Genomic DNA, 144,179 nt, shown 5'->3' with positions numbered 1-144,179 from the left:
ATTGAAAGGTTTATCATAAGCCAAAGTAGCGATTTGCCAACAACTGCATGTCTATCATCCAATAACCACCCTCTTACTATTGAAATGCTTTGTGTTTTCATAAATCCGGTTCTAATTCAAGAAGACGCCATTTTGTGTGGACGCTGTCAGATGACATCTCTCCAGGCACAGGGGTCTCTGGCTAAGACTCCAAGTCCATGTCCAGATTTTCTCATTCCCATCTTCTTTCGTCTTGGTTGCTTTCAGAGGCAGAATGTTCTTTCTTCCCTTCTCCTCTCTATGACTCTGGGGATTCAGGATACGAAGAACTAAATCCTTCCTTTGTGTCAGGATCTGTGACAAAGACTTCAGCCATCTTCACTCGTTTGGTCCTCAGGGAAAAGGATGCTGCTGGGTCCTGATCTTACCCCATTTACAGGTGAGGGCAATGAGGCACAGGAGGTTAACTTGCCCAAGACCACAGGCTGGCGTGTGAGAAGTTGGATTTGAACCACGGCCATCGATGTCTGGGGTCTGTGCCCTGAGCGTGTGCAGAGTGGGGGTTCTCACCTGGGGGTAATTTTAAATGGAGCAGCGTTCAGCACTGTCTGTAGGCATTTGTGTCTGTCACACCCGGAGGGGCACTGCTAGCCTCTGGGGGGCAGAATCAGAGACGCTGCTTATCGTCCTACAATGCACAAGACAGCTCTCACAGCGCAGAGTCACGCTCCCGCAGCATCAGCAGCATTGTTGAGAAACCCCAAAGAGAGAGAAAATTCCAGATGCACACACACATCTACACACAGACCTGTCTGGACTCAATCTGGCTTCTGTGGCTTCCTCGTGACCCCAGAAGACAGCTAGAAGGTCTATTCTTTTGACAGGGCCTTTAAAGTATTCAGTACTTTGAAAGCCTTTAAAAAGTAATTTTTATCCAAAAACTGTAGCAATTTATTGTTCACTTGAGCACATAACTGTTTATATATTGGTTTCGCACCATGCAAGGGTATATGGCACGCCCCCCCGGGTGAAGAATTCTTTTACAGCTGGAACTTTACCTTGGGAGTGAGAACAATGTAATCTAAAAATTTATACCCATGTATTAATTTGGAATAAAAATTAGTAATAATTAAAGAAGAAAAGTTATAGTGAAAAGTGATTTACAATATATTATTTCTTGAAAATAGACTGAGGTACATGAGAGAGGGTGTGTGTGTGTCTGTGGCTCCCACATGAGTTCCTGTGGACTTTCCCTTCACTATGGAAAGTCCCGGTCTTTCCCTGAGACCTTGTACCTGTGATTTTCTATCCATTTGGCCTTAAGAAAAGATCTGGGTCAGGACAGGTCATCTGGACAAGGCCTATGCCAAGGCCAAGTCTTTGCAGTTATTCCGAATCTAATCACATCCAACTTATGCATGTGTCAGAAACACATTCCATGTTCTGTCAGCATGTGTTATATAATGCATTCATACACATCACATATTCTGTTTGAGCAGCGATTCTCAACCTGTGGGTTGCGACCCCTTTGGAGGTCGAACAACCTTTTCAGAGGGATCACCTAAATACATCCTGTATATCAGATGTTTTAAATTGTTTTTTATTAAATCATAACTTTATACATTGATGCATTTATGGGGTTCAGGGTACTGCCTTGATATACAATGTGAAATGCTTACATTGAACTAAGTAACACATCCATCACAATTATACTCATTTCTTAGTAGTTTTGAAATGTACCATTGCATCATGCACATTAGGTGACATCCCCCCCGAATACCCTCCCTTCTCCCATATCCTCCCTCCTTCCCCTCTCTCTCCTCTTCCCCTCTATTTTATGAACTATAGTTATGTTTTGCCATTCGTATGAGTGTGTAGGTGGTTATATATTGATTTCATAGTAGTATTGAGTACATTGGATCTTTTTTTTTTTTTCCATTCTTGAGATACTTTACTAAGAAGAATATGTTCCAGCTCCATCCAGGTAAACATAAAAGATGTGAAATCTCCTTCTTTTTTATGGCTGCATAGTATTCCATAGTGTACATATACCACAATTTGGTAATCCATTCATGGGTTGATGGGATCTTGGGCTATTTCCATGTCTTGGCTATTATGAATTGGGCTGCAATAAACATTTTGGTGCAAATGTCTTTGTTGTAAAATAATTTTTGATCATCTGGGTATATACCTTATAGAGGAATTGCAGGATGAAATGGTAGGTCTACTTTTAGTTCCTTGAGTGCTCTCCAAAATTCTTTCCCAAAAGGTTGAATTAGCTTACATTCCCACCAGCAGTATAGAAGTGTTCCGTTCTCTCTGCATCCTCATCAACATCTGTAGTTTTGGGATTTTGTGATGTGGGCTAATCTTACTGGAGTTAGATGATATCTCAAAGTGGTTTTGATTTGCATTTCTCTGATGATTAAGGATGATGAGCATTTTTTCATGTGTTTGTAGGTCATGCACCTATCTTTATCAGAGAAGTTTCTGTTCAAGTCTTTGCCCCCAAAGAAATGGAGTTATTTATTCTTTTCTTATTGATTAGTTTGAGTTCTCTGTAGATTCTAGTTATTAGACCTGCAAAAATCTGCTCCCATTCTGAAGCTTGTCTGTTTGCTTTACTTACTGTGCTCTTGGCTGTGCAAAAGCTTTTTAGTTTGATCACAGCCCAGTAATGGATTTTTGGAGTTGCTTCATTTGCCCAGGGAGTCCTCCTCATAAAATATTCTCCCAGGCTTTCTTCAAGTGTTTTCCCTGCACTCTCTTCTAGTATTTTTATAGTTTCATGTCTTAAGTTTAAATCTTTTATCCAGTGAGAATCAATTTTGTAAATGGTGAAAGGGGGGCGGGTCCAGTTTCAATCTTCTACAGGTTGCCATCCAGTTCACTCAGCACCATTTGTTAAATAGGAGGTTTCCCCGCCACTGAATTTTTTTCTTTTTCTTTTTTTATGAGACAGAGCCTCAAGCTGTTGCCCTGAGTAGAGTGCTGTGGCATCACAGCTCATAGCAATTTCCAACTCCTGGGCTCAAGTGATTCTCCTGCCTCCATCTCCCAAGTAGCTGGGACTACAGGCACCTGCCACAACACCTGGCTATTTTTTGGTTGCAGCCATCATTGTTGTTTGGCGGGCCTGGGCTGCATTTGAACCCACCAGCTCAGGTATATGTGGATGGCACCTTAGCCGCTTGAGCCACGGTCGCTGAGCCAGCCCCCACTGAATATTTTTGATAAGTTTGTTGAAGATCAAATGGCAATAAGTAGTGGGATTCATCTCTTGGTTCTTTATTCTGTTCCATAAATCTACTGCTCTGTTTTTGTGCCAGTACCATGCTGTTTTGATCACTATAGATTTATAGTATAACCTAAAGTCTGGTAATGTGATACCTCCTGATTTGTTCTTATTTCTGAGTAATGTATTTGTTATTCGAGGTTTTTTCTGATTCCATATAAAACAAAGTACTATTTTTTCAAGTTCTTTAAAGTATGACAATGGTGTTTTAATAGGGATTGCATAAAATCTATAAATTGCTTTGGGTAGTATGGACAGTTTAACAATGTTGATTCTTCCCAGCCACAAGCATGGTATGTTTTTCCATTTGTTAACATCTTCAGCTGATTCTTTTCTCAGAATTTCATAGTTCTCCTTATAGAGGTCTTTCACATCCTTTGTTAGGTAAATTCCCAAATATTTCATCTTTGGTACTATTGTAAAAGGAATCAAGTCCTTGATTGTTTTTTCAGCTTGACTACTGTTGGCATATATAAAAGCTACTGACTTGTAAGTATAGATTTTGTATCCTGAGATGCTTCTGTATTCCTTGATCACTTCTAAGAGTTTTGAAGTTCAGTCCCTGGGATTTTCCAGGTATAGGATCATCTCATCAGTGAAGAGTGAGAGTTTGATCTCCTCTGACCCTATTTGGATACACTTGATCACATTCTCTTGCCTGACTGCGATGGCTAAGACTTCCTTTACTATGTTGAATAGCAGTGGAGACAATGGGCATCCTTGTCTCATTCCTGATATGAGTGGAAATGTTTTCAATTTTACACCATTAAATATGATATTGACTGTGGGTTTGCTATAAATGGCCTCTATTAGTTTAAGAAATGTCCCTTAGGCTATACTTTAGCCTTAAAATTCTTTTTTTTTTTTTTTTTATTAAATCATAGCTGTGTACATCAATATGATCATGGGGCACCATACACTTGGTTCTGATCATGAAAGGATGCTGGATATTATCAAAGGCCTTTTCTGTGTGAATTGAGAGAATCATATGGTCTTTATTTTATATTTTACTGATGTGATGTATTATATTTATAGATTTGTGTATGCTGAACCAAACCTGTAACCCTGGAATAAAACCAACTTGATCATGTTGTATGATTTTTTTGATGTGCTGTTGAATTCTATTTGCTAAGATCTTATTGGATATTTTTGCAATGATATTCATAAATGATATAGGTCTATAATTTTCTTTCTTTGTTAAATCCTTTCCTGGTTTGGGGATCGGGGTGACATTTGCTTTGTAGAACGTGTTGGGAAGTATTCCTTCTTTTTATATGCTTTGGAATACATTGTATAATATAGGTACTAGTTCCTCTTGAAAGGTTTGATAGAATTTGGATGTGAAGCCATCTGGTCCTGGACTTTTCTTTTTAAGGAGATTTCATATTGTTGATGCTATTTTGGTGGTTGATTAGAAACCTATTCAAGATTTCTGATTCTTTCTGGTTGAGTCTAGGAAGATGGTGTGCTTCCAGGTATTGGTCTGTTTCCTTCATATTTTCATATTTCTGGGAACAGAGATTTTTATAGTAATCATTGTGGATTTTTTTAATTTCTGAAGTGTCTATTGTTATTTCTCCTTTATCATTTCTGATAGATGGTATTAGAGATTTTACTTTTCTGTTTCTGGTTAGGTTGGCCAAAGGTTTATCAATTTTGTTAATATTTTCAAAAAAACAACTTTTTGTTTCATTGATCTTCTGAATGATTCTTTTGTTTTCAATTTCATTTCATTCTGCCCTCATTTTGGTGACTTCTTTTCTTCTGCTGGGTTTGGGGTTGCACTGTTCTTCCTTTTCCAGTTGCTTGAGATGATCCATTAAGTTGTTGGCTTCCTCTCTTTCTGTTTTCTCCATGAAGGCTTTGAATGCTATAAATTTCCCTCATAGGACTGCCTTTGCAGTATCCCACAGGTTTGGATAATTTGTGTCTTTGTTGTCATTTTGTTCCAAAAGTTTGGTGATTTCCTTCTTAATCTTGTCTTTGGTCCAGCTATCATTCAGCCTAAGATTATTTAGCTTCCATGACTTTGTTTGAGTATGAAGATTTCTGTTGCTATTGAGTTCAACTTTTATTCCATGGTGGTCCCAGAAGATACAAGGAATAATTTCTACACTTTTAAATTTGCTGAGGTTAGACTTGTGTCCTAGGATATGATCTATTTTGGACGATGACCCGTGGGCTAATGAGAAGAATATATATTCAGTTTTATTAGGGTGAAATGTTCTATAGAGGTCTGTAAAGTCCATTTCTTCTAGGGTCAGGTTTAAGTCTAATATTTCTTTGTTTAGTTTCTTCTCGGAGGATCTATCTAAAACTGTCAAAGGGGTATTAAAATCTCCAGCTATTATAGTGCAGGAAGATATCAAGTTGTTCACATCCATTAGGGTCTGCTTTATGAATTGAGGAGCATTCTGGTAGGGTGCATAAATGTTTATTACTGAAATCTCTTTATATTGGGTATTTCCCTTGACAAATATGTAGTGACCTTCCTTATCTTTCTCTGTCGGTTTAAAGATACTGCTACTAAAATTGCAACCCCTGCTTTCTCTGATCTCCATTTGCCTGTAATATATAAGTCCATCCCTTCACCCTGAGTCTATTTTTATCCTTTAAGGTAAGGTGACATTCTTGTATACAGCAGGTATCCGGTCTGAGTTTATGTATCCAGTCAGCCAGTGCCTATGTAGAGGAAGATTTAAACCATTCACATTAATTGAGAAAATTGATAAGCCTGGCTGGTATTTTGGGTGTCATGATTTTTGGATGTCCAGTGGACATTTTTAATCCTTTCACCACTGTGGAAGTTGGGTTTTGTTCAAAAATTTCTGGATGAGTTTACTTTGGAGGTAGAACATTGTGCTGGTCATTGTGGAGGATTGGTCTGAGAATATCCTCGAGAGCTGGTTCAGTTATGGCAAATTTCTTCAACATGTCTATGTCATTAAAGTATTGATTTCTCCTTCACAAATGAAACTCAGTTTAGCTGGATAGAGGATTCTGGGCTGGAAGTTGTTTTGTTTTAGGAGATTAAAGGTTGATGACCATCTTCTTCTGGCTTGAAATGTATTGGCTGAGAGATCTATAGTCATACTGATATTTCTCCCTTTGTAGGTGATGCTTTTCTTACATCTGGCTGCTTGAAGAATTTTCTCCTTCATCTTAACTTTGGCAAAGTTGATCACCATGTGTCTAGAAGATGCTTTATTTGGATTGAGTTTTGCTGGGATTTTGAAACTGTCTGCTATCTGAAGTTCTGTATCTCTTGCAATGCTTGGGAAATTCTCCTCCAAAATCTCTTGGAGTAGAGCATCTGTACCTTTAGGACCATCCTCTTCTCCTTCAAGAATTCCTAAAAGATGAATATTTGATCTTTTGAAGTGATATCACAACTCTCTCAGGGAATGATCAGTTTTTACTCTCCATTTGTCTGCCTCTTTGAGTGTTTGGGAATGTTCAGAAGCTTTGTCTTCATATTCAGAGATCCTTTCTTCTGCCTGGTTAACTCTATTACTGAGAGATTCTACTGTATTTTTGGAGCTCCTCAACTAACTTTTTCGTTTCTTTGAAGTCTGCTATCTCTTTTCTCATTATGTCCATATCTTTGGTGACTTGGGCTTTGAATTCATTAATTTCTTGAGACAACTTTAGAACTACTTTTTGGAATTCAATTTCTATCTTTTCTTCCATTCTATTTATTTTATTTGCAATCCATATTCTGAATTCGATTTCTGACATTGCTGCTATTTGTCTATGCATGGCCTCTTCAGTTGTATCTGCTTTGTCATTTCTTGGGGGGTTGATCTACTTTGGTTATTCATGTTGCCAGAGTTCTTCTGTTGTGGCCACACCATGTTTATTTTCCATCATTTGGTTATTAGAACTTGTAGGGTGAGATTGAATTGGGGTTCCCAGATAGTAGAGATAGCACCTTACCAAAGTGGTAGGCTTTGTAATTGTGGCTTGTCTCCTATAACCTTACAAAGTCCTCTTTCAGAGTTTTAGCCAGAGACTCTGAGGACCTACTTGGTGAGAGAGCGCAAGGTAGCTCTGTTTGATATCAGCCAACCTCTGCCCTATCCTAAGAAACTACAGTATTAGGTTTAAATCTCGACTATGAAAAGATACAAACAGCTATGGTGCCCAGCCCCCACCCTTCAATTAAACTCTTTTCCACTACAGAACTTAAAGGTCAACCTCAGAATGTCCCTGAGTGGACAGCCCAAGACACAGGTTCCAACCAACTTGTCTCAGGCAGTGCAAACCCTTTTCAACAGAGAGGGATTCAAGGGTCTCCAACAGCACAATTGGAGCTAGGAATCCACACGCCCACCTGCCAGACTCAGTCCACACTGTTCTTCACTTCTCTGCTCACAGGCCCAGCTGGAGCCAGGGGCCATGCCTCCACCCACCAGTCTCAGTCTGCATCCAGCTAGCCTTTGCTTGCCAGACCCGTTGGAGTCAGGGGACCACACCCCCACCTGCCAGTCTCAGTCCACTGCCTATCAAGCCTCTGTTCTCAGGCTCTGTTAGAGTCAGGGCACTGCACTCCACCAACAGATCTCAGTTCTCACCTGGTAAGCCTCTGTTCACCAGCCCCACTGGACACAGTGGGCCACGCCCTAGCCCTCAGGTCTTGGTTCACACCCAGTAAGCCACTGCTCAAGGGTTCTGTTGGAATCAGGGGATCACACCATTGTTCTTAGGTCGCAGTCCATGCCTATGAAGCCTCTGATTGCAGGCCCAGCAGGTGCTGGGGACCAGCCCTGTCTGCCGAACTCAGTCCACACAGGGCAACCTCTCTCCCACTATGGGTGCCATCAGAGCCAGGTTTTCTGCACCCTGTCCCGCCAGACACAGCCCAAACCGAGGGTCAACATGGGGAACTGTATTAAAGGGTCACAGCCTTAGAAAAGTTGAGAACCACTGTGTTAGAGCACATCACATAATGCAGTAATATGCATCACATTAACACACATTGAACATTCTGTCAATTCACATTACAAGCTATATTGACAACCGGTTACATGTCACATTAACAACGCATTACATGTTATACTCACTGCATATCACAGTGGCACACTTTACATATTACTCTTTATTAATACCCTTCTTTTTTATGATTAATGTATTACATCTTATATTAAACACATTATGTATTATATTAATAATACAATCTATATTATACGATTAACACAGCGCATGTTTTACTGACAACATATTGCATATTACATTCACAGCTGTTATAAATTGCACTAACACAGTCTGTGTTACATGGTTAACACGTTACACGTTACATTAATGCACCTTACAAATGACCGACATCCTGATGCCTGGCTGGAAGAAATCTTGTCCTTTTCTAAATCTCCAACTCTGATATTCTTGGTCACCTCAGTCCTGGTTGTCACTTGCAGCTGATTCAGACAACCCTGGTTCCTCAAAGAGCTGGCAGGTCCCAAAGGGCAGTTTCTACGCTGGCCACATCAGGCCCCTGCAGCTGCCTGGGAGACCCCCCAGCCTCTGTCCCCAGTGAGCCTTCACAGCACCCAGATATTCCCTCTGTGTTGTGCTCACCCCGTGGGCCTGGTCCTTGTCACTCGCTCCTGACCGGGGAGGCAGTGTGAAGAGATGTGAGCTCTTGATAACTGGCAGGGCCCAGCCAGTTGCTCCACATACTTGTCTGCATTCACAGTGCTGGGCACTGGCTAGGGGATGGGGTGAGGCCATGGACAAGCCAGGGTCCCTGCCCTCCTGGAGCTTGGGCCTAGCTAGGGAGCAGATCAGAGGTAAAACGTTAATAAAAAGACTAGTAGTGACCTAAGGTTGAGGAAAGTGTGACATTCTGTCTAACTGTGGGGAGAAAACATCATTCCTCACTGGCCTTGGGGAAGCATGCCCACCTCTGATCACTCCCAAGGGTCCTGTATCAAAGCTTCCCTCCAGGTCTGCTTGTCCCTCCCACAATGTGGTTTCTGTGGGTGTCCCCATCCTTCAGACAGGTCTATGCAAATCTGAAAAGTAAAAGGTTTCACATATACCCTTGTAAGATGCACTGCAGGTGTAATGTGGAATGTAAATGTCTTAGCACAATAACTAAGAAAATGCCAGGAAAGCTATGTTAACCAGAGTGATGAAAATGTTTCAAATGGTCTATGAAACTAGTGTATGGTGCCCCATGATTGCATTAATGTACACAGCTATGATTTAATAAAAAAAAGAAAGAAATTTTACTTTACAAGAAATATTTTAGTTATTATATATATTTAGTTTGATGGACTCCATATTATATTTTGTGACACAATATTTTGTATTTATTTTTCACCTTCAGTTTTACAAATGGGTAAAATACTCCATCTGTATGAGTGTGTGTATTCAAACACAAGAGTATCCTTGCATTTCATAAGGTATTTTTAACATTTTAATGACAGATTTAATAGTAGGTTTCATAATTCCAAGGTAACATCATAGGTATTTCTGTGTTCTAATTTGTATTAAATAATAAAGTGAATTCTAATGATGGGGAAAAAAAAAGAAAAGTAAAAGGTCCTTAATGCTTCTCCCTCAGAGTCACATCCATCCAGTGAAAGCAAAAAACAGAAGGGACGTTTGGGAGGAGCCGCTCACCCTGCCTCCTCAGGTCAGGTGGCCTGTTAGGATGGGGACTGCCCCAAACTTCCATTCACGGCTCCCCTCTAGGTGGGCAGAAAACTGCTGCCTTAAGTTGTTTGCCTTGCACCCCCAGGAAGGGCCCCCATCATTCTGTCAAGATCCCCAAAATCTAGATTCCAGATCCACCAGGGCACCTGCCACACAGTGACACAGATGTGCCTGGAGTGTCTCCATGTCAGTCCTTTCTCCACTCCATTAACGTTTTATCGTCACATCCTGTCCCTGCCACCTCTTGCTTACTAGGGTGCTGGTGCCAGTGTCACCCACTGTGCTGCTGTGTCTTGCCCACCTCTGCTGCCCCTGAGGGCTGGTTCTGAGCAGGGAAAGGAGGGTGAGGGTGTCAGGCGCTGTGCTGTCCCAGCCAGGCTCACCGGGGCTCTCCATCTGCCACCTGACCAGAGGCCCCTGGCTCGGCCCTGCTCCTCCTACTTCCTGTGCTGTGCACGTGGATGTCCACAAGGCACACACTCAAAGGCACACAAACATGCCTCCCACAGGTGGGACTCAGGAGGCGCTATTACACATCGATGTGTAGGGACACCCCGAACCTCCCTGCGCCACTGGGCCACGCTGAGAGGAAAGGAGGCATCATTAATGATTGTGCCAGAGGGATAGGTGCACACTGGACAGGGTCATCCTCCCTATTCAACACGATCCTGTCACCTCCCACCAGCAGAGGAGGCTACGAGACCAGAGACTTACAAAGAAGGGGCAGCCCTGACTATTTCGTGTGGTCGGCAGGGCAGAATTGGGCAGCCCTGAGCCCTGGCAGTGCCCCAGCCCCATGCCAACCACGACAGAGGATGTCCTCTTGCTGCCCATAGTGTCCTTGGGGGTTGCCCTGGGGCCACTTGTCTTCTCAGGAAGGAAGTGGGACCACCGCTGGTGACCCTCCGGGTGTTACTTCTGTCTAGGGTTTAACTGGCTGGGGAGGGAAGAAGACAGCCGGGTGGGGAACCTGTGGCCTTCTCATTTCAAGATTGCTCTTTTTAAGCACCGAAGGAGTCAAGAAAAGCCCCATCTTTCTCTGCTGCACCCCTTGTAATGAAAGGATTTGTTATGTACAGCTTGGATCAGTCAAAAGGCTACGCTTTAAAGACCTAGAAGTTCACATGTGTTCTTAAGGGTGCCTCACCTCCCCAGGCCTCTGCATCCGCAAGGCCAATTGGGGCTGCTCACACTCCTTCTAGAACTTTCTCCAGCACCTGCCTTCCCTGAAAACAAAGGAAGAGCATTGTTCTTTACCCCAGAGAAGCAGAAATCAGTAAAAACACAACGAAAGAAGCTGAAATGTCATCTAGTGGAAACAGGAAGAGACTCAAAGGAAAATCTCAGTTCTCCATAATGACACCACTTAACCAGAGTCCCATGAGTCAAATTTTTGGCAGAATTCAGCTTAATCAAAGGCCTCTGTGTCTCACCCTCACTGGCGAAAATCCCTTGAAGGTGTCAACTGCTTAGACGGCCAAGCCAAGTGAGCATGTCAGGGCTGCTGTGTGCAGACTCTGAGCCAGGGTCAGATTTCTGTTATATAATGCTGCAGATAGCGACAGAAAAGGACCTTGACTCACAGGGTATTACAGCTGATAAAAGACCTTAGGATTAATCAACAGACTTTTAGGCAACAGCAGCCAAAGGTGAAAACTATCATGAGCACCTTACAAATATTTATTCATTTACTTTTTACAACAACCCTGTGCACAAGCACTATTATTATCACCCCTTGACAGATAAGGAAACTGAGGCAAGAAAGTGCCAAGAACTGTGCCCAAGGACACACAGCTGATAAGGATCCCACCCAGCTGGTTGGGCTCCAAAGCCAACACCCAAGGTCGCAGGAGTACGAAGAGTTTCCCCTCCCCAAGATTGAGGGGTCAGAAATGCTTAGGATGTTTGGTTTCACAGCCTGCAGCCTCCTCCCTCAAGAAGGTAAAACATTTTTTATTTTTTCATTTTTTCCTATAACTTAGCTAACATAAACATACAAAATAGGGTTGTTTATGAGTAAGGCACATTCGTTTCAGGCTTGGAGCTTCAACTACCTTCAAGGCCTTCAACTGCCTCTGCGTAACCAACCTAGAAGTGTATTTCTCTCCTCTTATAGGATCCCAGTGTTGGTTGATTTGATTGACGTTTGCCACCTTCTCCAGAAAGTGTGATTTACTGGGAGGTGCCTCTGTGACAAGGACTGCGGTCCCGATGTTGCTTCCTTTCCACCTGCCCGAGAGCTCAGCTGGCCCAGGGGTGACAGGCAGGGTGCCCCCAGGCCCCAGCTCAGCCATAACCTTGTCCTGCTCCCGTGGGAGGCTGGGTTGCTTGGTCTTTGAGTTTTCTGCACAGCCGGTGTCCCTGGGGAGCAGGGAGTGCTTGCCCCTCTTTGGGGAAGGGGCATGAGGAATGTACCAGTGTCCACAGCTCTTAACAACTAAGTCTGTCTTCATCCTGTCATCAGAGCCACGAGCTTTGCCTGAGTGGGTGTCACATAGCCTGAGCAGGCCCAGAGTTAGGGCTAGTCCAAGGTTTCTCAACCTCAGCATTGGTGCCATTGGGGTTAGATGATTCTTTGTTGTGAGTGCCTTATGATGAACCGAAGAATGTCCAGAGTCCCTGCCTTGTCTCCACCAGACAGCCCCACACTTGGTTATGACAATTTTAAAAGCGTCTCCAGACAGTACCACAGGTCAAGGCACCTCCTTGTTGAGAACCCCTGATTTACTCTGTTAATTCCAGAACCAATAAAAATGGTTGGAATTCAACTCAGTCCCCCTAGTCCACACCAAAAACCTCTGGGTTGAGCCCAGCATTGACATAACTTCTCCAAATTATTAATTAAGTTAAGTCATGAAATGGTCCCTCAGATTGGCTCAAGGATGGAGTGAGGGGGACAACGCCATTTGGGAAGGGCCACCCAGATGTGTCTACTAAGTAAAGATAGCTTTTCTCTACCTCGTTCGATGGTCTTTATAGGAGATTTCAGAAACAGCCTACAGTAACATTCCACACCTCGGACGTAGACACCAAGTAACAGCCAGGCTCTAGATACTGGAAGCAAAACTGGGAAAGATTAAACTGCTACATCTTCTGCACAATAACTGTGCAGGGACATTCCCATTTCTTCTGTATTTCCTTTCCTACCTTCCACCTTTAAACTGTTCTTAGCATCAGATGGACAGCTGCATTAAAGCCCCAGAGTTTGAATAATTTATGGAATGTGGGCGTGCAGGTCTGGGAGCTGTGGGACAGGCAATTCTGTTCAGATGGTCGGTGTTCTTGGCCACTTTCACTGCCATCTAACGTCCATTCCATTTCATGCACGCTTGACCACCAACTCCCTTAATGGGAGGATGTTTCAGCTATCCCTCAGAGGACTGATGCTAATATGCACCAAGGCCATTGGCAGCTGCTCTAGGGTCCCTCGGCAGCCCTTGGGGCTATTTGCATTATCGGTGGTCCTCAGGGTAGACCCAAAGATGAGTCATAGGAGTCAGCCCACCTTTCAAAGGGAACATCTGTTCCTTCTTCTGGAAGATCATATGTTATTTGGTGCTATTTTTCAATAGATAAATCCACTTCAAATACAGAAAACATCCCAGATGGAAAGGAGAAACAATTTCAGACAACTTGTTTTAAATGTTGTTCCCAGAGATGGGCAGAAGACCTGAAATGATCCCTGCCCTTGAATAATCCCCTCCTGGAGTATGGTCAAGAGTTGTAGCTGCGATAGGACGTCACTTCTGTGATGGTGTTATGATACGCAGCAAAAGAGATTTTTGCATATTTGGGTAAGGACCCTACGCAGTTGAGTTCCGGGAAAGGGAGATGGCCCTGGGTAAGCCGGATCTGTCCGGTGAGTTCTCAGTCCTGAAGCCTGAGACAGAAGCAAACTCCTGCTGGCCTGGAGGAGGCAAGAGCCACGTCGCCAGGACCTGAGGGTGGCCTGAGAGCTGACAGCAGCCCTGCCCAGAGCCAGCAAGAAAATGGGGCCTTGGTCCTACAACCCTAAGGAACTGAAATCTGCCAGCAACTAGGGAGTTGGAGAAGGACCCTGAGGTTCAGATGAGCTCAGCCTGCTGAGACTGAGTAGAACACTCGGGGTTACCTTCTGTCCAGACTCTTGACCCCTGGATGATAAATTTACACTGTCACAGGTCACTAAATCTGTAGGAATTTGTTGCATCACAATAGAAAAGCAAGGCACCTGCATTTTATTTTGTTGCTAAGTTGTGTGTTCATTTTATTTTCTGTGTTCTTGATTCTCTGGCATCTACTGCTGCTCCCAGGGCTGGGTGATTCCTGGAGGTAACAGACCCGAGTAACACACCCGCCCCAGAGCACACCTGACATGTGCAAACTGACCAATCCAGGGCCAGGCTCAGAACCACCTTCTCTATCCGGCTCTTACGCTCCAGCAGGGAATGTTCCTCTGCCCTAATCATCTCAGGACCAGGTGCAAACAACTAGAGACAGCCCCATGCCTCGGGCCCCTGAAATCCTTTAAGCTGGCAGGTCCTAAGCCTACCTAGTCTGTTTACCTGCCTCTCCTGTTCCTTCCATGAAGACCACAGTAAAGGCTTCCCTCTGCTTGCTCCTTGTGGCCTTCCGCCTCCAGCAGACCCGGTCCCTTCCCATGTGGCCCCATGCAGCATGATGAGCCCCCTTTTTTGAAAACTATAAGTAACAAGCCCTCTTATCAATCATCTACTGATCTGTTGGCTTCACCATATAAGACCCGAATTTGAAAACAAACTGGTAAGATCATTTTGGGATTATATTTTTCTTCTCTATACGTTCTACTCAGAGTCTCCCAAACTTCAGAAGTATCAAAAATATCAAATGCCAATGATTAAATCTTGATCTTTGATTGGATTCCGTCAGGAATTTGATGGGGAAAAAAAAAATTGTCTCAGTATTAAAACAATATTCTTCACAAAGAAGAACCAGCACATCTTGGCTCTTGTCTTTTCCTACAGATTTTTAGTATAAGCTGAAAGGGCAATAGAAAGTTGGGGAAAATTTCACCAAGCAAAACAGAACAATGGGCCGAGTTCCTCGTAAAACGCCAGATTGTTGCAGGCAGCCAGTATCCTCTCATGGAGAAATTCACAAATAGAACAGAAGTGAATGGCATGTCATATGCTGTGTTTGTCACTATCAACGTGATGTTTTTACCCTAGAACGACCATCCAGAGCACCCTCAATGCCTAATTTTATACCTTTTGCTTTAAGACCAGCCTTTACTAATTTCCCAAATACCCCAGGCGCTTGCAAAAAAGTCTTTTGCTTTGTTTTTGTCCAAGAAAAGTGAACTGCTTCTCCTACTGACAATTTAAGCATTTTCCTCTCAGGAAACAAATATTATCTAAACAAGTGATTTAGTGCAGCACTATCTGTTGCTTATAACATAAAAGGGCTATTAGTTACAAAAAAGTCAAGTTAGGTATTTTGAAACAAATCCTATTACTAATAACTTGCTGCTCCTTTGTAAGGCTTTTTATTCTTTATCAGTAGCTCTAGCCATGTTGACACTTTTAGTTTTATCTATAGGATATTTTCTCTTAGAGGCAGATTTCAAAGGCCAGTCATATTTTTAGAGGTAATTTTTTGCAAGGAATTATTTTTTAATTTACAAGTAATGGTACAGTAGCCCCAAGCATCTGCACATAAATGGCAACCACTATAGTGACAAATAAACACAAACCTGAGCTCACATATACCGTTTCATATACATGCCTCAAACATAAGGGGGTGGTGCCTGTGTGTGCGTGTGTATGCCTATGTGTGTGAGAGAGAGAGACTCAAATTAACTAAAGGGGCAAACGCTTTGTATTTTGAGGCTAAAGATGCCACTTTGGAATTAGACACCCCTGTGACTGATACCAACTCCGTGGCATATGGACTTCAGTTAGCATGGGAGGCAGGAAAAAGTCGAAATGTCTAGCAGAATAACTAGCACTTTACATAGGCACTCGGTACACTAATTTTCTGGGGTTTTTTTTGAGAGAATAGTCCCATTCTGTTGCCCCAGGCTACAGTGCCGTGGTGTCACAGCTAATAGCAACTTCAAACTCTTGGGCTCAAGCCATCCTCCTGCCTCAGCCTCCTGAGTAGTTGGGATTACAGGCGCCTGCAGCTACACCTGCTACCATGTCTGGCTAGTTATTGTTCTATTTTCAGTAGAGATGGGGGTCTCTCTCTTGCTCAGGCTGTTCTCAAACTCCTGAGCTCAAGTGATCCTCCCACTTTGGCCTCTCAGAGTGCTGAGAACACAGGTGTGAGCCACTGCGCGTGGCCAGTACACCTTAATTTTCAACCAGGGGTCTTCGGCAAGTCTCTTAAATTTCTTAGACCTCACCTCTCTCATCTCTAACAATAGAATATATATAGTACCTCTATAATGGCGTTATTATAAGGAATAAATTTAAACACATACCAACACAAAGTATACAGCACTGTATAGAACTGAGATGTGTTCATTAAATATTAACATTGTTGTTACTGTCCTCAAATGATATCATCTGATATAAATTTCTGAGTTTTTCCTTTAATTAGAATGTACACGTTATTAGGAAATTATTCAAACAATGTTATTCTTTCTTCTATAGAAAGAATAGAATAGAATAGAATTTGTATCATCAACAAATAAACAAGGCAATATCCATCAGTACTTATAGTTACTAAGTTAATTATCAAGTTGAAACTTTAACACAAGAACTGTGTGACCCGTTAACTAAAAATTGTAATTCCTTTTATTGTTTGATGGCTAAATCAAATCAATCACAAAATAAAACCATTAGAAAACTATACTAAGTTCTTTTCAACCTGTCCCTGTACTTCAGAAAGGATACAGAGAGAAGCCCCCTCAAATTTTAAGTAAGAACAATTCTTTTTTATTATTAAATCATAGCTGTGTACATTAATGCAATCATGGGGCAAATTTTAATTAAGAACATTTTTTTTTTATTAAATCATAGCTGTGCACATTAATGCAATCATGGGGCACCATACACTGGTTTTATAGACCGTTTGATGCATTTTCATCACACTGGCTGGACCTTGCCCCACACCCAAAATCAGGGAGACAGATGTAAGTTGCCTCGTAGCTCTTTGCTGGCCAATCTAACAATAAAGCCTGTGTTTTCTCAAAACTGGTGCCACAGTATGGCTTCTGTGTGCATTCTGTGTGGAGAGCCCGTCTGTAACACCAAACAAGGAACAGTCCAGTGGAAATGACTCCAGTGGGATTCCAGGTCCCCTCGCCCCTCTTGTCTTTATATTGGTCAATTAAAAGGCAGTTTCTGCCTGAAATCACAAATTTTATAATCAGTACTTTTCAAATTTTAATCTATTTCTTTTTCAGGCATTGCTAAGTGAATCCTCCCAGCACTACAAGGTAAATGAATAGATGTGAATAAATGCAATAAAACACACACTTTAGTCAAACCTGAGAGCACCAGGCATTTCTCCAAATTCGATCTCTGTCCTTTGCAGGCCTTCTCTGAGCTCAGGAGGTGACTGCCCCAGCCCGCACTGCCCAGGCCCTCTGACTGGTGGCTGCCAGTGATGGGCAGGAACAGTGGGTGGGTGCCATTTGCCCTGGTCCCCTGGCAGCTCCTCACCAGCACAGCACTCTCTTTCTACCCTTCCTTGGGACCTGGAAGTGGGAACGGCTTCCTCCAGTTGCCCCTGTCCAGGAGCCTCACATCCCTTGTCACTTCCTGGTCTCTGCCCACAGCTCAGGAAACTGCCTTCCTCAAAGGTCCCTCATCTGCACCGTGTGGGGTGAGCTGTGTCTTACTGGGGTCTGTCCAGTACATCAGGCAACTCCCTTTCTGTGTATATGTAAGTTAGGAATCTTATGTATGTACAAAATATGTGTGCAAATTTTTCTTTTTCTTTTTAAATTTTAAAACAGTTTATATATCTTAATTTTATATTTTCCTCAGGTGTTGAAATAACAATTAAAAGTGGCCGTTTCTGCAATATTTCTCCATGTGTTTGCCAGGGGGCAAAGTATTTCTTTGCATAAAATTTACATAAATTTAAACAACAAACACTATCTTAAACATAACCAAGATTTTAAAATTACCAAACAAAAAAGCAAACTATTGCAAAATGTCAGCTCTTCTAAATTAATCTACAAATTGAGGGCTAAATTAATAAAACATATTTTAAAGTTTCATTAAGTCTGAGTGTTGGAATTTTTTTCATTATTTTATAAAACAAATCTAAATTTATTCAGATAAATACGAAGTTACTTGTACAGATTTCTAATTGCAGTTCAGGACGTACAGAAGTGGTCTTGATGTTTTAGATCTCTCTTTGGCAAACTTTAATGATGGCTTAAGTAATAGTGAATCTTTTATTTAAATTAAAATATAATACTTGTGCTATAAAATTCTAGAGGGTCCAAGGACCTGGAAAAATGCATTCATAAAAATTAAATGAAACTCTGATAAACACTAGCTTGGAAATGGTAATGTTGTATCTACTTGAATAAGAACACTCAAATAACAACAGCTGACCTACAGGGAAAGAAATGGAAGTCACGTTCTGAGGCAGCACGGGCTGCTGGGTCCTGCTGTGGCTGTGAGTGTTCAGGGTCCGAAGTGAAAACTGCAGGTAACCCCGAACCCCTGGGTCTCACAGGGCTACCCCCCTCCTTCCTACAGACCCGAGGACCAAGGGACCCTGGTACTCCAGGGCTTTGTGGACCGCACTTAGAACAGCAGGAACAGAAGGGCCACCTGGGAGAGGCGGGACCTTGAACCCCAGGCCAGCCAGCCCTGCAGGAATCACCATTTTCCCACCTCCTGTGGAGCTTTCTCTGAGCCAACAGAGGGTGACCCTGCTGTCTTCAGCACATGTCTCCTAAAGTGGCCCTGGGGACAATCTCCGATCCAGAGAGTCCTCGTCAGAAATGCCTGTCTCGGCTTAATACGCTGGCTTTTTTCAGAAACACCTTCTAGTTCCTCCCTGGCTGGCTCAGAGCCCCGCATGCACCCTGCCCAGAATCTTTACCTGAAAGTAAAAGGAAAGAACCATCAGGAGAGGCTGGTCTAGGGTCCTGAGGGTGCTAGGTCAAGACCCCTGTCGGACATAGTGCCGTCCCTCCCCAGAGAAGTGAAAACTCACTTCAGGACGCAGGACCTGGGAAGAGAGGTCGCTGGACTGTAAGTGAACTCTGTGTTACCCAACTCTGTAAGTGAAGCTGATTGGGCCTTTAAAGAGTCCAAGTGGGTTGAAGAAATGACAAAGAAATGACAAAATCCCAAGATTCCCAACCCAGCGCCGAAATGAATGAAATAGGGTCATCACCGCAGCCCCACACAGCCCCCCACTGAGACACGTACAGAGTTTCGTAACAGCTTCCGAAGAATAAATTCCCCCCCCAACCTCCCTCTTCTCTGCTCTCTTGTTTTCTCCTTCCATTTTGTCTTTTCATTTTATTTTTAAAAAATTATATATGTATATATATACACATATATACATATATATTAAAAAATAAAAATTTATGTATATATATACAGACGTGTACATATACACATGTATATACATATATAATTGTTTAAATTTTTTAATATATATGTATATATGTGTGTATATATGTATATATAGGTAAAGTCCCTCTTATAATTATCTTTTTAAAATTATACGTGCTTAAAAAATTCTTGCTTTTGTCAAAACATGCTCTGCATATGTTATTTATAATTTTTAAACAGACAGCCTCCATGGATGCAGCGGTGCAGGGTACCCTATCAACCTGCCCCCCACTGCCACCCGGTGGGAGCTGCTCCAGGTGCAGCTCCAGGCAGAAACTCTTGTCCCTGGCACCAGCCTCCAGCCCTCCAGCCCTCAGGCCTGCCGGGTCCCTCCTGTGCCTGCTCTGGTTACAGGGCCCTCCCCAGACAGAGCCACACCCCTGTGCCGCTGAGGTCACCTTCAAGCAAGCCCAGTAGGCTTGTGTGTGTCTGTGTGTATGTTTGCTATAAAGGATAACTTCAATTTTAACTGAAGTTTACAAACACTTAAAGAAAAAACAATATTTTAAACAAAACAACGAAGTTGTAAGTTAACATTATAAAAGAAGAACAAATTGCAAAATGTCAATGCCCCTAAAATGATCTTTGAATTTAGAACTGATCTCCTAAAAATGATATGAAGTTTAAATGATGTAGTATTGTTTAGATTTTTTGGCATTATTTTTTAAACCAATCAAAATTTATTCAGCTAAATATTAAATTACTTATATAGATTTCTAATAACAGCTTACAGAAATAGCTTACCCAAATGATCTTCATTGTTGTAGGTGTTTCTAGTCAAATTGTGATGACAGTTTAAGCACCTGTGGACCCTTTACTTAAATCAAGGTACAAGACTTACTTATCTAATTCCAGAGGGCCCAATGATGTGGAAATCATGTTATTCATAAGAGTTATTTTAACAAACACATATTTGAAAAATACTATTTTGGAAATTATAATGCTGTAAAGCTTTAGAAAAAGCAATTGCAGCATCAATTAAATAACAGTATCTGAACTAAGAGGAATACAAATAAAAATTAATTAAATACAAAAACTAATTAAATACAAAAAAAAAAAAAAAAAACCAGATTGTAAAAACAGAGTGAAACCTTTAGGTGATCCTGGACCTGTGGGCCTCAGAGGGCCACCCCCTTCCTTCCTGAGGATCTAAGACCATGGGACCCGGTACTTGGGGCTTCTGTGGGCCACAAATAAAATAGCAGGAATAGAAGAGGCTGGACCTTGCACCCCAGGCCAGCTAGTCCTGCCTGTCATTGCCGTTTTCTCGTGGTACCTTCTCTCAGCCAACAGAGCTGTCCCACAGCTCTCTGGAGCTCTTCTCTCATAGTGAGGAAGTTCCTTCTAATAGAAGGAAGAGGTTCTCTCCAACCCGTCCTTTGCCCATGTCTGGCCATCTCCTCTTCTGTATCCCACAGGGACAGGTGGGGCTCCTCCATCTCCCCTGCTGGCTCCCCTTCTGGGCGCCGTAAGTGGATTCCAGCCAGGATATTGCTGAATGAGCCATTCCCTCAGCTCTGTTTGCCAGGGCTGAGGTTCGGTCCTAAGGGTGAGTCAGAATGCTCCTTCTGGGGTCCTGGGTCCTCATGGAGGGATGTAGCTTGTCAAGAAACTCAGAACTTTGTTCCATCTCATTCAGTTCTTTTGGCTCTAAAATAAAGAAAAGTTAATTACTTACATATTTGATCAATTGAAGAAACCCAGACTGTATATTTTGACTCCTGGTCAATTAGGACTAAAGGCTCCGACTTAATAATTTCCTTCACTTTCAAGTTGTGAAGAAATTCTGACTTTCTCATTGCACCTTTACAAAGGCCAGACTTTGTAAGAACAAAAGTGTGATAGTAATAACGCTAGTCCTGGGTAATCGACAAACCCCTGTTCCCTAGAGAGAGCTGGCAACACTCCATGAGGTGTGCACTGGGCGAGACACTGCTGTCCTTGATATGGACGGGAAAATGACCCCACCACTTTGGTTCCTGGGCTGGTGCCTAGAAGCTGTATGTAGGGTGGACACAGGCATGACCAGTTTGTCCAGACCCTTATTTAAGATCCTTGTCTTTGAAAGGACAAAAATGGAATTGCAGGATTCGATCTTTGCTTGAAATAAAATCAATTAACCATCTTGCCCAGAGGCTTCCTCTCCCGTCTATCCTTCCCCTGTCTCCTATTTCTGATCAAAAGTCAACCTTAAAAAAACAAAAAACAAACTTTTTGTTAGCCAAGTCTTCAGACCAACATTATGCCAGGTTGGATTTTAATTCTGCCACCGACTAACATCCTGAATTTGGTAATATCCTGGGCCTCCATTTACTCACCCATAATGTCAGTTTCAGGGTCCAAGCACAAGGACTGAAGGGCTGATGTCCAGCATGTGCCCTTATGAAACCTCTCGGTGGTAGCTGGCTCCCTCGCCCCACCTTCTTGGGAGACTCTGATTTCGGAAAAGCATCAGTCTTAAATCACAGTGACAATGTTGTCACTGCAACTGTCTTCAGGCCAGTTTGCAACCACTCTGTTCTGGCCACATGAGGCAGGGGAGGGCATGGATCAGTGCTGAGAGCGAACAGGTATAAAGGCCATTCCGTGATGGTTTCTCTACACGAGATGCAATCATGTCATCTTTCTCAGCTGCCACTGTGAAAACACTGTTGAAAACGATCCTTTTAAAGGAATTCTGAGAGAAAATGTTAAGCAAAGATTATCAAAGCAATACCCAAAAATATCAATCAAAAAGCCTGTTTTTAGTTGGCAAAGCCCCCAATTGGGGAGATCAAACAGCTCTTACGAAAGTGCACGTTATTCAACTATTTCATCACAAGCCAGGATCCGGCTGAGAACCCACCTCCGGAATACCTTTTCTCTTAATCCCCCTCATCCAAGAATAAACACTCTTAATGAAAGTCTCAAAGGACATATAAAGGAATTTGTTTTTCCAGTTCTTTTCACAATCTTTCCAAAAATAGAGAACTATTCCTGTTTGCACCTTCCTTATAACAAACACCTCAAATACAGCTACTGCCACTGCTTCTGGAAAGTTCCCTGGGTGCAGAGAATCAGGGCCTGGCACCTAGAATGCGCAGCAGACACCAGAACATCATGGGTTCCAATTTACTAGCTATTCGTTTCTCTGTGGGTGAGCTCACGTTTTAGACGTTGCCAGGAGAGACTTGCCCTTGAGCTCTGTGGTCCTGTCCCACAATGTAGAAAGCCAGAAAGGGATCAAACGTTTTGTTATTTTGAAACACTAGAGCAGTTATTTCCAAGACGGTCCCAAAAAGCACTTGGAATTAACATCAAGTGCTACCTATCTGATGAAAGACCCATGCCTGACTGCTCTTTTAGCTACCTGCCTGTTTGGTAGTAACAAGGCAAACAAAATTTGAGAGCCAGGTCGTAGGAAGGAAGATAGCAAGAGATCTGAAAATAAAAAGGGGTTTCTGTTAGCAGTCGGAGCTGAATTCTGAAAATCTCTGTTTGTGGTTTTCTCAGAAGCTTCTAATATCATGTACAAAATGGATATATAGACGTGCTTAAGCAAAGTCAGTAGGAAATTTCATGGAAAATTTGATAGGGAATTATATCTTTTTATTATGTAAGCAATAACACGTTCTTTGTAGAAAATATGAACAATAAAAATATGGCATGTACAAGAAAATTAAAATTAACCAATTATACCACAAAAATAATCATTTTGGATGCATATATATTATTTTTTCTGTAAATCTGTGTTTATGATTTATTCATTTTTGTCCTGTGCTTTTTTGCTTAATTTAATCATATATTTACATTATAGTGTCTGAATGGCCAACTCCCTGGGACACTTATTGCAAACTATATTTCTTTGAAATCTAGAGTTTTATCTAAAACATTTATTTGAATTTTGCAGTCTACTTGAAAACAATTCCATATTTGCTTTAATGTAAAGTTGTTTAACATATAAATATAAAATGTAAATTTTACTATAAGTACATAAATACAACATACAGAAATGTAAAATGTAAATATAAAATTATAATATATAAAGCATATCAAAATAAAACTGATAAATTATCTCCAGTTCTACATAAACGGAAGCCTCTGTTTCTCTGCCCTCTTTGAAAATTTTCATTTTATGCCATTTAAATATGTCTACTTACCATAAGTCTAAGAATTTATCAGCCCAATTTGAAATCACAGCCTTAAAATACTCTATGACACTATAAAATACTCGATGGTAATGTTTTTTATATACAACTCCACATGCGTACACCCACACACAGAAGAGCAACATTTATTTAGGGATTCCTTGGACATAATTTCCAGGCTTGGAGGAAGTAGATTTACTCAAACAAAACTATTCTCCTTTCTAAGCCTACACTTGGTCTGAGATGTCCCTTGGTGAGATACTGTGGATATGAACTAAGGAAGGCTGGCATTGCAGAGGGCTGGGGTGGGAAAGGGCCCAGGTCTCAGCCGTCCACTGCTCTACACACCCAAGGTGATGAGGAGTTGGAATGTCCAGCAAAGTAGATGAGAAGCTAGTCTGGGAAATGTCTAGATAGAAATCAGTAGCTTACGGACAAGATATAAATGAAGCTGAAAGGCAACTGACATTTACCCTCAAGCCCTAGCGTCTAAGCTGTGGGTTGTAACTCTACCTTAGCGTCTTTGGATCTGTAGATTAGTGGTCCTCTGACCTTCACCCTGATAGCACTCTTCCTTGAACAAAAATCAGACTGTTTAGTTGAAACATGAGACTGATACCTTCTCACTTTTTTTACTTTGTGTATGCATGCCCCCAAAACCCCAATAGAAAGGCCCTGAAAATTCAGCTTGAGGTGGCGCGTATCTGCTTTGCTAGAAGCCAAAATGGTGTCGTCTCTCTGGGTCAAGAGAAAGAAACTGCGTGTGTATGATTTATCGAGCCTTCCCTCCCTTTGTCTGCTGGATCCCAGGTGGTCGGGTAAAGTCCCTGCTTGGGGAACTCCCAGTCCACCATGTAGGGGCTCTGTCCCATCCCTAGTGGCTACAAGGCACAAATGTATCAATATAGAAAATAAAATAATAAAATCAATGGATCACACTTTTTCACTTAAAAATTTCCTCCTTCGAATTTCATGCACGTTTTGGGCACCCGTTCCTACTTGCTGATCTGGGAGAAAATGAGTCCCTGTGTGCAACACAGGGCAACACGGTCACAGAGTGACTGTTTCAGAAATAGTCACACATGCTTGATGGGAGGGCTTCTTTTCCATATATGTGCTCGATTGTTACTTTATACTACGTATGTGTAATAAGGTCACATTTTTCTCTAGCATAGCTTTCTTCATGGAATAAAACGTATCAATGTTTCCTGTCCCACTTCTAAGAGTGTCATGACTTCCATGTTGCCACCTGATCTACACTGACAGTCACCACTGCAGAGGACCATGCTATTCACTTGAGGATGAGAAAGATCCATCAACTAAAAAACAGAGAAACAAGTCTCTGACCCAGTAAGTTGCTGTTTATTGGAGGAATGAACTGAGCCTAGCTGAGGAGCCATTGAGGAGGTATCTCCACCCCTTACCTATCAACGTCTAACATCCCAGTTACATCTTCATTTCTTCGACTTAAATCCATAGAAATTGTAATTGCTTCCAAAAATACATACAATGCAAAGTTAAAGCCATACACTTTAATCAGTCATTTTCAACAGTGTTTCTCAGAGAGGGGTGGACAGGTTGTCTGCGTCAGTCTCCTGGGGTGGAGTGGTGGTGAGAAGGGGAGGGTGGACTATCAGTGGGAGATTTCTAGGTCCCATCCTTAAAGGTTCTGATCTTGTAGATCTGGGGAGGTCTCCGGGAATGTTATTTTAGCAAACATCCCAGGGATTCTTATAGAAAATTAGAATTTGAGAAATAATAGTGAATGCACTTGGGAATCCTTCCTCAAGAGCAGAGATGATACTTACTAATCTCTGAGGGATAATTCAGTGGCCACCACTGAAGGGAATCTGGACAGGGCAGAGGACAAACCCTGTTTTCCCTGGAAGAATTACCTAGTAAATGCTTTCTTGGGGAGTGTATGGTCATTGCATACTTTGTAGGAAAACACTGCGAAATTAGAAAAGCAGATGCCTGGCCCTCTGCAGCCCTTCCTGGTCACCTGTGAAGGTTTTTACATGGCGCAGATTAAATCCACGTGCACTACTCCTCCCCCCAAGTTCTGTTCTCCATTCAGGCTCAAGCATCCCCCGCCCCCACACGTGGCCCAGGCCAGCATGTTTGAGCAGCCCCCCATGCTCCGGAGAGCAGCACGGAAGCTCTCACCCGCCAGGGCACAGAGCTTTGTGGGGGAAGCCACCTGCCTTCTGCGTTAGTGTCCTGTAGGTGCCGTGACAAAGAGCCACACACTGGGCAGCTTAGATCACACACATTTGTCGTCCTCCTGTTCAGGAGGCTGGAAGTCTGGATCAAGGGGCTAGCAGGCTTGTTCCCCCCCAGGGCTGTGAGGAAGAATCAGTTCCCGGCCTCTCTTCCAGCCTCTGCTAGGCGCAGGCCTTCCTTGGCCTGTAGGGGTCACCTTCTTCCTGGGTCTTCCAATCATCTTCACTCTGCCTAGGTCTATTTCCGTGTCCCAATTTCCCCTTTTTGGAAGGATACTGGTCATATTGGATGAGATCCCACCCTAATGACATCTTAACTCCGTCGTTTTCAAAGACTCCTTTTTCAAGTAGGATCTCATCCACAGGCCTGGGGGCCAAGACATGAACATCTTAAGGGGGTCAGGACTCAGCCATTCACATCTCTTCTTCCCCAGGTCTATCAGAGACGGCTGCTGGCCCTCGGAGGCCTGGGGCTGCACGTGGGCACCGTGTGGCCCCACCTTGCTCTGAGAACCACCCATCAGTCACCCAATGGCCCCTGCTCAGAGACTCGAAGGGGCCCAGTAACAGCACCTGACCACAGCAGGGTCAGAAAGAAGACAAAGAGCAATAGGCTGGGAAATTGCCTGGAAGGCCCCAGGTGGTCTTTCAGAGTCATCTTCTCAAGGTTTCTCCCCAGCGTGGCTTTTATTAAATGTTTTATATTAATCATTTGCATTATTGTGTCCGAGCTTAGACATCCCTTTCGCCCTGTCTCTGGAGGTGTGTGCAGACCTTGTCTCCAGGCCTTGCCCGGTACGAGATTAACATGCAGACACAGAGTGATCATAGACTTCACTCTCCCGGAACCATCATCATCTAAGGCTGTGAGGACAGTGGTAAGAGCAAACATCCGTGGGATGCCAGAATTTTTAAAAACTATTGTGTTTACAAAAAAATAAAAGAATTCGCTACTTGCCACCTCGGAGTAAAATCAAATGAGTAAGAGTCCTTAGTAGAAGATGAGCTTTCTCACTTGCCTTAAGGTATCTGTCAAGGTCCTCTTCGTGTCCAAGAACACTGAGACTCTCCTTTCAGAGACTTTCTCAGCAGGGACTAGTTGGAAAAGCCCAGTATCACAGCTGTACTGACCCCCCCTGGTGGACTCCTCTACCTCTGCAGGACCACAGCACGATTTCCTCTGCCCAGGCCAGAGAGGGGCGTTCCCATCGCCCTAGGCCTTTGCCCGAACAGGTTGGACAGCAAGGCATTAAGTGGCAGAGATTAGGCTTAGGAATCTACTACGCAACTGTGTGCTTAGTGTTGTCCAAATATTAGGAAACCCTACCCCACATCAGCGGATTAGATTCACGCCCCGGGGACAAATCGGAATGTGACGGCCTTACCCCGGCTAAGCTCCCTTCACCTGAAGCACTGTAGGTTAACTGGAAAGACTGCCTCCGAGAAGTCACACCCTTATTTTGGCTGTCAAGCTGTGAAAGGTTTATTATTCAGTGTTGATAAGAGACAGAAGCCCTGGCTACATCTAACATTTAACCAGAAAGAATATTCAGTCATTGTTTGTTCAGACCATCCAAGTCTTGGAAACAACCAAAATTTTGGTGGTAATTAGAAAACCACTCAGCCCTGAGTCCTCGCATGCCATAGTTGTGGATAGACAAGACCTGAGTGTGGCAGGTGGCCAAAGGGACCAGGGTGTGGAGACTCGCTGCAAGTGCTGGCCGTGCCCTACACTTGCTCAAAGTCAAACCAAGAAGAAAAAGCTGTCAGGCTCCCAGACTGGGAGCCTGGAGCCCAGACTGGGACATCTGCACTAAACATCAGAAGCCCCCTACACTGCAGCGTGAAGTGGGGTGACCTGAGACAGGCCCGTGAACGGGCCTCATGCCTGGTCGGGTTGAGCTTTGCCCTTGTCCTGCAGCAAACATCCAGCCCTTGGCCACTGTCAGTGATAAGTGGAAGCCACTCCTGTAGAATTGAGGGCCTGGGCGGGTCTGATCTGGTTTGTACAGGCTCTGTGGGGTCTTGGAACACCTCAACCCTGCATTTAGAGGCCCTGAGATTGGTCCCAGCTCAGCAGCTTGTAGCCTGTGTCGTCCTGAGATAGTCACGTGGCTTTGCTGAGTATCTCTTTCCTAATCTGAAGCCTGAGGATTAAAAAAAACGCCTGCACAGGAGGTGAATGGTTCACACATGCAAGTATGTCCAAGTCTCTTCCACATATTAATATTAAGCATGTAATTCATTTTTCCTTAAGCAAGTTTAGCTTTTGTTTGTTGCACTTTGAGGTGATTTAGAAAGATATATCTTTAAAAAGCCAAAGAGGTGAGCTTTGTGTGTTGTGGATGACTTATTACCATCCAGAAAATTTCACATTTCCTACTTGTGTATAAATGGTTTTCTCTTTTTATCAGAAATTAATGCTTATTTGTTTTTCTGTTCATAATAATATTGTATAAAATCTTGGAAAATACAGAAACTTTACAAACAGAAGAAATCATATATATAAAATTTGAAATAGAATATTACAACCCAAATTGTGCTTATGTTAGAATACATCATAATAAAATAGGATTTATCACAAAAACGTATACTAATGGCTTAACATTTGAAAATTGGTTATGTGAGCCATCGCCTTAACAGATTTAAAGGATAAAAGCACACAATTCATCTTAATATATGTATAAAATTATTCAACAAAAAATAGCATTCACTTGTGACAAATCTATTAATAAAATCGAGATAATAAAAGATCTCTAACAGAAATATGATCCTCATAATAAGCAAATATAATATTTAGTAGTGAAGTTTTATATACCTTTCCCCTATTGAGGAAAGACATTCACCCTCCTCTATTCAATATTGCATTGACAATTGTAGAGAAACCAAACCCTCCACAATGCTACCAGGGAGAAAAGCACTACACAAAAATCAATTGCTTCCCTCTACATAGGAGACAAACCACTGCAAAAGATAATTTTTTTTTTTGTAGAGACAGAGTCTCACTTTATGGCCCTCCGTAGAGTGCCGTGGCATCACACAGCTCACAGCAACCTCCAACTCCTGGGCTTAAGCGATTCTATTGCCTCAGCCTCCCGAGTAGCTGGGACTACAGGCGCCCGCCACAACGCCCGGCTATTTTTTGGTTGCAGTTTGGCTGGGGCTGGGATTGAACCCGCCACCCTCCGTATATGGGGCCAGCGCCTTACCGACTGAGCCACAGGCGCCGCCCGCAAAAGATAATTTTTTAATCATCCCATTTTAAACAATCAGAAGTTTGCTTTTATAAAGCCATACAATTTCTAGCAGTAAATGCCTTTTGTTAACATGTATTTGTGTATATTTATCATACACACAGTTGGGTCTAGTTATTTGCAATAATGATGTTCTGTGAACCTGAATTAGTGAATACTGAGCTCCTGCTCCTGCAGGAACTACAGGGTTGGGTTCCTCCCAGCCTCTGGTCAGGATGTTTTCACCAGTAGATCAGTACATAACCTTGCTTTGTGTTCAGTTCTGTTTAAAGACACATAACTTAATAGTTATCTAATATAGATAGACATATAGGTTGTGAGAGACTATATATCCACACATATATACACATGTATCTGTACGCTTATATATTGCTTCATTAACACTAAAGTTATGGCAGCAGCACTGGAACTCATACCCTACGAAGCTTATCTAACTCACACCTTTTACCTCTAAGGCGTATCACAGCCCTCTTGTACTTAGGAACATCAGCCCGCACTTCAGTGCTACACTGGGTAGGGAGATGGAGATGGTAAAAAGTGAAATCACTGAAAAATGAAAAGTACAAAGTGTGAAAAACACAGCACCAAATAGAATGTGAAAAGGACACTTGTTCATGGTACAAGAGCTGAAACAAGAAGGCAGAAACTTGGTTCAACCACCGCTGGGAACGTGCAATTCAAGTAACTCAAAGTTGAGTTTGTGCACCCGTCTGGGAACAGCTGTGAAGACCCTGTGGGTCTAGACCAGTGGTTCTCAACCTTCCTAATGCCGCGACCCTTTAATACAGTTCCTCATGCTGTGGTGACCCCCAACCATAGAATTATTTTCCTTGGTACTTCATAACTGTAATTTTGCTACTGTTATGGACCGTAATGTAAATATCTGATATGCAGGATGTATTTTCATTGTTAAAAGGGGTCACGACCTACAGGTTGAGAACCGCTGGTCTAGATCTTAGGGTTACAAACATGTTTAGAAAGTCAGCAAATGTGTGAGCATGAAATTTTTTAATAATGAGATAGCCTGTAGCTACATCACGTGTGTGTGTGCGCACGTATTTACATACGCACATTATGTATAATAAAGATATTGAGTGTGAAACCACTTATGAAAAAAGTAAAAAAAAAGACTTTACCAAATGACATAAATAAGCATTCTTAGATAGACAGATGTCACCCCCATGAATAAGAAGTCACATACCAATGGTGGGGGTCAGAGCTGGTTTGTTTTCACATGTCCTTAACCGTCCCCATTTGTTGGTGACTGTTTTAAATATGGGGATTCTCCTTGTATTAAATTAATATGAATTTAATCTAATCTTGAACAATATTGCATCAGAACTTTTTGTGAAAAAAGACAAGTTGGCCTTTACGTTCATTAGGAAGCGTTCAGGAGTGATCGAGACAACTTTGAAGAGGAAGCAGAAGGAAAGTTGAAGTCAGAGAGACGGAGGTGGCGTTATTAACAATCCTCACGCTACTGGTTCTTAAAGCTTAGCATGAATAATAGTGATTTTGAAAGAACAGTACTGGAGACCCTAAAGTTGACAGCATCTTCGTACCCCAGAAGGCCAGAGGCTGTGCCGGGCCTCTCTGCGACCGCCGTCATGCCACAAAATGAATATATTAAATTACACCGTAAACGCTATGGATATCGCTTGGATTATCATGAGAAAAAGAGAAAAAAAGAAAGTTGAGAGGCTCATGAACGGTCAAAGAAGGCAAAGAAGATGATTGGTCTGAAGGCTAAGCTCTACCATAAACAGCGCCGAGACTCCACAGGGAGCAGTACCTGCCTGTCTGTTGGACAGCGAGGGACAGTCCCGAGCCAAAGTACTCTCCAATATGATTAAACAAAAGCGAAAAGAGAAAGCAGGAAAATGGGAAGCCCCTCTGCCCAAAGTTCGTGCCCAGGGAGAAACAGAAGTATTAAAAGTTATTCGAGCAGGAAAGAGAAAGAAGGCCTGGAAGAGGATGGTTACTGAAGTCTGCTTTGCTGGAGATGGCTTTATAAGAAAACCACCTAAATATGAAAGATTCCTCAGGCCAATGGGCTTGCGTTTCAAGAAGGCCCATGTAACACATCCTGAACGGAAAGCCATACACGTTAGGCAGGAGCTAGCTGTCTAGCTGATAGTTTTACAAAATTTACAAAAATTACTGGAAAATCCCTTGGGGAATGCTGCAGTAGTTTGCAGACACTGAAAGCTTTAAGCTTTAAATTTGAATTTATTTGTTTATTTTTTTAATTTCAGGTTAATGTGAGGGTACAAACAACCAAGTCACAATATTTGCATTTGTTAGGTAGAGTCCCTCTTGTAGTTATGTCCTGCACCTAAAAGCTGTTCCATACACCCCTATATTAGTCCCATCCAGTGGGAGCACCCCCAAAGCCCCTTCCCCTCTCCCCCTCCCTCGTTCCTGCTCCCCCCAGCTTGAATTGAAATGAGATTTTTCTCCTATGTGGGCAAGAATTCTTCACATTAGTATTGAGGATATTGGTTATTTGTTTCACATTCTTCTCAGTAAAGTATCACAAGAATAGAAAAGCAAATACTCACTGAATTTGAATTTCAAATTAAAAAAATTTTTTCCCTAAAAGTTTGGGTCAAACACACGGGTGCACATTATATACAGGACCATGTGACACAGGGCAAAATATAGTACCAAGAATTGGAGTTGCCGTGTTCTATGGTAACTCCATAAACAACATTTCTAGAAACCGCCAAAGTCACATCACTGTTCTAGGATCCCACCAGCAAGGTACAAAAAAATTTCTCCAAATTCTCGCCAACATTTCTTCTCGCCTTCCTTTTGGTAATAACCATCATAGAGGGTGTTCAGTGGCATCTTACGGTGGTTTTGAGTTGCACCTCTCTAGTAACTAATGATGTTGTGCATGTTTTTAAGCCCTTATTGGCCATTTTTGTATCTTCTTAAGAGAAATATAGATCCATTTTAAAAATTGGGTTTCTTATCTTTCTATTATTGAATCTGAAGAGTTCTTTATATATTCTGGATAAAAGTCAACCTTTTTGGAAATTTAGTAAAGCAATTGAAATAATAATGTTCCTTATACCCATGAAATGGGCCAAATTTAAAACACGTGGGAAGCATGTTGGGAAAGTGCTTGTTGTAAATCTTTGGCTGGGTATGCACGTTGTTCACATGCATCAGAGAGTAGCTTGACAAAATCTGGGAAAGTTGCAGGTCAATGGGCCTCCTTGGTATGTCTGTACAGTCTAGAAACTTCCTAGATGTCTGAGGAGACCGTTCACATGTGCTCCTCATTGTGTTGTCTGCAGTAACTCCAACTCAGAAACAATCCTGGGCCAAGCAGCAGGGGAACCCATGAATAAACTGTGAGGAAGGCACCAACAGAACACAGGACAGGAGGAAACGATTGGGTTAGATCTACTAGAGCAGCATGGGGAAAATTTGAAAGGTATAACAGCAAGTGGAAAAAGCACATTGCAGAACCATATTTAGCAGAGCCTGGCCAACTGTACAGCCAATCCATTTCCTTTCCCTGATAAACGGCACTCCTCAGCTTCCATTGCAGTTAAGCATGGCCAAGGGGCTGTGGGTGAGCTGATAAATGCAGCTCTAGCCTTGGACCCTAGAAACCTCCCATGTGACCCTCCTCTTTTTGCCCTGGATGTTGATTTTCAGGGGGACCTTGAGTCTCTGTCAGCCACAATCACAGAATGTGTACGAAGAGCAGAGTCTTTCCCTTTTCTCCCCAGCCTCACCGTACCTTCAGTGCCTGGACACTTTGCATGTTACAGAGGCTAGGAATACTTAACTAAAACAGACACCCAGGGGTGTGACACTTAAAAACCTGAGAAATATAATACTTACATATGTCATGAAGGTATTACAAGCATAGCATGTTCTAGAAGGATGCCTATTAATGTCAAGATGGAGTTTAGGGCCAGGGTGCGGTGGCTCACGCCTATAATCCTAACACTTTGGAGGCCCAGGTGGATGGATCACTTGAGCTCAGGAGCTCCAAGTCTGAGCAAGGGCGAGACCCCATCTCTACTAAAAGTAGAAAAATTAGCCAAGTGTTGTGGTGGGTGCCTGTAGTCTCAGCTACTCTTGAGTCTGAGGCAGGAAGATTGCTTGATCCCAAGAATTTGAGATTGCTATGAGCTAGGCTGATGCCACTGTATTCTAAACTGGTTAACCGAGTGAGACTATCTGGAAAAAAAAAAAAGAAAAAGATGGTGTTTAAGAGTGACATATTAACCCTGTGAACTTGTACCATTATCTATTAATAATTCAGGGGGCCTGCACACTTTTTATGTAAAGGATCAAGCAGAGAATAGGCATCTTCAACTCTGTGGGCCATATGTACCTGTCACCGTTACACAGCTCTGCTGCTGTTCCACAAAAGCTGTCATGCACAAGCGGCAGATATGTAAGCAGGTGGGCAGGCTGGACTTGGCCTGCAGGCTGCAGTTTACCAGCTCCTGATTTAACTCCCCAGCCCTCAGGCTCTTCATCTGTAGAAAGGACGCCAGTAGGAACCTACTCAAAGTGATTTTTGGAAAATAAGTTAATGAATTAGTTAATGCATGGGAGCCACTTAGCGTAATAGCTGGTGGGTAATGTTGCATGAATATAGCTATTATTGCTGCTGTTATTACTCGGGTGTTTGTTATCATTTTCGCTGCTGCTGCTCTTACATCAGGAAGTGAGGGTATGTGACTGCCACATGGTGAGGACTGGTGCCAAACTAAGGCTGGCGTGTCCACGGTTTCACTCATCCCCATCCCCTAGGAAAGGCATTGCTGTTAATCTCACTTTTATGGATGAGAGAACTGACTTGCAGGGCAACTCACTAACTAGTAAGAAATACACAGGTCAGTCTGGAACCTCTTCAACCAACCCCGAGGGCTTGACAATTCCACGCGAGGCGTGAGGATTCGGTGCGTTCCTTTTGTTCACTGATGAAGAACGTGTGGCTTCATAAACGTTTTCCTTAGCCTACTAGGTTTCAGGAGTTTGTCTTCAGATGGAGCTATTGCTAATATTATAAAGGGATATGGAGTGAGGGGGAGACTGACTGAAAGTGCCTTAAAATGCAGTAAGAGCAAGCTATCGTTCAGCTGTTGTGGTTATGCAGCCGTCAAAGGAAAATTCTAGGACAGCAGAGTTAATCTCTAGACCTGCCCAGATGAGGGGTCACTAAATACTTCAAAGTTCTTTCCAAACACACCATGTGTTGAGTTAAACATTTTTTTCCATTGATTTTTAAACTCCTGGGTATTTCAAGAGAAAGTAATGTGAAACTTCTGATTCATTTATGTGCATGTTATAAAAATGCCGTTTTATATAAAACCAATCAAAATATTGATTGAGACTTAAGGGTACAACACAATTATTTCCAAAAACAGCTCAAATTTGCAGCTGGTAATGTAAAGAAAAATTCAAGTGTAAAAGGAAAAGCATAAAAAAATTAATGAGACTTTCAGAAAGATGTATTTATTCATCTTACATCTTTTCCATGGTGTGTGTGTATGTGTGTGTTAAAAATATTTTTTTTAACTCAGTTGCTGTTGACTACTGTTTCTTTATTTACCATTTCATTATTTTGGACTTTTATTTTGGTTTCTCCTTACTATCTTCGGTTTTTCTTTTTCTAACTTATTGCATTGACTGTTTAATTGACTATTAATTACCACATTAATTTGAAGACAGAATTTTTTTCTAATGAATGTGTTCAAGTCTCTATTGTAGTCCCTTTTAAGTACCACTGTGGTGAATGCTACATTTGGGAGTATAGTATTTTAATTTTCATTCGTTTCTAACAGTCTTCAATTTTACCCTTTTCTATGACTCGTGTTTATTTAAAAGTGTGTTTATAATCTTCCAGATGTTTGAAAACACGCATTTTTAATTAACTTAAAATTCTTATATTCAACTTTATAAATGTTGTATCAAAAGACATGGTCTCATGATATATGTTCTTCGATATTTTAAAGATTTGCTTTGTGGCTTAATAAGAGGTCAATTTTTGTAAGTTTCACATGGGTGCGTAAAAACAGTATGTGCCTGGTAGTTATGAGGTAAGGGCTCCCTAAATGCTCGATAAATCTTGTTGATTTGAAAATTCTATGTGCATAAGAATTTTTCTGTCCAATCTGTTAATTTCTGAGATAAGGCATGCTGTAAATTTCAATTCTTATTGTAGATTTTTCAGTTTTACCTGATAATTCTCTTCTTGCTCATTTATTTTTAGGACATAGTTAAATTGTAGAATTTCAGAATCTTAATATTTTTTCTTAAATGATTCCTATTTTATGATATGGTGACCCTCATTATCTCTTATAATTATTTTTTTAACCTTAACATTTATTTTTTGACTAATAGCTACATCAATTTTCTTCTTCTTAATCTCTGTTATAGCTTCACTTTTTCTTATTTTAGTTTAAATAGAATATAGCTGGAGTTTTAAAAATCCAATTTGAAAATCCCTATTTTTAAATTAATGAATGAAATCAGGTATTGTTATTAGACTTTTGACAAATTAATGTCATTTTTGAGTTTTATACATACCACTTTATTTTGGTTCTTTTCTTCTTCTCTGTTACTTTCTTTTTCTTTTAGAAGTTAAGATATTTTTATCCCCCCCCCCACCTTTTATCTCCAAGCTTGTGTTAGTTATATATTGTATTTCTGGTATTTTACTATTAATACTTTAATATTTACCTTGCATGCATATTCTGATTCTAATTTTAATGATTCTCTTAACCATTCTCATTAAATACACAAACATGTCCATTTGCTATAAGTTCAGGTATCCCCCCCGCCCCCCGTCAGTACTGTAATTATCAAATAGTTTAGTTGAACCTCATTTTTACACTTTATATTTAGTTAAAACTTTTATTTTTAATTATTATGGGCATGTTATGGTTGTATCGTTGTATGACTAATTAGGGTAGCTGTGAAGTTTTGATACAATGTGAACTAATCAAATCAGGATTATTGTGGTGATCATCACCTCAGGCATTTAGCATTTCTTTGGGTTAGGAACATTCCAATTCCACTCCTTTAGTTATTTTAAAGTATACCCCAACTTACTGTTGGATGTAGTCATTCTGTTGTGCTATTGAATATTGTTCTGTCTATTTAATTATCTAATTATTTGTGTGCTCATCAACCATCTCTCCATATCCTGTTACCCCCTTCTCAGCCTCTGGTAACCAAAATATCAGTGGTGGTAATGTTGATAAATACTGGTATATTGAATTATTTTCCTAAATGTACTAAGAGGCCAAAACTCATATTGCATGACTAATTTATAGGGATTAGAATTTTCTAACATATTTATTGAGGTACAATTTACATAGCAGACAATTCACACATTAGAAGTGTGTAATACAATGGTTTTTAGTTTGTTTGCAGAGTGGTGCCATCACCACAGTCCATTTTGTATTTTCATCACCCACAAAAGAAATCCAGTGCGTTTTGGTCAACGTCTCCCCATCTTCCCCCGCCCTCCCCCCGACCCCAGGCCCTGTTCTGTACATGTCCGATGTACAAAATTATACAATGTGTGACTTTTTGTGCCCAACTTCTTTCACCTAGCATAATGTTTTCAAAGCTCACCCACACTGTGGTGTGTATTAATATTTCATTCTTTTTGTGCTGAATAACGTAGTGTATCAATGTGCCATATTTTATTTATGCATTCCTAAGCTGATAGGCACTGTGTTCCCACTCTTTGGCTGATCTGAATAGCACTGCCATGAACATTATGTGCAAGTTTTTCTGTGGATATATGTTTTATTTCTTCTAGAAATGGGGTTACTGAATCATATGATGACTCTATGCTCAACATTTCAACAAACTACCAAACTGGTTTCCAAAGTAGTTGGACCATCTTACACTAGTAAGGTAGGAAGGTTCCCATTTCTCCACATCCTTGCCAATGCTGTCTTTTTCATTCTAACTAGCCTTGTGGTTCTGAAATGGCATCTCACTGTGCTTTTGATTTGCATTTCCCCAATAGTTAATGATGTTGAACATCTTTTCATGTTTTTATTAACCTGTTGTTTAACTTCTTTGTGGAAATGTCTACCCATTTTTAACTCAGTCTTTTATATTTTTATTATCGAGTAGTTAAAACAAATTTTCACCTAGTCTGGACACCAGGATCTTCCCAGATATAATATATGATTTGCAAAGCTTTTCTCTCCTTCTGTGGGTGGCACTTTCACTTTCTTGATTACATCATTTGTAGCACAAAAGTTTGTATTTGCTAATGTTCATTTATCTAATATTTTCTCTTGTCACTTATTTTTTTATGTCGTATGTGAAGCATTGTCTAACCCCAGGTCACAATAGTTTGTTTCATGTTTCCTTTGAAAAGTTTTATAGTTTCAGATCCGATAATTAGATCTACGATATTTTGAGTAACACAAAGTCCTCTTGTTGAAATTAATTGACCCTAAAGATCAACGTTTATTTGGATTCACAGTTTTGTTCTATTATCTGTATGTCTATCCTGTGTCAGTACCACACTGTCTCATTTAGTAGACTTTTATAAGAAGTATGGAAACGTGAGTTCTTCAACCTTCTTCTTCTCCAACGTTCTTTTTTTGGCTATCCTGGCTTCTTCGAACTCCTGCTAAATTGTAGAATCATTTTGTCAACTTCTGTAAAACAGCCAGGTGGAATTTTGATAGATGTTGCATTGAGTCTGTAGATGAGCACTATTATTTTTGCAATATCAAATCTTTTGATCTGTGAACATGGAATGTCTTTCCATTCATTTGGTCTTCTTTAATTCCTTTCAACAACATTTTGTAGCATGCAAAATGTTATGTTATAGTAGTGTAGTGCTCACTGCATAAGTCTTATACTTTATCATTAGATTTATTTTTAACCATACTTTTTTTGGAGGATGCTATTATAAATGGAATCTTTTTTTTTTTTTTTTTTTGAGACAGAGTCTAATTCCATCAACCTTGGTACCATGCCGTGGTGTCACAGCCCACAGCAAATCCAAACTCTTGGGCTCAAGTCATCCTCTTGCTTTAGCCTCCCAAGTATCTGGGACTACAGGTGTGCAGCAGCACACTCGGCTAGTTTTTTCTATTTTTAGTAAAGACTGGGTTTCACTTTGCTCAGGCTGGTCTCAAACTCCTGGGCTCAGCTCAAGCAATCCACCTGCCTCAGCCTCCCCAAGTACTAGAATGACAGATATGAGCCCACTGCACCTGGCAAAATCTTTTTCCTTAATTTCATTTTCAGATTGTTCATTGCTAGCAGATAACATTACAGTTGATTTTATATATTAATCTTGTGTACCATAACCGTGATAAATTAATTTATTCTAATAATTTTTAGTGGATTCCTTAGTACATTCTTGTATACAAGATCATGTCATATGGACTCTCGTCACGGCGCATATGGTGGTGTTGCGCATCCTGGGGACCTTGTGAGGCAAAGAAAAATGTCACTGGGTGCCAGATAAGCAACAAGAATGAAAGCTGCTGAGGGAGGAGACAAGATGGCTGACTGAAGCCAGCTTTCCACAGAGGCTCCCATCCAGTAGGAGAATTAAAGGACAAAAATTCAGCAAGTAACCTGGTGGATTTGAGCTGCACTAAGAAAGAAGGTAGAAGAACGCATGTCAACCCCGCTGAGGTGAGCTGCGACCACAAGGATACAAACAAAACGTACAAAAATCCATCACCAAGTGGACGGGAGTCCCCTCCCTCATGAGAACGGCTCAGAGTGCCCCAAAAACAATCGGGCAGAGTTCAAAGGTCCTCCCACTACACTCCAAGGGAGAGACCATCTAAAAACTGGACCTACCTCCCCAACTAGGGTGCCACGGCATCCTCCTGCCAGGCATAAAACTGTATAAACTGTATATAGTCTCTACCTGGAATTCTGAGCTCCCAGCGCTCCCCTTTACTCACACTGAGGTCTGGAGGCCAGTCCCAGTCAGCGGAGAGGGGACCGCACCCGAGTGGCAGTTCCCTGAGGCACAGTGCGACAGCCGTCTTTTGGTGACAATACAGCCAGGCATAAAACTGTGTAAAGCTGTGTGTGTTCTCTGCCCGCGACCCCAGGCTCCTGGCGCTCCCCACACTCCCCTCTGCTCTCGCTCCAAGGTCTGGAGGCCTGTCCCCCAGTGGTCCAGACTCTTGGGCGATTGCTCAAGGGGTGTAGACAGTGCTGGGCTGCAGCCGATCGGTGCAGACTCTGGGGTACAGGAGCAGAGAGAGGACGGTTGGCTGGAAGGGAGCTACACCGGAGCAGCGGTTGCCTGAGCCATAAAACAGCAGCCCTCTTTTGCTAGCAATACGGCTTACTACCAAATATTCTGAAGCCATACCCCCTGTCTCCCTGGGCAACCAGAGACTCTGAATATAGGATTTGCCTGAGGCTACTCCAACTTGCAAACCAGGAAACTCCCAGGGCAGGGCTGACCCAGAGGTCTGCTTTACTAAACCTAAGACTCACCTGGCCCTCAGGGGATCGTCAGCCTATAGACAATACAAGAGCAAAGACAAGCTGATTTGCAACTCAATTCAGCTTCTCTTCTGCAGGGGAACCGCAGAGTTGTTCTGTTCTGTTCTGTCAGTAACATTAATCAGGGGCGAGACTGGACCTGAGTGAAAACCCCCCAACCTTCATCAAGCACCCGAGGTTGTCAGGCCTCACCTCCTCCTGCTGGAGAGAGGCAGAGCGCAGTGGCCTGGCAGACTTCCTTGTGATTCAGGCAGGTGCAAACTCCTGGAGTACCGATTCACTACAGGCAACTGGGTCAGCCAACTGCAGGGCTATCAGTGACTGGCTGTGACAGCGGTGCAAGGTGGGGAAGGAGGCATCAACCTTCCCAGACTTATCTATTGGCTGGGTGGCTCCTCCTGACTCCACACAGCACTGGAGCAAGCCACAACAGAGTAGTCACCTTAACAGAGTCTCTTAACAGAGACCTCTTACACTCTCTCACCCGAGACAGGTGCAGACTGAGACAATTGATTTGGACTTTTTGAACTGAACCAATTGCCTGAGGACAAATCAGGTGGTGCCCTGGATGCATGGTGGTAGGAAGGTTTGATTTTTCTTTTCCAATTGTTTGCTGGTGGGGGGTGGGGTGACTTAATTGCTGATATTTCTCCACAGCTGAGACTTCAATCCAGAGAATCTGTTTCACTAGGGTGGAACAGAAACCAGTTGAAAACAAGACAGAACCACTTAGCCCCACCACACCAGACAGGCCCCCAGTTTCTCAGGCCACAACACTGTACAGGCCCTTGAGAAAGCCCCAGGGGAAAATATCAGAGAAAGTAAAACAACCATGGGGCAGAATCAGCGGAAAAACTCTGGTAACATGAATAACCAGAATAGATCAACCCCCACAAGGAAAGATGGCAGATGCAATTGAAGATCCCATTCATAAACAACTGGCTGAGATGTCAGAAATCGAATTCAGAATTTGGATTGCAGACAAGATTAACAAAGTGGAATTAGGAATTCGAGGAGAAATTCAAAAGTTGTCTCAAGACTTAAACGAATTTAAAGACAAAACCACCAAAGACTTAGACACACTGAAGCAAGAATTTGCATCCCTCAAAGATATGAAAAATACGGTAGAATCCCTCAGCAACAGAATGGAGCAAGCAGAAGAAAGGATTTCTGACATCGAAGATAAAGCCTTTGAACGCTCCCAAACTCTCAAAGAGGAAAAGAAATGGAGAGCAAAAGCGGATCATTCTCTCAAAGACCTCTGGGATAATTTGAAGAAGGCGAATATCTGAATCATAGGAGTTCCAGAAACACATGAAGTGCCCTCGCTGGGCACGGAGGCCCTTCTGCATGAAATTATGAAAGAGAATTTTCCAGACATGCCTAGAGATTCTGAAATTCAGATAGCAGACAGCTTCAGAACCCCAGCACGACTCAACCCCCATAAGACATCCCCCAGGCATATCATAATTAACTTCACTAAAGTTAATATGAAGGAGAAAATCCTCAAAGCTGCCAGGAGAAAGAAAACCATTACCTTCAAAGGGAAGAATATTAGAATGACTGCAGACCTCTCTCCTGAAACTTTTCAAGCCAGAAGAGGGTGGTCACCGACTTTTAATCTCCTAAAGCAAAATAACTTTCAACCCCGGATCTTGTATCCAGCTAAACTGAGTTTCATTCATGATGGAGAAATTAAATACTTTAATGACATTCATATGTTGAAGAAATTTGCCATAACCAAACTAGCTTTTCAGAATATTCTCAGATCTATCCTCCATAATGACCAACCCAATCCTATACCACAAGAGTAAACTCACTCAGAAACTTCGGATCAAACTCCAATTTCCACACTGGCAAAAGGATTAAAAATGCCCACTGGACTTTTGAAAAACTCGATACCCAAAACTTCACCAGACTTATCAATATTCTCCATTAATGTGAACGGCTTAAACTGTCCTCTAAAGAGGCATAGGTTATCTGACTGGATACAAAAACTCAGGCCAGATATCTGTTGCACACAATAGTCACATCTTAACTTAAAAGACAAATACAGACTCAGGGTGAAAGGATGGTCATCCATATTTCAGACAAATGGTAATCAGAAAAAAGCAGGTGTTGCAATTTTATTTGCAGATACAATAGGCTTTAAACCAACAAAAGTAAGGAAGGACAAGAATGGTCACTTCATATTTGTTAAGGGTAATACTCAATATGATGAGATCTCAGTTATTAATATCTATGCACCCAACCAGAATGCACCTCAATTTATAAGAGAAACTCTAACAGACATGATCAACTTGATTTCCTCCAGCTCCATAATCGTCGGAGATTTCAACACTCCTTTGGCAGTGTTGGATCGATCCTCCAACAAGAAGCTGAGCAAAGAAATCTTAGATTTAAACCTAACCATCCAACATTTGGATTTAGCATACATCTAGAGAACATTTCATCCCAACAAAACTGAATACACATACTTCTCATCAGCCCACGGAACTTACTCCAAAATTGATCACATCTTAGGTCACAAGTCTAACCTCAGTAAATTGAAAGGAATAGAAATTATTCCTTGCATCTTCTCGGACCACCATGGAATAAAACTTCAGCTGAGTAACAACAGGAATCTGCATACTCATACAAAAATATGGAAGTTAAATAACCTTATGCTGAATGATAGCTGGGTCAGAGACGAGAATAAGAAAGAAATTGCCAACTTTTTGGAACAAAACAACAATGAAGACACGAACTATCAGAACCTCTGGGACGCCGTAAAGGCAGTTCTAAGAGGGAAATATATAGCACTGCAAGCCTTCCTCAAGAGAACGGAAAGAGAGGAAGTTAACAACTTAATGGGACATCTCAAGCAACTGGAAATTGAAGAACATTCCAACCCCAAACCCAGTAGAAGAAAAGAAATAACCAAAATTAGAGCAGAATTACATGAAATTGAAAACAGAAGAATAATACAACAGATCAATAAATCAAAAAGCTGATTTTTCGAAAAGGTCAATAAAATAGATAAACCGTTGGCCAACCTAATCAGGAAAAAAAGAGTAAAATCTCTAATCTCATCAATCAGAAACAACAAAGATGAAATAACAACAGACTCCTCAGAAATCCAAAAAATCCTTAATGAATATTACAAGAAACTGTATTCTCAGAAATTTGAAAATCTGAAGGAAATTGACTGACACTTGGAAGCACGTCACCTTCCAAGACTTAGCCAGAATCAAGTGGAAATGTTGAACAGGCCCATATCAAGTTTGGAAATAGCATCAACCATACAAAACCTCCTAAAAAGAAAAGCCTGGGACCAGATGGTTTCACGTCAGAATTCTACCAAACTTTTAAAGAGGAATTAGTACCTACATTACTCAACCTGTTCCAAAAGGTAGAAAAAGAAGGAAGACTACCTAACACATTCTATGAAGCAAACATCACCCCGATCCCCAAACCAGGAAAAGATCCAACAAGAAAAGAAAATTATAGACCAATATCACTAATGAATATAAATACAAAAATATTCAACAAGATCCTAACAAACCGAATCCAGCAACACATCAAACAAATTATACATCATGACCAAGTCGGTTTTATCCCAGGGTCTCAAGGCTGCTTCAATATACATAAATCTATAAATGTAATCCAGCACATAAACAAATTAACAAACAACGACCATATTATTCTCTCAATCGATGCAGAAAAAGCTTTTGATAATATCCAGCATCCCTTCATGATCAGAACACTTAAGAAAATCAGTATAGAAGGGACATTTCTTAAACTGATAAAGACCATCTACAGCAAACCCATAGCCAATATCATATTGACTGGAGTTAAATTGGAATCATTTCCACTCAGATCAGGAACCAGACAAGGCTGCCCATTGTCTCCATTGCTTTTCAATATTGTAATGGAAGTTTTAGCCACCGCAATTAGGGAAGAAAAGGTGATCAAGGGTATCCATATAGGGTCAGAAGAGATCAAACTTTCGCTCTTCGCAGATGATATGATTGTATATCTGGAAAACACTAGGGACTCTACTACAAAACTCTCAGAAGTGATCAAGAAATACAGCAGTGTCTCAGGTTACAAAATCAACATTCATAAATTGGTAGCCTTTATATATACCAACAATAGTCAAGTTGAAAAAACAGTTAAGGACTCTATCCATTCACAGTAGTGCCAAAGAAGATGAAATATTTGGGAATTTATCTAACAAAGGACATGAAAGATCTCTATAAAGAGAACTATGAAACTCTAAGAAAAGAAATAGCTGAAAATATTAACAAATGGAAAAACATGCCATGCTCATGGCTGGGAAGAATCAACATTGTTAAAATGTCCATACTACCCAAAGCAATATATAATTTCAATGCAATCCCTATTAAAGCTCCACTGTTATACTTTAAAGATCTTGAAAAACCAATACTTCATTTTATATGGAATCAGAAAAAACCTCGAATAGCCAAGACATTACTCAGAAATAAAAACAAAGCAGGAGGAATCATGCTACCAGACCTCAGACTATACTACAAATCGATAGTGATCAAAACAGCATAGTATTGGCACAAAAACAGAGAAGTAGATGTCTGGAACAGAATAGAGAACCAAGAGATGAACCCAGCTACTTACCATTATTTAATCTTTGACAAACCAATTAAAAACATTCAGTGGGGAAAAGAGTCCCTATTTAACAAATGGTGCTGGGTGAACTGGCTGGCAACCTGTAGAAGACTGAAACTGGACCCACACCTTTCACCATTAACTAAGATAGACTCTCACTGGATCAAAGATTTAAACTTAAGACATGAAACTATAGATACTAGAGGAGAGTGCAGGGAAAACCCTTGAAGAAATCAGTCTGGGCGAGTATTTTATGAGGAGGACCCCCCGGGCAATTGAAGCAGCTTCAAAAATACACTACTGGGACTTGATCAAACTAAAAAGCTTCTGCACAGCCAAGAACACAGTAAGTAAAGCAAGCAAACAGCCCTCAGAATGGGAGAATGTATTTGCAGGTTATGTCTCCGACAAAGGTTTAATAACCAGAATCCACAGAGAGCTCAAATGCATTAGCAAGAATAGAACAAGGGATCCCATCGCAGGCTGGGCAAGGGATTTGAAGAGAAACTTCTCTGAAGAAGACAGGCACGCGGCCTTTAGACATATGAAAAAATGCTCATCATCTTTAATCATCAGAGAAATGCAAATCAAAACTACTTTGAGATACCATCTAACTCCAGTGACACTAGCCTATATCACAAAATCCCAAGACCAGAGATGTTGGCGCAGATGTGGAGAAAAGGGAACACTTTTGCACTGCTGGTGGGAATGCAAATTAATACATTCCTTTTGGAAAGAGATATGGAGAACACTTAGAGTTCTAAAAATAGATCTGCCATTCAATCCTGTAATTCCTCTACTGGGCATATACCCAGAAGAGCAAAAATCACATCATAACAAAGATATTTGTACCAGAATGTTTATTGCAGCCCAATTCATAATTGCTAAGTCATGGAAGAAGCCCAAGTGCCCATTGATCCACGAATGGATTAATAAATTGTGGTATATGTACACCATGGAATATTATGCAGCCTTAAAGAAAGATGGAGACTTTACCTCTTTCATGTTTACATGGATGGAGCTGGAACATATTCTTCTTAGTGAAGTATCTCAAGAATGGAAGAAAAAGTACCCAATATACTCAGCCCTACTATGAAACTAATTTATGGTTTTCACAGGAAAGCTATAACCCAGTTACAACCTAAGAATAGGGGGAAGGGGGAAAGGGAGGGGATAGAGGGGGGAGGTGGGTAGAAGGAAGGGGATTGGTGGGATTACACCAGGAGTGCATCTTACATGGGTATATGTGAAACTTGGTAATGGTCTGGGAAGCTAGTGAATGATGCCCCATGAATGTATCAATGTACATAGCTATGATTTAATAAAAAGAAAGAAAGAAAAAAACAAGATCATGTCATACGTAAATAGAATTTTTCTTCTTCTTTTCCAATCTGGATTTTTAAAATTTCTTTTATTTAACTAATCTCCCAGACTACAACTTCTAGTGTAATGCTGAATAAAAGTGGTGAGAGTAGAACAACTTGCACTGTTCTTGATCTTAGGGGGAAGCCTTCATTCTTCCATTATTAAGTATGATGCAAGCTGAAGTTTTGTTTTGGCATTGTACCTGCCCTTTATCATGTTAAAATTTCCTTCTATTCCTAGTATGTTGAGAATTTTAACATGAATGAACTTTGGATTTTTTCACATTTTTCTCTGCTATATTGAGATAGTATATGCTTTTTTGTTCTTTATTCCACTGATACAAGTATTAAATTAATTGATTTTGGGATGTTAAACTAGTCTCATACTCTTGTGATATAGTTCACTTTGTTATATCATCTCATTCTTCTTACGTATGCTTCTGGATTTGGTTTGCTTGTATTTTCTTGAGAATTTTCATTTCCATATTCACAATAGATATTTGTCTGTATTTTTCTTTCTTTTTTTTTTTTTGTAGAGACAGAGATTCACTTTATGGCCCTCGGTAGAGTGCTGTGGCCTCACACAGGTCACAGCAACCTCCAACTCCTGGGCTTAAGCGATTCTCTTGCCTCAGCCTCCCGAGCAGCTGGGACTACAGGCGCCTGCCACAACGCCCAGTTATATTTTTGTTGCAATTTGGCCGGTGCCGGGTTTGAACCCGCCACCCTTGGTATATGGGTCTGGCGCCTTACTGACTGAGCCACAGGTGCCGCCCTGTCTGTATTTTTCTTATGATATTTTTGGGTTTGTATCTGAATAATACTGACTTCATAAATGAGTTGGAAATTATTTCCTCTTCTGTTTATAATTTTTTTAAATAATTGCTTATAATTCTTCCTTAAATGTTTAGTTAATGTACCAGTAAAGTAATCTGGGTCTGTTTCTTTGTTTTTTTTTTGTGAGGGGTGGTGTTTGTTTTTGTGTGTGTGTGGAAAGTTTTTAAATTATCAATTTAAAAGAATTATTCAAATTTTCTCTTTCTTCTGGATTCAGTTTCAGTAGTTTCTGCCTTTTTTGGAATTTTTCCATTCATTTACGTCAATGGCATAAAATTGTTCATATTATTCCCTTATAATACTTTTTTTTTTTTTTTTTTTTGTAGTTTTTGGCTTGGGCTGGGTTTGAACCCACCACCTCCGGTATAAGGGGCCAGCACCCTACTTCTTTGAGCCACAGGCACTGCCCCCCTTATAATACTTTTTATTGATATAAGGTTAGTGTAATTTTTCCTCCATAATTCTTGATTTTAATAATTAGATTCCTCTCTCCTTTTTCATAACCTAGCTCAAATATGGTCAATTTTGTTGGTTTTTTCAAGGAAAAAACTTTTGGTTTATTACTTTTCTATATTAATTTTCTAATCTCCATTTTATTAATTAGTACTCTAATTTTTAGTATTTATATTCCTATGCTTATTTTATCCTTCATTTTTTTCTTATTTTGCCAATGTCTGACCATGAAAGGTTAGATTAATGATTTGAAATCTTTCTTCATTTTTAGTGTGTTTATGGCTATACATTTCCTTCTAAGCATTGTTTCACCTGCATCCTATAAATTTTGGTATGTTGTGTTTGTATTTTAATTTATCTCAAAGGATTTTTATCTTTTTTCTTATAATTTTTTCATTGACATATATTTCAAATACATTAATTAAATGTTTAAATATTTAATTTCCAAGTATTTGTAAGTTTTTCCAGTTTTCTTCTATTATTATGTCTGATTTTATTCCATAATGATCAGAGAATATGCTTTATGTGGTTTTAAGTCTTTTGTATTTACTGAGATTTCCTTTGTGGCCTAGCTCATGGACTATTCTGGAAAACACTCCATGTACACTTAAGAAGAATGTATATTCCATATTCTACTGTTGTTGGCTAGGATGGTCTATTGATTTTTTTAGTTCTAGTTTTTTATAGTATTACTCAAGTCTTAAATTCTTTTTAAACTTCTACCTAGTTATTCAATACATTATTAAAAGTGTATTTTATTTTTTTCAGACAGAGTTTCACTTTCTCACCCTTGATAGAGTATCATGGCATCACAGTTCACAGCAACCTCAAACTCTTGGGCTCAAGCAATTCTCTTGCCTCAGCCTCCCAGGTAGCTGGGAATATAGGCACCTGCCACAATGCCTGGCTATTTTAGAGGGTCTCACTCTGGTTCAGGCTGGTCTCGAACTTGTGAGCTCAGGAAATCCACCCACCTTGGTCTCCCAGAGTGCTAGGATTACAGCTGTGAGCCACTGTGCCCAGCCTTAGAAGTGTGGTTTTGAAGTCCCCATCTATTATTTGCTGAGTCATCTATTTCTTCCTTTAATTCTGTCAGTTTTTGCTTCACATATTTGGGGACACTGTTAAGTGGATGTATATTTATAATTGTTATATTTTCTTATAGATTGATACTTTCTTTATCTTCTGTAGCATTTTCCAGCCTTAAAGTCTATTTTTTCCCGATATTAGCATAACTACTTTAATTCTCTTATGGTTGCTATTTGCATGACATATCTTTTTCCATCCTTTCACTTTCAACCTATCTCCCATGGACAGCACAGCTGGATTTTGTCTTCTTATGAAATCTAACAATTTCTGCCTTTTGATTTGGCTACTTAATCCATTCACATTTAATGTTATTATTGATATAAAAGAGGATGCATGCTTGCCAATTTATATTTTCTTTCCATGTGTCATAGTTTGTTCCTCTGTCCCAACTTTGCTACTTTATTCTGTATTAAGTAAATATTTTTAGTGTAAAATTTACCTCTTTAATAATTATTTTACTAAATTTTTGAGACTTTTTAAAATTTTTTGAGTCTTTTCTCTTTCTTAATTAGTCTACAGGGACCTAGGTTGCCCTATAACTAGGTCCCTATAGACTAATTAAAAAAGAGAAGACTCGAATTCTTTTTTTTTTTTTTTTTTGAGACAGAGTCTCACTATGTGGCCCTGGGTAGAGTGCTGTGGTGTCACAGCTCACAGCAACCTCCAACTCTTGGGCTTAAGCAATTCTCTTGCCTCAGCCTCCCAACTAGCTGGGACTACAGGCACCCACCACAATGCCCATCTATTTTTTTGTTGCAGTTGTTATTGTTGCCCAGCCGGCCCGGGCTGTTTTGAACCTGCCAGCCTCAGTGCATGGGGCTGGCACCCTAACCACTATGCTACGGGTGCTGAGCCAAAAGACTCAAGTTCTTAAGATCAAAATTTAAGGAGGGAATATCAGGACTAACTTCTTCAAAATAAAAATTATTGTAAGGGACTAGCATGGACAGCATATCTTAATTGATCAGAATTGACTTCATGTTTATACTAAATTAATGTCAGTAAACTATGGACACTTTAGTCCTATAGTCCTTTAGTCCTATATAACTCTCCCCCTCTCTTCCTCCCTTTTCTGTGACATTATTGTTGCACATATTACTTCTATATATGTTACAAATAATTTTCATAACTATTACTCTATTTCGTTTTATGTATTTTAAGGAAGCTGAGAGAAGAGAGGAGAGAGAATATACATTTATAGAATTTATCATATTATTCTTCTCTGATTCTCTTCATTTGTTCTTGTACCTTAATGTTACTATCTGACATCATCTTATTGCAACACAGCATGCCTCCTCTTTCGTGCTGTTTTTTAGCAAATACATTATAATTATATATGTTTTAAGGCCTGGATTATATATTTAATAAAATATCTACACCATACAGTAAAATAATTACTTGCTACAGCCCTGGGTTTCTGGTAGACTAAAGAGAAACATTCAATAGAAACTACTTCTTTCTAGCAAGGTTTAACAATGGTAATTAAGTGACTGTGATCTTTTCAAAGGACTGCCCAAGGTTAGGCAAACTCCAAAGGCTCTATCCAAGTCACTGAAGAGAGTTTCACAATGAGGAGCCCTTTGTGAACAGGACAGGCGTGCACTGAACCTATCACAACTGTTTCAGTGTCTGATATTCCTATCATTATAAAAAACTAATTTGAATGCTGCCATTTGTATAATTAGAGTTCCTTTTTCCTATATAGTCATTTCAATAAATACAAGTTTGTGCATAAAGACATCTGCTTTTTTTAGAAGCCAAATAGTAAACAAATGCTTTTCATAGTTTTATAATTTCAAGTTTAAAAAATGTTTTAGCATCCTGAGTCAGAGAAGCCTAAGAATGAAATCAGATGGAAAGATGGCAACAGAAATGTTTTGTGACTCATTCAGAAGCCATGCAGGTAAGGACAATGCCTGTCAGGCAGGTTAGGTGTGTTGCTAAATCACTTTCTCCATGCTCAGATACAGGTGTGATGTCCAGACACCCACATAAGGAAGGGTCACACTAAGATCAAGAAATGCCAGGATTTCAGCTAACAAAAAACAGTATAGCCAACTTCAGTAGCTATAACAGGTCTTTAGATACAGAAAAGTTGCATCTTTGGAGGGTTCTTTCTTGAAGCAGACGTTTCTTCCCTTTTCTCTTTTTCTTTGTCAGAAAATCTTTCAAAAACTTCTTTGAATCTTTACTAAACTTTCCTCTTTTGTCCAAGAAGTGAAGCTGGAATTTGAGCTTATTTATTACTCCTTGAAAAGAAGATGGAGACACCCTTATTGTCGCCCCAGGGAATGGCTTTGTGGGAGCTGGTGGGAAGAGTTTCTCTCCAAGTTTCTTTTGATTATATATTTACTGGATCAATAATGTGAATGTTTAACATCTTTTCTTTGAAATGTGGACTACCGAAAATACTAAAATACTGAGTCCATGCAGCTACTTATAAAATACATCTTGAAGACTCCAGTGTCTATTGGTCTGTGATACAGCCTGGAAATTGCCTGTTAACTTTTACTGACAATGAAGTGAAATATAAAGATAACATATTTGGATCTTTGATGAGCTCCAATTAGAGACGACCTTCCCTAGAATATGACATGTTTGTAAGGATAAATGATTTGGTCTGTGTTAATATTTCTATTCCACCATTATATTATTGTTTCCTTTTGCCCAGGGGCTTTTTATTGATTCATTTCTTCAAAAAATAAACACTACATTGTTTCATGACAATGCTTACTAGGAAAGCCCACACCCTCAGGAGGTGCTTTCCCAGAGCCCTCCGCTTTCTTCTAATCTACCAGGTCTTTGCATATCTAGTACTTATACATTGCCCCCTGCAGAACCAGTGCACAGTGAGCAGGCCCTTTTCTTTCTGACACTTTGGTTTTCTTAAACCCATCGACAGCATGAGTTAGATACATTCCAAGCAAGATGCTTAATTCCAAACCTCCCCCCTAATTCCACCATAGACTGATTTTCCAATTATTGTCTGGCTATGGAAGCAGGCTCTCTCTGTGAGTTTAGGCAGCCTTTTTCCTTCCAAACGAACCCAGCCCAGAAAATGTTCAGTGACTTACCTTAGCTACAGCAGCCCACCACCGAGAATGGCTTAACCCTAGGTGTGTCATAAATATAATTTTTTACCTGTTCACATCCCAGAAAAAATTTTGATTTCACTCATGAGGTCACAAAACGATTTGGTCATAAGCTCTGTGTTTGGAACTATCTATCTTCAATAACAAAGGACTGAACACGTGTGGCTGGTTTTTCACAACTTGAGAGGCCCAGAAGTAGGCATTCTGGGGGCTAGTAGGGGGTAACTTGCAGTCATGGGGATCCAGCTTCCTTTTCATTCCTGCTCCGTCACCCTTAGCATAGATTCATTGCTCTGTGTTACAAGGGGGCCTGTTGGTCTACCACCGTTGGGAAGAAAAGGGTGGATGGATAATAAGCAAAAGAGACATGTTGATGTCAGAAAACTCTTTTCAAGAGATTTACAGAGGTGGGATGAACCTCTTTACTCAAAATTCGACTCAGGTCTGAGAATGATGACACTGTACATTCATTTACTGAGGAAAATATGAAAAGTGTGTTACTCACGTGCAGAAGCTCCCTGTGGAGCCCACACAGAAACAGCGGCTGAGGTCAGGGAGGAGAGACTGGCTTGGTGTTGAGTATGGGAAGAGATGTGCTAAGGAAGCTTCCTGCATGCACAAAGGTTGTTCTTCTGTTAATTACAAAGACAAAATAAGTGTGCCCCTCCCCCCCATTTTTAAGAAACTGAAGTTCTAACTTGCAGATTAGAGGTTGTAATGTTTTAATAAACATTATTATTATTATTCTCAGAGGAATATCATCTGAAAGGTTATTTGTAAGAGGAAAGTTTTTCTTCAGTGGAAGGAGGACAGGAGAGAAGTTAGAATGATTCGATAACAAGTGTTTTCCAACACACTATGGTCCAGGGCTTGGCTTGGGAAAACAAGAGATAGGAAAAAATGTTTCCCGCTTTCTGTTCTATGTCTCTTTTGCATTCAGATGTTGCTCCCTGGTTAAAGATGCCCCAGTGGTTGAGAAGCAGGTCACTTGGGAAGATCTATAACTAGAGTGCTACCACTACGTTTGCAGATGTGCACATGAGTACACGGTCCTGGGCTGCGGTGACAGCTGACTTGCAGAAATGCCATTTTCCACTGAGCCACAGAAACCGGTCCTCAGCTTGCTATTATAGATGGAAGAAAAGACCTTTCTGCATGGGGCTGACGGAGAAGCACTCAGAACTAGTTGTTTTTATTTTTGCTTTTAATATTTCAGGGAGCCAGATGTTCGTGGAGGGGTGTTCACACTTCCCTCCAAGGATTCAATCAGAAATCTCTCTGACTGGACATCTTTGCAACTTTGATGTTTGTAGTCATTCCTTAGTTCCCACAAGGCTGCTGTCTGAGCAGCACAAGGTCGCAAAGCCACCAATCCAGAAAATACATGAAAGTCAACAGCCAGTTAGGGCCCTCCGCTGAGGCAGCGTGCCTCTCCAAACACCTACCAGCAGCCCAGGGGACTCCCTTGGCAGAGAATCTGAGCACTTGAGTTCTGAAAAGCCGCTTTGGGGTCTTGATTTATTTTTATTTTTCCTCCTCCCGCCCCCTTTTTTTCTTTTTGTGAACTTCAAAAAAATTTTCCATTGGAGCTGGAAAGGCAGAAAAGGTACTTAACTTCAACCACAGTTTTGCTACTCTATAAAAACTAAATAAAACTACCAGTGAAACCATGAACATGGCACAGCATAGGTGTGCAAGGTCTCCGCAGGCCAGGGGGCAAACCAAGGATATGAGAAAGGTCAGCTCCCCCAATCTCATCTTAAAATAAAAATTGGGGTTACAAATAAAACACACGTGCTGCCCTTCTCAGTGTGGGGAAGTCTGCTTGGACCCTCACCCAAGTTTAAGTGGAAGCAGAGCACATTTCTTGTGTGTCTGCCTTGTGACTGCCCTGCAGTGGAAAAAGGACATTTTTGCCGTGAATTTATCATTTAATGCAGATGTTTGGCTCAAGTTTCCTGATCTTGTCAGCAAAGTTGACATTAAAAAAATTGCAACAAGAATCATGGTTTATTTATGTTTTCTTATGAGGTATAAATTTACATATATGAGAATTAGTTTTATAGCAGTCTCTTAAAGAGCTTCTAATTTGGGGCTGTATGCTCTTTCTCCAGGAATACTTTGTTTTTTTAACTTAAAGTTATTGGTCTTTTCTACCTCGCCCACCTTTATTTGGTTGAGCACTAGCATACTTTATCACAGTGACTGCTGCTTTCTCGTTTTTTTAAAATGGTTATCAAGAAATACAGACTCCCACCATGGCATTGCAGATGGCTAACCCTCTCCTGACCTCTAGACTTTTCTAACTTTGCAAAGAATACAAACAAGGAGGAATTTGCAAAGTTCATCAAGACTAGACCTTCCTTAGAGGGCCTGTTGACTGAATTTGAATGCACTCTGTCCAGTATTCCTGATTGGAAATGGTTAAAAAGTAGCTAGGAAGTTCTGAAAAAGCAAAAGTGGTTAAGATAACAAGTTAAGCATTAGCAAGGAAGTTTTTCTTGAGCTTGAGTATTAATGCGTGGTCTGAGTTTAAGAGTAATTTTACACCGATTGTCTATTTTCTTTTCAGAGGTGGATGGAAAGTTGTTCTCAAAATGCATCTGAATTATTGAATAGCCATTATATTACAGGGAAGCCATTCCTTCTTCCAAAACAATTTTAATGGGGTCTAAGTTAAAACAAGAACATTTATTTTCTTGTGGGTAAAGTTCCTGGAATTCTCTATTACATGGATTTAGTAGTTTTTTTTTTTTTTTTTTTGACCAAATAACATTTGATCAAACACTACTTTCAAATTTGACTCTTTTTAAGCAAAAAGAAGATTAAAATACACAGAATATGCAGATTCTTTTGTTTGTGAGTGTCATATTTTGGCATTTGGTCTGTAAAACTCAGTTTTCCTAGGGCTCAGTTTCTTGAAACGCCCATCTTCCTTGAAGGGCTTCCATAGTAAACAGGTAGAACCAGGCACTGGTATTCTGCTTATAATAAAAATCACACACAAGCATTATTATTGCTATTGAATTTAGTAAGCATACCCCCAAGTGGTTAATTTGTTCAAATTACTGACAGATTCTCTGTGATTTACTGGGATTAATAAGTATGTAAATGCAACCAAGCAATGGCCACAGCAGAGAACATCACGGAACATATTGTACCTTACTGTAAAGTAAAAATAGCCCTGGACGGCCCTTGGAATGTGTTCTCGCAGCATGATCAGCTCTTTACTGTGGTTTCCTGCCAGTCGGGGAGCCCTGCATCACAGACAGCGGTGCCAAGAGTCTGGTTTGCACTTTGGTGAGACATGTTTTTCTTGCTGAGCATATTAAGGTTTGCACTTTCTCCAAGTGCAGAGCGTTCAGGTCACCTTCCTGTGCCACGGGCATTGCTTTGGTTCTAGACGGCTCAGCAAAGGTGACAATACCAGAGTTCAAAAGACCAGGGCAGGGTGAGCCCACAGCCTCTGCGATGTGGCCTGCTGGATGCGTCCCAGTCTCTTGGTAAGTAGAACAGTTCTGGGGCAGCGCTGTGGAATTTTCATCTGGTACAGATGAACTTGCTCCCCCATATCCAGATCCTCTGCTACCAACAGCAAATTTGTGAAGTGCGGAGGCAGCTACCTAAATAAATCTGGGCAAAGCATACTGTTGAAGCAATATAGGATTCCCATCCCCCCGGGGAACAGCCCCCTTTTTAGTCTGACTTGTTCAGACATGACTTCCTCCTTGTCTCCCTTCAACCACAGGGACAGAGAGCTGCTGCGTGATCACCTGCTTGCTTCTGTCCAGGGAAGGTTCTCCATATCTGGCCGATACTTCCTAGAGCCCACGACCACCCTCTGGGCCCTTATCACCTCTAACTCACACAGTGTCACTTTGTTTTGTGCAGGCTAGACTTGGATGGTGCATCATCTTTCATAACTGTCTCCTGTTCTTTACCCAAGCAGAAAACAGAATCTGAGAACAGCATTACGGCAGTTCTGTGCTTCCCAAATCAACCTGAAACTGACCTGAAATGCAAACTATTCCCGCTGTTGCTTCTCTGATGAGGGTTCCTGCCACATTCATAGTGAGCTGGGGTTACCTGAGAAACAGGATTTCACATGGAGCTGGATGTGCAAAGACCCCTGCAGCCCCCACCACGCCCACGTGCGCACACACAACCAACCACCCAGAGGCAAGGAGTGTCAAGGGAGAGGGCTTCACCCAATATTCACACCATTTAAAATGTCCCAAGAAGCTCCATTTCCAGTTCTTCAAAGGGTTCTGAATCCCTAAGAAATCTCTTCCCCTGCGCCCTAGCCACCTCCACCCAGCACCTGCCTTCTGGGGGATCTTGCCCTCTAGAGCTCTTTGTGTGTGTCTGCTTGGCTGACCCCTCCATTCTCACACAGTCGTGCCAAACAGCAGCCTTGCCCAGTACCCTGCCCTCCTCCCACCACCCTCGCCTGCTCGCGTAGCTCCTGCACCTTCCTCACCAAACTATACGCACTTGCTCACAAGCTCAAGGGAAAGCGAGTCAGCGCCAATGTGTGTAGGGCTCAGTTTTGTTTACTGTCCTTTGTAGCCCATGGAAGAGTGGCCCATAGTAGGTGCTTAATTAAAACTTGGCAAATGTTGAATAAACAAAATTAAGTCAAATAGTACAGTATACAAGGAAGAGATAAACCACAGGGATGCGAGTCCTTGGCTGTCCTCCTCACTATGTGACATCAGCTTAATTGTCAAACTCAGTACAATTACTGAGATTTGGGTCACATTTTTAGAAAGTGAAGATTTTGGATGGTTTTTCAAGCCTTGATATCTTAAAATTGTTTTTCTTCTTTTCGGAATTTTTCTACTTATCGTAATTTTCCTTAGGGCAGGATTATAAAAGATACATCCTTTCATTCCCTGAAATTCCTAAGACAAACCTTGTATGTAGTAGGTATTTAATAATTACCTGCTGGAAACATCCTCTTTTTTCTAGAAAGCTTGTATCAAATGGTTATATTTTGTACTGTTTACTCTGCTAGATCAAGGGTTGGCAGACTTTTTCTGGAAAAGGCCAGGTAGCAAATCTTTTCAGCTTTGTGGTCATATTTCTTTGTCACAACTGTACTGCTCTGCTGCTATAGCATGGAACAAGCCATAAACAATTTGTAAACAAGTGGGTATAGCTGTGCTGAAGTAAAAATTCATTTACAAAGTCAAGTTGTGGGCCACATATGACCTGGGGCTGCAGTTTGCTGGCCCTTGTACTAGATAAGTATTACCATAAAATGACCGTTTCCTAAAAATGAAGGGTTTGGTTCCACTGTGTTTCACTGATGTGAGGTCATTTCAGTTTCATTTCCATTGTTGGTCATTAATTATTTGAATAAAGGCACGCTTAATGACTCTGAGGTTTGAGTCTCTATTTTATGTTTAGATGATAGAAAGCTTGACCTACTGAAGAACTGTAACCAAGGCACTCTTTCTTGTTTTCTTCCTTAAAAAAAAAAAAAAAAAGATCCCATCTTTGTGACTATCTTGTTTATGCAAACTAAACCTGAGACAAAGTTTTTGGGGCTGGCTACTAAGCTCTTTGTGGTTAAACTGGTTTCTCACCCACCAGAGTCAGGAAGAGGAAGACAAAGAACTAAGGATTAGAAATGTTTTCAGGAGGGATCAATATGTAATGTAAACCGGATTGGACCCCCTTCATTCCCTCCCCCGCTTAATGGCAAGTAATCCTTGTACACAAGTTAGGACAGGGTGGTGGACTTTGGTCCCTTACTTGAGACTAAACATACCAGGGAGGCAGGGATGAGTCCATATCCCAGGCTTGGCACAGAAACTTCACTTGAATATAGGCCTATTATCTTTCTTCATCTGGCTGTTACCAAACCAATTTCTGCATAGGAGTGCCTTCCCTTGCATCCAAATGGTGCCGTTATCTGACCTGGAGCAGATCTGAGTTTCTATCTAGGAGACTGTTGACTTCCCTGGCAGAAGGGACGCTCAGAGCCCCACTAGTCTGTAGTTATCTCCTCCAGGTAGAGAACTGAGCAAGTCCCAACTATCCAAAGTAGATAGTCTTTGCACACCCTGGAGTCCACAAGACCATAGTAAGAAGGGGTGGGATGGCAGGGAGTGGTTGTGGTAATATCTTCATTTGACTTTGCAAAACTTTGTCTTATCCCAGGTCCTGGGGGCGGGAGCATTGGCAGCCAATGAGGTAGTGGTGATTAGTCTTGCAACTTCTAAGGTATTATTTGCAGAACCAAAGGCTACCATAGGTACTCTGGACCAAGAGTAGTTTTGCTTTCTTCTTAATAAGACATCATTAAGACTTGGGTGTGTGCTGGGAGCAGACCAAAGGGTCAGCGAAGGGAATTGGACATATCCTGAGGTCATGTGGGCATTGTTGGTCCAAGAGGCATTTTACACAGTTGGTGACTCTTCACAGTTTCAGGAACAGGCACAGCCACCTCCATGGTCATGGAATGTTTCCATAGGGGCTCTCGTCACGCCATCTGAAAACAGAAGCTGGAGGGAACGGCGGAGAGGAGAGTTCAGAGGCACTGCAGAATGGATTCCAAATCAGAGGTTACCTCCTCCTGTTCTCTTCCCAATGTCCCCCCTGCATGCTGGCCCCACTGATTTTCAACTCCGGCTTCATTCAAATCATCTCAGGATCTGGAAAACAATATCAGCGTCCAGGCCTCAACCCAGCCCAGCTAAATCAGATGGATGGTATGTGGGCAGTGGTGCTTCTAGCATGGAGTCAGGTTTGGGGTTCACTGCTTTACTACATTACATCATGATGCTCAAAGTACTGCTAGAAAGAAATGAGGAAGGTTAGCAGCTACCCCCAGTCTTTGCACCTGGCACCTCCTCAGAAACCTGTATCTGAAACCCAGCTGTGAGATTACCATGTAAGTGATTCCACTTATTTTTGTTCTCATAAAAAAGGTGTTACAACTGGAAATCCAACAGGACTCTGCCTGACATATGTGTTCACTTTTAGCCCCTCTGACTTCTTCACGGTGTCAGCCATCCCTGCAATGCAGCCCAGTTAACACTGAGGTGATCCACACTGATTGTGAATTCACAGGTAGCTGTAGGACTTTGGGATGAAACCAGGATTTGAATTTCTGATCCCAGGTCATTACTGGACCCTGGGCAAGGGACTTCAATTGAAACTTAGTTTCATCAGTTAGAATGTAAGAATAATCCCTAACCCACAGACTCTGATTAGTTATGATAGTTAACATACTGTTGGAATAAATCAATAAATTAATAACAATAAAATGAGGTGGTAGTTGTAAGTTGTAAATCAAATTCCTGACCCATAATAAACCTTCAACAAATACCTATTGTCATCATGATGGCACAAATGAATTGAATATCTGGGCCATTGTCGTTTGGGACAATGGCTCAAAAATAGGAATCAAGCCCAGTAATAAAGTCTTGATTTTTCTTAAAGCTGTAAGCTCATTGGAATTTTTTTGTGTTTCCAAATTCAGTCAGATCCTGGAGTATTGGTTACTGTTGGCATGTGATGAAGACAAGCATTTGGAAGAATCTTTCTGCAGATTGCAGGCCAAAAAATTGGGGGCTCCTGATTTTCTTTGGGTTCACTATAGCTCCTGGGAGGGGTGTGAATATTTCCATATTCTCTACTATCTGCCTGATGAGTTACAGTGATATGGAGGTAGTGTTTAAGAATCCTAGTTAAGATCAGTGTTTAGCACATAGATGAAATAAGAGTCTCTGCAATGCTTGACTTTAATAAAAAACGAGAGAGAGAAAGCATATTACAAAGCAAGCAGGATTTCAACAATATTTAGGGGAAGTAAATTATATTTTATGTTGTTTTGTATTATTAACACAATACATGCAAGCTGGCCAGTGTGTGTGAGGGGTGTGTGTGTATGTTAAAGGGATGTGTATTTACCTGCTTATCTATAGGGTTGGTAATACCAGTCCCACTCTGCAAATTTAACACCACAGATTGGCTGTCCATGATAGAATAGAGGCATATTTGAAAACCAAACTTGAACTTTGCCCTTCTGACAACAGAATTTTGAAGTTGAAAGTTGTCCTGAGCTTGAATTTTAAGAGAGGGGTAAAGTGATTCAATAGAACTGAAAAATGAAGGATGGACGGATGGGTAGGTAGATGGATATATGGATAGGTAGATAGATGGATGTATGGACAGGTAAATAGATGGATGGATAGGTGGATACAAAGATGTATGGATGGGTAGAGGGATGGATAGGTAGGTAGAGGGATGGATTAATAGGTAATAGAGGGATAGATGGATGGGTAGGTAGGTAGAGGGATGGATGGATAGGTAGGTGGAGGGATGGATGGGTAGGTAGGTGGAGGGATAGATGGATAGGTAGATGGAGGGATGAATGAATAGGTAGGTGGAGGGATGGATGGATAGGTAGGTGGAGGGATGGACAGATAGGTAGGTGGAGGGATAGATGGATAGGTAGGTGGAGGGATGGATGGATAGGTAGGTGGAGGGATAGATGGATAGGTAGGTGGAGGGATGGACGGATAGGTAGGTGGAGGGATGGATGGATAGGTAGGTGGAGGGATGGATGGATAGGTAGGTGGAGGGATGGACATATAGGTAGGTGGAGGGATAGATGGATAGGTAGGTAGAGGGATAGGTAGGTGGAGGGATGAACAGATAGATAGGTGGAGGGATGGATGGATAGGTAGGTGGAGGGATGGACGGATAGGTAGGTGGAGGGATGGACGGATAGGTAGGTGGAGGGATGGATGGATAGGTAGGCAGAGGGATGGATGGATAGGTGGATAGAGGGATGGATGGATAGGTAAGTGGAGGGATGGATGGATAGGTAGGTGGAGGGATGGATGGATAGGTAGGCGGAGGGATGGATGGATAGGTGGATAGAGGGATGGATGGATAGGTAGGTGGAGGGATGGACGGATAGGTAGGTGGAGGGATGGATGGATAGGTGGATAGAGGGATGGATGGATAGGTGGATAGAGGGATGGATGGATAGGTAGGTGGAGGGATGGATGGATAGGTAGGTGGAGGGATGGACGGATAGGTAGGTGGAGGGATGGATGGATAGGTAGGTGGAGGGATGGATGGATAGGTAGGTGGAGGGATAGGTAGGTGGAGGGATGAGCGGATAGGTAGGTGGAGGGATGGATGGATAGGTAGGTGGAGGGATGGATGGATAGGTAGGTGGAGGGATGGATGGATAGGTAGGTGGAGGGATAGGTAGGTGGAGGGATGAGCAGATAGGTAGGTGGAGGGATGGATGGATATGTAGGTGGAGGGATGAACAGATAGGTAGGTGGAGGGATGGATGGATAGGTGGATAGAGGGATGGATGGATAGGTAGGTGGAGGAATGAACGGACAGGTAGGTGGAGGGATGGATGGATAGGTGGATAGAGGGATGGAAGGATAGGTAGGTGGAGGGATGGATGGATGGGTAGGTGGAGGGATGAGCGGATAGGTAGGTGGAGGGATGGACGGATAGGTAGGTGGAGGGATGGACGGATAGGTAGGTGGAGGGATGGACAGATAGGTGGATAATTGGTTGATTAGAAGACAGGAGTTAATAGAATTCTGTTACCCTGCATGTCCACATGTTCTTCATGGCTACTTGTAAAATTAGCCTTATGGTGAAAGATTGACATTACTGTGTTATTTTAATTTCATCTTGTGCTTAGGTTCCATGTTCTCCCATGTCCCTCATAAACATACACGTGGCACCATGTGAGCAATGATGGAAAAGCTTTGTATCACCCACCCCGCCCCCTACTCACTGCAGCCTGAGGAAGAAATCCAACAGCCAGCAAGCATGAGCAAGTGCTTTGCTTACGCAGGCTACCCTGTTAACTAAAATTCCATCTCTAAGGTTCAGTGAACTGACAAATGTTATTGCTTCCAAATTTGACCTCTGTTCACCCTGCCTCAGTGAATGTCTACAGCTCAAGTAAAACATTTTGCCATGTACTTATGCCAGTCAGAGCATGTGACATCGTGAGAAACAGCAAACCGTGCCTGAGTGCCCCACCCGTATCTTTGCACCTTCACAAGTCAGCACATTAGCTGTATCTGGTACTCAAGAAACACATCATCCACAAACGAAGAACAGAAGGGATATATGAATAAGGTCAAATCTTATTTTAGGTTCTGTAACCAAGATGAGAGCTAGATCCTCACGCTTGGTTGCTGGGAATATACACGTCCGAGAAAAGTCAAGAACCAACGTTTAACCAAGTGGCATTAAACCTTACAGCTGTTGACTACAATGCAAGACACTTCAGGAAAACTGGCATGAAAAAGTTCCATTTCCTAGGAACAAGCTAATTAAGTTTTATTTATTCGAGTAATGTAAACTCTTTGACTTTTCATGTGGTTTGACAATAAAAGCAATAGACTAAGACTCAGAAAACCACAGCCCTACACTGTTCTTCCTGGGAGGAAGAGCAGTCTTTCTGGGCACGCAAATCATTCAGGACATTTTAAGGCATCTCCGGGTCTTTATATAAAGACTGGTGAAAACAGCAGATCTTGGAGATACCTAAGTCAAATTTGCAGCTTGTGTGCCCTACAATTCAAACATGAAGAAGCAAGAACCTGGATATAGAACAGGACTCTGCACATGATCCTTCTTGGGTATGAGTTCAGGCAAAGTGAAGTGAGCAGCCTTCACAGTGGTCAAGCTCAGCTGGCAGGAGGGGTGTCTGGATGGCGGCCACCTGCCCCTTCACGTGGAACCCCACCCCCTGGTGTCTTCTGACCGGCACACATTTGTTCAGCAATTCCTACAACTTGCCGCTTCCAAACTGCCTAAGAAACATTAGGGGTAAAGTTGCATTCTTCAGTTCACTAGGGCTGAAGTGAAATCCATCTGAGTGAAGTCAATTCCCTCGCCCCGCTCGCAAAGTTAGTAAGGAGCAGCTCTAGAATTTGGATACACACCTGAGACTAACCCTATGTTTCTTCCCCACACCCAATTATAATCCAACAATTCAATGTCCCAGGAGTATCGGGTTTAATTTTTCTGTTGATCACCACACTGTAAAATGAGAGCTAAGGAATAAGATAAGATATACCATTAAGCAATTTGATAAACAGAACAGAATGGTGTTTGCCTAAGAAATCACAGTGAGTGTTGAAAGTGATAATCCGAGTGCTCTTGCTGGTGTGCGTGCTTCACCAGGTGATATGTGCTGTTTGCTGATTGATAAACCGTAAGCCTGTGCCTTTGGAGTTACTGTTGCCCATTAAATACACACAGGCTTCAGAAGGCAAGTGGGCAGAGGCAAGTCTTCGGTGGTTGGTAGAAGATTCCAGTGAAAGCCGTTTGAAGAAGAGCATGTCCTGACTCAGCTCTCGCCCCAGATAGGGTGACCACAGTGGCAAACCCAAGGCAGCAGAACAGAATGAGCGACAGAGGCAGAAGATTCTCTCCAGCGTGTGTTCAAGAATAAACGCATGAAGGTGAAATGACCCCAGGAATATTTCTTCATGGGGGAGTAAAGAAAAAACAGTCACATAGATGTTGTCAGACATTAGGACAATGGACGCCTTGTGACTCTGATTGCAGGAGACTGACCATGGCTCATTCGTAATTTTCTAGCATTTATTCTCCAGGTCAGATAGTCCAGAAGAAGAACAGGCAAAGACAATACCCTCTTATCGGGCATCCCTCACCATCTCTTTGTTTGGCTGGTGCCTCCACGGTCTCTGCCCAGCCACAGCAAGATGACCATGGGCAGCTTTGTCTTTGAGTCTACTTTTTGTTTAATACATTTGCTGTGGCTTCTCTAGGCAGCATTTGCTGAATTAGTACCTGTACCCAGCTGGGGTGGATAAGGAATGGGTGTAGTGCACAGCTGAGGCTTGAGAGTCCTTTGCATACCTCTCTGCTGAGAGCTTTCACTTTGCATAACTCAATCAGTTTGCATTGCTCACTTTTTCCACAATAACTAGAGTATTTGGCAAAAAGGATACAATTTTGCAATGGGAAAGCTCCCAAAGTAAAAAACAAAACAAAAACCCCAAACCTAGTTGTTTACCCAGTTTTCCTGCTAATAATAAATACCCAAGATGAACCCTGAGACTTCCAGGCTCTCTTGCGTTGATTCCACGTAGAAGGAGGGGGATTGACGCAGAATCAGGGTTTTCATGTCACTCTTCTGTGCAGTTACCAGGCGAAGCTAAATGAATTCCTAGGGAAGTCATTCACAAAATTACCAACGGGGGGATTACAGTGTAATAATATCGCTAAATGCTAAACCAAATAAAGGGCCAGGGACTGAACTTGAAGAAGTAGGAAAAAGGCCCTGTCCATGCTCAGGAATCAAAATATCATGGCAAGAAATATCAGAACAGGAGAGACCGGGGGGAAAGGTTCCTTGGATAGTTTGCTGGAACTTGGTGACCAGGGCCAGTGCATGAGGCGGCAGGTAGAATCAAACATGTGGCCTGCCCATTCGTATTTTACCAACCCACAAAGAGAGATACCTCACTGATGGGGTGATTTTTTTAAGTTGCAATATGTTGTTTTTCACCAACCTAGCACTCACTAAAATATAAAATGGGGGAAATGTAGCATGAGTTACTGTTTTTGTCTTCTTTCAGCTGATCTTTGAGATGCTTCAGGGCAATCACTGTGTTTTCTGTACTATTCTATCTTGTGAAATGGCTCTTGGAGTCTTGGACTTGGAATCAATCTCCTGTGTGTAGGACACTGTGTCTGGCCCTCTGCTGGAGATGGGTGCCAGGCTCACAGACTTCTCACTGTCTTACCCAGCAGGCCACCTGTACAGCGATTCACGGTTAAACCACAGTGAGGCAGCGATGGAAGAGTGAGCTAGTGCAGGCTGGCACGCCGCACGTGGCCAGATGAACAATCCTGTGAGGCTTTCAAGGGAAGGAGGGACGGCTCTGGTTGCAGGGAGTAAGGACGGGAACTCTATCCTGCAGATGTCGCTGTGTCTGTTTGCCAACCCACACCATAAACAGTGCAAAACAGTCATTATCACACACCCTTCTTGGATGGGAATTGCCACACAAACATTCACTTAGTGAAAGCATGTCTGAAGCGAACCAGGAACAAATTGTGGGTATTTGACATATGATGTAAGGTTGCACCAAGAACAACAAAGCAAGAAAGTCCAATTTGAATAAGACGAGGAAACTGGATCACCGCTGGATTAAGGTCCGCGGCTGCCCTGCTATTTCCTGCCTCTGAAGTCACACTGCCCTCAGGGACATGTTGTAGAATGCCCATGTCAATCCAGTCGAAGTTTAAAGGCGACCTCTGTACAGAGAGGAGCACGCCCCGTGCCCAGTGTTTTAGGCCTTACCCTCTCCCATTTGACAGAGTCAGATTTTACAGATGCCCCAGAGAAGGTTGGCTTCATGCTAACAGATTAGGATAGCAGGCTGGGATTAACACTTCATTTTCAAACGAATTTTTGTTTTAACATTTAACAGCTGACTAAAAAGTACTTAGGATGCAGAAAAGAACAAGGTGGCCAGCCGCGGAAACATGCCTGGAGCTGAGAGATTTCAGGCCCGGGATTGTCGGTATCAAGAGTAGTTAGTGGAAGCAGGAATGGTTGTCACCCTATGGAAGAAAAACGTGGAGGTGACATTTTTATAAAGTAACTTCTGTATTTTGAAGAATTATTGTGACATTTCACTCCAGAGAGTATGAGTGAGCCCTACAAGAGCCTCATGTCTCCCTGAGAAGGAATTCTGTGCTGAGGACAGTGGTGGGAAGACAGGGAGCCTCCAGTGTGGCGGGAGGTTTCTCCCATCCAATTGCCTTCTCCCAGGGGACCCCAAGGGACAGGGGCAGTCTGGCAATTCTGTGACCAAACTCATTTGTCATGTGACTCTTACTGTCTAAACTCCGTGAGGCTAAGGTTGGAGCTATATTGTTCAGGGGTCTCATAGGTAAGATCACTTGGTTCTGTTAATCTTTACTTAAATAAGCTTTAATTATTTGCTCTGTTCTTTCTTCATGGAATGTCTGCAACCTTCTTTGTCTCCATTATCCAATTAAGTCCTTTCTCCTATGGAAGCCTGTCTCCTAATTCCCAGGTTAATTCCCCTTCCTGCAGGCTGCTAGAATATTTCCTCCTATGGCCCTTACTACACTTCATTACGATCAGCTATTTGTCCATCTTTCTGGTGACATGTGATTTTCTCCAGTACAGAGACCATGGGGGGAAAGAGAAGGTCTTGGTAACCCAGAAAAGAGAAGGCAAGGGAAAGACACCTCATTTGGTCACTAATCAAAGATATCAATAACAAGGGCTCTGCTAGCGACTCCTAGGACCCTGCTGCTGCTTTGAGTACAAGGCCACGCAAAGAAAAGATGGAGACTTTATATCTTTCATATTTACTTGGAGAGAGCTGAAACCCATTCTTCTTAGTGAAGTCTCACAAGAATGGCGGGAAAAGTATCCAATGTACTCAATACTAATATGAAACCAATATATAAACAACTACAAGCCTACGGGAAAGAAAAACACTGGATAGTGGGGAGGAGGAAGGAGAGGCGTGGTGAGGGAGGGAGGGCAATTGGCGAGATCTCACCTAAGGTGCATAATGGGAAGGTGTTCAGCAAAACCCTAGGTGAAGAGTTCAACTACAACTTGAACTTCACCTTAGAAATAAAAGCAATGTAACCCAACATTTGTATCCTCATATCTGAAATAAAAAAATAAAATAAAAATGTTTAAAACAGCAAAAAAATTAAATAAAAGACCATATGCGCAATGAAATCATGTGCATCTTAAATTGAATTCTAAATCTTAGTGATGCGATTTGCAATTTATTTGGGTGGGAAACTAACGGAAGGGGGAGGGAGGCCTTGGTTAGGAGAAGCACCTGTGCCTACCAGGGAACGGCACCCATTTCAGCACCCAAAGGACCAGCAATTGCAGTGACGTTGTTGGTGGCCTGTGCGGGGCCCTTAGACCCCCTTCACTGCTCGGTGCCCATGCCAGTGCTCCTGTGTGTGTATTAGCCAGAAGGCCCCCATCCCCCATCTTTACAAGCTTGCCCTTGGGCTGTGAGCCACTTCCCCTGCCCAGGCAGGAAGCTGGAGCCCTGGAGAGGCTACATGGCCCCTGTGCCCCTTCCGCCCTCAACCAAAGGCTGACAGGCAGGATGGGGACAGCCCAGGTCCTTTCCCCAGATGCCGTATTCACTTCAGAACTGGGCCCAGCCCAGATGCCTTCCCCAGATGCTATATTCACTCCAGAACTGCCCCCAGGGTCAGGTAGGGCCTTATCCTAAGATTGTTCCCTGGCTTCTCCCCTCCCCTGCCTTGCTGCCCCCACACCCCTTTGAGTTCCTTCCAGAAACACGTCTTGTCTCACATCTGTTTCTAGAGAACTTACCCCAAGACAAGATTTTTGTTTTGTGGCTTCCTGAGGCCAGCTTCTGTCTAGAAAGGCCAAAGTGAGCAGGTCCTCAGCTCCGGCCTACAGAGTCTTGAGAGGAGGGACATGGGCACACTTTGTTTCCTGCGTTCACTGTCATTTCCAGGGGGAATTCCAAATGCCTCGAGGGGATGGTGAGAGCAACCTGGGGGCAACGGGGCAACTCATGGCTAACCTGCAGAGGGTCCTGCCTGCAGTGGAGTCACAGGAGTTTCTGATGAAGTTTTAAGAACTGACATCAACTTCCACAAATAGCTCTATATCTAACACAACCTCAATAGAATTTATTCAAAGGTAAAAATGTTATTTTTTTCCTCTCATCACACTTCAAGGATTTTTTATGTCTTGATTCAAGCCAAGATGCACATTGGAATTACTAACTACAGCATTTATTTTTTTCTTTTTTGAAAATTACTCTTGGGAAATGGCTGTCTTGAAAAAGTTTGTTCTTAACTTTCTGCACAGTATTCAGAGTCTTTTCAGAACTGTGGATAAAAACACAGACTTGTATGCATGTTCTGTTTAAAATGTCTTGCTTTTGATTAGGGAAAAAAAAAGAAAGAGAAAAGAAAGAAATGTCATTCTATGATTTACTGAATTCATGTATGTTTTTATTTTAGGCTAAAACATCAGTAACATTAACCATTTTCCATCACAAAATGATTAATTATGCTATTTCAGGTAATCTTATACAAGCAGCTTCCCACCATGCCCCTCAGAACCAGGTTGTGAAGCAGATTCACTTGTTAGCTGGGAGATTGGATGACAAAAATATCTTTTGTCGGTGTTAAAAGTTTGTCCTATTTGCCTTTGTTAGCTTCAGAAATTTCCAGAAATACCCAGACAGATCATTCAATTATAAAAATATGCAAAACAAAGTTTTGCCCCTATGGTAGAAAGCTCGTGGATGGTCCAGAATTTTCCCACTCGCCTCTCAGTCCTTCAGTCCAACATTCATAATGCCTCCTGTCCTTTCGTGAATTCTGTCAAGTCCGTAACCTCAAGATTTAATTGTTGACATATCACCAAATGAAAAATAACAAAACCAAGAAAACATCACCAGGCTTGGCACCTGTAGTACAGTGGTTACAGCGCCAGCCACAGGCACCACGGCTGGCAGGTTCGAACTCAGCCTGGGCCAGCTAAACAACAATGACACCCACAACAACAACAAAAAAATAGCTGGGCGTTGTGGCGGGCGCCTGTAGTCTCAGCTACTTGGGGGCTGAGGCAAGAGAATCGCTTAAGCCCACGAGTTGGAGATCGCTATGAGCTGTGACGCCACAGCACTCTACGGAGGGTGACATAATGAGACTCTGTCTCAAAAAAAATAAAAGAAAACATCACCAAAATGAAGAATATTGTCTTAGCATGTAATTTTATTTTGTTTTATTTTTGAGAGAAAGTCTCATTCTGTTGTCCCTGGTAGAGTGCAGTGGCATCATCATAGCTCACTGCAACCTCATACTCCTGGGCTCAAGCAATCCTCCTGAGACTCCAGGTGCCCAGCAGGAAGACTACATAATTTTTCCATTTTTAGTAAAGATGGTGGTCTCGTTTTTCGCTCAGGCTGGTCTTGAACTCCTGACCTTAAGCAGTCCTCCCTCCTCGGCCTCCCAAAGTGATAGGATTTTAGGCATGAGCCTCTGCTCCCCACCTTAGTATGTTAGTTTTAAATGTATTTGTAATACTTTGAATGAATACTACTTAATACTACTTTTTTCCTTTCATCATCTTTAAGACTGAATTGTAAATGATTATCAGCTCTACTGTGCATGATCCTGCAAGCACTAAAACTTGCCAGAGTACTAAACTATGATTATAATTCATGGAGTATATTACTTGGTGATCAAAGGATTTTATACATGCATAGGTATGCCCACAATAGACAAACTCAAGAAAAATGTGCAAGAATTCAAAATTCATGGACTGCAATGAAAAGAGTGGCTTTGAGCTTCACTTCACTACTTTGCAACCTGGTGACTTTAAGCAGATCATGTACGGTCTTTGGCTCCATTCGCTTGCCCTTAAAATACAAATTAATCCTGCCTACATCTTGGTCTGAGCATCAAATTTATAATGTTTCTGAAAGGACTTTGTAAATTGAGAAAGGGTATTCAAATATTTACTAAGCAAAGCTGAGGCCAGAAATAATCATAAATGTCAGAAGATAACTGAAGGTCATTTTTAACAGGTAGTGTCCTCCATCTATAATCTTTCATCAATCTACTTGACAAATACCTCTATTTGGGGGAAATGTGATGTGTGAGGAGGATGCTTGATGAACAAGACAGGTGCGACTGAGCTCTGAAATGGATCACAGACAGTAAACAATAAAGACGACAACTTCAGATGGTGCCAAGTGACATGCAAAATAAAAGGAAGTCTTAGGCACCGAGTTGAACTGGGACCGTGTGAGGCTGGGTACCACTGGGCTAAGACCTGATGGGTGAGGCAGGCTGGCGAATGCCAATCAGAGGGGGCCCTTCCAGGCTGCAGAAACAGCCTGTGCAAATCATTTAAGGCCGGGTACAGCCTGAGCCTTCAATGCAGAGTTTTTCCTCTGTAATTTTTCTTCACCTCTGTGTTTACCTGTTTTATATGGGACTTTTACAATATCCTTATATACTCATGTGAGGTCCATCTGATTCTAGACTGCTGGAGTAGGACTGCACCAGCTCAGCTTTACGAAGTCCAGACCTTGAGTGCCTTCTGCACTCTCCACAGTGAGCTCCTGGGGACCCTGTGTCTTCTCTTGGGGGCCACCACTTATATTCCCAGGCTGAAAAGGAGCCCCTCTCTTCCAGGGAAAGAAGTGGACGGAAGGAAGGAGATTAAGGTGCAGTGTCCTCATTGGGGAAACAGAAATGGAATGATTTATGCCCTGAGCTTTGAGTCAAGAGCGAGGGGGTGGAGCAAATAAAGGAGGTCTCGGCCCTTCCTCTCACCCCAGCCCGTTCCAAACCTCCATCGCTGCAGCCGCTACACCCAGGGTGACGTGCGGAGTCCAAAACCCAGGGGCCAAGGAGGTATTATTGGTTTCCAACAACAGCAAGGACTCACTTCTCACCCTATCCCCTCCCATCTGAACCAAATACCGGGGCCTGGCCCAGCCAAGCACCTGTGCAAGGGCATGGGAAGGGTGTCACCCTCTCCTGTTTGACAGAGGGGCTTTGCTTCTTGTTGCACTGCCTTTGGACCAATGCAGTGATTTGAGGGGTGGCTGCTGTCAGAGAAGGCACCTGTGGGAAGCCCATCATGTAGTATCACCAGAACCCCCACCCAGTCTGGCCACCAGAAGCCCAGGAAAGCACCTAAGCCTCGGCCTGGACTCGTCTGACACAATGGCCACAAGAATCACTTGGCCTGGGATGGGCACACAACTGCCTTCCTAAAGGAAGCTCATCTCCTTTGTTTCCAGAGATTATGTCTGGATGTCTGCTTCAAGGATGGAATCCTGACCATTTCTCATAAAAATGCCAGCCTCTGAATAAGAATGCTGGAACCCAGACTCCAACATGTGTCCCCAAGCCCAATTTCCATGGCCCAGAAGAACCCAGTTTGAACCGTGTCTATCCGACATGAGTAAAAACCGAGGTGGTTAAAAAACGAATCAACTCAGTCCTAAGAGGGCTGAGCAAAACCACAGGTTTCCTTCCGACATTTTGCCTCGGTGTATTTGACACAGGTGCAGTCTCTCTGGTCACTTCCTGATTTCCCCAGGAGACTGGGAGTTTTGTTCACATTCACTCAGGGTGGGGAGAGAAACAAGAAACAGAGACCGTGGGGTAAAGGCAAGCTCGTTAGAAAGATAATCTGGATATTTATGTATATTTACTTAGGCAAAGGGGTCTTGAAAAGGCTTTGATAAGAGTGGCCAAAGTTTCTCCAAAGATTAACTGGCTTTTTTTATAAAAGGCATCAGTTTTCTTTTTTACAGGTGTTTGCAGAGCTCAGGTCTGGATGTCCATTACCACCCCGTGCTGGCCTGTAGATGGATTTCCTTCAGACTGAAGACTGCTGACATCATGGGCTCCTTCCTCAGAGCCCTTCTTTTGCTCTCTCTCACTTTCTCTCCTTTCCTCCCTCCCTCTGTCTCTGGCCCTCCCTCCTCCGCACAATCGCTCCCAATCTCTTTCTTTCTGTCTTTAGTTCCTTCAGGTAATTCCAACTCAAACTTGTCCCAACTTGTTTGTGACTGACAGTGAACAGCGAGAGAGCTTTCTTCATCTTGAAACGCTGCACACCTATCTTTCCCAAGGCGACCTTGCCCATTCTGGGCATTTGCTGCCTTGTCATAACTTCACATCCAGCCCAGAGTCTGCAGTCACCGGTCCCTGCAGGTAAGAGGTCTGTGCTTCTATCAACACCGGAGCCGGGAGCATGCTGGAGGTATTTTTGACAAACTTTGCTTGTAAATGTAATGAAAAAAAGTTGTGATTCTTTTAAAACTTACTTAAATCATTCAAGACTTCCAGGCTTATCTGGGGGAATTTATAAGGGCTGTTTGCATGTGGAAAACGAGTTTTTACTTAATGATGGGGCAGAAAAAGTGTTTTATTCTTGCCCGTGAAACGATATCCAGATGTTGTCTTATTTGCTTGCGGGTATGAGGGATCTGGATTGAGAGAGGGGAATTTCTCTGACTTCCCTTTGCAAGTGTTTTTTTATCTTTGTATCTGTCAGGACAAGTTTGTCATTGATTTTCAGCAATTGTATAGTTTTTGACTAGCTCACCAGCAGTTATTTTCCTTTGCTGGTAGAGAAATCAGTTGAAGTTGCCGTAAGGCGAAACCTCACGGGAATATTTTAAACTCTGTTACCTATCCTTATGAGAAAAATGTTATGTCAGTTTTGTGTGGTGGGTATAAGGAATGTAAACAATTCTGACTTTGGAAACATTATGAACTTTGTTCCTGACCCGCCGTAATCTGTGTAATTTCCCGTGAGTTTAGACTATCCTCAGCTAATCGTTGTTACAGTGGGTGAAATTTCCATGCCGCTCCCGTAAAGCCTACTTTTGTCTCCTGTGCACTTCCGCATTTCGTCGCCTGAAGGAAGTAAGAATTTGTTGTTCAGTAGACGTTTCTTCACAATTTCTTTAAGTCACAGGTTAGGAAATTGACAAGAAATGTGGTATTTCACTTTGGAAAACTAAAGATCAGAATCTGTACTAATGCAAATGTTGAGTCGGCTTTCTTTTTTTTTGTAATCTTTACATATCTTAATCTTTTTTTCCCCTTGACTGATAGGAAGGAATTTGAAAAAAAAAAATTGAAGTGATTCTTAAATTTCTTATTTTGCATAGATCAAATGTTTGTCTCTCTCTCTCTCTCTCTCACACACACGCGCACACACACACACACACACACACTCATACACAATCAGCTGTTACCCCAGATCCCATTCTGTGCTCTTCTGAATGTTTAAACAAATATATAACAATCAGTAACAGCCTAGGTGATCATTTCTCTCGAATTGAAGATTGTCCTAAAAATCAAAAGGAAAGTGTTGCACAAACGATAATCCGTTTTTAAAAACTATCAGTTTGAGAAAACTAAGCAGAGTGTCAGGAGGCTTCCCGCGAGCCTTGGTAAGCACTTACCTCACACAGAGCTTCCAGGCTGCTCTGGCCACACCTTCCTGGGCTTTCACTTTTTAGCAGTTTGTCCCCCTTCCTTGGTTGTAAATATAATAAATGGCCATCCGGGGAGCGACCCGGAGGTCACACGCGAGTCTTCACAGAAGACTGGGAAGTAAAAGTTTTTTTAATGGAATCTTCAGCAGCCGTAGCTCAGAAATGCTCATCAAATAATGGAACCAACATTTTTTCATTAAATTAAATAAACACGTAAGCAGTTTGGGAGTTTTAGAGAAAGAGCCTTGGTTGAATTTTGTGATTCTGGTTGTTTAAAGAAAACACATTTCTAAAACGCCCCCCTCCCTCTTTCCATTCCTTCCTCCCACCAACAGTTGTGGTCATTTTACAGAAAGTGCTATTTCCCCAATTTCCTCTCCTCACACTTCTAAACAGTGCGGACAGCCAGGATTTGGGGGGGAAAGAGAGCAAGACCCCGGGCTCCACATGCCAGCAGTCCTGGGCACCAACAAGAGCAGGGCTTCCAGCTCCTTCCCACAGGCTGAGCACATCTTGCTCGGCCCTGCAATGACAGTCTCCAAAGGCTGAGCTTCCTTGCTACGAGGTGTGTGTGTGTGTGTGTGTGTGTGTGTGATCATGCTCGGTGTAAGAAAACCCACCAATATGTGGCCGTATGCACCAAATAGAGTTTTTCAGACTTAATCAGTAAATGTCAAATACTTGAAATATCTTTTCCAGTCCAATCTCCTGTCATCTGTTCAGAGGCTTGGAGAAGCCCACTGGCCCTGCTTCTGGGTCCAGGGCTGCTTTTAAAATGCTTTTGTGTTCTGGATGCATTAAACTCTTGGAACCAATGAGTTCTAGAATGAGGTGGAATGCTTCAGAGAATGAGCCTGAGCACCAGTGAGTGACCAGCCCCCTGTCCCCAAATACTTGTTGAAGGTGTCTAAACCTCCCCCATCATCTTCCTCAGGCTTTAATACGTAAGTCACACAGCTGCTGTTTCTCCCCTGCAAACATGTCACACCAGAGTAAATGGCGTATCTCCATGTGCACTGTCTTCTTGCTTTGGAGTAGAAGTCAATCCACTGGAAATATTATCAGAAACCTATTGCAAGAGTTGATGTTTGCTTTTATGTTCGCAAAGAAGAAAGAATGTGTTGCGTTTGAGTGGGGAAATGCACAGAGGCACATTGGACAGACGTTTTTGTCTCTGCTTTCCTGTCCTCTGCCTTTCGCCTTTTCCTCAGAAGAGCCAGGCGGGAGTAGGGCTCTGGGTGCAGGTGGGCAGGGTGGGTGGCCTGAGGAACAACAGGGCAGAGTGAACCGAAAGCAGGCCTTGTTCTGGGCCCCTCGAGGACACAGGTCGGTCCCAGCACACCGGGGTCTTTGCTGCTGCTCAGGTGGCTGGTGCCCATTTACAGACAGGTAGAGAAGCAATGTGACCAGGTAGTTGCTTCAGAGGGGAGCAGGCCCAGGAGTGCCAGATCTCCCTGAGGAACAAAGGGAGCTTCCATCCATCTTCAAAGGGAAAAAGTTATACTTTGTAAATAATGGTTCTGAGAAAGAAGTGGCATTTACTAAGTGTTACTTTGTTGAAAGAAGAAAAATAAGAGACTAGACTTTTCTGATAAAAGGTGAGGTGAGAAACTTGAACTTGGCAGCTGCTCTCTGGGTGAACTAGACAATGGTTGAGGACTCCCCGAGCCAATTCTACCACCCTCCTAGGGGGCATTTTGTCAATCTGCGTGCTTTTCATAAGGAAAAGGTCAGGGCTCCGTGAGGGTTTAGGCTCCTGCATTTCCCGCCGTGGCATCGCACCTTGACTGGAGGAGACGGATGAGCCCGTCATCCCCACGGTCTAATCTGACTCTGGAAGTTCACACATGGCCTCATTCCAGAACACAGTCTGTGCTGTGGACCTGAAATTCTATGGCACAAAATTCCAGGTATTTTAGCTGTGAAACAACAATGCTCAGGACAGAAGACACACAGGAAGAAGGAGAAAGTTTTGATTTAAGGCCTAAGAACACACATGCACCAGCCACCTGGTTCCATTGCCAGTAGGAAGCAAGGAAGTGGAAGAGCACATCTGGGCCACCTCTGGACTGGGCAGCAGTGGAAGGGGTCGGCAGCAGAGTGGAGAAGGCGGGTTTGTCTGGTTCTTCCCCACGACCCCGCATCCCAGATTCAGAGACGGACAGAGCTCCACGGTGGGCAAACCAAGCCGTCCCGCAGCAGCACCCCTAACTCACACCCTCAGTCGGGCTGAGGGGCCAGCATTAACACTCTGAGCTGGCCCGTGTCCTTGGGATTATACATGAAATAGTCCTCAGAGTCACCGCCCGGCCACTGAGGCAGGAAGGGGTGACACAGAGAAGGGATATGGCCATAGGAAACCCAATCCCCAGGACGCTCTGAGGACCCAGTGGCCTGGGCTCGGGTAACACTCAGGGCCTGCTTCAGTAGAGCTGCCCTGGTGCCAGGCCGACAACCACAGAATTCTTATGCACTTTCTCTGGTGCGGGTAGTAGAGGATGTCAAGATACTATCATGGAGCTTTAAGATTTTACAATTTGGGGGTCCTTTTTTTAAAAAGGAAATGAATGCAAAACCATGACCATTCAACTAGGTTGAAGGCTTTGGAGAGGCTCTGTGCAAGTGAGGCGCCCTGAAGTGCAGTTTCATTAACCTGCGATGAGGCCCCATACTTGCTTCTTGAATGCATGGTTGAATTAATTTATGTAAATTTTACCTGCTGCCTGTTCTCTCAGTAACTCTGAGAAATAATAAGCAAAATATACCAAATAATCACGCTTATCCACATCTAATTATCAGGGCTCTGTGGAGTTGGATCTTGGTAGTATCTAGAATTTGCTGCTGCGTTGCCTTGAAGGGCAGGCCCCTGCAGTGTGCCTGAGCCTTGGGTCACCCCTGGAGAGGCTGTCAAAATTCCTCTTCCTGAAGTACAGGATGTGGGTACTGAATTAATAGTACACTCGTTCCACTTGAGAAGTCCCCAACTTAAACCCAAGGAGCGTTGTGCTAGTTACACAACTAGGACCCAGAGTGATAATGAACACACTAACACCTTGTGACTCCTTTAGCTTTCTCGAGGATGTGCCTCTGGTAAATACCTGTTTATCTGGCAAGGGGCCCCTCTTTTTTCTTTCAGTTTCTACTGATGCTGTTTGTAATTTCCAATGGTGGTGAACTGTGTTGTTTCTTGACACAAATGCTTGCGAAACCCCTGCCTACCAGGCCAATAATAATACAGTTTCAAATATTCGCAGGTTGCTATCTCGCTCTATTTTCAGGCCTCTTTGCCAGAGAATACAAGGTCTTCTCCCTGAATCTTTCTTTCTTACTTCCTAAGTTATCTTTTGTGTCTATTCCTACCTCTTAAGAACAAATTCGAAAAGTTTATCCTCTGCTGTGAAAGGTATTTGACGTCATCTTGCTCTTCTCCCCACCAGCCCCATGTCCACATACCTGTTAGGAGTTAAAAGAGATGAGCCCCCAAGCGTCTGACCACCCATGTCCAGCACACTCTAAGTACTAGGATGGAAACACACCCTGCCTGGTTTATTTTCAGGAATCTGTGCAAGAAATTTGTAAACAGACATCACATTACACATACAGACATATACATGAAAGACATATACATGAAGGCAGTGTGTGTATTTAGCTAGAATTAATATTAATAAGGAACTGTGTAGATGTAAAAAGAATATTGCAATGTCAACCACATCATAATACAATGGGTGCTTTATTTTTAACATCTTGTTTAATACATTTCAAATCTAGAATATTTGCCTAAGTCCATATTAAAGTTCAAGTGTACAAAATATAGTGCCCTCTATATGGTGTTAATAAAAAGTGTTTTCGTAAAGGTGTTGAAATCTTAGCATTATCCCTTTAAACAAAAGAATTGAATATGATGTCCCATGACAAGATTCTTGTCAACAAGAAGGTTGTGATCATCTGATTGAGAGATACTCAGGATTCCAGCTCCCGGCCCCTGTGGACAGAAGGCTGGTTGTCTCTGGCACAGCAGAGCTGCTTTGGGGAGAGGAGGGGTGGGGAGGAGGAAAAATGGGAAGGAAGGGGAGGGAAAGAGAGGGGGGAGAGAGGAGGGACATCTCCACTCCAGGTATCAGGACTCGGTATTCCAGAATCCAGGAGGAAACCACTCAGATGTGGCTCTAGACTTCCTTCCCCAGGGCTCTGGGGGCAGGTGGGATCCCCTAGTCAGAAGGCTGGAGGGGAGTTCTGAAACACAATCAAACTGTCTAACCTAGAAAATTCTGGTAACTCTAACCCTGTAAGAAATAAGAAGGTCTGCACTCACAAGGCTTCAGGAATTCTTCTTAGTCTGTAGGCCCCTCTTTAAACTTCCAGGCAATGATTAACATGTTAAAAACCCCAGGAAGCCAATGCAGCAAGAACTCTGAGTCTGAGTGGTATTTGCCTTGTGAACCACAGAACTGTCTCCCAGCTCCTCCACTGCACAGTGATTAGTCACCCCTCTAACTAATGGCTCATGAAACCCCACTGGGGATGCATCCATCAGAGCTGTGATGGGTGTGGGGTGGTAGGTGTCACGAGACCCAGGAAAGAACACACATGATGTTTGCTCTACTTGGGTGTAAGTTGTACCACAGGGACACGACCTACCCCTGCAGGGGCTGGCCAGCCTTTCCCACTGCAAACTGTGGAGTCATTCCCAAAGCATTTCTTTTTACTTTTTATCTCTGTTTCCACTTTATTCCCAAAAGGATTTAAGTGAATTTATAAAGACAAACACGCACACACAATACAACATTAAATAAAAGTTGAAAGAAAGGAAAAATGAGTAAACCTGCAAAGGCCATTTGATTAAATCATTTACTTACACGGGTTGTATCTACTTTTATAAACCGTAATGAAATGTACGTGAATTCGCCGCAGCAGCAGCGTCCTGCTGGTGACTTCAGAAAGAGATCTACTTCGTGTTTGGATCTGGGAATCGGTTAGACACCCATTGCAGGCAGCTTTACATGCACCATATTTTTTAATTTGCAGACCATGTCCACCTCCCCTATGAATATTTTTATTTTATTTTACTTTTTGCATCACCATGTGTACAATTTAATTACTTATACTGAAGTTACCAACATTCTCCATTGGCCTAAACTCAGGTATGGCATCCACAAGAGGGAACATTCTCTGGCCCTCCAGGCCTGGGTGGGGACTCTGTGGAATTCTCTCTGTTCCTGGACTCAGCTGGTCCCCCTGGCTGGGCCCTGTTTTACAATGCTTATTTGTTCCTTTCCCCTACAGAGCTGGAAACTCATTGACAATGGAGATTTTACCTAATGTTTTTCTCTGCACATCCAGGGCTTGGCTCAAAGAATTCCTCAGCAATATGTTTTGCATCCACACACACTGACATGAAAGGCATAATTTTTGCAATAATTGCATCTTCACTTGCACCGTGAACCCACATCTATCTCATCCTGCAAACACAACATGGAGCTATTTATTTGAAGTGTTTTGCAAATACAGCACATTTATCCGCAGACTGCTAACTGGAGTGTTTTCTCCCTTGTCTAGTATTACAAAGTCGATGGGATGGGGCTGAGGATGGGTGGAGGTAGCTTATTAAGAAGTGAGCAGAAAACGGGCCCCCTGTGCTTCTGATACAGTCGTTGTGTAAACCCCATCTATGGAGGAAAGTCGGAAACTAGTAGGCTATTCTGGAAGGAAAATGATGAAACTTGAAATAAAGTAAATGTAGACCCAGCAGGATTCCACGTGGGAGTCTGATCCTGGGGAAGAAAGCAAGAGAAAAAAAAAAAGAAGAATTCGCTGCAATTTGGGGGTGATTTGATCCCTGGAGTGGCAAACCCAGAAAACGACGTGATTAGCCCCATTTCCGTCCCCTCTGGACGCTGTGTCTGGATCTGGGCTGTGTTAGCATACCTGTGGTCATAAAGGTATTTGGCCCTCACTGTGTTTTAGATTTTAAGTTGAAAAGAATTTTCTAAGATTTTTCCCATTTTAAAGATGAAATCTTATAGGACTAAAACTTGTAAGAGACACTTTCCTGTGATTACAATCAAACGCATTTCAGCCCAGCTGGGAGCGGCCCGTGCCAGTCCACGGCATTCCGTAGTCTGAGGCTGCGTGAGGGCTGTATGTTTATGCATAAATTGATATAATTATGGATATTAACTTGTCCAGTCTTATATCCCGGGACTGTTTCCTCCACTATGCTTTCTGCACAGCATGTCAGTGTCTGAGGAACGGCTGGCCTCGCTCGCGTTTGGTAGACACGTGTGCTTACTAAGTGTTTTAATCAACTCCCATTCAGATTTTGGATCGTTTTAATCCTCAGTGAGCTTCACCAAGCACATTCCTGCTGGGGCTTCCTCTCAGGGGCCAGCAGTTTCCTACCTGGTGGGATGATCTGCATGCAGGAGTCCTAGTCCTGGAGCTCAAGGAGCCTCCAGGCTGCTGCGGAAAAGAGATGTAGACATGAATGGAGGTAGAAAAACAGTGAAAGAAAAAATACCCACAGGACAAAAGAGAGCATGTGCCCAGCGGCCTGTGATGAAAACTACCTGAGGGGCCCTAACAAAAGGCTGGGAGAGTCCAGGACCAGATCCCGTTGGGATGTTTGGAAGAGGCGCTGGGGCATCTGAGGTGAGCCTTGAAGCATAAGAGGTCTTCTGAGTCGGGAGAGTGACATGACATGAGGTGATGGGCCGGAGGGAGCAGGAGGTAGGCGGGGTGCACAGGCCTGAGCTCCCTGAGGAGAGGGCTAGGACATGACGACAGTGATGGTGCAGTCAGGATGAGGCTGACAGCCTCGGAAGGCTGGGCACACTCTGGGTGCTCAAGGAACCTCACCAGGAAGGCTTTATTGCTCACCTCTTTAGAGGTTAAGTAACTGGCTGCAGTCACAGCTCCAGCAGCAGGGACGTTCATCTCTAGAAATCATATCCTTCAGTGCTCCGCCGGGAAGGTGGGACTCAATGGCTGGCTGCTTGGGACTGACTATTCGCAGGTCAGTTTGGTGAGCAGTGAGGAGTCACTGAAGGTTTGGGGGTCTGAGCTGCACTTTAGACATATCAGTCTGTCAGTGATAGCCAATGACTAGCCAGAGGGGTTTTGAGAGGCTGAGAAAAAGGAATGAAGTCTGGACCCGTGCACTGGCCCTGGGAACAGATGGGGAGACGGGGGGGCAAGGCACATCCTCAGGTGGAATCTGGGGCTCACACTGGACAGGATCGGAGTGGAGAGGGAGTTTAAAGATGCAGAGATGGGAAAACGGGGACACCATTGATAGGAACCAAGAATGAGGAGAAGTAGCTGGATTTAAGGAGAGTAATATGAGGTCCGTTTGGGACAAGCCAGTTCTGACAGTTCTCATCCTCATCCCCAGCGATACTGGGAACCCGGACTAGGTCTCAGAGGAGACGGTGTGGCGAGCAACAAGCAAAGTTGTGGGCTCTGAATGGGGGGGGGACGTAGGGGGAATAGAAAGAAGGATTATAAAGAGAAAATAAAAGAAGATGAGCATAAAACCAAGGGGAACATAATTAAGAAAGGTGGAGAAGAAGAAAGTCCACCAAGAAGAGAAGGAACGAGCTGTCAGAGAGGGAGGTAGAGACCAAAGAGTTTCCTGACCTCCGGGCTGTGGACGAGAGGGACTTCCTGAAGATGCATGGATAATAAACAGCACCACCCTGACTCAGAGAAGAAGAGGAGGAGGGAGGTCCTGAGCTTGTCGGGGTTTGAAGGATGGAAATAGTGGAGAGACTGAGGGATGCATGGGAAGGTGGGTGCGGGAGGGCTTGGGGTGCCCTGCCAGCTCACACCCACATGAAAGTCGGGGCAGAGAGTATCACTGGTTGCCGAAGCAGAGTGGAGTGGGGCTGCTTCTAAGTCTGTTCATGGTGAAAGTTTCTTGTCCTCTATTGTTCTACGTATGGTTAGAACATTCCCTTTCCTCCTTAAAATCAACTGAGTCATTCAATAAATTAACATCCATCATGACTTAAGAAAAACATGCTTGCTTTGGAGGAGTGGTTACGTGTGTTTCTATAGTTACATAAACTGTGAAAATCACGGCAGACATGAAGAAGGATTCCAGCAGCTCAGGTCTTTTCAGAACCAGGGGAAATCTAGTTTTGGTGAGCAACATGCTTTGGTTTTCTGAGATGCTCTGAATAACTACAAATAAACTACAAGCCTGTTCTTGAATGTGCTTCCAATAGAAAGGGACAGATAATGCCGTGTCCAAATCTGCTCCTTACTGCCACGATTCAAGCAAGACTTTCAAGCATTGTCCTTTCCTAAGATTGGTGACCTTTTGAACGAAATAAGCTCCGACAGAGATGTAATACCAAAGGAGAGAAAATGAGGAAGCAAGCCAGGCCAGTTTCCCCCAGAGCAGTTAGCTGCTGCGAAAGTTTGTTTTGCTGGCACTGTCTGCTGGGTTTTCAGCGCTATACTGTGATTAAGCAAAACTTCAGTGAAAGGTAATGTGCTGTATTTTAGTAATTTTGAAAAATAGGTGGGTGGATTTAAAACAGAATTGCAGTCTAGCAATTCTTAGCAAGAGTGAAATGAGTAACACACAATCTGGAAATATCTAGATAGGAGAATACCATTATGTGATAAGAGCACTTGAAACTGTACACAGAAAAAAAGTGGGAGGAGGGGGAGGAAAGCCCCAGACAGGCTGTGATCATTCTAAGAGTGGCAGCTGGGTCTCTTGGGACTTTGGAAGCCTGCATTCTCGGATGTGAATTCCAGGCGTGCACGCCCCAGCCGCTGTGCCCTTCCAGGCCAGGGCGCCCTTCCACGCCCCCAGCCGCGGTGTCCTCGCGGGAGGTGCACTGGTGTCCTGAGCCTCTGAGGTGATTAGCACGTCACAGGCATGTGGGGAGCAGTGAACAGAAGTTGGTTACTTCTCTGTCCACTGCAGGTCCCCCACCACCCTTCTTCCCAACACCAGGCTGCACACAAGGCTCTTCCTTAAAGCAGCTGGAGTTTCTCGCCACAGGGATGTCGGAAAGTTCATGAGAGTTCATGTTTGTGAGCGCACTGGGGCAGCCACTTCCGTCTTCTCTTTTATGAATCAGTAGAAACAAGCATTTCCAAAATTTATTCCTATTTTCCTTCCTTTTTTTTTTTCAGACAGACTCTCATTCTGTCACACTGAGTAGAGTGCTGTGGCATCATGGCTCACGGCAACCTCCAACTCCTGGGCTCAAGTGATCCTCTTGCCTCAGCCTCCCAAGTAGCTGGAACTATAGGTGCCCTCCTCCACACCCAGCTGTTTTTTTAGAGACCGGGGTCTGGCTCTGGCTCAGGCTGGTCTCGAACTCCTGAGCTCAGGCAATCCACCTGCCTTGGCCTCACAGAGTGCTGGGATTACAGGCATGAGCCATCATACCCGCCCTTATTTTCCTACTTAAAGACATGATTCCCTCTTTATACAGTTCTGCTTTCAAACAAACAAACTAACTAACAAAAAATAAAACCCTTATTTTATAAAGAAAGCCTGAATTCCAGAGTCTAGGTCTCTACAAGCAGTCTTTTTTTGGTTAACCTATAAAAGGGGTTGCCCCCTATCACCACCCAAACTTGATGGACAGGGGTTGAGACATGAAAAAACTGGGTTTGGCTTTGGAAACAACTGTTCTCAATGTAAATTGAATTAGAAACCACACCTTGTAGTTATTGGGGTTTTCTCGGGGAGGGGGGTGTTCTTTCTTTTCTGTTAAAAATATGGGGAGGCATCAAAAAAGGCAAACTTTCCCTTCCATTTTCTGAGGAAAAGAAAGTGACAAAGAGAAAGAATATGAACTTGGCGTGCAAATGAGCCTTGCTTTGGAATTTGGGTGGGTCTAGGAAAAAGCAGAAACTTGAGTGGAAAACATATATGGGTGTGTGGGAAATCCATGTAAACCGTACATTGAATGCTTACTGATCGAGCCAGTGTGGGGAGAAACCACGGTCCTCTCCAACATCAGAGAAGAGGGTCAGAGAGTAGGTTTCACACCAAGAGAACACCCAGGGTCCCTGGGAGTCAGGGAAGCTTATGGTTATTGGCAGCCTTAACTGGATCTCTGGAAAGTGCTCACAGTAAAGTGCCTACCCTTGTGCCCTGGAACTATCTGAGGGACCCACTGAGCTAGGTTCCCCACAGCCTGACTCCGACTCTCCCTCACTCCTTACCCACCTGCCCCTCCGAGGCCCTGCTGCCGCTCTCGTCCATACCTAGCTTCTGTTGCTGGTACAGTTCCCATCCCTGGAGAATGTTCTTCTTTTTCCCAATAGAATCCCATAATCCATCCTTCAAGGCCCTTCAAGGCCTGTCCAGGCTCAGCTTTCCCATCCTGGTGCAGTCTAATCATGTCTGCACCGTCCTAAATCGTATTTTCTCTCGGCTGAACAAAACCTAGCAAGTGTCTGTGCTACTAAGAATGAGTCCTGCTCTGGGTTCCAACTTGAGCATGCAGTGGGCATTGGCGCCTCCTACATCCTGGTCAGATCACAAGCCCTGGGAGGCTGAGGGCTAAACTCAGCTGCCCTGTGCTGGATCCTGACCTGAGCACACTGGGCTAGGTGCATTCCACTCCCTGTTTGCAATGTTAGGGTGAGCTTTATCATCTCTCTTTTTCCAAATAAGGAAACTGAAAACCAGGGAGACAAAGTCACTTGTCCAAAGTTGCCAGCCTCATTGTCTTTCAGAGGCATCTCACTTCATTTCTAGGATATTAAGTAATTCCCCCCATCAAAGGCATAACCAGAAGACCTGAGATTTGAACCCATTCTGTCTGGCTCCAGCTCTGCACCTTTCCCACCATATCTCCAAAATGCTTCCCTCTAGCTAACATTCCTAACATGGAGTGAGAATGGAACACTAGTAAATGAATTTGTGAATATCCCAGTTTGCCAAAATCAGGAGAATATGACAACAGTCTGTGAATTTGACCAATAGAGAAGTGTATTTATGGCAAGGCCAAGCCAAAATGTTATTCCTCATCCTTTGCTTTATATTAACAAGCTAAAAATGTTTATAAACATATTAATACATAAAGGAATGTGTCCCCTGGGTCCAATGTAATTCTCTGTGTCACGTACATCGTAAGCAATTTCACACATGGCAGATGTGTTTACAGGCTGATTTCCCTGGTAGCCTGTGGCACTTCTGTGTGTCACCCCATTCCAATCAGGCCTCACAGAGGACCAAGAGCAGCCGAGCTCCAGCCCAGTGCACCTGGCCAAATCCTCTCAGTAACAGGACCAGGCCGAGCCTCTCCAAGGAAAGGCGCTCCTGTAACCTGTTGCACCAGTTTAAATAAACCCACACTGGAGTCTGGTCAGCCTTCTGCTGCTTTTTACTTCACATCTCACTTCATAGATAAACTTAAAAGAGTTTCAGTGAAGTTAGTCCAACCCTCTCTCCCACCAGAGGTGAACAGCCTGGCGTCCAGAGTGGGTATCTGACTAACTCAGGGTTCCCCAGCAGGTGGAAGAGCCTGGAACTCCTCATCAGAACTCTTCCTATGCTGAGTAGAACCTAAAGAGAAAAGATCAACCCAAATTCCTCTGGGGGAAGAAACACAATTAAACTGGGTTGTAGTATGCGAACAGAGAGGGGAGGAGATAGTGGAAAGAAATGGACAATCAGTTAAACATTTGCAGCTTAAGAAAAGGCATATGACTCTTGCTTTCCCCAAATGGCTGGAAAATGCGTTGACAGGTCCTTTTGTGAAGTCTGTCGTTGCCAAGGCAGTCTACCAGGGGCATTCCTGGTCACTGAGCTGGATGGTAGCATTTTCCATTTTTCTAATTGGAAAGAAACAAGCCCACGCACTGTCCTGCTTATGCCGCAGCCTCCCCCAGGCCCTGCTGCCAGGAACGGCCACCACCGTTCCATGTAGGTCATCACATCTCATGCAGAAGGTCACCAGGGGGACAGACTGTGCAGGCAAGAACCACCTGTGGGAGTGTGTGTGGAGCTCGTCTGAAACGAAGGCACACGAGATCTGAGTAGTCACAGGCATGGCTCGTGTGCGCCTTTTAGGTAGGTGGGTAGATGTGGCGACGTGGTTTGGCAGCTGAGGACGAGCTATTTTGGCTATTTTGGATTGGGCTGGGTCAGGCTGGTCTGAGTTGTTATGGGGATGGGGCTAATTGGGACCTTGCAGGTGGGTTGTTTTGGGGAGCTGGTCATTTTGGACTACTGATCAATGTCCCTGGGACTTTCTGACAGATAGATATGAGTTGTTACGGAACAGAGTTGATCAAGACCCTGGGACATTTCTAAGAAGCAACTGACGGCCCTCAAAGTTGTATGTAAAATTCAGCACTCCACTTTCTATGATGTCTGCTATCTCTAGCATGGGGCTGAGTTTGCTGTCCACACCATTAAAATAAACTTTTCCTTTCCTTCCCTTTTTTTTTTTTTGAGACAGAGCCTCAAGCAGTTGCCCTGGGTAGAGTACTATGGCATCACAGCTCACAGCAACCTCCAACTCCTGGGCTCAAGCGATTCTCTTGCCTCTACCTCCCAAGTAGCTGGGGCTACAGGCGCCTGCCACAACACCCGTCATTGTTGTTTGGCGGGCCCAGGCTGGATTCGAACCTGCCAGCTCGGGTGTATGTGGCTGGTGCCTTAGCCGCTTGAGCCACAGGTACTGAGCCAACTTTTCCTTTCTTGCTAAAACTTTACTTGCTCTTATTCTCTCTAATTATTTCAGGGACTACCTGGAGATGTTACCATACTTCCCTAATACTTCCACTTACTTATAATAATTTATCCACCACCAAGGGGATAAACAGAAACAAATGGCAAAAGCCCGCAACCTAGCACGCGGTGGAGACTAGAAGAGTGAGGTCCATGGCAATTTTAACAACTACTAAAGTCTGAGACTTGAGCACATCCCTTAGCTAAGGTTCCAGAACCTTTTAGAAAAAATTTCAGAGGCATCCTCTAACACCTCTGAAGAATAAGAAGGCACTTGTGTACCTTTCTAGTCCTCTGTGGTAGCTACTTCTACTTGGTAGCTTTTGTTGTCAAATAGCTTTTAAAAACTCTGGAGCTATAATCAGATACAAATATTTATAATACTAGGGTGTTGTCTTTCACCCATAAAAATTGTAGGCCTGTGTCAGAGCCCCATGGCTCTGTCTTGGCTGTGTCTTGGAGGTGGATGAGGGGCGCTGGGTGGTGGGGACAGAGGCCCTGTGAGAAGGCCCAGCCTCCTGGTGTGGACGGCCTGCTCAGCCATCACAAGGTCATGTCACAACAGTGGGTTCTGCTTGCATACTAGCTTCCCCTGCAGAGCCAGCTTTCCATCACTTCCCAGATCTCTGGAGTCTTGATCTGAGCCTGGGCCCCAGCACCTGCACTCCAGGTAAGGTCCCAGGGTGCTTTCACCTGATTAACCCAGGTGGCACCAAAGGAGAAACGGGGGGAACCAAAACACCCAAACCTCACAGGGGCATCCTGGAAGGTCTAAGCAAAGCAATTCATCGCGACCTCGGGCACGACTTCTCCCCACTGTTTTTCATTTCAAGTAGTATAAATCTTACTGATTTGAAGGAAGCTCCCACTTTTGAAACTTCCAGTGCTTAAAAATGATTGTGCACTACTCTATGAGATTGCAAATAAAAATATAATATGAACTTTGTCAGGAACTCAACTGATCAATGCTTTTGCCCTACACTGTAAAGACTGAAACCTCAATTTATCTGCATGAGCAAAGGTTTTTGGGTATAAAACTCAGTGTATCTGGTTATGTTAAAGACTCCATTCAACAGCAATACATCAAACATGCTTTTAAAAGTAGTGATTACTTATTCATTTTTGACTAAATTTACAAATAAATAACTTACAGACTTAGTGCTGTTTGAGCCTTAAAAACTTTGATTTCAATGACAAGATGTGTGATAAATATAGCTGTTTGGAAAGGCACACATACTCAAGTTTCTTTCCGGATTATGTACAGTGCTATTCAGAAGTCTCATTGCATAAGAAAAGTAATTTTTGCACTATTAAACAATAGTAGCTAGCCACTACCTGGTTTTCTTTGCTTACTAATCACATTTCACTTTAGTTTGTCGGGATCTAGTAATGACCTGGTTAGCTCTTATCCACAATTTTTTTTTTTTTATTGTTGGGGATTCATTGAGGGTACAATAAGCCAGGTTACACTGATTGCAATTGTTAGGTAAAGTCCCTCTTGCAATCATGTCTTGCCCCCATAAAGTGTGACATCAGGGCATCAGGTAACTGTTTACATGGCAGATGACAAGGAAATCTAATGCTTGAAAGCCCCGTCCTATGTTGTTATTGTTGTGAAGAATTGGATGCTCCAGACACAGGAGATACAATATGGACAAGGTACTTGCTCTTATGAGGTTCCTTTTCTACTGATGGAGAGAGGAAGAAAGACAAGTGATAGAAAAACTTTGAGGAGTAAAGAACACCAAGGCCCCAACCCCCTCCCTCCATCCCTCTTTCTGCTTCCCCCCCCATAACCTTAATTGTCATTAATTGTCCTCATATCAAAATTGAGTACATAGGATTCATGCTTTTCCATTCTTGTGATGCTTTACTAAGAATAATGTCTTCCACTTCCATCCAGGTTAATACGAAGGATGTAAAGTCTCCATTTTTTTTAATGGCTGAATAGTATTCCATGGTATACATATACCACAGCTTGTTAATCCATTCCTGGGTTGGTGAGCATTTAGGCTGTTTCCACGTTTTGGCGATTGTAAATTGAGCTGCAATAAATAGTCTAGTACAAGTGTCCTTATGATAAAAGGATTTTTTTCCTTCTGGGTAGATGCCCAGTAATGGGATTGCAGGATCAAATGGGAGGTCTAGCTTGAGTGCTTTGAGGTTTCCCCATACTTCTTATCCACAATTTTTAAGAGAGCTAGAAGAGTTCCTACATATATTGCTCTAAATTCATCTTAGCTCTGAAAGATCAGTCACATTTGCAAAGCTTTTATTTTATATCCCTATCTATTATCATCCTCGTAATTGAAAAGCTCTTTTTCTTTCAATATTCACAAAGTAATTTTCCAAGCTTGCAAATATTAAAACCTATGCATTTCTAATAATTTTCTAGTTCAAGTGTTTCCATGTCCTGTCAATGACCTATTCAATTATCCATGTCACATGAGATTTCTCCCACCAGAATTTAGGTTGTGTCTTTTCACAGGGCAATTTATTTGAAACCAGGATGGTTCATAAAACTAAGAGCTTTGTGTGTACAGACCTACCAGGGTTACTGGAGCACTGAAGCTGCATTTGTGAACGTCGATAGTTAAAACTTCAACGCCACTGTTAAAGAAGTAAATGAACCTTCAGAATTTCACGTGCGCTTTATCATTTGCCATTGGCCATGCTGGAGGAGAAGAACTTTGAGGTCATCTGGTCCAACCCTCTCATTTTACAGATGAGGAAAACAGGACTAATTGATAGGTAGCGATGCTAAATTACAGCTCTCCCGAGATGAGACGCATAGTTAGTAGGCTTCTTAATGTGCTCAATTACTGTATAGATTCCACCAGCTGATGAGTGCGTTTGACCTTACGCATTTACATTCTGTGGTTTTCAAATGTTTGTATTTCTAATGTGGTATTTGTAATCCCCAGTAACCTTTATCACTGAGGTCTGGCCCATCTCCAACCCCGGGAGGCTTGGCAAGGGCAAAGTCATGATGGGTTGAACAAAGACACCAGCTCCAGCTTGGGAGCCTTGCGGGACCCTAACCTGCAGCTCACTACTTGCTTCCTCTCCTTACCTTTCCTCTGTGCAACTCAGGAACTAGTCAGGTTTGTTCTGTGTCCTTGAGCTTGGCCTCTGGTACCAAAGCCCCAGAGCATCCTTCTCTTTGCTAAGATCACACTTCTTCGACTTTCATTCTTTACTCCTCAAAGTTTTTCTATCACTTGTCTTTCTTCCTCTCTCCATCAGTAGAAAAGGAACCTCATAAGAGCAAGTACCTTGTCCATATTGTATCTCCTGTGTCTGGAGCATCCAATTCTTCACAACAATAACAACATAGGACGGGGCTTTCGAGCATTAGATTTCCTTGTCATCTGCCATGTAAACAGTTACCTGATGCCCTAATGTGGGAGGTCGGAGAGTTAATTGCATGATCTCATCCTAAATAAAGTGCTACCTACCTCATCACTGAATACCACTACAGGCACCTTACAAGTCCTCCCTTGAGAAGCCATGCTCCAGCACCGGTGCCTAGCCCACCCTTCCAAGCGCCTTTTTTAGGATAAGTTTACAATCTTAATTGTCGGACCTCATATGATGACAGCTCTGACGGCCATTCTAGAAAGTGTTCCAAAATCGCTTTCAAGGGTGGATTAGGCACTAGTATTGGTGCACAGCTTCCCAAGAGGTACTTTGAAGGTGGCCTTAGGGATATTCTGCAACAAAGGTAGTGCTTTTTCTAGAGTGGGCTTGAAAACTGAATTGTCCAGCCCTGTGCATGTGCCATGGATGTGTCCTTTCCTCTTTCCTGCCTGCCTTAGAGAAGTAGGTGTCCCCTCCTTTCTAAAACTCACGCCCCTAGTGCCATCAGTGAATCGGTGACTCCTTAACCTCACTGGAATCTCTGCCCTCTGGATATCTCACCTTCGTGGTTGTCTGCTCTTGTGAATTTACACAGCTGCTCGACCATCTGGCTGCTCTTTCTCCAGTTCCTTTGCTGGAGAATCTCTCCTCTCTGCTTCCATCTGCGCAGATTCGGCCCTCGCCTGCTTCCTTCTCCTGGTAGTTTTCTTCTCTGCAGTTCTCATCACTCCTGTCTGGTCAACTCTGAGTTTTCTGAGCAGTGATTCCCCGACCTCTGTCTCCAGCCTCAGATTTACTTCCTGGAGATGGACCTCAGAGCACACGTGCGCAGAGCCCAGCTCACCACGTCACTCTCAATATCCTGTGCTGTTCATACAAATCTTCCTCTCCATCCAGGCAGCACACCCCAGAGTGTTTTCAGCTCCTGCTTACCCATCGCCACTCCACATCCAACAGGTGTGCAAATTTTACCCAAGGGCAAATGAACATAATGATCCCCCCAAGTTCATGCATTGCTTAGACGAATTCAGCAGCCTCCTACATGTTCTCCCTGTGGCTGCTCTCTGCCCTTTCAATCCATCTTGCTAGATGATCCTGGCTCATTTTTGGCCTGTTGGAAGGATTTAAGTGGTTGCCAGTGTAGCTCCCAGTCTGGCCTCATACAAACTTTCCTGAGGTAGCCCAGTGATTACTATGGTTACACATTAAAAGCAAAGGGTGAGCTGCTTTTTCAAAAGGATCAGGGCTAGGGGCCTTCTCACAACCCCACCCCTCCCAGGAGATTTGGGCTTGACCGTCCTGTGTTGAGTCGAGGCATTTGTGGTTTGTTACAGGCAGCCATGGTTGAAAATCAGGGATAACTGATGAGCCCTCCGGCACGAATAGTGTACTTGACACAGATTTTACTCTTTACTGAGCAATTTCTCTTGTCATCAATCTTCTTTCTCCTCTTGCTTCTTCCTATAGAAAATCTATGAAGAGTTCTTTGGTTCTTTCAGTGAGAGGGAGTCAGTTCTCCTGGAAATCCTTAGTACTTTTTCATGTGAACCAGGTAAACAATGTAGAAAAGAATAAGACAAAGTCCTTTTTTCTTTTTTAGACAGTCTCACTCTGTCACCCTGAGTAGAGTGCTGTGGAATCATAGCTCATACCAACCTCAAACTCCTGGCCTCAAGCAAGCAATCCTCTTACCTCAGCCTCCCGAGTAGCTCAAACTACAGATGCTCACCATGAAACAATGGCTAGATTTTCTATTTTCCTATTTGTAGTAGAGATGGGGTCTCATTCTTGGTTAGGCTGGTTTCGAACTCCTAAGCTCAAGCAATCCACCCGCCTTGGCCTCCCAGGTGCTAGGATTACAGACACGAGTAAGCAGCTTATAGCCTTTTGGAGTTAATACCAGTGAGTATCAGCTTTCATGGTAGAAGTATAGATGTGTCGGTGGAACACTGAGAAGGCAGGAAGGGTCTATTTTGCTTGATACAATAACCATTGATGGACTTGTCATCTCCTCCATTAGATGGTGTACTTCTGGGACCACGTGTCATTCACCTTTATGTATTTCAAAGACAACGTTAGTGTTAAATGTGCGTTGGATGGTGAGTGAGTGAGTGGATGATATGTTGACGATTGGAAAATAATGGCAGCTCTAAGGAAACAGCACCATGATTCAGTGCTTGGGGTGGTGTGGGGGATCCTATTGGGGTTCACAGACCCGTATCATAATTTTCAGTCCTAAATTATATGTGTTTTACAATTTATGTCAATTGTCTTTTCTAGTTTTTATTTAAAATAAGATAATCTGAATAGCATCTGAGAAATTAGGTTCTATGTCTAATGAATGAAAAGTTGGTAATGGTCTGTCCAAAGTAACACTCAGCCTGCCCTTTGATGTTAAGAAGCCTGTCTTGGACATCAAAGGTGATGGTTTGATGAGTGATAGGAAGGACTGAGGGGGATTGGGAGGAATGCCTGCCCAACCCACAGAGCCACGAGCTTACCTCCTTCGCCTTGTCCTTGCCAAGAATCTCTACTTAAATCCTTGGGCCCCTTAACAATATTGTTGATAAACCTGCTAAAATGTCAATGAATATAAATAGAGGTCTTCACAATAATTTCAATACTAATTTTGTTTATTCATGTTGGGGAGGGCAGCCCACATGCATGTGAGGGCAATTGCACTTCTCCAGTAGAAACCTCTAATCTCATAAGTAACTACAGAGACAATTAACCACAACTAAGACGTAGGCCATTCTCAGAAAGAGACACTACAGTTGAACTTCTCAGTGCTCTTTGAAGGTTTTAGTGAGTCACAGCTTAACAGTTATCTACTAAATGAACTGAAGAGGTTAGCTCAGCTTCCAAGAGTGTCTGAGTCAGAACATTATAAAAACTCATCTCCCGCAGAGATAAACAATGCATAAATATGAATTACTTCAAAAAAACAATTTAGAAACCTCCATACACCCTGATAAATGCATGAAAACCATTTATGTTTGGAGCCGTGTTTTGACATTCATTCATTCATTATGCATTTATTTTAAATCTATGTATTCATTCATTCATTGACTCATTTGCAGAGTCATGAACCATTAAAACTTTTGGAGCCTGCCACCTGACAGCAACTATGCCGAACATGGCCCCGCCCCTTCCCTCAGAGAAGGGCTGCCTGGGCAGGGTAACAGGTGCATGGAGGGAGAGGCATGGTGCTACATGGTGAGTGTGGTGAAACTGTTCTTTCTAGTGGCAAAGAAAAGGCCTGGCTTGTAAAGTGGAGGACTTGGCTGGGGCAGGTACCTCTGGGGGAGTTGAAGGCCCCAGGGGCTCTCAGGCCAGGGGGCAGTGAGTGGGAGCCACGGCAAGTGCATGGGGGAGAGTCCACAGGAGGTGTGCGGACAAGGGAGGCAGCTCAGGCAAGGGAGACGGAACATCTTATGGTAGCTGAGGGCTAGATCTTATGTAGCTCAGGTAGGTCTTAGGGCCAGATCCCAAAGACTTTGGACATCAGGGAGGCAGTTTAGATTTTACCACGTAAGAAATGAGGAATAATTAGGGTTGACACATGGCACTGCCTGGACAAGCTCTCATTTTTTGAAAGATTAAATTTGCATTTTGAAGAGATTGGCCCTCAGAGGAAAACAGAGTGGTGAGGGGTCAGGAGAAAGTGAGTGAAACTTTGGCAGTGGGTGGCGGGATGGAAGAGAACCCTCGAGGGTCTGGCCCAAGGCAGCCAGGACAGATGAGCAGCGAATGGAAATGAGGAGTATTTAGGAAATAAAACAGCTGTAGGTCATAAAGGAAGGGGCAAGCAGGTGGATGTTAGCATCTGGCTTGGGTGATGATGGGGGCACTGTAGCAATCAATGGGGCTGGAGGCACAGCCTTCTGTGACTCAGCACACTGCACTAGGGGACACTGACTCTGCAGCCATGATACCATCTGCATCCTCCATCAGTTAACAGCTGTGTGTTCTGTAGGGGCTGACACAGAACTGCTTTCCCTCTGCTTAGGGCATCAGCACAACCTGTTAAGGAGCGTTCCTTCTGAGACCTGGGGCTGTTTTTTCAGAACTAGAACATTCCAAGTTCCCTTGGCTTCCATTCCTTCATGCGTGCTGTCAACAGTCATGGAGCCCCGTTAGGACCTAGGGAGTGGGAGATACAGGACTAGAGGAGAGGGCATCTCACGTTCCAAGGTGGGGGTGGTAAGGAGCTGGCTTCTGAGTCAGACAGACCAAGATCTAAGTACCATCACCACTCCTGACTAATTGTGTGGCCTTCATAAACTCCTCGACTCATCTGAGCCTCCATTTATTTTTACCAGAGTTTTACTGGAGTTACTCTAAAGTTTAGAGTTTTACATGTATAAACTGTCAATACAGCACTGGTTACAAATTCATTCTCAACTAATGGCAGTTGTTATTAGTAGTTTGGTAATTATGATAATTAGATATACACAAGTAAACAAACAACTTCACTGTGCTGAGAAATATATTCTGGGAGACAGGAGTGTGTAGGGAAAGTTCCCTACACAGAAGCCATGGGAACAGAAAGGGTGCACTTTTCTAGAAAGGGCGATGTCTCAAAGGACACCTGTGAGAGCCGGCAAGAGAGAACTGACCCATTCGGGCAACTGCAGTCATTCGGCATGGCCCGGGGCAGGTAGCTGGCTGAGGGGTGGCTGCCGCCAAGACCAAGGCAGGTGGGCCCAGTCCCTGAAAGGCCTCAGGAGCTGAGGCTTTGGTGCACAGACAATGTGGCCAGTGAGCTGGGCAGCAGAGTGCTTCAGGGGGTCATTCATAAGACTGTACAATGGAGAATGCTTTAGGGGAGGACAGCCCAGGACATGGGCCTGCTGCAATGCCCCAAGATCGAAACCAAGGCAGTGGCAGTGGGGAGAGAGAAAAGGAAAAGCTTTGAGGGATATCAAGGTCAACTGTGAGTATTGGGTATTTTTCAGTTCCTGAGAGTCTGTAAGAGGAGAGAGCTGACCTGGGTGATGGAGGATGAAACCAGGCTGGATTTAATTTGGGGTGTCTGCGGGAAATCCAATGGAAGAACCACGGACAGTAGACTGGTGGCCTGGCAATGACAAGAGAGACCTGGATGGACATGGAAGGCTGGGCTTCATAAGCAGTAAGGGCGGCACCTAAAGCTGCGGGAGTAGATGTTGAAGTCTAAATTTAGCCAAAGGAAAATAGCATCTAACCCCGCTGAGAACGGCCCACATCACAAAATCTCAAAACTGCAGATGCTGGCGTGGATGTGGAGAGAAGGGAACACTTTTACACTGCTGGTGGGACTGCAAACTAGTACAACCTTTCTGGAAGGAAGTATGGACAAACCTCAAAGCACTCAAGCTAGACCTCCCATTTGATCCTGCAATCCCATTACTGGGCATCTACCCAGAAGGAAAAAAATCCTTTTATCATAAGGACACTTGTACTAGACTATTTATTGCAGCTCAATTTACAATCGCCAAAATGTGGAAACAGCCTAAATGCCCACCAACCCAGGAATGGATTAACAAGCTGTGGTATATGTATACCATGGAATACTATTCAGCTATTAAAAAAAATGGAGACTTTACATCCTTCGTATTAACCTGGATGGACATGGAAGACATTATTCTTAGTAAAGCATCACAAGAATGGAGAAGCATGAATCCTATGTACTCAATTTTGATATGAGGACAATTAATGACAATTAAGGTTATGGGGGGGGGAAGCAGAAAGAGGGACGGAGGGAGGAGGGTGGGGCCTTGGTGTGTGTCACACTTTATGGGGGCAAGACATGACTGCAAGAGGGACTTTACCTAACAATTGCAATCAGTGTAACCTGGCTTATCGTACCCTCAATGAATCCCCAACAATAAAAAAAAAAGAAAATGATAGAAAAGTTCACATAATAAATAAATAAATAAATAATTATAAAAAAAAAAAAGAAAAGAAAATAGTTTGGAGAAGAGGAAGAACATACAAATGGAACTGAGAAGGAGCCAGAAAAATAGGGAAGAAATGGGTGGAGGGCAGTAGCAGCAGGTGGAGGGAGGGTGACACATATCCACCGGCTAAGCTGCTAGTGACCCTGTCCAAGTGGAGTGGTGGGCAGAGGACTCACTCCCTAGGGTGAACAGTAGTCACCCAGCCATCGAGAGACAGAGGCAATATGGCCCTTCTTTCCCCTTTAAAACTCTTCTACACACCTACTGATTCTGCTCCCCAAAGCTCGGCTTAGCAGGGAAAGGCATTTCCCTTAGAGGAGCTCCTGGCCTCTCCCCACAACCCTAAGACAAGCATTTTAGCCTTCCTCATTCCACGGGTTTTATTACCAGTGACCCGGAGGAAATAGGAGACAGCACACAGCACAGACATGAGGCATTACCAAGGTCTCTCTACTGGTCCTATTTCTAATTTCACCCCCTGAAAGTTGGATTTCTTGACTTAAAATAGAGGTAAAGACAGAGGCAAGGAAAAGCATTAGGAATGGACTAACTGGGCTCTAATATAGGGACCTACTCACTTCAAAAATGGCATATTTAATGGTCTTCATTCTGCCTCATTGTCTTTAATCAGTTTTGACCACATTGCGAGGGTGAGCAGAACAAGTTCCAGGGGGCTGCATCCTGTTTCTGATGCTGGGGACCCAGTTTCAGAGGAAGCACCTGTCCAACTTCACCATGTGTCCCTTTGCACTGACACCAGTTACATGTACTCTAGAAGATTTAGATATTTGAAATTTGAAAACTTTTTGCAACCACTATCGTATAGTACAAACTGGCTCCAAAATTAAACTGTTATATAAATAGTTCAAATTGGACTAGTCTTTTCAACATTGTAATGGGGCACTAAAACATGAATTAATTGTAGGATAGACCTTGTGAATTAAGAGATTCATTTTATTCAGTCAATAATGTGCATGTGTGTGTTATTTTTCTTTTCTTCCTTTGGAAGAAGCACATTGGCAACCCACTGGCTCCCAGCACTTGGGGATCCCCCAGGATGAGAGTGGAGGGAGGTGGCTGGTGTTAGTCAGATGGATGAGCCTCCTGACTTAGCACTCTTTTACTCACGGTCAGCACGGCAGGAACTCTGATGACCAGGAGTGGTCAAGAACTTGGTTTCCAGCTATGCTTCCCATACGGGAAGTTCCCAGATATGAGCCAAACACTGGAAAAGAATTGCTGACTCCAGGATCATTTTGTAATGCTGTATGGTGACTTATAAACAGTGCTTTTTTTTTAAACGAAGTCTGCTAATGACCTTGAACTTTCTCCTTGAGGTAAAGCCTTATATCCAGCAAGCTCCTTAGAACCCCTTGCTTAACATTTCCATATAAGAGAAGTCACCCTTCATTATACCCTACAACATATACTTATGGAATGAATGACCTTCTCTTCTACCTGTCTGGGACGATGCTAGTTATGGAAGAAATGAGAACATAGCGACTGGAACCATGCTCAGGGCTCTGTGTTGTGTTGTCCAGTGAAGTAACCGAGCACTTCTCAAAGTATGTGAAGCACCTGCAGCCTCAGCATCACGTGGGAGCTTGTCAGCAATTCAGGGTCTCCGGACTCAGCCAGACCTTCTGAATAAGAGCTTGGATTTCAAATGACCCCTAGAGAATTTGTATACGAGTTCTATAAGCATTGGTCTAAAGCAATGAACGCAAAAATTTGTAGTCACCTTCTCTCTCCCCATGCAAAAGAATACACAGGGACACGTGGGCACACTGGATACACTTTTTGTCCTGCACGCTAGCACATTACATACATTTAAAAATACGCATAAGATAGAAACAGAAAGGGATGAAGCAGAAACTAAATTTGAATAGCTCCATTATTTTGTTACTGAACAAGCTTGGATTCCCAGCATGCCACACACTGGACACACCAGGTGTGAAGGAGCAGATAGCGAAAGGAAAGGAATCTCAGGACCGTTCGTCCATGAAGGGCTGTGTACTTAGGGCCTTTGGAGCCATGAAACACACATGGAGTGTAATTGGTTGGGTTAAATTGAATATATTTGGATTTTGTTGGTTTTGTCAATTTGAGAAATGTGTGACTAATTTTCTCCTGTAGGTAGGATATTGTAGGACATTCTTTATGTTAAGATTCAAAACAGGAAGTCTAAATCTTTATTTCTGGTTTGATCATTCACATCAGTGAAGTGTATGACCCTCCCCCCACCGCAACAATGTACCCAGCTGTGGCCTGGATTCCTCTCTGGCCTATGGCACTGTGTGCAGTGTCTTGAAATGAGCCACACTGCTGATAAATCTGGGCAGCTCTGAGTCCAGAGATCATTGCCGCCATATGGTTTTATCACCAGGTATGGACCAGGCACTAAGGCAGAGGGAGGATCAAGAGAACTGCCTGGTGCTAGAGGAGACAACAGGTGAGCGGGGCTTTGAGGGATGAGTAGAAGTTTACCAGGGACAGGGTCGAGAAAGAACACAGAGTGAAGGACCTGCCCCAGCAAAGGCACTGACAGAATCTGCTTTGTCAGCAATCCCCTTGGGCGAAGTGTAGACTCTTCTCATTCAGCGAAATCAAACATCACATTGACATGAAATAACAGCCCAGCACACTTAACTGAAAACCAGGTTCTTGGATTTGTGCAAGTAAAACATCTCTGAGAGTAAATGATTTCATCAGATTTGGCTACGACAGCATGTGGAAAGTTTCTCTGCACGACACAGTGAGTACCTTCTCATTTACAGTAAAAGCCGGAGTTCTTGGAAACAGTCTATGCTGGGGAAATTGAATTTTCAGATTAACTGCATAAAAATGGAATGGCTAGGTGATAATCCTGTCTAATTTTATTTTCCTTCAGAGAGATAACTGCTGTCAACATTTCAGAGGCACTTTATTTTAATCTTACCTAGACAGAAAAATAGGGAGAAAGAGAGCAGTTTGCCATGATTTCTGAACCCTGAGTAATATTTCAACCTGTAAGTATTTTCTAAATCTGAAACCATTTCCAAGTCTTGGTGATCCAGATTGCTGCGAATATTTTAACATTATAACCAATGCAGGGGACACTCTGGCACGCGATTCTGTGGTGTATTTCTTATTAATTCTTAGAAGTAGAATTACTGTGTCAGAGCCTATCAGTCAAGAATTTAAAAGTTTAAGTAGGCATTGTCTAATTGCTGCCCTGTATTAAAAGCTGAAATTCCTCTATGAAGTTATTCATTTCTGCCTGCTTGTCAGTTGCCGTGTCTTTTGACGTTTTTGGTAATTTGTTAGGTGAAAGGTGAGTCCCTGGTACTTTTGTATTTCTTGGACTGGGGCCTCCTGCTCTGCCGGGCCCCAGGACTGCCCAGGACTCGGTCTGGGGCTGCTTCGTCCACACTCTGCTGTCTAGGGCAGTGATTTTCAACCTGTGTGCAGCAGCTGACTGGTATGTCATGATGAGATCTTAGGTGTGCTGCAAAAAATTTAAAGCCCATTAATTAAATCATTTTTGAAAGAAGTTCAAAGCACATTCTTTTTTTTTTTTTTTTACTCATTTTTTTGATAAACATAATTTAAGAGTGCCATGGAAATGTATAGGTTCAAGTGTTCTGTGAGATTAAAAAAAGGTTGAAAAACACCGCTGTAGGGGAAACTCATCCACTTCTGTGGTTCAAATTTCATTTGTAGACTCAAGCAAAGGTGTCCCTCCTGCACAGCCCTCCCTACTGAGCCAACTTCCGTGCAGCCCTCCCTACATGGACCCAACTTCTTACCACTGTTTTGGTGTCTCCCAGGCAGCTGCCAGCACTCACCCGCATACCTGGACCCTGGATCTCACCCCTAAGGCTGAGTCAGGATTATGTACAAGACTCTACACTGACATAGTATCAAAACCTCTAAACAACCCGCGGTCTAATCACACATGCATGATTTTTAAATTACAGAGGAAGATCAGTGTCCTCTGAATCAGTGAAATCAGCTCCACTCCCAGCCCACCTCATGGCCGTGCTGGAAAGCCAAGAGTCACTCTGAAACCTTGTCTCCTCACTACACCCACCCCCAACATCCCTGCCCCAATGTCCCCTGTGGGAGATGTCTGTCGACTCCATCTGGATCCTTTCAGACGCCTGGCTTCTCTCAAGCTACTAACACGTTCGTGTCTGTGCATCAGGGATTTCAGTTTAGATCACTGAAGGCACCGAGGATGTCCCTTTCCAGTCAATTCTCCACGCCGTGCCAAAAATGATAAAAATGATCACTTTACAAAGCAAGATGAATCCTGAGACTAAGACTTGAGTTGCTCCTCATGCTCCTAAGATGAAGGGGAAGGTCTTTGAGGAGCCCCCCAAACACTGAATGGCATGGCTCTGCCCCTGTCGGGACCTGATCCTTTCTCTCCCGCCTGCCCCTGACCCTCCCCACTTCCCACACTCTGTGCCCACCCAGGCCTTTGCAACCACCACGTGTCCCTCTGCCCCGACACTCACTTCTCCCCCACCTGCCGAAGTGCTGTTCAATCTTCACTCCTCTACTTAAGGCCATCCCTCAGGGAAGCCTCCAGGAACCCCAGACTAGGGCGCAGGCTACACTGAGTGTTCTTACCTCTCATTCACCTTCGACCTTCTCCCTAGTTCTTCCCACCAATGTCTTTAAATCTCCTCTCTAATGCTGCGTTTAACAGCTCTCTTCCCTATCACAAACTAGCTGACAGCAAGGACTGAGTCGATCTTAGAGGTGCTTTCCCAGCATCCTGCCCAGCGGTGGGGCCCAGTAAGTTCTTGGACCATGAATGAATGAGTCAGTGAGTGAATGTCAAGGTATTGAAATGTCTTTTCAACTTTTTAACTTTTTTTAAAATTGTATGTTTACAAACATTGCCCATTTAGGGGATGAAGGTTCTTATTGATTTATGAGAATTTTTTTTATGAGAACTTTATATAATCAGACTATTAACCCTCTGCTGTTCATCTAAGGTAAAGAAACGTATTTATTGATTTCTTTCAATAAATCATACTTCGTGTTTCACTTCTTATAAGGATATAATGATAGTAGCTAACCCTTGAATAGTAATTAGCCTGAACAGGCAGAGTTTTAGTGTACTTTATATATTTTTACCTCACACTATTTGATGAGGTCTAGAAATTATTATTATTGCCATCCTGTGCCTGAGAGAACTGGGCCTCAAAGGAGTTGAGAAAGTCATCCAGGGTCACCCAGTGAGCGCTAACAGAGACAGGGTCCGGTACTCTTAATCTTTAAACTACACCACCGCTGAAGAAGTGTTTGGTTTTTCTGGGTTTTGTTTTTTTTAATTAAGTACTGAGGAGGTAATGTTCAACCTGGCCTTTGAAGGACAGGTGGGAGTTAACCAAGAGAGGGTGAGAGTGAAGAACCTTCGGGAAGGACTTGCACACATCGAGATGGGGCACGGGCAGCTGGGGAAGGACAGGTGTGCCAGGCTCTCCCCAAAGCCAACAGAGCCCGAGAGGGAGGGAAAGTGGAGCTTAAAAGCGGCCTTTTGGCTTTTGAAGGTGTTCAGGACTTGTCTGGTCAGCAGTGGAGCCACGGGAGGCTTTGTAAGAGGAAGGATTGTCTGAATTAGCACTCTGGATGACTTGGCTTTCTTTTTCCTGGTAAGACTTATGATGAAACCACAGTAAGAGAAAGTTACATGTGACTGAGTAGAATATTAACTATAAAAGTCCGTTTCTAATTCTGAGAAATGCTACAGAAAGAATGTGGAGACCAAGAATTGCGTATGTATCTGAGCTTTCTGTTCTTTCCTCCTTTGTCTTCACGGCAGATGAAACTGTACCATGACTCTAGGGTAGAGGATGCTGGATAGTCTCTTTGCTGGTATTTTGTTCCAATTGTGTGAGCAGTGACGTAATGCTCATTACTAACATGAGTGCCGTGATAATGTCCTGTTGGAAAGGGAATTGTGATTCTAATTGCAAAGTGCCTGGGCAATTTTTATAAAAGGCACAGTATCTGAGGTGGCTAGCTGTTAAAAATGTCAGTCAAGGTGCATTCTATAGGGGGTCTGATTCTGTGACATTGGTGGAGTTACTGCATTTGGAAACCCCATCCCCAGGCAGATGTAATCCCAGGTCCATTGAACCCGGAGAAATCATGGAGGGCCCATGATCTCAGATAAGGGAAAAGGAGAAGTTTATTTCTAATAACCTCTACCTAAACTTAGTATTTTCTCCACTATGAATGTGTACAACAAGCCACATTTATGCTGATTGCAAGTGTGACTTTATCATGGCAGGTAGGAATCACAGACCTTTGAATAGTTATACTAACTGCAAGTGTGACTTTGTCCTAGGGGGTAGGAATCACAGACCTTTGAATAGTTATACTAACTGCACGTGTGACTTTGTCCTAGTGGGTAGGAATCACAGACCTTTGAATAGTTATACTAACTGCAAGTGTGACTTTGTCCTAGTGGGTAGGAATCACAGACCTTTGAATAGTTATACTAACTGCAAGTGTGACTCTGTCCTAGTGGGTAGGAATCACAGACCTTTGAATAGTTATACTAACTGCAAGTGTGACTCTGTCCTAGTGGGTAGGAATCACAGACCTTTGAATAGTTATACTAACTGCACGTGTGACTCTGTCATAGTGGGTAGGAATCACAGACCTTTGAATAGTTATACTAACTGCAAGTGTGACTCTGTCCTAGTGGGTAGGAATCACAGACCTTTGAATAGTTATACTAACTGCACGTGTGACTTTGTCCTAGTGGGTAGGAATCACAGACCTTTGAATAGTTATACTAACTGCAAGTGTGACTCTGTCATAGTGGGTAGGAATCACAGACCTTTGAATAGTTATACTAACTGCACGTGTGACTTTGTCCTAGTGGGTAGGAATCACAGACCTTTGAATAGTTATACTAACTGCACGTGTGACTTTGTCCTAGTGGGTAGGAATCACAGACCTTTAAATAGTTATACTAACTGCACGTGTGACTTTGTCCTAGTGGGTAGGAATCACAGACCTTTGAATAGTTATACTAACTGCAAGTGTGACTCTGTCCTAGTGGGTAGGAATCACAGACCTTTGAATAGTTATACTAACTGCAAGTGTGACTCTGTCATAGTGGGTAGGAATCACAGACCTTTGAATAGTTATACTAACTGCACGTGTGACTTTGTCCTAGTGGGTAGGAATCACAGAGCTTTGAATAGTTATACTAACTGCACGTGTGACTCTGTCCTAGTGGGTAGGAATCACAGAGCTTTGAATAGTTATACTAACTGCACGTGTGACTCTGTCCTAGTGGGTAGGAATCACAGACCTTTGAATAGTTATACTAACTGCAAGTGTGACTCTGTCATAGTGGGTAGGAATCACAGACCTTTGAATAGTTATACTAACTGCACGTGTGACTTTGTCCTAGTGGGTAGGAATCACAGACCTTTAAATAGTTATACTAACTGCACGTGTGACTTTGTCCTAGTGGGTAGGAATCACAGACCTTTGAATAGTTATACTAACTGCAAGTGTGACTCTGTCCTAGTGGGTAGGAATCACAGACCTTTGAATAGTTATACTAATTGCACGTGTGACTCTGTCCTAGTGGGTAGGCATCACAGACCTTTGAATAGTTATACTAACTGCACGTGTGACTTTGTCCTAGTGGGTAGGAATCACAGACCTTTGAATAGTTATACTAACTGCAAGTGTGACTCTGTCATAGTGGGTAGGAATCACAGACCTTTGAATAGTTATACTAACTGCAAGTGTGACCTTGTCCTAGTGGGTAGGAATCACGGACCTTTGAATAGTTATACTAACTGCAAGTGTGACTCTGTCATAGTGGGTAGGAATCACAGACCTTTGAATAGTTATACTAACTGCAAGTGTGGCTTTGTCATAGTGGGTAGGAATCACAGACCTTTGAATAGTTATACTAACTGCAAGTGTGACTCTGTCATAGTGGGTAGGAATCACAGACCTTTGAATAGTTATACTAACTGCAAGTGTGACTCTGTCATAGTGGGTAGGAATCACAGACCTTTGAATAGTTATACTAACTGCACGTGTGACTTTGTCCTAGTGGGTAGGAATCACAGAGCTTTGAATAGTTATACTAACTGCACGTGTGACTCTGTCCTAGTGGGTAGGAATCACAGACCTTTGAATAGTTATACTAACTGCAAGTGTGACTCTGTCATAGTGGGTAGGAATCACAGACCTTTGAATAGTTATACTAACTGCACGTGTGACTTTGTCCTAGTGGGTAGGAATCACAGACCTTTGAATAGTTATACTAACTGCAAGTGTGACCTTGTCCTAGTGGGTAGGAATCACAGACCTTTGAATAGTTATACTAACTGCAAGTGTGACTTTGTCATAGTGGGTAGGAATCACAGACCTTTGAATGTCTGTCTCATGACAGTCTTCAGAGATCTTGAAATAAGCATTTCTGTTCACCACTCCTTCAAAATGTAAGCTTTTATTTATGTTCGAAAAACAAGTACATTTTTTTTCAATGAGTTAGTGCATTTGAGTATGTCTTCTATATTATTTTATCTATTTAAGCACTTTATTCTGAGAAAGTAGTCATATGTCTCAGTACAAAGGACCATAAGAAAAAATTTTTAAGAAACTCTGAGTTAAAATTTTAAAGATGAGACTAGCTCCTTGGACTGTCTGATATCTCTGATAAACCCCCACCCCACGATGATTACATTTGCTTTCAGCGTTCCCAGTACTTGGAAAATCTGAGTTGCTTTTCTTTTAAGAACGGTACCTTTACCTTGGACCTTGTCCGTAAGGTTTCTGGCCTTCTGAACTACTTTTGTGTATGCATATTTGCTCTTCCCCAGGGATGACAGATTTTTAGCAAGTAAAAATGTGCTATATAGATACAGCTAAATGATTGGACATACCTATTTATGAATTTCAGATAAACAATAAATACTTTAAGTATAAGCCTATGTCAAATATTGCGTGGGACATACTTACACTAAATATATTTGATAATCGTCTGAAATTCAGATTTAACTGGGAATCTTGTACTTAACTGGAGACTCTACAAAACACAAAAATTGGGCCAATGGCCCTCCAGCTAATTAACAACAGATGGTTAGAAAGTATTTTCTTACACTGTTTAGTGATGGAGATTAGTGAACTGCCAAAGGTCTTGGGTTTTGATTGAATGTGAATGTATTTTGAAGTCTGAACTTTCTTTTTATTGCTCAAAGATCTCAAGCATCTGTGTTTTCAACTTGGGAACAAGCAAAGAACGCAAAACTATTACCTGTCCTTAGAGTAATTTGACCACAATCCAAGAATTTTGGTATTAACTGTGCTCTCCTGAGATCCTGTAGATCCAGTTTCTGTATCAGAGAAATGTGCTCAAAGTTTAGACTGACAGTGAAACTGGATTTTGAAACTTTTTGACACTTGTCCCGTTGTTAAGTTGGTTCCAAACTAAGCAAAAGTCGTAATTTCCATTGTCTGGGCTGAGATTCCAATCATGATAATAACAAGTATGAATATCAACAAAGAGAAGAATTCCACCCCCACGTGCAGGGGAATCACACCACAATCCACTCACCACTGAGCTGTAGAAACCAATGATTCCAAATTTATTTTAAACCAAAGAAAAATTAGTCAACAGGGAAGCCAGAAAATCAAGCCAGCCTGAAATTGGCACCTGTGTGTATAATGTGCTTTCTACATCACTACGCTTTCCTCACGGTCAAAAATACCATGATTGTGAGGCAAAGAGATAAATACCAGTCCTAAAAGGTGATCAACTCCGTGTCCTAGTAAGACAGAGATTTCTTTAGAGGGAAAAATCAATTTGAAATGTTGCAGATTATACAATGATGCATCATAATTCCCAAGTAACTTTTCAAAGTCATACAGAGATAGGAATTAATGAAAATAAACATCCTTCTTTGCTTCCTACTTGTTTTTTCCCCTTTAAATACTTCAACTATGCCCAGTTTGAGTTTCATGAAAGAAAATACTTGTTTCTCTGCAAGTTCTGTCTGCAAAAAGTCAGATACCTTCCATTGTGACTTTGTCGGGTGACAGACAGAGCCGAGTCTTTCCTTTTCCTTAACCAAATCATTCTGTTTTGAGCCACCGTCTCCTTTGTGTTAAATGTGAACAAATCTAGACAAGAATAATGAGACTCTATGAGCTAGATGAAGAAATCTCTTTCCTGAAGAGAAAATTGGGGGCAGTGCATCAGGGAGGCTACTGCCGTATAATCCACCTCCCCCACGCTGCCCCCGCCACCTCCAGACATAAACTTTCCTGTTTCATCAGTCATCTCACAACAATGCACGTCCAAGCCCTGCTGTGATTAGAGGGGAGAATATGCTTATTACCCGAGTTCTTCACGTGTTGGAGCGGGGCGAGATCAAGGGTGGTAAACCAAAGGAAATTTCCATTTGCTCTCAGCTGCTGTGCGTTCTTACGCTATAGGAAAGTTAGCTGTTATTAAATAATAATGTTCAGCTGAAGTTGGTCACTCGTAACAACAGACAGATGTATAATGTTTTATTTGGGTTAGCCAGCTCTCTCACAAATAAAGGGCCTGAAATTAAACTGGCTTTACCAAAATATTCAGCAAATGATACCTTTGACTTATTCCAGTGCTCAGAGTCCTTGCCATGGAAAATGGAAAATGAGTCTCCTGTTGAACCCAGTATCTGTTTAAACTTGTCTTTGCCGAGTATAGAAAGGCTGGTGTTCTATGGGATGGAAAAAAAAAAAAAAAGTATAAAGAATCTGCATTGAGGAATAAAGGGTATAACTATGCAAACCACATTTAGAGATGGAAAAGGATTTTTTTAGTACTTCTGGAATTTGAAACAATAATAATGGAATGAAAACATAGGAAAAAGGCTACATATTTGACCACAGAGGCAAATTGGATCATTAGATGCCCACATGCAATGCAAAAGTGGGGTTTTTCTGTGAAGGAGTAGTGGTTGCTTTTTCAATGTGTAATAGGGCAAAAGAAAGCCCTTTCTGATTCACCAGGCTGTCACTGGCTACATAACCTTTTGCTGTATCGCAAAAAAATTGAGGGGCGTTTTGTTGTTCGTTTTGTTTTTTAAGACAAGTTCTTGAGAAGCACCCCCAGAAATTCTGGCGTGGTAGCTCAGCTGTGAGTGTGCATTTCTGATGGTGCTGCGGATGCAGTTGGGTGGGTAGGGGGTGGTCACACCGTCCCGTCTGCCCTGTCCCCAGTGTCCTGTGAGATGGATAGCTCATGCCAGGATAAGCCACAACAGCAAAGAGAGATCCCTGCCCACAAAGTGGACTAAGTATCACAAAACGTGTTTCTGGTTCTCAGCTTGTTACTGGCTCAGTCACCTTGAATAAGTCACCCAACTTTTCAATCCTTTCTCCCCCAGAAATAAAGTGTACAGTTTAGACCAAATCAGCGCTTCTCAAAGTGTTAGCAAATGTCAGAGAAAGGACAAACACGCATCCATAGATTTATGTTGTTAAGCAGGTTTCTTAACTGTAAGACTTTTCAGAACTGGTAATTACAAGTGCATAGTGTGAATCTCAAAACAAGTGATCCTCAGGTCCCCCAGCCTATGCCCTCCAGGCCCTGGACTTGGGCGCTCCCACCAGCCTCCGTGCTCTCAGCTAGTGCAATGCTGAAAGCTACTCCAAGACAACCCCATCATCCAAGGAAGAAACTCAGGAGTAATTTTCAATCAATCGCTTTCTTTTCCCCCAGCAATTAAGACAATACACCTGAACTTTTATGCCCCAGAAAACTCTTCCTGACTAGCTGGAAACTCTACCTGGCAGCTAGAGAACTTGTATGTTTAGCCCCGTGCACTTTCTCCTCCTTTTATGCCAGTGTCTGAAAGTCGTGGGGATGAATTCTAGACAACCTAATGTCTTCACTTGTTCATTTTCTCCGTATTCTATACACCTCACTAAGTGGTGAAGAGTGTAGGTCATGGTTTTCAAAGTGTAGTCCCAGATCTAGCAGCAGCAGCAGCATCTGGGAACTTATTAGAACTGCAGACCCCGCCAGGCCTGCCGAATCAGAGACTCTGGGTGGGACCCTGCCACCGTGGTTGTCATCGAGCCCCCCCATGATCCCCAGGCTCAGTGAAGCTAGAGACCCAGTGTTAGAGCAGAGCAGCAGCGGGGACTGTGTACCCAACATACCTGTGTCGTATCGCAGTTCTTAGGTCTGGAATATGACAATTAACAGCAGTATCTATGAAGCATTGCATCGGATAAGCAATGAACCCCCTACAGCCCTTTATTCCAGATCGGATGCTAACACATAGGGTGTGGGAACTGAATTGAAGCCCCATCACAGCGCACCACCAGAAGAGGCGCCCTTCGTGCACTGATTTAGATGATGTGGTTAGGGAGCGGCAGCCAGGAAAGCAGACATATCTGGTTTGCTAATGAGGTGCCCCTTTGGTAACTTTTTGAACATATGTAAATAATTTAATCTCTCTATGCTTAGTTTCCTCATTTAGAAAATAGAAGAAACACTTTCCTCACGTGGTAAAGATAAGGCTTCAATCAAATAGCATCTGCAATTGCTCTGGAAAATGCCTGGCCCCTTTTAAGCTGGCCCTTCTCAATGTCATATTCCATCAATGACATCATGGTAATGGCCCCCGGGACAGCCCCGTGGGTCTGTGTGATGACAGGTCACAAGGCTGCCACGTCCTAAAACCAGGGGCCTTCTTGCTCCACAAAGTATTGGAATGGTAGGATATGATGCCCTTATAACTTTCCCTGAAAACTTATCTTGCCATCATAAATTTAAATACTAACTTAGAAGTAATTTGATAAGAAGAATTGAAGGCTACGTTGTCCTTCAAGACCAGACAAATCAGTTTTCCTATTAGAATCTTGTTAGATTTGGACCCTTTCCCTATTTAGTATTTAGTCCTGTATACCAACATTGGAGTTTAGATTAGGAATATTTTCAGACTCATTTTCTAAATGCAGTACTGTTTAGGTCAGGCGTATAACCCCAAGATCAAGGATATGTAGTAAGGGTGTCTCTGTGGGCAGGTTTTCACTAAGATTTTCCTCCTGAAGAAACAACTCCTGGAACTGTGTGGCTTGTGGGAATGAGAAGTTTTTCTCACCTGTCTTACCAGTCAGGTATAGTTCACTTGGAGCTCAGCTCCGAGTTTCCCTCCTCCTACTCACCAGAAGAAGGGACAGCTGCACCTGAGGCCCATCTGAGTGCAGGGGCAGACCTGTGCCAGGAGGCCAGCATTTCTGGTCAGGCGTGGCGTGAGTCACTGCTGCTCACACTGCATCAACCAAAGCAAGCCACAGCCACGTGGCCACACCTGGCCCGAGGGAGCAAGCAGCACATGGCCCCACAGGCAGCCGGGAAGGCTCCTCTGTGGATGGGCCCAGCTCAGCCGTGCACTGAACAAGTACGAGCAACGTACAAACAACCACAGACGCCAAATCTGCCACAGCTCTGCCAGTAAGGTTCCAAGTTCATACCTCTAAAACGTAGATTACTGAGATGGAGGAAACCCTATTGCAAATGTGCAATAATCTGGATTCGCACTTCCCCCCAAATCCTTGTGATTCTCATGGAGAACCGTATGAAATTTCACAGCCTCCAAGGAGCTATCCTCTTTTTGAAGCCAGCCTCAGTTCTTGGTGGTCTGAGGGAAAGAGTGATCCTGCCGAAGGATCCTTCCTATTTCCCCAGGATATTAAGCATTGCCCTTGGGAATCTGCTGCGCATTACCCTTGGCTACTTTGCTCTTTTATGATGAACACACACCTTGTAAAGCCACCTGGGCAGAGCCATCCATGCCCTTGTCCGGCAGAGAAGTACTTCAGAACAGTCAGACCAGCCTGTGTGGCAAGTCCCAGGCTGCTCTCAAGAGCAGGGAAGGATATGGCACGAGGCCAACGCCAAAGGTCTCAGTACATGTGTTTGTGTGGCCAGAGTCACAGGATCCAAAGGAGCAGAGCTAAGCCTCGCTGGTTTTATTTTAAATTGTTTTTAAACCTGTTGAGTTCAGTGAACCCCAAGAAGATTCTTGTGAAGCATTTTTTTCTACTTAATGTTTAAGCCTGTGTATACTTCAAGTGAAATTTAATACAGGTATTTTGAATTTGTGAACATGGAGAGAGAGATCTTTGAAAAATCAGTTTGTCAGAAACACTTGACATGCAAGAAAGCTTTTTAAGCAACTTTTCTTACAAATAGGAAGCGATGTTTCGTCAGAGCTTAAAAGCCAGATCCCTGCGTTCTAATTTTAGTGTGGAAATCCAAAGTTGTGATTTGATTCAGATTATTTTCATTCTTCTGTGCTTCATGTTTAGAGATGTGAGCTGAGATCTGTGGAGGTTTAATGGAGCAACTCTGATTTTGGGGAGATTTCGCCTCCCCATTTTTTTGTAAGTGATAATTATTTTTCTGTGGGTGCCTCTACTTTGTTGGCAGACCACGGGACACAGAAGGTCAGGAAGATTAAAAACCTTCAAAATGCGCCCCAACACAGTGCTTAGTTTTTATAAATTCTGTATTGTCCTTACTAGAAGAAAAAAAAAAAATTCAGGTGGCGCCTGGGGCTCAAAGGGTAGGGCTCAGGGCCCTATATGCCGGAGGTGGCAGGTTCAAACCCAGCCCCAGCCAAAAACTGCAAAAAATAATCCCTCTTAAGCTGAATTTATTGTCCTAAACAAAGCATTTACCCGACAGCTAGAAGGTCTCAGTTTGGGTACATAGAGGAAATTGGTATTGTGTAAACACGAGTTGGCTAATGAACGGGATCATTGAAAATTCTAGATGGGAATTAAAGATTTCTCTGTACTTAATTTTAGCAAATATTTTTACTAGAATGATTTATGTTATACTTAAATAATGTATCACATTTATATATTTAACATTAATTTTCTACATGTGTATAATATTTGTATTTCCCACAACATAGCATATTTATGTAACACTTGTGTATATGTTATAATTTTGGTCAGATTCTCCACACTGTTCTGCTTTAAGAAATTCATGGCCTGGGGCCCTGGGTAGCTGGCCTTCACCTGTAAGGACAGTGGACCCATACAAGCCTGAGAGTGAGGGAGCAGGTGGTCGAGGGCCTGTGTGAAATGGCGTTAGTGGAGAATGCTAAGAGACAGTGAGGTCACAGGGGCTTTATCAAGGGGGAAAGCATATGTCAGAGGGTGCCATCCCATGTGTGTTCCTGAGGTGACAGCACTAGCGTCCCCTGGGAACCTGTTAGACATTTAAGCTCTGGGTCTCACCCAAACCTACTAAATCAGAAACCCCAAGCCTTGCAGGTGATTCCGAGGTGGTTGAGCGGGAGCACAGAAGCCTGGTGGGGCGAGGGCGCCACATGCCAAGGGTGATGCTCCCCTCTCAGGGTTGGGAAGGTCCATGAAGCTCACTGGTGGAGAGCAGTTAGCAGAGTGGCCGGCATGTGGCGGTGTAAGCGCTGTCTACTTGTGATGGTTGTTGTTACTATTGACCTGAGCCTTTATTACTATTTTGCTTATCTAAACCTCATGTTATTTTGTTATTGATACTGTCACTAGTTATCTGCAGCTTCTTCCCCACTATGGACCCTGCTGGCTCAATCTTGACACCATTCTTACTCATTATTTACTCACATGTTTCTTCTTACTGATCCGATAACTATCTGGCCGTTTCCGGGTCGATTTCTCTCTGACGGGACAGCTCGTTCCAGCTCCGTGTGGCTTGTTTCTTTGATGGCCCATCCTTATAACACCTTCTTTCTTGGATAGAATTGTTTTCTTCTCTGTAGATGGCAATGAGAGCTCCCTTCCTGTTTTCCTCATTTTCATTATTTGGTCTCCAACACTGGAAGTGTGGTTTATACAGCTAAATACCTTGTCCCATGTGCCTACTATTTAGTTTTATTTCAAAATGTGTTTGTCTTTTTTTTTTCCTTTATCTCCAGAGCACAAATGTGACACAGCATAAGCGCAGTGACTCCACATCATGCTCTTTTACTGGCTTGTAGGAGGAGAGGGTAATATTGAGCTCTGCGTTCAATACTTTCAAGAATTTCACTTCAATAAAGAGATCATCATTCTAAGAATTACAATCCCACCCACAAGCTGGAACGATATAACAAAAACTGCAGAAACAAACACTATTTCAGGAGACTAAATAAAACTGTTAACATAGTGTGGAATATTGCTTTTCTGGGGGATTAAGAGCGTACAAATTAAGAGAAAACATTCTTCTATTTTTCTTCCCATTCTTAACGTTTGGGAAACTGTTGTTGTCCCTTAACATCTTAGAAGGTAAGCCAGACGGATTGCAGAATCATTAAGGGAAAGAAACTTAACACGGTGCATGATTCTATGAAATGCATACGTATCAATAATGAATAGATTTCACAAGAGAAGTCTGCTGAGGAATAAAATACTGTGAATTAAGAGCATATGATGAAGTGTAAACAATAAAGCCTATGGGTAAGATTGATGGATGCAAAGATACTGGGTCTTGATAAGAGCAATGACAAAGATGTCATTTGCCAAATGTACTGTGACCGCACAGGGTGGGCCCAGCCTACGAGAGGCTGTGCAGGTTGATAAGTGGGAAACTTTTCCTGTGAAAAGCACCCATTGTAAATATCTGGCGGGACAGGAAAGAATCATGAAGTGTATGTGAACCTGTGTGTGTGAGTGCCAGCAACGTGTGGGGACAGGTAGATAGGGAGGTGGATGATGACAGATAATAGATGATAGATAACAGATAAATAGATCAGGATACTTAGGAAGAAGCATTCAGGAAAAAAAGGATGCAAAAGACTCTCTTGAATGTAGAACAGATTACACGAAACTGTGAAGATCTCGGGTGGGGATTTTGTGATATACAGACAAGAACACTGGTCTACCTTGCAAAGACCTTGGATCTCATGCTCTCTCCCCAGACCCAGCTGCGAGACAAGAGCTAGCCCTCAGGCTCCCAGGTTTCAGCACCCTCCTTTGCAAAGTGTGTGTCCAGTCAGACAGTTCTGACAATCTTTTCCACTCTAACATTCTATGACTCAACAGTAGTAATGCATTTCCACAGGCGGTAAAAATATTCTAGACTCTTCCCTTCCAGCACTTACTGTTTACTTCCTCTGCACTTCCCTTTCCGGCCTCCCTGTGTGCTGGTCAGTTCATAGCTGGCCTCGGTGACAGTGTGTTAACCCTGTCATTCCAGGGTGTTTGACTACTGAGCTCCCTCCAGGGGCTGGGAATGCTACAGTGAAGGCTTTGGCTGGGATTCAGTTTCATTCTTAAAACATTCCTTGAGCCTTCACTCTATTCTGTGCACTGTGCCAGATTACCAGGGATTGGGAGGTAAATGCCACAGCCATGGCCTTTTAGCGAGTGGTTAGTGGCCTTTTTTGCTGGGGTGCTCTTAGTAACCACCTGTGAATACCACGTGTCCCTCTTTCTTTCAGGCAGTAGCAGAGTCCCATGGTAGCCAGGTGGGTGAAGGGGAGCGAAAACGTTTCTACCTGCCTTGAAGAAGACACCTGCTGACCTGCCAAGTGAGTGACCAGTTGGTAGACTGTTCTGAGGGCACTGGGCAGGACAGGGAGGGCGGAGGACAGAGAGGACTGTGGCACCTTTGACGGATGACTGCAGCTGCTCTCTTTCCCACAGAGAGACGCTGTGCCCAGCACACCCAGTGGCTCTAGGTGTCACTCCCTGGTTTATGCCCCCACACCCTGTTAGGAGGCACTTACCCCAACAAGAGGGTGTCAATGCCATGAACTCCCACACTAGACACACAGGCCTGCAGCCAGAAAGCCCTCAGCAGAAACAGGAAAAAAATCCAGCTCATCCGAAGCCTGGCCTGCTGCCACTTTGAAAAAGAGGTTAAAACAGAAACTTCATGGCACCTCCTCCATAAAAACAGAGCCAAGGTTTCCAGAATCTGGTGAAGGGCTGAGCTTGGCGCTTTCCTTGTGCCCGCAGGACACTCGTGTCTCACTCACTGGAAAACTTAAGCCTCTGTTTTTATTTCAGTGGATTGAATGGCATGCAGTTTCCCCGGCACTTTCTTTAAAAAACAGGAGTGCGTGCACTTACTTGCACAGGGCTGCACTTGTGTCTGGCGGGGCCCATGCTGCCTGTCTCTGTTTGGGCCATGCCAGCACTTCCTTTCCAAACCTTTGCTGCACTTATTTCCCTCTTCCTTATCCTGAGAAGTGTTACCGAGGGTATGATAGAGCCACATTCATCAATGTGCCCTGTACTTTTCTTCTAAAGTGTTTCCAGGGAACATGGAATTGGCTTCAAGGTAAACAATTCTGAATAACTTATGGCTCTTCTTTGAAACAAAAATGAAACAATGACTTTCCTTTCTAAGAAAAAGAAATCGTCATTTCAGGGGGGCATTTCATAAATGGCAGACTCTTTTTTTTCCTCCTCGTGGTCCCTTGTCTAAGGAGACACACTCTTAACCAACGTCACAGGAAATTTAAGTGCCCAACACACTCACTGGGTCCTGAAGAAGTATTCGCCTCTGATGGATACAATTTCCATTTCCCTGAAGGAATTTGCCCAGAGGATTACTTTCAAAACTTCTATTGAGATAATACTGCTCTAACAGAAAAGAGTATTACATGAATCATAAACCCCTTCTTAAAAGGGGGGAATTTTGTTTTGTTCTTAAAATAGTAATGAGATGGGGGGGAATGCCAGTCAGGTAGAGTTGCCTTGTAATCACTCACTTTATCTTTTTCGAGGAATGTGGGGGTAATTGATTTGAGTCACCAGACAGTACTATAAGATGTGGGCCAGCTTCATGGTCAGCTTGCTCCTGGCTGTTGACGCAGGCAGAGCATCCCCTGGGCTGAGCGTGGGAACCCCCAACTGCCTCTTGGTAGGTCTTTTCTGTTACAATGTTAGATGCCTCCACTTACTGACTTTTCCATTTGTTCTTTAAAATGATTTCTCATGCAGCTTCTACTCAGTTCTAAAGAATAAAGCAGAACTGTTGTGCCATAGCTAAATGTCATACCTAAAATGACATTGGTAGCACTTGTCTGGGAATAACTAGCTTATCGATGGAGCCATTAATAAAGCTTAATTACTTGCTATAAGTATGTTTAGCAACATACTTATCAAACATATGGTTGTTTGATAATTGAGTTATTTTCCTATGTCTCCAAAAATTAGGAGAGGTCATAGGTTCTAAATTATTCAAGGGGTTGGAGTGTGATTAAGTGGTATTACAAAGAATGTCATACAAAAAGTAGGTTTCAAAAAATTGTATTACTGCTAGCTGAGATTTTAAATTTTATATTATAGTAGTTTCCATTGCTCTATCAAAAATTACCTTATGGATGGTAGATTTTAGTTACATCAGTATTGATCTATGCTCAGTGAAATAATGTTTTTATTTCCTATATTGGGATTTATGATAGCTGAGTATAAATAAATGTTCATGTTACTCTGTGGGATAGATCTGTAAGAGCTATTATCACAAAAAGAAGCATAGCATCAGTTTTTGGAATGTGAGACTCTGCTTTGGCGCTCTGTCTCATTTAATTATCACAGAGACCACGAGGAGGAGGCTTAGCACCATTTCAAATAGGAGGGACCCAGAGAGGTTAGATGGTGATTCCATCACAGAGCCAGCAACCTGTAGTCAGCCTTGAGTGCTGGTTGGCCTTTCCCCAGAGGCTGTGTCCTTCACTCTGTCCTACCAGCCCCGAAGCACAAAGTCATTAATCTTGCCTTCAGAATTCTTCCTTCTTGCATACCTCCGTATAGATTCATACTTCCCAGGACTATTCTATTTTCCAGAAGTTTCTCCACATGTGACCATAATGAAATGTCTGTCTTCAACATTTCTTTAGGTGACCCTGAGGCTTTTGATGGATCCCATCCATGTCAGCATGTCCAGTGCCCCCCTGGTGAAGCACACGGCTGCAGGGGCTGGACTCAAGTCCACCAGACCCCGAGTCATGTCCAAGAGTGGGCACAGCAATGTGCGGATCGACAAGGTGGATGGCATCTACCTGCTCTACCTGCAGGACCTGTGGACCACTGTCATCGACATGAAGTGGCGGTACAAACTCACCCTGTTTGCCGCCACGTTCGTCATGACCTGGTTCCTTTTTGGAGTCATCTACTATGCCATCGCATTCATTCACGGGGACTTAGAGCCCAGTGAGCCTATCTCAAACCACACCCCCTGCATCATGAAAGTGGACTCTCTCACGGGGGCATTTCTCTTCTCCCTGGAGTCCCAGACCACCATCGGCTACGGCGTCCGCTCCATCACCGAGGAGTGCCCTCATGCCATCTTCCTCTTGGTTGCTCAACTGGTCATCACCACCTTGATCGAGATCTTCATCACGGGCACTTTTTTGGCCAAAATTGCGAGACCCAAGAAACGGGCCGAGACCATCAAGTTCAGCCACTGTGCGGTCATCACCAAGCAGAATGGGAAGCTGTGCCTGGTGATCCAGGTGGCCAACATGAGGAAGAGCCTCCTGATCCAATGCCAGCTGTCTGGAAAGCTCCTGCAGACCCACATCACCAAGGAGGGGGAGAGGATCCTGCTCAACCAGGCCACCGTCAAATTCCACGTGGACTCATCCTCGGAGAGCCCCTTCCTCATTCTGCCCATGACGTTCTACCATGTGCTGGATGAGACCAGCCCCCTGAGAGACCTCACACCCCAGAACCTAAAGGAGAAGGAGTTTGAACTCGTGGTTCTCCTCAATGCCACTGTGGAGTCCACCAGCGCTGTCTGCCAGAGCCGGACATCTTATGTCCCAGAGGAGATCTACTGGGGTTTCGAGTTTGTGCCTGTGGTTTCTCTCTCCAAAAATGGAAAGTACGTTGCTGATTTCAGTCAGTTTGAGCAGATCCGGAAGAGCCCAGATTGTACCTTTTACTGTGCAGATTCTGAGAAGCAGAAACTTGAGGAGAAGTACAGGCAGGAGGACCAGAGGGACAGAGAGTTGAGGACACTTTTGTTACAACAGAGCAACGTCTGACCACAGGTGTCGTCACAGTTTACGTCTACATGCCATTTCCACATCAGAACTCCCTCCCAACACAAAGGTTGCTGTGAAAATGAAAATGTGTAGACACACTCTGAAAAACTGGACGGACACACAAAAACCATCTCTTCCTTTGATCTGGTGTCTAAACAAGCATTTCCATGTTTGAGAGAGTTCTTTGCAAGGGCTTCATCTCAAAACTCAACTTTTCTAAAATGGGGCTACATTTCAAAGAACTTGGTATAAGGCAGTTGGAATAATGTCCTGTTGGATAAACAGACATTTAGCAAGGTTGATATGGAAAGTAAATGCATTTCTGGACAAGTACATGAGAAATAATATAAGGTATTTATTTAATCAATGTGGTTGATTGAAATGTGGTTCGGCATCAACTTATATCATTGTTTAAAAACATACTCTCTCTGTCCAAGCAGGGAAAATTTTATATATAATGATGGCTCTCTGATTATACCTAAAAAGAAACAGGGTATTACTAATAAAACAAAGTCATTCCATTTGTGCATTTCTTTAGTGGACTGAATTGTACGAAATGAAATTGCTGAGATGGGTCATTAACAGTTGTAGAAACATATGCAAATGCAGCTGGTGGGATTGTTCCCTCTAAGGTTTTTGTGGGAATGCACTCGTCTCTTTCTTTTCACAATGTGCCCCACAGACTGGCAGCATCAGTACCTTCTAGGAGGATATTAGCAACATAAATTCCCAGGCCCCTTCAGAGTCTGTCTCTTAACGAGACTCCCACATGATCTGTGTGCAAAGGAAAGCTGTGCTCTGGACAATATTCTGAAAGTCAATTTCTGAAGCTGTGTGGAAAAGAGACTCGTGTGGGTCCCATGCCCACATCACATCCACGTCTGTCTCTCTCTCTTCAGTCACTATGGTCCAGTATTCCTTGCAGCCAGTTTATTCCTTATTTTTTAAAATGCCTCACCCACAAAGGACCTGCATAGGTCGCCACGGACATCCAGGGCCAAAATTAAACTCTTGAGAGTTCTTGACAATACGAGAAGTTTCTCAGATGTTGAAGTGTATAAGATCAATGGGGCACAAACAGACTCTAGGATACTTGAACAAAATCTGACAATCTCATGACATTTAAAAGAATACCCTCACTACTAAATAAAGCTCATCTGAAGAGATAACACTTTGCCTCGGGCAAAATTAAGAGGCCTGGTATCCTACATTTCTTTGGGGCGGCAAATAAACTGTCTGGGATTGGTAAGACATCCCAAAGGTGACTTCTCATTTCATTCAGACCACAACAGATTTGGGTCCCCACTGAAGCTGTAGGTGACCGTGAATGTGCAGGCCCTGCACACAGATGCACACATACATGTGAGCCCACACGCACACGCATACACACGTACACACTTGCACACTTACTTGTCCACATGTGCTGGCTCTTCAAGCACAATTGTGGGAGTCATCAATGAAAGACCTTTGTGACTATGAGAGCAAGTCCCCCCAAATATGCTTATGTTTATTGTTTCTGTAAAAATATGAACATTGAGACTAACAGAAAATGAAGAACAGAATTCGGATTATTGGTGAAGGGATGATATAGATGACAGCAAATCAGTCCACATCCTGATGTGACGACATTTGCAAATGTCCTTCCATTAAACACTTAATGGATAAAACCTCTGTCCTGGAACTGAACTAATTTACATCAGACGAAAGTAAACATAATGGGGATCATGTTTGTAAAAGTTTAACAAACCATCTCACTCCACGCACAGAGGGAAGGGTTTGCCTCTAGTTATTCGGGAGGTTTGCTTTTTTCTTTTTTCTGTTGATAACTTTGTGGCAGGTTGCTTTAGATATCCATTTTTTAAAATATATTACATACTAGTATAGCTAGCTATGAATGCTTTTAGTCATTAGAGTTTTTTTTTAATTTGTATATTGTGGTATTATCAACAGGAAAATGATGCCCCTGGCATGTTTACAGCTTTTCTGCTGCACTATTAACTCTTTTCATAGGATTCGCATCAGTGCCAATTTGAATGTGATCCAGATTAGAAATCTTGGTCCTTTATATTGCATACGGTACATGATGTAGCATAAGATTCAGAATGTCTTTGTATGTTTACTTAGCATATTAGTTTTAGTAAATTTGGGAGTTTTGATTATCTGATCTTTTGTATTACACACAAAACAACTATGCAGAGTGTCTTAACAACTAGTACACATACTAGTCAATAAATCATATTATAACATAATAAATAGCCTTGAAGTTACATCTGATTTTAAACTTACCATTTTCCAGGTACACTTAACCGTTATTACTTTGTATAAAACACCCTCATGTTAGTATGCTAAAAAGGAATTCAGGTAGTAAACTTATTTGGCTATATCTGGTCGATCGTTTGGTTGAAACAGATTCATGCTCAATATTTCCATGAAGGAATGCTAATGAAGCTAATGAAGTATGCTTGACCACAAAAAGGCTTTTGAATTTTGAAACATTTCTGATGCCTTAGGCCTTCTCCATGAGACTATTCAAAAATGTTGCGCTCCATTTGAGAAGCCACAGGGTCAACAGCAGCAGATCAGTGTAATCTGTAGGCAGAGTCTTATTTCAGTAATTGAATCCGTGGTACTAACATGACACCTGCAGCCCAGGGTACCAGTTAGCCCAGCAAAGATTCACTCATTGTTCTTGAAAGTGACTTCGGGTTTCAATTGAGAAGCACATGCTGGTTCCCTTTTTACCACCAGGGAAATCACAACCCAGAAAAGAGTCTCTAGAAATCTAAAACAACTGGCTAAAGGTGAAAAGTGTCCCAAACTCGTGAACCAGACATTTAGACAAATTTAAATAACCAGTTTGATTGATTTTTATTTGAATTCAATTTCTGATTTTAATTAACTGTGATTTTAATATTACCAAATATGTTTTAAAAGTGGCATTTCTACTGTAGTATGGAAAAAATGTGGCCCTTCCATATACTTCAGTAGGATTCTTTATCCCTTATTGGATCCTCTGTACACTTGCAGAATCTGGAGGGAGAAGAAAAAAGGAAAGGCGGCGGGGGAGGGGGAGCTTTAGATCTTTGATTTTAGGGCTTGGTTCAGCACGTTCTCATTATCTGTCGGCGTCTCAGACAGTGGAACACACGGTGCGATGACGTCTCATTTTCTCAATCTTGGCTAGCTTCTCTTCACCTATTAAATTTTGAAAAAACTAATTTTGGATGGAGGTTATTTGATCATAGCTTTACATGATGTACTTTTTCTTTTATGAAGGTACAATCATTTCAAATCTTTATTTCCAAGTTCTGTTACGTGCACTCAAAATCCAGCTTCTGATTATTTGACTCTGGATAGGTCCAAGATACAAATTAATTTCCTTCCCCTGGAAATATTTACACTGGAAGGTCAAAAACATGTGGTCTTCTGGATCCATGAATGTAGCCTTTGACTGAATCCAAATTTTATAGGACAAATCCCTTGGGGATCTGGAGGGCCATGGGTAGATTCTAAAGCTTAGTGTTCATTTTCACATGATGAATTGTATACGTTTTACTCTTTGTGAACTTAACTTTTGTCTTCAATCAGGATGACTTGCCAGCCAACTCTCCAGCCTGTTGATAGCAATAGGTAATTTTCTGAAGAAAATTAGACTTAGAATGAGTGTGTCTTCTGAGTAGCATCGGGGTCTCTAGAGTTGGAATTTGCACAGAAATGGTATGATTTGAATTTAACTGGGATTTTAAAGAATAAAGGAGTCCCTTCTTAAGTATTAGTATTTGCCAGTAAACTCTGTTTTTGTTGTTATTTTTGAAAGGACAAAGTCTTTGTCTTTGGAGTAGGGAAGACATTGAGAAAAGCATAAGAAATGCGAGCTTGTGGTTGATCAACTACACTGTCATGGAAGGGACGTTACCAGTGAAAAAGAAGTTCTTTGTGGGGGGAAATTTGGTTATTCAGGCTTATATTACAAGAAACTGCCATTCTGTTCTGGCTTCCCAGAAGAGGCAGTTTTCTTAGACTCTTAAGAGAAATTGATGGTTTAACTCCAACTTTTCACCAAAGTTTTTCCACTAAATACTTAATGGAAAGAGAAACATGAGACTGAAATAAAGCTTCAGCCATTTCACTTTATCTTCACACTCTCTCTTGTTGCTCCCAATCTCCCCCCAACTTCACGCATGCCTGGTGGACTGTTTCTTCATATTTTTCTATTCATTCTATCAAGTCAAATAGTTTAATGAGTTAAAAAACAAATTAATCCAAATTGATCATGTGTGGACCTTTAGACATCCAAAAATTAGTGATAAGAATTTTTATTTTCCAGTTGGTATGTTGGCCGTGTGTAAAAACAGAAAACCAAGAGAAAGAAGGTTGTTGATTGGGGTTGATAGTTAATTTCGAATAAAATTACAAGAATGGAGGGTGGAAGTCAAAAGCCATAACTGATGCATGAGCATAAATGCTACGTAGGGAGGTAAAGGACATAGAACTCCTGACACAGCACAGGGGAGTTAGGGCTTCCAGGCCCACTGTATAGCAGGGCATGGCTTGTGTTTGGTTGTTTGGGGCCTGTGTCCCGTGTTGACTTTGCTCAGATGCCTTCAATGTCCTGGATTCAACTTTTTTTTCAATGCATTTCAAAATTGCCTTTGGCAATTAGTAAAATCTGCACATTTAACTGGAAGTCCTATATGTTTATTTGCCCAATCTGACAAGTTTACAAAGAGTATCCATATAATCCCAGATCATGCCCTTTTCTAGAAGAGAAATAAGATGAATGTGCACTTTCTGGAAAACATTAGTTTTTTTGCCCAAACAGTATCCTCAAATTTGACTTGCTATATGTGGAGGTTACAAGAGGCATTCAAGTAGCAGTAGAGAAAGGAAGTACTCCAAAAGCATATTTCCTTGGTTGCCAATGAGCAAAATTAAATTTCAGCTGAACGTAGGGGCCCAGCCTTTGCTATCTCCCCTGCAGAGTGGAGTAGTGTGTCCTGTGAGCCGCCACAGAGAGGAAAGGTCTTTTCTGGGGCACCACCCAGAATGGGGTTGGGGGGCTTGTTTGTCTTCAATATGGGTGCACAGAAGCCCAGATTCTTGAGCCTCAGTTGTAGAATTCAGCAGAAGGTTTTTACATTTTTCACCAGCACTGGAGTGGCAAAATTAAAGATGAAAGCGTCACCCTAAAAGTCCATCACCAAATTTTGTATGTTTAGCAACCTCCTACTACACAATGTAATAATTAACTATAATATTATCTTTATTCAAGGCCAAATTTTACCTAGTATTCATGCTTTCCCACCTCCCTTATAATATCTAATTTCACTCCTTAAAAATATTCAAGTAAATAAAAGTACAACCTACTCAAAATTAGACTCCAAGGAAACTGCTATAATTGATAACAGAGTACTTATTCTTTAAAAAAATCAGAAGTTGTTGACTCTGAGTTAAGTAATTGTGTGACTGCTTAGCTTATTATTATTATTGAAAATTTACTTAATATTATAGAAAAGTAAGAGCTTCCAAGAAGATGATTAGAAAGATGTTCAAAGGGATGATTTTCCTTTCTTTTTTTTGCTTTCTGTAGTTTAACTATATTCTTTCATCTACATTCAAATGTTAGAATTAAAGAGGTTGGATGTGGTATTAAATCAAATCATGACAGGAAGTATGACTGTATCAGGAACTTTCTACAAAAACAAACTTCCAGATCACAAAAGGAAGCTGTGTTTGTGCGCTGACACGGAGTATTAAATGGAAGCCAGGAGAGGCAGGCAGGATGACAGCCAACTTGGATCTATCTTTGAAGAATTATTTTGTAGAGTGTCATGAAATTGTAAGTTACAGAAGGAAGGCTTTGATAAACAGAACCCCCATTCCAAAAGGACTCCCTCCAAAATACCACTTAATGAAATTTATGGGAGTGTTATGGAGATGGAAATCCCAAATGACATGCAGATTTTACAAGCAAATAATCCCACTGCTGTAACTCTTGGCAATGTGTACTTACGGAAATCTTGATCACACCTTGGTCTCTTGCTATATATAGAATGACACTTGACCTCCATACTGTGTTGCAAGATGTGTGTCCTTGATGGCCTGTGATTTTTAAACTAGTTGTAGGCTTGGATTTGTCTTAGCAGAATAGTGACTGGGGTTTCTCCAGGCTGAGCTGCTGTTGGGTGCGTGGTGGAATCGCACACTAACTGTGTGTATCCTTCATCACTGAGCCCCGGCACACAGCAAGCAACCACCTTTAAATATGACCTTTTATGTTCTAGGAATTTACACCTCTATTTGTCAAACCTTTCTGTTTTCACATGTATCTCCATCACCTTTTTCCCTTTTTTGATACGTGGAATCACTCTAACCTGTGAGACAATAGTGCATACAATAAAGCTAATTTTATGATCTTGAGGTTTTTTTTCATTTCTTTGGAATGGTAATGATGATGCCATGGTGGTGCTCTGATAGCAGGAATCCATAGAAAGCTCAGAGATAAAATCCATTTGAAATTACCTGTTCTGTAATGGCAGCCATAATAATCTGGGAATACCTGGGCCCTAAAAAGCTATTTTATATCAATGCCTAAGAAATGTATGCTGCTTCTTTTCTATTGCAGAATGAAAAATGAAATCCCTGTATCATCTTTGTTATGCCTGATATTCTATCCCCCAATGATCATTTCATTTTAGTAAATGACTAAAGAGCAAGTAACTATTTAACACCAGCCCTTCAGTACCTAGGGAGACCAGACACACACCCAGCAAGTGGCCACAGCTCCAAGCATCCCACCAGCATCAGAACCTTCTCCTCTGGAGTCTGGCTTGTCCGTTACGACATGCTCAGTGGTGGGGAGGCTGTGTTCATGACAGACGGAAATAATCAAGGCTGGTGCAGACAGCGGTCAAATTTGAGGATACTGTTTGGGCAAAAAAACTAATGTTTTCCAGAAAGTGCACATTCATCTGGAACATAGTAACAATGTTAGGCAGTGGGACACATTTTATTGATTCTCACTTGCATGGATTTTTCAGACACATATTATTTTCCACTTCATTATCTCAAGCGTCCCTTGCTCTTGTGCAGTGACCTTGGCTGAGAACTGAGCTGTCCATGTCCAGGATGTAAGACAACACTGCCTTCACCACACCATGTCCTTGAGGTAGAAAATAAGGGAATTGGTTTCACCTGCATGTGAAGGTTTGGCTCGGGGCTGGAAGCACAGCATCCTGGCTGCCATAACTTCTCTCCTCAGAAATCCTCAATTTTATTCACCTGTTTTCAAAAACATCAGGTCAACAAGATTAACGGTTTAATTTTTCATGCGAAAAATTCTTCCCAGAAACTTTTACCTTGTTCAAAGTATTATTTTCCAAATTGGTCTATTCTATTAATAATGCTTTACTTGAATAGGACGCTTGCATTATAATTCTTAGCTTGTAAGATATTCGAGTGACCCAAATGTGTTTTCACAAATCCCAGGGGCTGATTTCTGCATCTTTCTTAGTCTGACCCTACGGAGTCTGCCAGAAACTCTTGTTTTGTTTTTTTTTTTTTTTTAAGATTGTGTTCTTATTTATTTGCTATTTATTCATTTCTTAAGTGGCAAAAATATTTTAGGGGGTACAATGTGGTGTTCGAATATACATATACATTGTGTAATAATTATACCAATCTAATAACATATCCGTCACCTCACATACTCATTATTTTCACAGTGAGAACATTTAAGACATATTCTTTTAGCAATTTTATTTGCTTCCGACAGTATAGCTCTTTGTAAACTCTGTTGAACATGCTCCCCAGAATGTGATTTAAAGACCTGTCAAAAGTCTGCTAAAAACAGACTCCGAGTTTTAAGCCAACCCAGAATAAGTGTGCTCCTCCATTCCCACACCCCCGTGGTAAGTCCGGCTGGCCTGCTACATGTTGAGACGTTGCAGCACGTTCTGTTGCCAGCACGCCCTGTGCTCCCGCAGCCTCACACACACCTACATACACACAGAGCCAAGAATAAACACACTTGTAGGATTCTAAAACTTAAAGCAACTTCAAAGACTCAGTACTCCATTCTTTACCCAACAAAGGAGGTAGGTCATATGCAATTACCTATACTTTACAAAGGACTCCAAAGACGTTTAGTCTCCCAGAGTGACCCAGCCAGCCAGCGGTGGAAATCAGGGTCTTTTTCTTCTGGTCTAGTGTTCTGTCCTCCAAGTTTACAACATGGAAAATTCACTGTGACACAGTTTTCCATGTGGGATGGATGAAAATCAGGGCTACTGTGATAGAATAGGTCACCCAGGGACAGCACGAGGGTGGGAAGGCCCCCCACACTCCCAGAGCACTGCTATTCAGGCCTGGGAAGGCGGGATAAGCAACCAGAAGGCAGAGATGAGATGAAGGCATCAGTCCAAGAGGGAAGTACAGACGAGTATGAACACCACTCACCAAGACGGAGACAGAGTCCCCAACCCTGCTGTTCCTTTGAGTAGGGAGAGAGTTGGCCAAGGACTGAACATGGGATGACCAGGATTAAGAAATCCCAGTGGAAGGTTGGAGTGACCAAGCATATATATCTAGCCAGTTAAATGGCCCTACATTCATTACGATTGCATCATATCACCTTAAAACAGGTCAGCAGTGTTAGGATTCCCATTTTATGGATGATGAAACTGAGGCTCAGAGAAGTTAAGTAGATTGTCGACAGTTACACATCTGGCAAGGAGTAAAAGCCAAGACTTGTCAAAACGAAAGCCTGTGTTATTCCCCGTGCTCTGTCCTGCCTCCCAGGTTGTCCAAAAGAGTCCTGGACATTCAGGTATGCTAGAGTGAAGCAGCCCTGGGGTTTGAGGCACCATGTTGAATTCACGCTGAAGAGCGGCAATGCAAGGAATGAGGACTTCGCTGGAGGGCTACCAGGTAAAGCCGCAGGGATTCAGCTGATCGTCCTGGGGAGCTCTGGAAACCTGATTTGCAAAGATTTACGCTAGGCTCCTCAGAGAAACTCTGAGATAGGTGATCATTTTCAGATCGTGGCTGATCGAGTCTGGAGACGAAGACAGCTTTGTAGAGATAAGCAAATGCGGCGGTCAGCAGAGCAAACTGGAGTCTGATGCTGAACCCTTGGGACCTGCCAGGGGTGGGCGGGTGACCCCAGCACAGGCTGTCGCTGCTATCACAATGACCAGGGCCGGAGCAGGAAGGACCAGTATCCAGACACCAAGAAAAGCCAGAAATGCAGGGCAAGGGGACAAGGGGGTCCTTAGAGGCTGACTCTACCTGCTTACAAAAGAGGGGCAAAATGGAGAAAAATGGAGCCTGAATCCACAACAAAAGGTGGAGGTCAAGGGAGTGATGTTTCAGGAGATTTAGACCCAGGGCCTCCAAATCAGGCTCAGGACTGTGTACCTAGCAGGAGTCAGGGAAGGAGAGAAGCCAGACAACAGTCTTACTCGTGGGGCAAATCGAAGGTTGGAACGCAAGTGCAGCGAGGCTGGGCTCAGTAAAACACCAGGGCTTCATGGTTGGAAGAGGGTCCGTGGCGAGCTGGGCCCAGATCAGGTGGGCTCCCTGAAAACTGAAGGGCCCTGGCCTCTTCCTTCCCCTCAGTAGGTGACAGGCTGGAAACGTGTATTTCAGTGCTTCGCAGGGAGAATCAGGGGCAGGAGGCAAGCTCATTAAGACAGACTGAGGTCGTGTTTCATCCCAGATAAAGTGGCTCCTTGGCTCACTTAATATTTAGCGAGGCAAACTAGACACTTAAACAACCGCCTGATTTCCAAGGTAGGTCCATGGAGTGTTGTAGTCTCTATGTTAATATTGATTTGGGAACAAACACCATACTGAGGAAATAAAAGCTGATTCCTGAAAGAGCCACACTGTTTTCCTTTCCTACGGCTTCCATAACAAATGACCATGAACTGGGTGGTTTAAAACAACAGAAATTTATTGCATCACACTTCTAGAGATGAGAAGTCTGAAATCAAGACGTGGGCAGTACCATGCTCCCTCAGAGACTTGCAGGAAGGATCCTTCCTGGCTTCTTCCGGCTTCTGATAACCCCAGAAGTTCCTTGGCGCGTCATTCTAATCTCCCCCCCACCTGCTGCCGGGCTCCCCCTTGTCTCCACACCTCCCCTCTTCCCTGCACGGCTGTCTCCGTGCCCAAATCTCCTCTTTCTGTAGGGCGACTGTCACTTTGCATTAGAGATCACCCTAATGACCTCACTGTAATGTGATTACTTTTGTAAAGGTTTTATTTCCAAATAAAATCACATTCTGGGGTGCCAAGGGATTACGACTTTGACATATCTTTTAGAAGAGATGTTGTCCTCCCTGTCCATGTCATCACCAGTTTGCGTCCAGGGGTCCTCAAACTCCACATGAGGCGATGTGATTGTATTTGTTCCCGTTTTGTTTTTTTACTTCAAAATAAGATATGTGCAGTGTGCATAGGAATTTGTTCATAGTTGTTTTTGAACTATAGTCCTGCCTCCAACAGTCTGAGGGACAGTGCACTGGCCCCGTTTAAAAAGTTTGAGGACCTCTGTTACCCTCAACCCTCCTAAGCACAGCTAGGCCATCAGCCAGCACAGGACCCTTGTCCTCAGAAGAGATGAAAGCTTCTCCTTGGTTGCTGTGACTGTCCTGCGTTTCCTATCTCTGCAGAACGGACAGACAAAGCTGACCTCTACCAGACGTTTCATCTTGGCTAGGGCACAGCTGCAGGAAAGTTATGCCGGCCATCACTCTTGGACACTCCTGAGATGGTTTCTGATTCTCAGTGTAAAAAAATAAAGACCTTCTTTTCTTAGGAATTTCCTCTGCTGTTTTATAAACAGGATTTTTCAAACCTGGTTTTCAAACAGTCACAGGCTAGTTGTACCCTCTGTAAGTTAATCATATACTGGGCTTCTCACCACCCTTCCAACTGTTGTCACAAAGAGCTTGCTTATTTCTCAATAGCAGCAAGACACTTGAAAACATGTAACTTCTAGATACATGTCATGATTCTGCATCTGCTTTTTTTTTTTTTTTTTTTGAGACAAGGTCTTACTGTGTTGCTCTCGTTAGAGTGCCATGGCATCAGCATAGCTCACAGCAAGCTCAAACTCCTGGGCTCAAGCAATCCTCTTGCCTCAGCCTCCCAAGTAGCTGGGACTATAGGCACCTGCCACAAGACCCAGCTATCTTTTAGAGACAGGGTCTCGCTCTTGCTCAGACTGGTCTCTAACTCATGAACTCAAGCAATTTACTGGCCTCTGCCTCCCAGAGTACTAGGATTACAGGCATGAGCCACAGTGCCAGAATATGTTTCCTAAGTTTTTTTAAGGGCACATTTTACACTGGCTATCCTGCCTGTAGGCTTTCTTCTCTGGCCCCTGCTCTACCCTGCTGCAGAGTGGTCCTTCTGCACTGGAAGTCTGGCCACATAACTTGCAACCTGAGCCTGCAGAGTAAAGGCCAAGCGTCCTAACATGGGATCTGTGCCCCTCCTCAGTCTGGCTCTCAGTAACCTCCTCCCTGGCCATCCCTTTCCCTCACACTCTGTCTTCAAGCATCTGGAACTATCTGCAGTGCCCCACATGTCTCCCCGCCTCCTCAGCCTCCAGGCTCTGGTTATGCTTCTCCCTCTGGCTGGGGGCCTGGGCCATCACCCTGCCCAGCTCCTGCTTGATCTGCTGGCTGCTGGCCTGTGGGAACAGCCTCCCTGACAACGCCTGTATTCTCCCTGATGGCAGACCCTGGCCGCCCACCGGACCTCCCATGGTGCACAGCGCCCACCTCTCAGAGGGCTGTCCTGGCAGGGTAGCTGAGTGCACACATGCCTGGGTGGCCTGCTGCCCCTGGAGCTGGGCCTCACCTGGTGAGCAGCTCCACGTGGGCTCTTATCATAAGACTATGATGCAGTGAGTGAAATCCTGAGACACTCGCCTCAGGTGCAAAATTTGAGGGGTGCTAAAAAGCTCAGTAATCACGACTCTATCTTAGTGCAATAGTTTTTAAAATAAAAGAGAACACAAGAAATCCATGATAGACACAATATCAATATTTTATGTAAAGATAGGATCAGTAAGAGTGCTTAAAGGAAGATTTATAGTTTCAGGTGTTTGAAAAGAAAGAAGACTTGAGATCAACAATCTAGATTCCATCCATATGGAATCAGAAAAAGAAGAATAAATTGAACCCCAATGAGAATCAAGAAAATGTTAAAATAACAAGGAGATAGGAAATATACAAACAAGAGTTCTATTTTTGGTAAGAAAATTACCCTCCCACAAATAATAATTATAAATGACTCTAGAGCAGCGGTTCTCAACCTGTGGGTCACTACACACAGGAACTGTATTAAAGGGCCGTGGCATTAGGAAGGTTGAGAACCACTGCTCTGGAGAGTGAACCAAAGCAAGCAATTGTGAGGGGAGATGAAGCTCACAGGAGGAAGCCACAGCAGGGAGGAAGTTCCCGACTTCTCAGCCTTGCCCTGAGGATAGTCAAGAAAAAGCTCACCATTTTTCCAGCTGGCTCATGAAAAAGGGGAAGGTGCCTAAACAACCAGAGTTACCAGAAATCCAAGAAAGAAGAGCGGATGGGCCAGGGATCCTCATGTCTGTACACAAACTCTGGACAAGTCAGTGGATGGCCACTGGCAAGACCAGGTTTCAGGGCTAACCCAGTCTGACTGTAACCACACCTGCTGAAAGAACACCCACACACTTTGTAAAATGTAAAATTTTACACTTTGTAAAATTCTATCTCTGATAGAATACACAGTCCATATCACATAACTCGATAAAAATGTTCTGAGTCTTGATTGCCGGGTTGATTCATAGGTCTGTACGTCCCTCAAAATGCATCAACCAGAACCACTTCAACGGATCTTTGTTTTGCTCTTATCATAATACATTGGATTTAAAAATTAATGTGCATGCTTATCACTAGGAAGCTAATTAAAAGGGAATTTCTGATCCATTATATTTGGGATGGGTCCTTAAAGTCCACATTTGTAACAAGCTCCCAAGTGATGCTCCCCTGGTCTGAGTCCACATTTAAGTCTACTAAGTGCACATGGGATTCAGCTGGACAGCACTTTCAGCTGGACAGCACTCATTCTTATAAGTGGTGTCATTATGCCCCAGCACTTCCTCGTATGTGGTGTTGATAATCTCTGAGATTGCTAATAATCTGGCATGCACTAAACCTTGGGTGATGTTCTAACAGCTATACATGAACTTACTCATTTAATCCTCAGTGCAAAAGCAGGTGCTATTATTAGTTCAAAATAGGTAGAGGGAGGGGAATCGGTGGGATCACACCTGTGGTGCATATTACAGGGGTATTTGCGAAACTTGGTAAATGTAGAATATAAATGTTTTGGCACAGTAACTGAGATAACGCCGGAAAGGCTATGTTAACCACTGTGATAAAAATGTGTCAAATGGTTTATGAAGTGAGTGTATGATGCCCCATAATCATATCATTGTATACAGTTATGATTTAATAAAAAAATTAAAAAAAAAAAAATAACAAACGTCAAAACCAAAGCACAAAAAGTTCAAGGGATTCGCCTAATGTCACCCAGCTGTTGGGCAGAGAGGCCGATTCTAACCTAAGCCTTCCAGTCTTAAAGACTGTGCTCTGTGGCTTCTCCATAGAGGAATTGTTGTTCCCCCAGAAGGGCGATCTTCCCACTTTGCCACCCTTCATGGAGGGCTTTCTTGGTTCACCATCAAATACTGACTGAGCACTTGACACCTGTCAGGCTTTGCCCAGCAAGCAGTGGCCAGCTCTGAGCATGCTCCCCTGAGAGCACGGCCTCCTTCACCCACCGAGCCAACATCAGCCTGTCTACTCTCTGGGTTGTTTGTCAAGAACACTGACTGTCATTCAGAACCTTCGCCACCCTCCCCCATTCTCCCACTGGTGCTGCCGTGTCCAGCAGAACCAGCCTCATACTTTTTCCCAGTGTCTTCTCATATCAGGGAACCACACCATGAGTTTCGAGGGACTTGTGATACCTTTTTGATCTCCATCAAGGGGATGGAGTGTCACATGTCCCTGAAACTTGAGGAAATGTACTGAAACTAAAGTTTGAGTTGAGAGACACAACATAGAGGTGACTCTGGACTTACCTCCTGTAAGTCCAGAGTCAAACATTTCCAGCCCCTTGACTTAGCAGGAGAGAGAGCTATCTTCTACCCTCGAGGAGGACTCCTGATTCCTTCTGACTGGGGATAAGATGGGCCCATCTTTGGGACCATCTCCAGGGTCCAAAGGCAAGCCTCTGGCAGCCCCAGCAGCCAGCCTCTGGAGGCAAAGCTTGCAGAACTTGGGAAGTGGAGACAGAGACCTGATGAAAGAGGTCCCGGGAGAGTTGCCTGATTCATTAACAGTGTCCACTTCAGGACCTCAGCCTGAAAGGGGCGTTAGATGGAGGAACTCCCTGGAGGGGAAGGTTGTCGATCACAAGAACAGATTAGCAATGAGGATAAGACTACACCCAAGTAATAAGGACTCTAAATGCAAATCTTTCCAGAGGCAGAGGACTGGAAAGGTTGGCCTGTCCCAGCCCTCACATATCCATGAGTTGACCCTCAGGGAGTTTTGACTCCCTTGGGACTTTGTGGGTTCCATTAGAAGACAGAGAAGCAGATCCAAGGGACCACTGGCCAAGCCCATTTCCCAGCTGGGAACAACATGGCTTAGAAACAGCCTGTGCAGCTTCCTGGACGTCCCATCACTCTTGCCAAATAGCATTTTGGTGAGCTGAGTGTCAATGATGAGAAACAGATGGATTTAATTTCCCTTGAAATTAGGGATGGGTGAGCCCAGCCACAGTGTGGAATTGCTGAATGTCTCAAACTATTTTTTTTCAAATGTTTTTGGTTCAGAAAAACTGGAATCCAAGGTTTTGCAAAGAACAGTTCCCTGCATTTGTATGAGCCTTTGTGTATTTTAAGGGGAATTTGATCTGCATATTTCAACTTCTTTATACTTCACTTATCAAAATGCTTAATAAAATTTCCAGGAAGCCTATAAAATAGTTTATAACTTTTAAAAAAACTTTTTTATTTAGAAAAGGGAATAGTGGGGAAGGTTGGAAAATCACGTGCCAGGGAAAGGTACGTTCAGGTGGAAGTTCACATTTTCAGGGAGTTCTGTGTCCCACAATGACATGCACATTAAGTGCAATCACATGTGCTCAACGAACATATTTGAAAATCTCTGGTAAAGCAAGGGGAAAAGATGAGAAAGTTTAATAAGGATAGGCTCAAGGAAAGGCTGGAAAACACAATGCAATGTACGATAGCTCCAGGTTTTCTCACCTCTCATTATCAGGCAGTGTCTCCTTGGTAACCATGAACTTGATGAAGCAGAAGTGAGGCATCGTTGCATCACCCACCAGCCCAAGTCGCCGCCCTGCTCCGTGCATGGCTTCTCTTTATAAGGCACATGACAAGGGAGTTACTGATAGATGCTTAGGAGTGGAAGGAGGGCTGGAGGAGGTGATGGAAGAAACGTGCCACTGGAGGAGGGTGGGAGAGGGCAGAAGGGAAGCGTCAGTGTCATCTTCATTTCAGACACTGACTCAGACCGCAGAATTACATGTGGGTCCTGAAAGCTGTTTTTACTTACAGCTCAGCTACAGGGTCCAGAGAACCAAGGAAGATACCGGGGGTCGTCCCACCTCTCAGGGAACAGGGTCATTTGCACTGTGGGTGGAGCACAGCACTTGTTGAGCACCTAACAGGCTGACTTGTCCACATGGCTTTGGCAGAGAGTGGAGCAGTAGCTCTGACTCAAAGTCTCTCCTGAGGTGCGATCCAGATGTTGCAGGGAGTGTGGTCATGGGAAGGCTTGACTGGGGCTGGAGGACGCACTGCTTGTTGGAGCCCTCCACTTCTTGCTGGTTCTTGGCTGGAGTTCTGAGTTCCTCCTCAGGAGGCTCTTTCCATGGGGATGTTCATGGCATGGTAGCCAGTGTCACCCAGAGAGAAGGTTCCAAGAGAGAAGCAGACCGGAAACCACAGTATCTTTTATTACCAAGAACCTTATGTCTTTTCCCCTATTAATTAGTAGTGAGCCACTAAGTCCAGCCACACCCGAGGGGAGGGAAATAGGCTCTACCTTTTCAATAAAGTGTCGAAGAATTTGTGGACATATTTTAAACCACATACCCCATTACTCCAGAATAGATTTGAAGGTAGCCGAGGAAGGTAGAATGGTGGGGTGCACCTGAGATGGGGGGGTTGATGATTCATCTTAAGTCAGGTTGATGGACAGCAATGGTGTGAGTGCTCCTTTCTTACAATGTTCCCTTGTCTTATGAGCAGATGAAGGGAAGCCAACCTATTCTATTTGAACAAAGCAGACTGGCATCTTAAGAGGACATGATGAGCTGTGTTCGACGTGACGCAGAGGAAATGGGTTCTCAGGAAACAGGACATCGTGCTGGAACCAGCCTAGCCCTGGTTTTGTGGGCAGGTGGAGCATTGCCATCTGATATAACTCTCTCTTGCCAAACCCAGGCTCACCCAGTACTATCTACCATGCTGATTGCTGGTACAACCTTTAGGAGGATAGGGTAGATCAGATAGGAACAGAAACTCTTTCCTTTCCATAAAACGTATTATGCAGATGAAACTGTTCTTGATTTAAGCCCTTTGGCAAGAAATGGCCATAACGTGGGAAGTACTGATTTCATGATGGCTACAATTTTCCTTCTTTCCTTCTGTATCCATGGTGCCTATCTAAGTGTGAAGTACAGGAAAAGCACCTTGCTGAGTACTCGTTCTTATTTATTTTTATTTATTCTTTTTTTTTTCTTTTAGAGAGAGAGTCTCACTTTAGAGACAGAGTCTCACCTTATTGCCCTTGGTAGAGTGCGTGGTGTCACACAGCTCACGGCAACCTCCAACTCCTGGGCTTAGGCAATTCTCCTGCCTCAGCCTCCCGAGTAGCTGGGACTACAGGTGCCCACTGCAACACCCAGCTATTTTTTTGTTGCAGTTTGGCTGGGGCTGTGTTTGAACCCACCACCCTTGGTATATGGGGCTGGCACCTTACTCACTGAGCTACAGGTGCTGCCCAATTTTTATTTTTATTTTTTGAGACAGAATCTTACTGTCGCCCTTGGTAGAGTGCCATGGTGTCACAGATCACGGCAACCTCAAACTCTTGGGCTTAAGCGATTCTCTTAATTCAGCCTCCCAAGTAGCCGGGACTACAGGTGCCTGCCACAATGCCTGACTATTTTTTTTATTTTTGTTATTGTTGTCATCGTTGTTTAGCAGGCCCTGGCCATGTTCCAACCCACCAGCCCTGGCGCATGTGGCCGGCACCCTAACCGCTGAGCTATGGGTGCTGAGCCAATTACTCATTTTTATTGATTGAATGAGCTAGAGTTCACCATGGAAAAAGGGTGATAGAAAGAGAGGGTAGCAGGGGTTCTAGGTTGGTTAGGTTGCTGATGCCAGAAAGTTCACCAGCCCAACCATAAATGACAGTCTCACATCTGGGGGACTGGTTGTGTAAGAGTCTGTAGAAGAATAATGCTGGGGTCCAATCCTCTTCTGATATGGCCCACTCTTGGCTGAGCCCAATGTGGGACTGCACCCCAAAGCAGGGCAAGGACCAGAGATGAAGGCTCAGTCCAAGCTAAACCTTCTCAGGCTGAGGGCGATTCAGCACCCACAGAAACCAGCAGGAGAGTGTGGTCAAGCTGGACAGGCCACATTGGCCTGCCGGGCCCTGGTGGTAGCAGTGGGGATGGGAAGTTCATTTAGACTCCTCAGGTTTGCATACCACATCACTGGTTCTGCAGCATCACGATTGGTGCAGGCAGGGTCCATCTTGGGAAGTCCTACAGCCTTGGGGGGGCTCCTCCTACTAGACACAGGTGAGGAGAAGCCAGAGCCTGCCCTGAGGATGAGAGTACTCCTCTCTCACCCTGCCATGTTCTATCCTGGTTGCTGAAGTTTGAGATGCCAGACTGGTGAAGTGCAACATGCTGGTTTGAGTTACAGTTTTGGTTTGATTTTTTTTTTCCCCAGAATATTACAGGAGTATACACATTTTGTTTACATAATTGACTTTGGTACATTTTAAGTCAAAGTTATAAGTGCTCTTCACCCAGAATGTGAGCCAGTTCAATGTGAATTTACCTCCTCCCTTCCACCTACTTAATTTTCTTTGAGTTTGACCTCCCTATGTGCACATAAGTGTTCATCAACTAGTTCCAATTTAGTATTGAACATGTGGTGTTTGTTTATCCATTCGAATGATACTTTGCTTAGAAGAATGGTCTCCAGTTCCATCCAGGTTGTTACAAAAGAGACCAGGTCATTCTTTTAATGGTTGGGTAATACTCCATGTTATACATTCACCACAGTTTATTAATCGACTCATGTATTGACAAGCACTTGGGTGTTGCCACATCTTTGCAATTGTGACTTGTGTTGATATGGACATTTGAAGGCAAGTGTCTTTTTTTTTTTTTATTAAATCATAGCAGTGTACATTAATGCAATCATGGGGCACCATACATTAGTTTTATAGACCATTTGACTCATTTTCATCGCACTGGTTAACACAGCCTTCCTGGCATTTTCTTAGTTATTGTGGTGGGATTACACCTGCAGTGCATCTTACAAGGGTATATGTGAAACTTAGTAAAGGCAAGTGTCTTTTTCATAAAATGTCATTTTTTCTTTTGGGTAAATTCCTAATAGTGGGATTGATGGATCAAATGGCAGGTCTACTTTTAGTTCTTCGAGATACTTCCAAGCTATTTTCCATAGAGGCTGTACTAGTTTCCAGTCCCACCAACAGCGTATAAGTGTTCCTTTGTCTCCGCATCCATGCCAATGCTTGTTGTTTTGGGAACTTTTTGATAAGAGCCATTCTCCCTGGAGTTAGGTGATAGCTCATTGCACTTTTGATTTGCATTTCCGTGATGATTAGACCTACCGAGAATTTTTTTCATGTGTTTGTTGGCCATTAGACTAACTTTATTCAAAATTTCTATTCATGTCTTTTGACCACTTTTTAATGGAGTTGTTTGATTCTTTCTTGCTGATGTGCTTGAGTTTTTTGTAGATTCTTTTACCTCCTTAATTAAATATTTTACTAGGTATTTTATTTTCTGGTTATCAGCCCTTTACCAGATGTATAGCATGCAAATATTTTCTTACATTCTTTAGGGTGTTTACTTTATTGATTATGTCCTTAGTTGAAAAACTTCTTAATTTGATAAGATCCCATTTTTTGTTTGTTTGTCTGGTTTTTTGCAGTTTTTGGCCGGGGCTGGGTTTGAACCCACCACCTCCGGCATATGGGCTGGTGCCCTACTCCTTTGAGCCAAAGGCTCCACCCTATCCCATTTGTTTATTTTTAATGTTGCTGTGATTGCTTTGGGGGTCTGATCTGATATCTATACAATTTTTTTTTCTATCATTTTCTTCTAGAATTCTTAAGAGTTTTGTGCCTTAGTTTTTTTTTTTTTTTTGGCTGGGGCTGGGTTTGAACCCTCCACCTCCGGCATATGGCGCTGGCATGCTACTCCTTTGAGCCACAGGAGCTGCCCCCGAGCCTTAGGTTTAAGTCTTTTATCCATTGTGAATTAATTTTTGTGAGAAATGAGAGGTACAGATCCTATTTCAGTCTTTTACATGTGGCTATCCAGTTTTCTCAGCACCATTTATTGAATAGGGATTCTCCCCTAAATAAGTTTTTATCTGCTGTGTTAAAGATTAGATGAGAATATGAGGATGGTTTTCTATCTAGGTCCTCTGTTTTGAGCCATAGATCTGCGTCTCTGTTTCTGAGCCAATACCATGTTGTTTTGTTTACTATAGTCTTGTAGTATAGTTTGAAGTCTGGTAAAGTGATGCCTCCTAATTTGTTCTTATTATATAATGTTGGCTATTCAGAGTCTTTTTTAGTTTTATACAAAGCATAGAACTATTTTCTCCAGATCTGTGAAAAATGACATTGGTATTTTAATGGGACTGCATTGAATCTGTAAATCACTTTGGGCAGTATAACCATTTTAACAATGCTAATTCTTCCTATTCATGGGCATGGTATGTTTTTCTTTTTCTTTTTTTTTTTTATGTTTTTCCATCTATTTGCATCTTCTGCAATTTTTTTCCTCACGGTTTCCTAGTTCTCCCTATTGAGGTCTTTTCCCTCCTTAGTTAAATATATTACTAGTATTTTATTTTCTTTGTTGCTACTCTGAAAGTTATTACATCTTATACTTGATTCTCAGCTTGACTGTTATTGGCCTACATGAAAGCTATTTATTTGTGTTCATTGATTTTGTAACCTGAGACTTTGTTGAATTGATTAATTCCAGGAATCTCTTGGTTGACTCTTTGGATTTTTCTACAGTTTTATTTTAATATAAAAAAGGCTTTATAAATAGATCATGAGCTCCAGGAAAGGTTTCATGTGAAGCACAGCTACAAAGACCATAGCTCTCATGCTGTCACTGGTGTGTGGCATCTGGCAATTGACCCCTACGTCCTGCTCTTTGTTTCTGTGTGGCCAACTGAAACGCAGACCCTGGTTTACCAAGTAATGATTGTCTTAGTCTGCAATTACCCAGCGATTATATTTCTCCTAACTAGCCTAGAGAGAAGGGTGCAGGGAAGAGTGTTTGGGTCTGGAGACCTGGTTTCTAGACTCTGACAAGACAAGTCATTCGGTCCAGTGGTACCTCAGTTTCCTCCTCCCATGGCCTTTGTCCAGACATTCCATGACACCAGGACTGATTTTCACTGTCGGTCTCAAACATGTAGTGGCCATTTGGTCAGGAGCTGTACATTAATGTGTCTTTATATTAGACAAAGAGAGGAAGAAAATTCCAGGAAAGGTTTAAACAGGAGCCTAAGACTAACACTCTGAGCTAAACATATGGCTTACAAAACTTCATTGAAAGAAAACCAAAGCATTATCTTTCTTCAAAATAATAATAACAATAATGGCATTAACTAACATTTATCAGGCTCTAAATGTGTATCCCACAGCATGTAAGAATTTGTTTTAATTTCCTCCTGTGCACCCTATTGGTGAGGGAGGGATTCCATCCTAGAGTTATGAGAGTGACCTACCCCTCCCACGGGACACTTAACAGATGTGACTGACAGCAGTTGGTTCGTCACTCATAGTCACTCACAGCTCGGGAGAGGAGGGCCGAGCATGGCAGGACACACACGGCTGCAGGTGGAGCACAGTGACCAAGCAGGGGTTGGGGGTGGCAGGCTTGGTAGTAACAAGACAGGGAGCTGCTCCTTCATTCCTGCAGGAGGATGTGACTGGCTTGTTTGAATAATTCTGAGGCTGGCAGGGAACTGAAAACCACCACTCAGGGATGAGCAGGAACTGCCTGGCCCATTTGATAAGGGGGGTTGCTGGCGGCTACTCCTCCCAGCACCTTTTATTAAATAGGATTCTTTTCTCCAATGTAGCTTCTGTTTGGTTTATCAAAGATCAGATGGTGATACATGGCTGGGTTCATCTCTAGGTTCTCTACTCTATTCCATAGATCTACAGCTCTATTTTTGTGCCAGTAAAATTTGCATAAGAAAGTTTACGGCAGCTCAATTCACAATCCTCAAGACATGGAAGCAACCCAAGTGCCCGTCAGCTTATGACTGGATTAACAACCTGTGGCATATGTATGGAGTACCATACAGCTATAACAGGGATGGAGACTTCACATCTTTTGTATTAACATGGATAGAGCTGAAATATTCTTCTTAGTATTTCACCAGAATGGAAAAGCAAGTTTCCAATGTACTCAATACTAATATGAAACCAATAAATAAACAATGACACACCCACAGGAAAGAAAAACACATGTATGTTCAAATGAGGGGGCGAGGAAGGAGGGAAAGGGGAAATTGGAAGATGGAGGGGTGTTGGCAAATTCTCACCTAATGTACACAATGTAAGGGTGTACAGCACACCCCCCAGGGTGAAGGGCTCTACTACAACTTGAACTTTACCTGAGAAATGCAAACAGTGTAAGCCAATCATTTCTACCCTCATATTAATTTGAAATTAAAAAGAAAAAAGAAGGGTTTCTGGGCTGGGGGCCGTATCTTCAGGAGCAGAACAGAAAGAGGGTGTACAGTCGGGCCAGCAGAGGCACTCCTGATTTTATCAGATTTGCAGGTAGTTTGTAATAATGAGCCCTAATTTTAGGCCTTACACCACATACAGATCACGTTATTCCATCACTGGATGCCTATGAAATATCATTACACCACTTTGCAAATGGTGAAGCTGAGGTTTAAATTAGGCTAAGCAAAGCAAACTGCCCAATTGTCATCCACATAGCAAGTGGCTGAGCAGGTGGTTTGTTAATCTCAGCGTCTGACCCAATAAGCCACCACTTACAGGCAGATGTAACAGCCCACCTTAGAAATGGACCAGGGAAAGGAAGGACAAGGAGGGCAGGAAGCACACCCTCACCTGGGCAGCAGAAAGCTCAGCTGAGACAAATGCAGTCTTTTGTTCCGTGTACCGTTTGCCCTTCAGAGTCCCGCACGACCTTCCCCAAGGCAGCTGGGTTAATAACACAGCCCCCATGACCCACCACCAGCAGGAGGTCTGCCTCTGATGTCCAACCTCACGCTTTAATCAGTAGCCCCTGAAGTGCCGACAAGCCCAGCTGCTCTGGACACCCTCCTGATTATACAGCCGGGAGGAAAAGAAACCGTCCAAGCAGATCGACCAGCTCCCAGGGGCTTCTAATTCCAAGGCTGGGGTCTGCCTCAATCAGTCGTTCTTTTGCGTGAGCATGTTGAACACGCCAAGGGGACTTGACGTTCTGGAATGAATTCCTCTGCATTGAAAGAGGCTTCACATCTCATTTTGTCCAAACCCCCCTCCCATTTCTCCAGTTGAAAAAAAGTAAAGTGGCACCTCCCAAGGTCACAAAGCTGGAGGAGCAGAAGCAGCCTGGGTTCCTTCTCCAAGCCCGTTCCCATCGCTTTCCTCCCATGCTCGCCTCCCACAACCGAAGTGGAAGAAAGATTATTCTCTTGCTCAGGCCCCTTTGCAGTGAAGGTGACCAGGACGTGACCAGTCTCAGGCTCTGTGGCAAGGGGGAATCTGGTGGAGCGGGGAGCCAGGAGAGCTTTGCCCTCCCTTATGGAAAGAGGGTGTGGGGAAAGCGTTTTCTCCTTGCCCTCCTCACCGCTGCCCCTGGCTACTGTGATGGTCTCTGGAGGACCTGAAGCTTGAAACCAGGGAGGGAGACTTTTGGCCATGAGGGAAATCTCTGAGGAGCCGACCCAGTAGTCAGCAACACGCAGCTGATCAGCAGCCCCAAACTGCCTTTCCTCATTCCGTAGCAACTAACCTGAGTCAAACCACGGAGAGTCAGGTGTTCTCTCCTTTACAGTCAAACACCCTCCTCTGAGCCGCAGTCAGTGGAGACAGGCAGGGGGTAACAATGCCCGCAGTATCACTCACTAGCACTGTGACCCTGCCTTACTTTCCTTTTCTACTAAATAGGTACATTTTAAATCAGTAAATATTTATAAAGAGTATAGAATGTTTCCTAGGTCAGAGGAAACAGCTCCCATCATTTCACAATTCTGCCAGCCCGCCTCTGGAGAACCTCCTCAAAGAGATTACAGGTGAATTACACAGAGAAATCGTTTAAACACAATTACTTATTCCAAAGTCTACAGTGGCCCTGATACTGCATTTCTGAAAGCTGCTGCGCTGGTGCTCAAGTGACACTTTGTGGAGTGACACTGTGTGGCCCTCTGGGTCTGCTCCCTGCAGGTTCAGCCTTCCAGCTGAGACCCTCTTCTGACACTCAGGGATGTCCTGCTAGAGTCAGACTGTCCTTGCAGTTAGCACCCCCTACTTCCTGTGCCCAGCCTGTGACTCAGCCCCTGCTTTTCCAGGTTGAGAGACTGTCATTGTCAATCACAATGTCACCCTCAATGGCCCATCCAGGGTCTAGACTCGTCGAAGGGAGCTGGACATACAGCAAGACGGGTCTATGGAGGCAAAGGGGGGCTCTTTGGGGACCTAGTTCAAAGTGGGTTGCATAAGTTCACGGATTCCTAAACTCCAGAGCCACCTGAAGGCCTCTTAGCAGGACCTTGGTCTCAGAAAGATCTGTGTTTTGACAGCCCCCAATTCTAGAATCCATGAGTCCCTGTGTCCCAGCCATGCACCTTGCTTGAAGCTTGTCCTGACTGGGTTCACCTGCCCTCAGCTCTGTCACCTGCCTGTGTCAGGGTCAGTTCTCCTTCTCCCACTTGCGGGGAGCCCAGAGCTGCTGTGCGCCCTGCTCCCCTCCTGCACCTCTCCCCACACCTCTCCCCCACACCTCCGGCTCCCTTCTTCCTGCACTTTGGCTCCCCACCCTGCTAAAGCTTGCCTCCTTTCCTTCCAGACTGCCTCCATCTCCTCCCTGTCTTAGTCCACTTTGGTGGCTGTAGCAGAACACCACGGCGAGGCAATCCACATGGGAAGGAACACTATTGCTCACAGTTCTGGAGTCTGGGAAGTCATCAAGTGGCTGCATATGGCGAGGGCCTTTGTGCCGTGCCATCCACGGGAAGGTGGAAGGGCAAGAGAGCTCAAGAGAACAGGAAGGCAAGACGGGGCAGACTCTCTGCTGTGACAAGCCCACTCTTTGGTAACTCATCTACTCCAGCAATAATGACTATTCCACCCATGAGGATGGAGCCCTCACAGACCAACAACCTATTAATGGTCCTGCCTCTTCCTACCATCACCAATCACCAATGGTGATCAATTGCAACCTGAGTTCTGGAGGTGCTATGTTTTGAATTTTTGTCCCCTTTGAATATCATGTTGAAACTGAGTTCTCCATGAAACAGTACTAAGAGGTGAGGACTCGGCCCTCAGGGATAGAGAAACACACTCATGGGTTAATGTGGTCATGAGCTGTCACAAAGTGGGTCTGTTATAAAAGCCAGTGGTTCTCACTCTCTCCCCCTGGCCATGAGATGCCCTGTGCCCCCCTCCCCTTATGACTCTACAAAGTGCCCCCCAGTAAGAAGGCCCTCATCAGAATCCCCAGCCTCCAGAACTGTAGGGAATATGTTTCTTTGCCTTATAAATTACTAAGTCTCAGGTATTCAGTTAAAGCAAAAGAAAGCAGACTAAGACAGGAGGGGCCAATTCAAATGAGAGCATTTTACCCCTGGCTCCCTAAATTCATGTTTTTATCACCTACAAAATTCATTCATTCTGGCCCAATAGCCCCAGAGCCTTACCTTGTGTCAGCATCAGCTCAAAAGTCTCAAATCCTGAGTCTCAGATATGGGTGAGACTCAAGGCACGATTCACCTTGAGGCAACCTCCCCCCCCCCGACACACACACAAGTTGTGAGCCTATGATAGAAAACCAGCTATCTACTCCCTAAATACAAGGGTAGGGCAGGCCTGGGGTGAACACTGCCCTCCCATAAGGAAGCAATGGGCAAGGAAAGAGGGTTACTGGTTCCAGAGGCTCCCCTGGGTTGCCATCTCATGCCGGCAACTCTTCCAGGCTGGTGCTGCAAGCTGGTAGCTCTGCAGTCCTGGGGTCCTCCACGACCCCACCAGGCATTGCCCTAGAGGGGCCTCGATTCAGCAGCCCTAGCCCCTCCTTTCCACTCAGTAGCGCCCTCAAAGAAGCTCCCTGCCCTGGTTCTGCCCTGCCCTAAAGCCGAGACAGGGGCCGCCATGTCCCGCAGCTCCGGTATCCCGCACACCTACAGAATTAGCAGCACGTAGATGATGCCAAGACTTCCAGCTGGTGCATTCCCGGGCAGTGGTATGAGCAGCACCTGAGCCCACCTGAGCCACTGCTGGAGTGTCCAAGGAGCACAGCACCCAAATGTGAAGGCAGAGACCAAGGTGGCCCAGGCAGCGAGTTCCAGGGCACGCAAGCCCATTCCCTGGAACTATTCTGCCCTCTTCCAGCTCTAGGCCTGTGACGGGGGTGGAGAGTGCAGGCTGGCGGGTCTCACTCCTCTCTTGTATCGATGGCCCATCCCGTCTGTACTAAGCTCCTTAGCTAATGGGTTGCTGGGCTACAGCTTTGGTTTTCCTTCCTAAACACACTTTCTCATTCTTTACATAGCTAGACTGAACATTTTCTAAAATCTTTATATTCTGCCTCTCTTCTAATTATAAATTTCACCTTTAAGTCACGTCTTCCCCTTGCATATGTGTGGTTAAAAGTACCTATACCGTTCTTTCAATATAGTGCTTAGAAATTTCTCCCAGCAGACATCACCTAGTGGGTCACTCTTAAATCCTGCCTCCTATAAAGCCAAGGGCATGGACACAATTCAGCCAAGTTCTATACCAGTTCATAACAAGGGAGGCCTTTACTCCAGTTTTCTTTTTTTCCACCTGAGACCCCATCAGAATGTCTGTCACCGTTCATATTTCTGCCAGCATTCTGATCATAGCCGTTCAAGGAATCTCTGACATTTCAGATTTCTCTCCAGCTTTCCCCTTGCAAGCCTTGTATAGAATCGCCCTTAATGCTCTGTTTATGGCTTCCTAGACTGTTTCTAGCCTGCTCACCCCAATTTCCTGGCCTCTACCCATTACCCAGTTCCAAAGCTGCTTCCATATTTTGGGATTGGTCCCATTTCTTGGTACCAATTTTCTGTTTTGGTTCATTTTGTGTTACAATACTGCAATATTATAGGCTACCTGATTTATAAAGAAAATAAGATTTATGTAATGTATTCTTCTAATTCTGAAGGCTGAGAAGTCCAATATCAAGGAACTGGCATCTGGCGGGGGCGTCCATGCTGTGTCCCAGGGAGGAAGGCAGGACGCAAGGCAGTGTGAGGAACCAAGAGGGCACCACCCCTGCAGCTGTGGGGACTAACCCACCCATGCACGAACAACATTATTCTATTCATGACAGTGATCATGTCTTAACAGTCTCGCCTCTTAATACCAACACAATGGCAAATAGATTTCACCATGAGTTTTGAAGGTGGCATTCAAACCACAGCACTCTCCAACCCTGTCTCAGAGCCCTGTACAAATCTCTAGTCCAGAAAATTCCCAATGCCATTGCCCCTCCTGGTTTAAAACATGTTTCTCTCCCAACCCAAGTACGAAAGCTATGTTAACTAGTGTGATGAAAATGTGTCAAACGATCTATGAACCAAGTGTATGGTGCCCCATGATCATACTAACGTACACAGCTATGATTTAATAAAAGTAAATAAATAAACAAACAATTGCAAAAAAGAAAAAAAAAAAACCCAAGTAACTGAGCTCCATGAAGGCAGAAACCACTATTCATCCTGAACCCCCTTCCCGGCTGGACCCTCCCCGCTTGCCTCCCTGGTCCTCGTGTGGCTCTGGAGGCCACGGCACGCCTCACGCACTCCCCGTGCGCTGTACAGTGTGACCTCCCTTCCTTGTTTCTTTGCCTTCCTCAACCTTCTGATCAGAGTAGCCAGAAGATGCTATGTGAGGAAATAAAAAATAAAATCTCAAGCTTATTCATCACTTGCAATGAGATGGGCACCCTGGTGAGAAACTTATGTACACCTGTTTAACTAAAGTTTACAACTATTCTTACTGCTTGTGCTTATATAAGCTCCACTTCACAGGAATGGAGGCTGACGGTGGGTTTCCCAGGACTGCATAGCCAGGAAGCAGCCCAGCCAGGACCAGCCTCATTTGACTCCCAGAAAAGGAGCTCCTGGAACTGTCAGGCCTCACCTGACTCCTTTCCACTGGAGGAGAAGCTAGTGTGAAATTGGGGGTCCTGGTTAAAAAACAGAAGATCACTTAAATCTCTGAGCTCAGTTCCCCCAACCACTCCATGATTCTGACCGTGAGATCCATAAGTCAATGGCAGTCCCTATAGTCCTGGGATTTTAAATACACTCAGCAGGTGATATCCAGTTGTTCTGTGCTGATGCTTAGAGATCTCTCTGAATGCAAATCTCATGCAGTCTATTCTTCCACGGCTGCATTTTCTGCTCCAAGCTGAGAATGCATTATTTATTTATTCATTTATTTATTTTTTGACAGAGAGTCTTACTATGTCACCCTCAGTAGAGTGCTATGACATCACAGCTCACAGCAACCTCGAACTCTTGGGTTTAAGCCATTCTCTTGCCTCAGCCTCCCAAGTAGCTGGGACTACAGGCGCCCACCACAACATCTGGCTATTTTTTTGTTATTATTGTCATTGTTGTTCAGCAGGCCTGGGCTGGGTTCCAACCTACCAGCCCCAATGCATGTGGCTGGCACCCTAAGCACTGAGCTATAGGCACTGAGCCTGAGAATGCATTTCAGAAGATATGTTTAGCACAGAATATGCTCTAGCTTAGGACTCAGCCAGGATAACACCTCAGGGACATTGGCAAATATCACCTGTGAGAGCCCAACTTACGTGCCACCCTGTGCTGCAAGGTGCCGGGCAGATGCCAGGACAGACAGCAAGGCCAGGCCCAGGCTCTAGTGCGGCCTCAGAGGAAGTCCATGCCCAGGTGCCCTGGGTCTGGTCTCCCTCATGATGCAGATGGTTCTCAGGACCAAGGTCCTACCAAGAGACCCTTGAGTGACTCCACAAGTTCTGGAGTCTGTGAACCTCTGCACACTGCACTTTCCACTAAACTTCCACAAAGCCCGAAATACTGGTCTGTTGGAGACCAAGCAGCAGGCTTATAGAAGCAGCTACCGGTTCTTGAGGGAGGCACTGGGAACGGGACAGTTTCCTAGCTAGCATAAAGATGTTTTGCTGCCCGAGACAAGCCCTCAAGGAGCTGCATGCATTAATGAGTTAAGATCGTCACTCGTTGGCAAGCAGGTGTTATACTTTGGACATTTGTGTGCAACAGAGTGGGAGTCAAGCCCGTGGGGAAAGAGCACGTATCCATCATTAAGCACGTAGCTCCAGTACATGGGCCCCTCACACCTGTTGTACAATGCTTCAATAAAAGACCACGGCAGAGGTTACTCAGAGCTCTCCCTGCACCCTTGGGAAGCCCACCTC

At 43.3% G+C, this 144,179-nt stretch overlaps 1 protein-coding gene and 1 pseudogene across 12 annotated transcripts; both read left to right on the top strand.

Moving 5' to 3' along the window:
- The first annotated feature begins 30,675 nt into the window (after positions 1 to 30,675).
- On the top strand, positions 30,676 to 31,215 carry LOC128568129 (ribosome biogenesis protein NSA2 homolog; annotated as a pseudogene).
- A 39,106-nt stretch (positions 31,216 to 70,321) lies between these two features.
- Positions 70,322 to 115,666, top strand: KCNJ15 (potassium inwardly rectifying channel subfamily J member 15). Of its 12 annotated transcripts, none has more exons than XM_053565614.1 (3): positions 70,322 to 70,813; positions 111,588 to 111,677; positions 113,997 to 115,666. In XM_053565614.1, the coding sequence occupies exon 3, from the start codon at positions 114,015 to 114,017 to the stop codon at positions 115,143 to 115,145; it is 1,131 nt and encodes a 376-aa protein (XP_053421589.1). In that variant the 5' UTR covers positions 70,322 to 70,813; positions 111,588 to 111,677; positions 113,997 to 114,014; the 3' UTR covers positions 115,146 to 115,666. The 12 variants fall into 12 exon arrangements, with proteins under 12 accessions (XP_053421589.1, XP_053421585.1, XP_053421591.1 ...); XM_053565610.1 differs by having other exon boundaries at positions 70,322 to 70,862; XM_053565616.1 differs by lacking the exon at positions 70,322 to 70,813 and adding an exon at positions 96,535 to 96,574.
- Positions 115,667 to 144,179: the final 28,513 nt, after the last annotated feature.

Source organism: Nycticebus coucang, chromosome 16 (genome assembly GCF_027406575.1).
Source record: "Nycticebus coucang isolate mNycCou1 chromosome 16, mNycCou1.pri, whole genome shotgun sequence".
In the NCBI taxonomy this organism is placed as follows: domain Eukaryota; kingdom Metazoa; phylum Chordata; class Mammalia; order Primates; family Lorisidae; genus Nycticebus; species Nycticebus coucang.
Note: the sequence above shows the minus strand (reverse complement) of the source record. Positions and strands in the feature narration are given on the sequence as shown.

Bases quoted from the DNA above. Each gene is read 5' to 3' on its own strand.
- KCNJ15 (XM_053565614.1), top strand. From the start codon at position 114,015: ATGGATCCCATCCATGTCAGCATGTCCAGTGCCCCCCTGGTGAAGCAC.